The sequence below is a fragment of the Abrus precatorius genome, unplaced genomic scaffold (assembly GCF_003935025.1).
Source record: "Abrus precatorius isolate BTA unplaced genomic scaffold, Abrus_2018 Scaffold11, whole genome shotgun sequence".
Lineage (NCBI taxonomy): Eukaryota > Viridiplantae > Streptophyta > Magnoliopsida > Fabales > Fabaceae > Abrus > Abrus precatorius.
This window is the reverse complement of record NW_020874303.1, coordinates 6,549,646-6,679,339: the sequence shown is the minus strand read 5'-3', so window position 1 is coordinate 6,679,339 and position 129,694 is coordinate 6,549,646. Positions and strand designations below refer to the sequence as shown.

General features: G+C 30.8%; 13 protein-coding genes across 22 annotated transcripts in view; 7 read left to right on the top strand and 6 right to left on the bottom strand.

Moving 5' to 3' along the window:
* The first annotated feature begins 9,763 nt into the window (after positions 1 to 9,763).
* Positions 9,764 to 12,205, top strand: LOC113854051 (glutathione S-transferase 3-like). Its single transcript, XM_027484879.1, has 2 exons — positions 9,764 to 10,253; positions 10,584 to 12,205. Exons 1-2 carry the CDS (start codon positions 9,939 to 9,941, stop codon positions 10,926 to 10,928), a joined length of 660 nt encoding a protein of 219 aa, XP_027340680.1. The 5' UTR covers positions 9,764 to 9,938; the 3' UTR covers positions 10,929 to 12,205.
* On the top strand, positions 9,815 to 21,775 carry LOC113854050 (glutathione S-transferase 3-like). 2 transcript variants are annotated; one of them, XM_027484878.1, is made up of 3 exons: positions 9,815 to 9,935; positions 20,462 to 20,784; positions 21,108 to 21,583. In XM_027484878.1, the coding sequence occupies exons 2-3, from the start codon at positions 20,470 to 20,472 to the stop codon at positions 21,450 to 21,452; spliced, it is 660 nt and encodes a 219-aa protein (XP_027340679.1). In that variant the 5' UTR covers positions 9,815 to 9,935; positions 20,462 to 20,469; the 3' UTR covers positions 21,453 to 21,583. The 2 variants fall into 2 exon arrangements, with proteins under 2 accessions (XP_027340679.1, XP_027340678.1); XM_027484877.1 differs by lacking the exon at positions 9,815 to 9,935 and having other exon boundaries at positions 20,416 to 20,784; positions 21,108 to 21,775.
* On the bottom strand, positions 11,030 to 16,617 carry LOC113854047 (pentatricopeptide repeat-containing protein At1g73710). 2 transcript variants are annotated; one of them, XM_027484874.1, is made up of 2 exons: positions 13,461 to 16,617; positions 11,030 to 13,365 (listed from the first exon to the last, which is right to left on the bottom strand). In XM_027484874.1, exon 1 carries the CDS (start codon positions 16,506 to 16,508, stop codon positions 13,554 to 13,556), a length of 2,955 nt encoding a protein of 984 aa, XP_027340675.1. In that variant the 5' UTR covers positions 16,509 to 16,617; the 3' UTR covers positions 11,030 to 13,365; positions 13,461 to 13,553. The 2 variants fall into 2 exon arrangements, with proteins under 2 accessions (XP_027340675.1, XP_027340676.1); XM_027484875.1 differs by having other exon boundaries at positions 11,030 to 13,362.
* A 1,519-nt stretch (positions 21,776 to 23,294) lies between the features above and the next one.
* Positions 23,295 to 24,200, top strand: LOC113855539 (glutathione S-transferase 3-like). Its single transcript, XM_027487180.1, has 2 exons — positions 23,295 to 23,609; positions 23,856 to 24,200. Exons 1-2 carry the CDS (start codon positions 23,295 to 23,297, stop codon positions 24,198 to 24,200), a joined length of 660 nt encoding a protein of 219 aa, XP_027342981.1.
* Positions 24,201 to 26,503: 2,303 nt separating this feature from the next.
* On the top strand, positions 26,504 to 27,715 carry LOC113854049 (probable glutathione S-transferase). The gene is made up of 2 exons (XM_027484876.1): positions 26,504 to 26,930; positions 27,222 to 27,715. The coding sequence occupies exons 1-2, from the start codon at positions 26,610 to 26,612 to the stop codon at positions 27,564 to 27,566; spliced, it is 666 nt and encodes a 221-aa protein (XP_027340677.1). The 5' UTR covers positions 26,504 to 26,609; the 3' UTR covers positions 27,567 to 27,715.
* A 335-nt stretch (positions 27,716 to 28,050) lies between these two features.
* Positions 28,051 to 28,809, bottom strand: LOC113855538 (probable glutathione S-transferase). The gene is made up of 2 exons (XM_027487178.1): positions 28,495 to 28,809; positions 28,051 to 28,395 (listed from the first exon to the last, which is right to left on the bottom strand). Exons 1-2 carry the CDS (start codon positions 28,807 to 28,809, stop codon positions 28,051 to 28,053), a joined length of 660 nt encoding a protein of 219 aa, XP_027342979.1.
* A 10,086-nt stretch (positions 28,810 to 38,895) lies between these two features.
* Positions 38,896 to 40,570, bottom strand: LOC113856598 (probable glutathione S-transferase). Of its 2 annotated transcripts, XM_027488487.1 has the most exons (3): positions 40,296 to 40,570; positions 40,157 to 40,214; positions 38,896 to 39,389 (listed from the first exon to the last, which is right to left on the bottom strand). In XM_027488487.1, exons 1-3 carry the CDS (start codon positions 40,469 to 40,471, stop codon positions 39,045 to 39,047), a joined length of 579 nt encoding a protein of 192 aa, XP_027344288.1. In that variant the 5' UTR covers positions 40,472 to 40,570; the 3' UTR covers positions 38,896 to 39,044. The 2 variants fall into 2 exon arrangements, with proteins under 2 accessions (XP_027344288.1, XP_027344287.1); XM_027488486.1 differs by having other exon boundaries at positions 40,157 to 40,568.
* A 12,789-nt stretch (positions 40,571 to 53,359) lies between these two features.
* LOC113856646 (nicotianamine synthase-like) lies at positions 53,360 to 54,214 on the top strand. Its single transcript, XM_027488574.1, has one exon. The coding sequence runs from the start codon at positions 53,360 to 53,362 to the stop codon at positions 54,212 to 54,214; it is 855 nt and encodes a 284-aa protein (XP_027344375.1).
* An 886-nt stretch (positions 54,215 to 55,100) lies between these two features.
* Positions 55,101 to 68,305, bottom strand: LOC113854140 (ubiquitin carboxyl-terminal hydrolase 25). 3 transcript variants are annotated; one of them, XM_027485007.1, is made up of 9 exons: positions 67,830 to 68,305; positions 67,294 to 67,753; positions 67,116 to 67,191; positions 66,927 to 67,019; positions 61,679 to 61,765; positions 60,795 to 61,573; positions 60,106 to 60,234; positions 55,918 to 56,051; positions 55,101 to 55,813 (listed from the first exon to the last, which is right to left on the bottom strand). In XM_027485007.1, exons 1-8 carry the CDS (start codon positions 68,002 to 68,004, stop codon positions 55,937 to 55,939), a joined length of 1,914 nt encoding a protein of 637 aa, XP_027340808.1. In that variant the 5' UTR covers positions 68,005 to 68,305; the 3' UTR covers positions 55,101 to 55,813; positions 55,918 to 55,936. The 3 variants fall into 3 exon arrangements, with proteins under 3 accessions (XP_027340808.1, XP_027340810.1, XP_027340809.1); XM_027485008.1 differs by having other exon boundaries at positions 55,367 to 55,813; positions 55,911 to 56,051; XM_027485009.1 differs by lacking the exon at positions 61,679 to 61,765 and having other exon boundaries at positions 55,102 to 55,813; positions 67,830 to 68,200.
* Positions 68,306 to 72,172: 3,867 nt separating this feature from the next.
* Positions 72,173 to 76,642, bottom strand: LOC113854691 (probable sugar phosphate/phosphate translocator At3g14410). 2 transcript variants are annotated; one of them, XM_027485845.1, is made up of 8 exons: positions 76,384 to 76,642; positions 75,616 to 75,723; positions 75,498 to 75,532; positions 74,922 to 75,034; positions 74,469 to 74,730; positions 74,094 to 74,362; positions 72,664 to 72,814; positions 72,173 to 72,573 (listed from the first exon to the last, which is right to left on the bottom strand). In XM_027485845.1, the coding sequence occupies exons 1-7, from the start codon at positions 76,471 to 76,473 to the stop codon at positions 72,687 to 72,689; spliced, it is 1,005 nt and encodes a 334-aa protein (XP_027341646.1). In that variant the 5' UTR covers positions 76,474 to 76,642; the 3' UTR covers positions 72,173 to 72,573; positions 72,664 to 72,686. The 2 variants fall into 2 exon arrangements, with proteins under 2 accessions (XP_027341646.1, XP_027341645.1); XM_027485844.1 differs by having other exon boundaries at positions 72,178 to 72,555; positions 76,384 to 76,529.
* Positions 76,643 to 86,959: 10,317 nt separating this feature from the next.
* LOC113855120 (O-methyltransferase MdmC-like) lies at positions 86,960 to 91,121 on the bottom strand. 2 transcript variants are annotated; one of them, XM_027486608.1, is made up of 10 exons: positions 90,629 to 91,121; positions 90,454 to 90,507; positions 89,515 to 89,598; positions 88,644 to 88,769; positions 88,461 to 88,528; positions 88,174 to 88,243; positions 87,969 to 88,034; positions 87,814 to 87,891; positions 87,488 to 87,559; positions 86,960 to 87,303 (listed from the first exon to the last, which is right to left on the bottom strand). In XM_027486608.1, exons 1-9 carry the CDS (start codon positions 90,974 to 90,976, stop codon positions 87,530 to 87,532), a joined length of 924 nt encoding a protein of 307 aa, XP_027342409.1. In that variant the 5' UTR covers positions 90,977 to 91,121; the 3' UTR covers positions 86,960 to 87,303; positions 87,488 to 87,529. The 2 variants fall into 2 exon arrangements, with proteins under 2 accessions (XP_027342409.1, XP_027342408.1); XM_027486607.1 differs by having other exon boundaries at positions 86,963 to 87,303; positions 87,488 to 87,551.
* Positions 91,122 to 93,434: 2,313 nt separating this feature from the next.
* Positions 93,435 to 98,838, top strand: LOC113856193 ((S)-2-hydroxy-acid oxidase GLO1). Of its 3 annotated transcripts, none has more exons than XM_027487914.1 (13): positions 93,583 to 93,647; positions 93,741 to 93,770; positions 94,363 to 94,536; positions 94,682 to 94,806; positions 95,467 to 95,513; positions 95,907 to 95,984; positions 96,081 to 96,205; positions 96,454 to 96,520; positions 96,606 to 96,668; positions 97,162 to 97,231; positions 97,566 to 97,666; positions 97,762 to 97,866; positions 98,475 to 98,838. In XM_027487914.1, the coding sequence occupies exons 3-13, from the start codon at positions 94,400 to 94,402 to the stop codon at positions 98,670 to 98,672; spliced, it is 1,116 nt and encodes a 371-aa protein (XP_027343715.1). In that variant the 5' UTR covers positions 93,583 to 93,647; positions 93,741 to 93,770; positions 94,363 to 94,399; the 3' UTR covers positions 98,673 to 98,838. The 3 variants fall into 3 exon arrangements, with proteins under 3 accessions (XP_027343713.1, XP_027343715.1, XP_027343714.1); XM_027487913.1 differs by lacking the exon at positions 93,741 to 93,770 and adding an exon at positions 93,974 to 94,086 and having other exon boundaries at positions 93,632 to 93,647; XM_027487912.1 differs by lacking the exon at positions 93,741 to 93,770 and having other exon boundaries at positions 93,435 to 93,647.
* A 30,803-nt stretch (positions 98,839 to 129,641) lies between these two features.
* The window catches only part of LOC113856419 (ruBisCO large subunit-binding protein subunit beta, chloroplastic), a 5,101-nt gene continuing 5,048 nt past the window's right edge, over positions 129,642 to 129,694 (top strand). Inside the window, exon 1 of the mRNA XM_027488218.1 lies at positions 129,642 to 129,694. This exon is cut by the window's right edge and continues 442 nt beyond it. The gene's annotated coding sequence lies outside the window, so the exon portion shown is untranslated.

Genomic DNA, 129,694 nt, shown 5'->3' with positions numbered 1-129,694 from the left:
ATAATAAAAATCATTATATTTCTTGAACACTCAATTTAAAAAGATATGTTAAAATTTTAATTTTATTTTTTTAACAATAAAATGATATAATTTGCTTTTAATTTAGTTCTTCATTCTTATTTTTTAAAATATTTTCCAAAATTGGTTTTTTATTTCATATAGCCTCTCTTTTTATAATGTATTAAATTTTAATAATTTTTATAAATATTTTAAGAATTTTTTATTATTATACTAGTTTTTTTTATATTTTGTGTAAAAATTTATAGTTAATATCTTTTTATGGAAAAAGGAACTTGTTGCAAAGGCAAATAAAACATATTTTCAAAATAAATGTATATTTTTACATTTTGTATAATTAAATTATATTTATACTATGGTGAGTTAGCAAAAAAAAAAGTGACTCATAAATAAATTAGTAAAATGATATGCTATGACAGGTTTTAAAAATTTGAATATTTAAAATTTAATCCTTACTAAATTTTACAAATAAAGGATTTCGATCTCTTAAATATTTAAAATAGATTTTTTTTAACATATTTTTTTTAAAGTTAAGAAATAATATAATTGTTTATTCACATAAAATTGTATCATATTTTCTCAAAAGATAGTAATAAGTTTTGAAACTAAAAAAAAAATATTTTGAAGGTTCAAAGAGAAATTTTATGAAGGACTAAATGATAAATATATATTGTATTGTTAAATTATAGGTAAAAAATTTGAATCGTTTATAGAATTTAAAATACATTCAATAGTTTAAAAATAGTCACTCACTCATGAGTCACTTACCTTATTAACTCCTGCTAGTCTTTACCAATAAAATTGATTTTAAAATAATAAAATTTATTTTTAAAAATATTAATGTCAGCCTTTTTTACTAATTTTGCTTTAAATGATAAGTTTCTATTAAAAAATTATTTATTATAATTTTTAATGCAATAGTATTTTTAATTAAAAAATTATTTTAAGTACTTAAAATCAATCTTAAAACAGTTGCTAATGCTATTAATTGATATTTTTGTTAAATAAATTGAATTTTCACTCCATTGTGTTATTTGTTTCTGGAGAAATAAAATATTCAAAAGATTCGTGCAAGAGGGTGACCATATTTTATGATATTTAATTCCTAGTTTTTCAGTAAAATGATTCAAGGAAATCTAACTAGCATTTGTCATATACAGGTTTAAAAAACTTCGAACCATGGAAACTGAACTCTATATAAATTAGGGATATATTTAATTGTTCATAATTGGTTAATAAGGCCTATTAGCTCAATTGGTTAGATTGTGCTGCTAATAACGCCAAGGCCTGCATGGGCCACAATGTGTTATTTTTATATATAATCTACCTCAGTCTCTTCCTAAGAATCTTCTAGCATTGGTTTCATTTCATACGATGGAAAAAGAGGATAACTTCAACTTTTGAGGAGAGCAACCATAAAACAAAATATACATCAGCCAAAGTAGCATTGTTTTGCAGTTTCTCACCCAAATTGATGAAGCTCTGGTGAGGGTAACCACTAACCAACCATGCAAAGTTACTGTAATGTTATGGGTATACAACATGTTCCAAGTATCTTGATGACACATCAATATTATTGGGTTTATTAATATAAAATTGAGCGTACAATTGGAGGTACTTTAGACATTACTTGAATTTTTGCTTGGTTGAATTAAATGGCGAATAATTTTGAATATGATAAGAAATATACAGGAAACAAGGTTTTACATTTAATGACTTTTTTCCCTTTTAAACTGTGAGGTCCAAGGCAGAGAATTAGATTATTGCCTTAGAAGTTACAAGGTAGGCAACTTTTCAGTAATTGCAAGAAAACAAAATCTGGGAAATGAAGCAAGAAGAATATTGGAACTTGTAAGCATAAAATTTCTCAGTTTTGAGGACTATGCATCTCTTCTTAGACATGTCTTACCAATTTGGCATTTTCTTAGTGATAGCGAACTCATGCCATCTATTCCAAATGCAAGGTTTATATCAATTGCTATGGAGCATTTTTATAGATGGTCTTCAACAATTTTCAACACATGATGAATAAACCTGGTAAAATGCTCTAATACCAATTAACTTTGTGAGACCTAGTGAAATGCTCTAATACCAACATAATATTTTCTTTTTTTGGTAGTTTTCAATAAATTTCAGCAATAAAAAATTTGTTAGAGAATGAGTTGTTATTATGTTTGGATTCCTAAAGGATAGTGCAAATTTTTTATCGTTGCTGTTGATTATTTTACCAAATGGATTGAAGTAGAGCTACTTGCGACCATTACAATAAAAAATATTCAGAAATTCACTTGGAAAAATATCATCATACGTTTCGGCATTCCACAAGCTTTGATTACAGATAATGGTCTACAGTTCATAGATCGACGCTTTAACGAATTTCTGGAAGGATTGCATATTAAGCACCGAGTCACTATTGTCAAGCATCCTTAGACTAATGAACAAGCTGAGGCAGCAAATAAGGTCATCCTACATGAACTTATAAGAAGATTGAGCTCTGCAAAAGGTAAATGGACAGAAAAATTATTCGAGATTTTACGGGCTTATCGGTGTACTCCCCAAACAACCACAAGGGAAACACCTTTTTCGGTTAACATATGATACTGATGTCATGGTCCTGATCGAAATTGGGGATTCATCCTTTCAAAGGCAACACTTTGATGAGCACTCTAACAATGAATCTTTAGCTGTTGACTTGAATTTATTGGACGAGGTACGTGATCAAGCAGCAATCATGGCTAAAGCTAGTAGAAGAACAATGGCAAGAAGGTTAAATTCAAAAATAAAACCAAGACGATTTCAAGTTAGAGACCTGGTGTAGAGAGCAACTGGGGAAGCACATCGAGACCGAAGAGAAGGAAAATTGCTGCTAACTGGGATGGACTCTTTCAGGTTTCTGCTTGTCTAGATAATGGGTTTTACAAGCTTGAAACACTCGAAGGGAAAGACATACCAAGGACCTGGAACGTGTCACATTTAAAGCATTATTTTAGTTAAGCAAATGTAATATATGAATTGTGCACTCTTTTCCTTACTCAGGTTTTGTCTTCTTAAAAAAACGTGAAAAGAGGTTTTTCTGGAAAGGTTTTTAATAAGGCACTTCGTTAATAAAATCACTTCCTTCTACAAACTAGTAGGTTGTCATGGATTCTCACTTACTTCCCTCTCGAGTGCCCTCCTCAGTTAAGGATGTATCAAGTATATTATACCTTCCTGAGGACCCCCCTCGGTTAAGGATGAATCAATTATATTATACCCTCCTGAGTACCCTCCTTGGTTAAGAATGAATCAAATATATTATACCCTATCGAGTACCCCCTCGGTTAAGGATGAATCAATTATATTATACCCTCCCTCAGACCTCCCTCGGTTAAGGATGAATCAATTATATTATACCCTCCCAAGTACCCTACTCGGTCAAAGATAAATCAATTAAGTTATTCTTGCTCGAATATCCCACTCGATAAGGATGAATTAATAAATTATTTCTCTCAAGTTTTTTACTTGGCAAAAGATAAATCAACCAGTTTTTCCAAACACCCTATTCAGTTAAAGTTGAATTATTCAAAGAACACATCTCCATTGTTCATTCAATTACGATTAAATATTGGTTTGCAACACAAATAGCAAAAATAAAATAAATAAATAAGGTATAACATAGTAAAATGGAAAACATGGAGAAAATTAAACTTGTATTACGGCCAAAGGCATTACAAAAATAGGCACTATTGGCCTTTGATTTACAAAAAAGAAAAATTAATTCCCCCCTCAGCAGCATCTTGGGCTGGGGCGCTACGGCAGCGGCACCACAAGCTTGGCTAAGTGCCTCGGTGTCGGGCTCCATTTCCTCATCTACTTCGTTATAAGATAAGAACTTCCCGCCAAAGAAGTCCCTAGTTAGATAGAATTTGAAGTCGGCAGGAACTTGGCAAAATTTGAATGCCTGTCGCATGGCATGATAGAATCCGGCCTCATACTCGACAACTATCTTGTCGTTGCATTCAACAGTGAATGTTCTCATCTCAGCATTAGCCTTCTGCCTCTTTTTTTCCACAACATCACCCAACTGCAAGGTTTTCACGCTCAGAGCCTCTTCGGTTGCACGTAGCCAATTCTCAACTATATTGAAGTGCTCCTTCATTTGAGCCACTTCACTCTCTAACGCTTTATTGGTCTCGACCAAGTTCAACCAGACCTCTTCACTTTCTGCTAAAGCTTTATGGGAAGAAGAGAATTGGCTTTGGACTTTTTCTAATTCTTGCAAAGGTTCCAAAGCCAAGTTGTGCGCCATCACCATTGCCCAGGTTTGAAACTCACAATACCATTGCCACTGAGACTTATTATTTTGTTTATTTACAATAACTTTCCCCGTCTCCGATAGTAAGTCTAGGGATACAACCCTTCCAACCCGAACACCTTCAGCAAAAAAGGAGTCGAAGAAGATGACAAGGGGAATAATAGTGTGAATGGACGAGCTGCTTGAACCATCCGACCCAATAGCTCGGGATTTTCGTTTCTTCTCCCTTTCGGCTTCTTTTTCCTTACCTTTATCCTTTCTTTTTCTTTGATGACTCTCAGCAAGGACCAAGTCACGGAGAGGAGGACGAGCTTCAGCCAAGTCTGAGACTTGATCTAGACAAGGGTTTTGGTGTTCCTAGGAGCTCATTGCCTCAAACCTCGGCGATAGTTCACATCAAGCCCCCTTTGAGCCATTATACCTACAATAAAAACAAAAAGTCAAACCAATATAATTCGGTATCCAAATTATACATTACAAAAACAAAGCATACCATCCATGTCCAAGCAAGGTTGGGGGACTTCAACAAAAGGATAAGGGCTCGAACAGGAAGCTCTTTAGGCAAAGTTTTCAAATATTCCAAGGTCGATAACTTTTCTGCCGACAACATTTCTTCAGGGAATACGTCATAATGGCAAGGTACTCGGGTCCAATGAAATGGAAAGAGAGGTTTGTTTTCATTATCAAAAAAATATTTTTTATCAACAGGGTGCATGGTTACTTTAAAGTAGCTGGTCTTAAAACTCTTGAAGTAGGAAGTGTAAGGCTTAAAAAGCGGCAACTCAGCCTGCCTTATTAATGAAACCTATCGTGCTTTGTCTGAAGGATGGGTACAAAAAAAATGAAGAAATAAACCTATGTTAGGCTCTATATAATGAAATTTATACAAAATTCTGAATGCTTGCATTGCCACCCACCCATTCGAATGAAGTTGTGTCGGTGCAACATTCAAAACCTTTAACACACTCATCTGGAAATCGTCAAAGGAAAGTTTTATACCTAATTCCCTAAACATACATTCGTATACAAAGAAAGTGTCGACCATCTCAGCACCATCTCCTAAGAATACAAGTTCAAGATTGCTGGAACCATCCCCCTGGCAAACATTTATAGTTATAGGATAGGGATCCAGAGCCTCTCACAGTGATATATCACAGTGGTCTACAAAGGCTTAAAGTCATTTATCATGTTGAAAACGTGAGAAGTAGATGGCCACTTAACCATTTACCCATTCATAGCCAAGAATCGTACAAGGCGAAAAAGTTGGCCTCTCCCTTGGGGGTCTAGCGTTCGGTAGAGGTTCACTAGACACAGAACCATTGCTGACAGCATCAGACGACTCAACATTGTCTTCACACTCCCTAACGGTCGCATCAAGTTCACCCATAACATCATTTGGCCTTAAAGAAACTTCTTCAAACCTTTCGGTCCCCCCAAAGTCCCCAATCTCAACAGAGTAGTCGATCTTGTATGGTCCGATAACGAATCCTCCCACTCGAGGGAATAGGTCATGAGAAGAACAAGAAAAGAAAAGAGCAAAATAAACAAGCGTGTCTTAAGATGTCGAGAGAAAGAAAAACTTCTAATAAGATATCAGTGTATACCCCTCGGTTTAGTGCAGAAAACGTATATGATACTTAGATCACCACGTATTTATAGGGCATATGGTTTCAGGCAAATGAAGAGTCGCATTCCTTCCCAACTGTCAGATCTTTCTCAGATTAACGGATATGATCAACCAACCTTTCGTTTCAAATGCACGAACCACGAGAAAAAACTCTAAAATTGCTGAAACCCTAAATTGATGAAACCCTCATTTCTGAAATCTTTCAACATTTTTTGTTGAACATACACTCAGTCTTAACACCAATAAAAGGAACCTAAATACTTGTTCGGACGAACACCGACATATCATTTTCAAACCAAATGCATTATCGATCAAAAACATCATTTTCACCTTCATGAAGAGCATCATATCACTACCAAAAAAGGGCTAGCGGGACTTAACAAGCCCTTAAGTTGTACCTCATCAAGCTTGGGGGCTAGTGTATTGGATAAGATATCACTCAATTTCAAAGATAAAAGAAAAAATTCGAATACTCTTTCAGCCCAAATAAGATGAGCACCCTCCCAATCAGATTAAGAATGAATTAAAGGATAATTAAACTGATTAGGATAAATAATCAGATCATTATTTACTTAAATTAGAAGGCTAAAAACAGGGCTAATCTACAAAGCCCATTAGCCCATAACATTGCTTATAAAAGGAAAGCAAGAGGTACAGGTAAGGGGTTGACTTTCAAATATTCAATAGTATTTATTGCCTAAACCGACACCTGACTTTATCATCTGAGTGTCTTTTGCAGGTACATCCTCCCACGTAAGATAGAGAAAAGTCAGTGGTACTTGCAAGGACGTCATCTTATCTCACAACATAGGAGTATTGAGAAGATCAATGTATCCGTAACAAGAACAGTTTGTTAATTCAATTTTTATAATTTTAAAATAATTAGCGAGTGTTGTTCAATTTTACTATTTTCTATTAAGTTTGTAATCTTTTATTTTTAGTTGGTGTAAGACTTTGATTATAAAAGTCTATTGTATTAGTTTTTCAGTTTATGTAAATTAGAAAGTTTTCATTCTTTTCTCTTTATGCCTATCTTGTTAGTTTGAGTATCAGAAATCCTAACATTGATATCAAAAGCTTGATGATAAAGGACTGTGTGTGTGAAAAGAGTAAGATTGAAGGATGAGATCAAATGGAAATTTCTTTGTGAACTTGCCTATGTTGGATGGCAAGAACTACGATCAGTGATGTGCCAATATGAGAGTAATTTTTGGCTTTCAAGATATTTTGAATGTCATCAATAAAGGTATTAAAGAATTAGAGTAAGGTGCAACAAAGAGTTAAAGAAGCGGGACTATAAGATTGGACTCTCTTTATTATTCATCAGTATGTTGACTCCATTAATTTTGACAAGATTGCAAGTGCAAACAGTGGAAAAGGAGCATGGGAACTTGACAAACACAATGCTGGGGCTGAGAAATTGAAGAAAGTAAAACTTCAAACTATGAGGAGACAATATGATTTGATCTAAATGAATGATCAAGAAATGATTGCAAGTTATTTTGGTAAGTTACAAATTTTGACAAATAAAATGAAAACATGTAATGAGAAAGTCTTAGATATTATGATAGTGGAGAAGGTATTAAGAACTCTTGCTCCCAAATTCGGTTACATAATAATTTATTTGTATACAAGTGTATTCGTCAAGTAATAATAAAATGAGTTTTCAAATAAAAATTTTGAAATATCATTTCACAAATTATTTCTAATGATTATTTTTAATGATCAAAGCTATCATAATTTAATTGTTTAGATTTAAATGATGTAAAATAAAAAAAAATCGGAAGAAACCTAAAAGATAAAAAGAAAATATCACAACTTCTAACAAAAAAAAAACTATTCGAGATGAAGTTAAAGCTTGTGATTTTATATTTATACATATTTAAAATGTGTTTAAGGAATTTTTTATTAAAAAATTAAATGACGTGGTGAATTCACTCTTTGTTAACTTGCTTAACAAAAAATTGTATAAGAACTTATTGTAAAATATGTTATATTTGTAGACACTAATCACCTATTTAAGTTATAATAAAATATTAAAAATAAAAATAATGTAATAGTCATAAAATAAACTTTTATTATCCAACTTATCACTTACCAAAATTTATTTGATCGTAAGTTCAAAATGCTAAAAAATTAAATTCTAACAAATTTTTATTAAGAATTAAATTTAAAAAGTGCATCTTTTAAAAATAAAAAACATTATTAAGTCAATAATTATTTCTATTAGTTGTAATTTAAGAATAAACTTTTACTTTAATCTTACAATATTGTTCAAATTAATTTCTTAAAATTAAAATTTTAAATGTTAATATATAATATTAACAACTATTAATCAACTTTAAGTATCATTTACATGTTGAGAATTTTATTTTTGAAAGTATTATTTAGTGATGTACTAAATAGTAAAATGAAGTAAGATGATTTTTAACACTTTTTTAATAAAAATACACTATATTTTGTTTAATTTTATATCATATTAATTTTTACTGAAAAAAGTTGCTAAAACCATAAAAACAACAAATTATATTTTAGTACTTTAATTTTTAAACGCTTAATAAGCCAATTATTTTTATTAGTTCTAAGTAATTTTGTTAATGACATGCATAATTAAATGAAAGGAGACAATTAAAAAAAGTGAAAAATATTAAAAAAATATAGTACAACATGTGAACATGTGTGTGTAAGTATAATATATTACTAAAAACAGTTTAGTTTGGAGATTTGTATCCTCAACAGTTTTAGTCAAAACTGCATCTTGTAATATAAATTTTCTTAAACAAATTTGACAAAAAAGTGATTTTGTTTGAGAAAAAAAATTCGCTTAAGTTAAAATTACAAAAAAAATTTAGAATTTCATCTTCTTTTATAAGTTATCGAAGATTTGAGGAACTTTTGTACAATATTATATCGTCATACTCCAAAAACCTATAGCTCTTAAATTATTATAATTATTTCTTAACTAATTTTTTAAAATCATTGTTTCTATAATAATTTTTAATAATTTAATTTAATTTCAAATAGTTATACTTTATCATCAATACTTAATACAAGTAACACACTAAAAATATATTTGACGAATATTTAATAGAATGATATATGAAAGAGTCTATAGTAACTAAGTAGACATTAATAAAAAAAAAAAGTTCTTCAAATTCTCTGTAATTTAAAAAATAAGATAAAAATTTAAAATTTTTAACAATTTTAACTCTAGCAAAATTTTTTATTTAAACAAAAATACTTTTTTTTATTAAATTCACTTAAATAAATTTAAACTATAAGTTACCGACTAAAATTACAGAAAATCTAAATCACTAGTTTGACCAAAAAATCATTCTCACGCAGGGATGAGAACCAATGAAGGCAAAAGATTTTGTATAATATAAAAATATAATTATGTTTTTTTAATATTTTAAAATTTAAATTTATTTTTTTATTTTTATTTTGTCTGTTTATTTTAAAACCTCGATTACTAATTCAATGCAATAATAAAAATTATTTAAAATTATTTTAATTAAAATTTTGAATTTTGTAACCATTACTGTCTATAATTATTAACTTAGGTGACAATCCCACCTAATATTATTATTATTGATGAAATTAAGTTTTTATATCATTTTTATTCCAAATTTTCATTTAATTTTTAATTTTTAATTTTTTTAAAATAAAGATAAATTCAATTAATAGTTTACATGAAATTTATCTGTTATTATATAAAAAGATATATTAAAAAATATTTTTTAAAGAAATATAAATGTTTTTAAGAAATAATATTTAAAACAAAATTCTCAATAGATAAATACGTAGTCGTACACTAACCACCCATCGAACGTAAGAATGCGGGTTTCTTTGTTAGCCAAATAAATTAGCACATTGCACAGCTATCCGCATCTTTCATTTTCAATAAAAGATTTGTATCTATCTTTTTAGATTACTATCCAGTATTTCAGAGTTAGCTACTTCACAATTTCAGTTTGGTTTTGGTGATTTTGTGCAGAGATGGAGAACGAGGTAGTTCTGTTGGATACATGGGCAAGCATGTTTGGGATGAGGGTTCGAATTGCATTAGCTGAAAAGGGTGTTAAGTATGAATACAAGGAAGAGAATCTTAGGAACAAGAGTCCTTTGCTTCTTCAGATGAACCCTATTCACAAGAAAATTCCAGTTCTCATTCATAATGGCAAACCCATTTGTGAATCTGCAATTATTGTGCAATACATAGATGAGATCTGGAACGACAAGGCTCCACTCATGCCCTCTGATCCTTACCAGAGAGCTCAGGCAAGATTTTGGGTTGATTATATTGACAAGAAGGTACCTCCTTTTACTTGTGATTTCTGTTTTTATGATCTTGTTCGCTTCAATTTAATTATTTTGGACTCGTATCCACTCTCAATTCTCAATTCTGGACTAGTGATGTGTTTGTGTATGGTTTTTTAAATTAATTGTAGATTAATTTAATTTTTTAAAATTAATTTGGATTCATATCAAATTTCGTTTCAAACAAGAGTCCAAATGGGGATATAGAATTAATTTTTAATAATTTTTTATATTTTGGTAGGAGTAGTATTAGATCTTGATATTTTGTTTGTTAATTTCTATTTATTACCACTAATATTTTTTTATATTCATTCTTCATTGCAGATATATGATACTTGGAGGAAAATGTGGCTTTCTACAGGAGAAGAGCATGAGGCATGGAAGAAGGAGTTGATCTCTATCTTGAAGCAGCTAGAAGAGCCACTTGTTGATAAACCCTTTTATGGGGGTGACACGTTTGGCTTTCTTGATCTTGGTTTAATCCCTTTCTACAGTTGGTTTTACACTTTTGAGACATATGGCAACTTCAAAATGGAAGCAGTGTGTCCTAAACTAGTGGCTTGGGCCAAGAGATGCATGCAGAGAGATACTGTGGCCAAAACTCTTCCTGATGAGAAGAAGGTGTATGACTATGTTGTGGGAATAAAGAAAGCACTTGAATCTAATTAGAGGAACTTCATGAATCAATCCATTAATGACTTGCTTATTAGATATGATATTGTAACGTCTTTTGTATTTTTACCATGTGTTCGCTAGGCTTGAGTTACGTGTGCCTTGTTAGACACTTGAGTGTGTCTAGAGGATTTGAATCAGATGAAAGATTAATGTTGTAATGTTTTTTTTTTTTTTTTTTTTTTTTATGTTGTGCATTTATGATCAGTAAAAGGCTCATTTTATAAAAGCTTAAAGAGAATGTTGAAAATTATTTAATAGGTTCTTTTCAGACGCGAATATATTGTACAAATTTGACCACAAAACTTTTTAGTATAAGTTAAAAAGAGCTTTTTTTTAAAAAAAAAAATTATACTGAATGCACTCTAAGTAGGTTTCTTATCAATACCATTTCAGCTTTCTCATCTATTTGCAGCTAGTTGAAATAACTCTCTGATAGTTCAAGAGACTACACAATTTGGTGTTTGAAATCTTGAAGTCACAAAAATTCATGCTTCTATGAGACGTGGGTTCAAGATTAGAAAATACCCCTCATACCATTTGGTGCATGATAATTTGGTGGGTTGTCAGTCAGCTTCAAGGGAGAGTTTGGCGTGAGAAATATTTTGTAGTTCCTGTGAATGATATTTTTTGGGTAGTCGTGTTTTTGAGAATTCTAGTTTCTAGAAATGTTCTAAAAGTGATTTTTTTTTTTTCCATTAATGATTCTCTATATAAACATAAAATAAAAAAGTGGTATCTTAATAAAAGTAGAGCTCAGAGTGATTGCTGCCAACTCTAGTCACAAATTTGACAATTTAAAGCAGATACAACTGCCTGAATGATTTCTGCTCTACATTACCTGCCCTTGAACGGATCTTCAACAAAACTACTATTTCATTTGTTAACTCTTCAAGATATTATAATCAAGTTCGTGTATAATAATGGAGGGTCTAAAAGTGTTAGCTGGGATGCTGAAGTTCAGGATTCAACAGTGGACCTATTTCACATTGGTATCAAGACTTGGAAGATATATTCAAGAAGAAGACAATAGTATTCTGTTAGCATTGGTTTATTAAATAACTTCGCATTCTGTTATTAGGAAAGATATGAATTCTGTTATCAGGAGATTAGATAAGATTATTAAGATAGAATAAGATTGAATATGAATTTGTTAGGAGATTTAATAGATTAATATTTAATTTGAATTTGTTAGGAGGGAAATTTTTTTCCTTCTTTATTATCTGTACTGTAATTCTTATCCATTAATAAAAGTTCTTAGTTTTCTGTTCTTTCAAGAACTCCGAACAAAAGTAATAATTTTAAAAATAATGAAACTCACAACTTAGATAGCTGTGAATAGCCAATAATTCCTTATAAGCACTAGTATTTAATGCATTAGAATTACCATAAGATCAATCAGCAACAATATTACTGCAAATACAAGCCGTTCATCACTTCTGAAGGTAAAAACAAAGAAAATGTGCATTAAGGTTTAAGCCACCCCATCCATCTCAAGTCCTCATTAGAAATTTAATATCATGGTTCTTCTTGATTCCAATGACTATCAACATTTTCTGATTAAAAAAAGGGGGGGAAACCAAGGGGTAAAAAAAATACTAAGTAGACATCTATTAAGGTAGAGCAACACAACTAGCACATACAAGGCGCAGACACACGTCCACTGGAAATTCATTCTCTCTCTCGAACAATGAGTTTATGTAACAAAATCTTGTTTATATTGTCAGCTCGAATGCAACATGAAATTATCAAGGCCAAGTTATTTCTCTCGAACTTCTCCTTCAATTCTTCTCATTAGCAGGGCTAATCCCTGAAGTGAAAGAATTTGCTTTGGATTGTCTAAATTTTTGTCCTCATCAAAACCACTAGGTCGGTCCAAAATGTAAAATGGTGCCACTTGACTGCGTTGCATTACAAAGAGGGTCTTGTTAAAATTCTAACACCTGAATTATTAGTGCCGCCCATTCCCCAGATAGCATCAGTTTTGCCAGTGGCTTTGACAGATAAAGCACAACTGCAGCTTCTAGAAACAGGCTATTGCCTGAGGATCAAAGTTTCAGTATAATTTGTCTAATTGCATCATTTCTTCCTTTAATTCTGCTAAAATTAAGGCAAACAACACCTCTAGGATAGCTTTAATTACACTAGGTTGTGTCAGTGCTTTTCAATGAGAGGACACCAGGAGAGTTCAACAAAGGTTTGGTAACTACACCAATGGCAAATTCCCATCCACTTAGGATATTTGATGAACATAGAGTTGTAAAGCTCCAACATAGTCTTTTGAAGAACAGTCAAAGCATTCTTGGATTTATAGTTGCTGTTCCCCAAGCTCTCCCTTGGTATGAACCAGCAAGAAAGGCACTGAAAGTAGTCCAATGTATGTAACACCAGCCATAATTGAGCCTGATTCTTGTCAATTTGGCTTGATTATCTTCTGTCAACAGCAAGAAAGGAGATTAAATTTCTGAAATGCAATTCTTCATTTTGAATCAAGATTTCCAATTATGAATCGAAGGCACTGAAACTAACCTGTACTTGACTGCATTTGTATAATTGGAATTCTGAAATGCAATTTTCCATACAAGTGTTCATCAACCTCGACATGAACCTGAGGAAGCTTCATCAATCATCAGAATTTGATTCATATTCAGTTTCACTTCCAATTTCATATCCAGCTTCACCTTTAATTTCAGAATGTTCTTCCGAGTTGAATGTGAATTTCATCTCTTGGCTAACTAACTCAGCAAGGTCCTTCCTGCTGCAAATTTTATAGGCATCTATAATTGCATTGAACAAAGACTCACTCAATTCTATCTCTCCATATTCTACCTGACTATATATTCGTTTTACACCTTCAACCATGCCAGCTTTTCCATAACAACCTACCAGATAAATATAAGTTACAAGGTCAGGTCCCACATTCTCATCCCGCATTTTCATATATACATTCAAGGCCTTGTTGATATCTCCAGCAGAAGTAAATGCATAGATTGCCACATTATAGGCAGAGGAGTCAAGATCAACCCCAGATTCTATGAAAGTTTGGACAGATTCAAGTGCCAAAGTATGCATACCAACTAAAGAGTACAAGGCAGTGAAAGCTGCTTGCCGAGCATAAGGTTTCCCCTCCTGGTAAGATGACTCTAACTGCGCCACTGCTTCAGAGGGAATCCCTCCCTTCTTCAGTATAGTAAATAACACTTTAAAAGTTCCATCATTTGGCAATAGCTTCTGAGCTATCATTTCATGTATTAATTCACCACACTCATAAAATTGCCCATTAGCAGCATAACACACCAGTACCTTATTAAATGAAACACAATCCCTCAGTAAGCCTGACAGTTTCATCTCCTCTGCAATCTCAATTGCCTCATCAATCAAGCCCACATCTTTATAAAGATACATCATTGTTGCATATGAAATAGCATCAGCATGGCCCATTTCTCTCAGATTGTCAAAAGCCAACTTGGCTTCAGATACCAATCCAAGATCAGCAAAGAGACCAATCATACTATTACATGCAACTAAATCAAGCCCCCCTTCCAAGTTCTTCATCCGCTCATATATGGATTTTGCTCCTTCCAAGTTTCCAACCTTACAATAAGACTTTAGAAGGGATGTTAGCACAACTAAATTTGCTGATAATCCAGATTCTTCCATCATGCAGAAGTACTGAAGTGCCTCTTCAAGACTACCATGCTCTGCAAATCCATTTATTAAAGATCCATACACAACCTCATTTGGTTTTACTCCAGCTCTTACCATTTCCTGGTGCACACTGACCGCATCAGAAAGCTGACCAAGGCGAGTATAGCACCCAATAATCGCGGAAAAAGTTTGACAATGTGGCTTAAACCCCATTTCCTGCATTTCAATCATGAGGTCCCTTGCTTGGTCCACTAAATCAGCACCAGATAACATTTGTATAAGAGAATTATATGTGCTATCACCAGGCCAAATCCCATGATTTTTCATTCCCTTGAAGAGAGAGACAGCTTTTTCATAAAGTTTTGCTTTGCCATATGCTTTAATCATAACATTGTATTCTATAACATCCCTTTTCTTTCCTGACAAGTCCCTTTCCCTATGAAACAAATTCTCTGCTTCAGCCCAAAGTCCATTTTCAGCAAAAGCATCCATAATTGCAGCACAAATATTTGATGACAGTTCCCCGTTCATTTGAAACTTCTGAACCAAGTCATTTGCTTTATCAAGAGCCCCTTCATTAATATACATCGCGACAATACCCGGAAGAGAATGTTCATCAACAGAAACAAAAGACTTCTCCATTTCATCAATTACAGTTTCCGCAACCTCAACCATGTTCTTTGCACATAATGCACCAAGTAGAGCTCTGTAAGTTACATCATCCGGAAGAAGGCCGACCTCTCTAATCTTTCTATAACAAGCAAGAGCAGCATCAATATTCCCCGCATTAGCATACAAAGACAAAAATATGTTATAAGTTTTTGTATCTGGGGACACGCCCTTTTCTTCCATTTTTCCAAGCAAAGATTCAGCTTCCACCAAATTACCATGACTTCCACAAATAAAGATCATAGTATTAAAAGTGTAAGTATCCATCACCACTCCGGAATTTAACATGTCCGCAAAGACATCAGCAGCATCTTTCAGCCGCCCGGCCTTGCCATACAAATCTATCAGGGTATTATAAGTGGAAGAGATTCGCGGTTTCAACAGCATATTCTCCACATTCAACTCATTCACAGTAGTAGAAGCAGCAATCCTCCCACCTATCTTAAATAGCTCAGTGGAAAGAAAATGCTTGAAACTAATAGACATTGAACTTGACCCATTAGCACTAAACACTAAGGAATCCTTCAAATCAAGATCATCCAACTCAACCCTCCCATTACACCAACCCTTATAAAACCTATGAGCCCTGTCGAATTCCCCCACATCCTTCAACACCTTAACAACCGTGCTCATTGTGACCTCATCAGGGAAAAACCCTCTCACCCTCATGTGCTTAATCCACAAAAGCGCTTCTTGCACAAGACCCGCTTTACCATACACATCAACCAGCATGCTATAAGTGTTGTTTGTTGGCAAAACACCATTTTTCGCCATGTCTATCCAACAAAGCCGCAATTGGTCCCATTGTTGAGCCTTTCCAAGGGCTCTAAGCACCACGTTGTAGTGAATCACGTTTGGAACATACCCTTTTTGTGATTTGAACCATTCAAAAACCCTCACCACACTTTCCCACTTGCCACTTTGTTCTTTGAGAATAACAGTGATTTCTTTTGGGCCTAGATTCTGGCGAAAGGAATCAAGGGTCTCTTCAATGTTGTTATTAGCCATATCAAGTAACCTTAAAATTGAAGGTAATATGCCGCCATAGTTCTTTTTCCTTTTCTTCTTGTTACCGTTCGTGGGGGTCGGTAAAGGTAGAGTCTTTGAGTGGAAACAACAAAAATGGGGACAGACCCACCTCGAGTTGAGGGGTAACAAGTGACCACAGAGAGTTTTTGTGAAAACGTTGTCGGTAACAGAGTTCGTAGAAGACAAGGAAGTGGAACAAGAAGTTCTTACAGGGAATGTACCTGCGAACATGGTTGTTGTGGTTGTGGCGGTGAAGTGAGGAAGAGAAGAGAGGTTGATGAGAAAACCGCAACGAAAGTAGAGTACCAAGACAAAATTCACAACGATTTTTTGTATGGGGTTTGGTAAAATGGTCACCGCGATTAGGGTTTAAGATGAATTGAGATGATAATATTTGATAATAGAATATGTATAAAGTTGTTAAATTTTTTATTATTCATTTTTCAATCTGGAAACTTGAGTATGCTCAGTCATTTTTAAAAATTAAAATATTTATATCATAGACAAGTTCTTTATTAAAAAATTATTTAAATATTAAAATAGTAATTTAAAATGAAACTATAATTTTGTCTTCCATCCATAGTGTTTGCTCTAATCACGTAAACTTCAAAAATATGGCTGTAAAAATATTTTATTAATACTTATGGTTTTTTTAATATTTTAAAGATAAAAAATATTAATATTTTTTTAATTAAACCAGTAATTTCATTATCTATCGCTATAAAATTATCAGTTAGAATTATTCTATATGTAAAAAATATATCAAATCCTCTCAATGCAAATGTATGTAACTTTTTAAGCAAAAATAATATTTACTTCCTTTTTATTTATTTTAATTTTTTAATTTATAAAAATATTTTAAATACATTTTTCTTTAAATATTCTAACTCCGTTGCAATGTTTTGTTATTTTATATTTTCTTTTGTCTTTCTCTAAATTTCTGACCTTCATATTTCTCTTTTCTCTCTCTCTCTCTCTTTTTATCTTTCTTCTTCCATCTTTCTCTCTTATCATGCCAAATTTTCATCAAACAACTCCTTAAGTTCTATGCACCAACTTTAGTTTATGGGTTTCATTTTTCAATTCTAATAATATTTTCTCTTTTTTTCAATCATTTCAAATCTTTTTTGACATCCTCAATTGTTATGAGGCTGTTTAATGTTCTTGCATGCAAGTCCTTAACTTTTACCTCTTTTAGACTTAAGTATTAAACTCGAAGATATAATGATAAAGATGAGCCTTGTGAGTCAGAGGAGCAGGGTCATGTATCTTCCAAGGCTTTGGCTTAGCATGTTAGCTATTAAATGATTAAGAAAATTCATAATTCTAATTCTTGATTGAGGTGAAGGGTTGTGTGCTTCTAAGCTTTAATTTTTCCAATAGATGGATGAAGGACTCTTCTTAGAAGAGAACATCAATGCAAGAAATTTGTAAAAGTTGTTTGATGTAAAATTTAATAACAAAGAGATAAGATAAGAAAGAATGATATGAAGATATAAATGAAAGGGAGAAGGAGAAAAAAGAAATACCTAAAATAAAATGAACGAAATTAAAGTTTTGAATGGAGAAAAATAACATACTTGAAATATTTTTATAAGTTAGAGAATTAAAGTAAAAAAAAAAGATGAAATAAAAAACTAAGGACAAAAATACTAGTTTTATTTTTTTTACGTATAATATTAATTATTTAAAATTTATTAATTATAATATCAATTACCCTTTAAAACCCATCAGGTTTAATAAAAAAAATTATTTGAAAATTTTAATAAGTTTGTAAAATGAAATATAATAAAAATGAAGGGACAGTTATGTTATAAAAATAAAAAAGAAAACAAAAACTATTTTTTAAAAACAAACAAGTCCTTAAAGTTCAACTGACAATTTCAATCAACGGTATAAGGTTTGACATGTGGTTTCAAACTGGGATTTCAGTTGAAGATTTAAAGTTCATCTTTCAAAGTTGTACAGGATAATGAGTCAAATTATGAGAATGTTATGAATTACCAACTTTTAGTTCTTTAATAATTTCTGAACTAAAAAAAAATGTCTGAACAAAAATATAAAAGATCAATGTCAGATAATAAGGGGCTAATTAAGATTTGGTATTAAAGTTTTTCTAAACTTGAAAATAACATAGAATTTATCTTAACGAATAATTGGATTTTTAAAAATATTGATAAAGATTCAATTTCTAGTAAAATAAAGTTCACTTCAATAATTTATATGCTACAAAGAAATTATTTTCCAAATATCACTTAAGGAATCTCCTTGGTCTATTTATCCTCCAAAATTTGCAATATCAAATAACTTAAAATATCATATTTTGTGTCTTTCAAAATAAAAAGATATTTAATATCACAAAATTTAAAAAAGCAATGATTGAGTCAAGTTTTTACATCTTCCTTGTTATCAATGGTCAGAAATTTAGATTTGGATAAGCATGCCCATTATTAAGAGAAGCTGAAGATAAAAAAGAGCCATTAAATGTATGTAATTTTGTTCATAGCTTAGTTAATATGGTGATAGTTTATATTGTATTATTAGAAACATGTTTAGTTTAATTAATTGCTAGTTTAGACACAAATATGAAGTGCACCTTAATTAATAAACTTTGATTTTTGAACCCAAAAAAAAAATAAATCAATTAAACATAAATACATTCTTTGATTGTAATTTTTCTTTTTTAATATTTATATCAATATTTTCTTACATTTTTCTAGCTATTTAACATTTTCTTCTATTCACAATAATTTGTTTACAACTTTCTATTACTAATTTTATGCCTTTAGTTTTATCCACAACTGAATTTCACATTAAGCATATCTTGGAAATAATTACAATTTTGTGTGTTTGGACGATACATAAAATTGAAAAATTGAAAAAATAGAAACATAATAAAAAATAATTTATTTAAATGTTTAATCTTGAGAGGAAAACAAGTAAAAAATCATTCCACCTACTTAAATAAATGAAAAAGAGAATAAAAATAAGAAAATTATATAAAATAATAATAAATTTAAATTTAAATATAAAAAGTTAAAGTTTATAAATATTTTTTTTATGATAAACAAGGTATTTTAATGGTATATCAAACTATTTAATATTAAAATATATGAAGATAAAAAATAAATAAAATTAGTCTACTTCTTCCCATTTCTCTCACCTTAAGATAAACAATTAAAATTAATTCAATTAATTTATTATTATTTTTTCATCTTCTTCCCTCAATTAAAAATAGAATATATTCTGCTTTCTTAACAAAATTATACTAACAATACTAAATTTATTAAAAATTAAAAAAACTATATAACTTTGTTTTTTTCATTTTTAAATTAATAATTTTCTCTTATATTTTTTAATTTTTAATAATTTTTATTTAACAATAAAAAATATAAAAAAATATCTGACTAATCATCCTCTTCTTATAATAACTTTCCTCCCTCCTGATTAAATAATTTTCATTAGACTGAATAAAGTGTTGGGAAACAAATTTTCTTTCATGAAAATCGAGAGAAGAGATGTGATGTATTTTTTATTTATTTGAGTTTATAAAACCACTAAAAATTTCATATAATATAAAAATATTATAATTTGAAAATGATTTATTTTTCTTATTTTATTTTTATCAAAACAACACTTTTTAATTTTTTTTCACTTTTTTTTTCTTTATTTTATCTTCCTTCTAACACGTGGAGTCTTTAGAGGGTATGATGGAGCAGGTATACTGAAGAGACGTAACGTAAATGCAAAGGTCTCTCTATCTGTCGCATTTCAGAACCACGTGTACATTCGGATCCGCAAATGCGGATATTTGCTTTATAGATTATTTGAGATTAAACGTGAAACTTCTTTTATTGACATCAACAAAGCATTAAGGAGTTACAAATAAAGCATTTTATTGAAAATACACTAATATTTTTTTAACATCGTTTTAAATAAATTTTATTTATTTAACAAACTAATTTTTTTACAGTAAAAATTAATAATATATAATAAATTTTTAATGTATATTTTTTATTTTTAATGAAATTGCTTACTATTATTTTTGTAGTTCAACATCACTGACAAGACCGGTTTGTTTTCGGTCGAAGGTTGTGTCTATGACTATCTATATAAGTGATCAATTGTCTTATGAATTACACAACCACTGCACTTCTCGATAGTTCACAGGTTTTGGTGATTTTGTGCAGAGATGGAGGACGAGGTAGTTCTGTTGGATACATGGGCAAGCATGTTTGGGATGAGGGTTAGAATTGCATTAGCTGAAAAGGGTGTTAAGTATGAATACAAGGAAGAGAATCTTAGGAACAAGAGTCCTTTGCTTCTTCAGATGAACCCTATTCACAAGAAAATTCCAGTTCTCATTCATAATGGCAAACCCATTTGTGAATCTGCAATTATTGTGCAATACATAGATGAGGTCTGGAACGACAAGGTTCCACTCATGCCCTCTGATCCTTACCAGAGAGCTCAAGCAAGATTTTGGGTTGATTATATTGACAAGAAGGTACCTCCTTGTACTTGTGATTTCTGTTTTTATGATCTTGTTCTGTTCAATTCAATTTTTTTGGACTCGTATCCACTCTCAATTCTGGATTAGTAATGTGTTTGTGTATGGTTTTTTAAATTAATTTTAGATTAATTTAATTTTGCAAAATTAATTTGGATTCATATCAAATTTCGTTTCAAACAAGAGTTCAAATGGGGACATACAATTAACTTTTAATAATTTTTCATATTTTGGTAGGAGTAGTATTAGAACTTGATATTTTGTCTGTTCATATCTGTTTATTACCGTTAATATTTTTTAATATTCATTCTTCATTGCAGATATATGATACTTGGAGGAAAATGTGGCTTTCTACAGGAGAAGAGCATGAGGCATGGAAGAAGGAGTTGATCTCTATCTTGAAGCAGCTAGAAGAGCCACTTGGTGATAAACCCTTTTATGGGGGTGACACATTTGGCTTTCTTGATCTTGGTTTAATCCCTTTCTACAGTTGGTTTTACACTTTTGAGACATGTGGCAACTTCAAAATGGAAGCAGAGTGTCCTAAATTAGTGGCTTGGGCCAAGAAATGCATGCAGAGAGATACTGTGGCCAAAACTCTTCCTGATGAGAAGAAAGTATATGATCATGTTGTGGGCATGAAGAAAGCACTTGAATCTAATTAGAGGAACTTCATGAATCAATCCATTAATGACTTGCATATTAGATATGGTATTGTAACGTCTTTTGTATTTTTATCATGTGTTTGCTAGGCTCGAGTTACGTGTGCCTTGCTAGACACTTGAGTGTGTCTAGAGGATTTGAATCAGATGAAAGATTGAGGTTGTAATGTTTTTTTTTTATGTTGTGCATTTATGATCAGTAAAAGGCTCATTTTATAAAGCTTATAGAGAATGTTTAGAATTATTTAATAGGTTCTTTTCCGACGCTAATTTATTGTAAAAATTTGACCACAAAACTTTTAGTATAAGTTAAAATGAACTTTTCTGTAATTTAACTGAAAAAATTATTAAAATAAGATTAAAAGTGCTTATTAGGAGTTATAAACTGTTTTCATAAGCTCTTCTAAATGCACTAAAGTGGATTTCTTATCAAAACAAGCAGCTGCAGCCATGAATTATGCTCTCCAATTCATCCCTATCCATACATTTTTCTCTGCAACCTACTCTTTCTCTACCATTTTTATTTTCACAACTGAAATATTCGTAACAATTGAAATCAAAATGGAGAGACTTTCTCCTCTACCTCCGTTTTGCTGCAACTTACTTTGTTTCTTTCGATAAAATAATATTGATCAGTAGAAAGGGGGGCAGTAAAGGCGATGAGTATGGGATTCCAAAGATGGGTGGCAACGGCCTTTCAGGTGGCGGATTCCCTTATACGGTTCAAGTTCAGGAGTAAAAATATATTAAAAGATTAAAAAGCAGAGTTTTCCCGTAAGTGAAACAGTACATGACATTACCTCAAAATTTTACTAAGGTGGTCCAAAATGTAAAATGGTGCCACTTGACTGCATTGCACTACAAAGAGGGTCTTGTTAAAATTCTAACACCTGAATTATTCGTGCCACCCATTTCCCAGGTAGCATCAGTTTTGACTCTGGCTTTGACAGATAAAGCAGAACTGCAGCTTCTAGAAACAGGCTATTGCCTGAGAATCAAAGTTTCCGTATAATATTCTTCATTTTGAATCAAGATTTCCATCTATGAATCAAAGGCACTGAAAACTAACCTGTACTTGACTGCATTTGTATTCGTCTCCATACAATTTTTCATCAACACAAAGGAAATTAGTACATACTTGTTGGAAAAAAGTTAAATTTTCTATAAAGTTTTTCTGTAGTACAGAGAACTAGGATAATATAATTACAACACAAAAATTAACATTATGAAAACTTTAAAACTAAAAAAGAAACACCCATGACAACTAGAAAATAAAACTACATAAAAATGTTTATAATATTTAGACTTTTCATTTAACCACGTCAAGTGCTTATCTCACAATACTATCAAATATATAAAATAAATAAAAAAAAGTTATATACAAATTTAAAATATTTTTAATTAACGCAGCTTGAGAAAAAAATAAATCAATATATAATCTTTCTCTCAACTAACTCCATCAATACTAATATATAATTATATATATTGAGGCGGTTCAATAGTTTGGCCCTTCCCTGATGTACTTGCAGATCAATTAAAAATATACAAAGCATTTCTATAATTATTACTTTTAATATCTTTAAAATAATTTTAATTATCCATGCGTTAGGTTGGGTACAATACATCGATTTTATAAATAGAAGATACTTAAGTAGGAGCCTAATCATAATTTTTTCATAATTTATCAGTTAGGTGAACCAGAACGTCACACAATATAAAATGTTGACTTTTACTTTATAAATGAGAAGCTATATTGGTATCTTAAAGAGCATATAGAGTTTGTGCTAGCTCACAATTTCGTTGTGATTTTGATTTTGATTTTGATTTTGGTGATCCTTTGCAACAATGGCAGATGAAGTGGTTGTGTTGGATAACTCGGTTAGCATATTTGGGAAGAGAGTTAGAATTGCATTAGCTGAAAAGGGTGTTAAGTATGAGTACAAGGAAGAGGATCTCAGGAACAAGAGCCCTTTGCTTCTTCAGATGAACCCTATTCACAAGAAAATTCCAGTTCTCATTCATAATGGCAAACCCATTTGTGAATCTGCAATTATTGTGCAATACATAGATGAGGTCTGGAACGACAAGGCTCCACTCATGCCCTCTGATCCTTACCAGAGAGCTCAAGCCAAATTTTGGGTAGATTTCATTGACCAAAAGGTACCTCCTTTGATTTGCTTTCATATGATTTCTATTTTTATTTCTTCTAAATTTCGGTGGGTTCAATTCAAAATTAAGATTAATGTTTTGGTTACTATAGTCCACTTTCAACTCTGATTAGAAGATGTATAATATTTACTTGTCTAAAAGGAAAAAAATATTAAGGGGGTCTAAATTAGGCTGAATAAATTATTGGTTTTTTAATCTATATTTTTAATACCCAAAAAAAAGTGATATTCAATGCAGTTGTATGAAAGTTGGAAGAAAATGTGGCTTTCTAAAGGAGAAGAGCATGAAGCTGGGAAAATGGGGTTGGTCTCTAGCTTTAAGATACTAGAAGAGACCTTGGGTGACAAACCTTTTTATGGGGGTGACACATTTGGGTTTCTTGATGTTGGTTTTATCCCTTTCGCTAGTTGTTTTTATACTTTTGAGATGTTTGGCAACTTCAAAATGGAAGAGGAGTTTCCTAAACTCTTGGCTTGGGCTAAGAGATGCATGCAAAAAGAGACTGTGTTCAAATCACTTCCTGATGAAAAGGTGATGTATGATCGTGCTTTAGCCTACAAAAAATCACTTGGATTGGCATAGGGGAACCTCATCATCATCCAAAACCATTCAAGATTTGCTTGTTAGAAATTATGGTATTGTAAGATCTTTGAGCAATTGTATTATGTTTGCTAGGTTTGGGTTACTTTATGGTGTGCTAAACACTTGGCCTGTCTACAAGATTTAGAGCTGATCAAGAGGGGTTAAAGTTATGTTTAATTCATTTAAAATAAAAGGCTCATCTTGTTTGACATATAATAAATGTTTTATATACTAAACTATATATATTATCGTTTCAACTCTCACGCAGTAGGAATGGTTATTTAATTTATATATAATGGATGCTTATAATAAATACTCAAGATAAAGAAGAAAAAATATATGTTAAATGAATATGAATTCAAGTCCAGATATTTATTCATAAAAGTTTATGAGAATGGATGCAGGTATAAATACTTCACCGCTCATTCAAAATTATACTTGCATATTGTTAAATTTCTAATTTAATTACACTTTTAGTGTTATAACTTTATAATCACTGTTCACAAATTCAATCTTAATGATATATTCTTCTTACCTCGAAATTGAAAGCCGCTAATCCCCTTGAGTCAACTCAATTGGCTAAGACATGGGATATGAACTGAGTGCACAAATTTAATCCTCTGCAATACACTTCACCCTCTCCCATTATTTTATCCCCTCTCCTGTAAGGTTAAGGTTTATTAAGAGTTTTCTTTTGAGAGTGTGTTTGGGAGGAAGTTTTTAGAGAGAATGACATATTTTTTAATTTTAAATTAAAAAATTATATATTATTTATGATAATAAATATATTATTAATATATTAAATTTTTATTAATATATTAAATTATATTTTTTATTTTTAAAAAATATTAATTTTAAATATATTTATTTAAACTTTAAATTTATATTTGCTTTTTCCTTTTCCTCTAAAATCCTATTCCCAAACAACCCTTAGGACTCAAAAGTTGAAAAGCTTAATTATTTATTGTTATTCTTCTTTGTGGTTGTATTGTTTCTGTAAGTGGTGGTTGAGAAGAATCATTAGTTGACTTTCTAAACAATCTCATCATTAAATAGCACTTTTATTAAATATGGATATTTAATTTGGGTAGAGATGTCTAAATATTTATAGAATACTAAAAATGATATCATAGTTATTATTTATGTAGATATTAGGATTCAAAAATATATATATTTTTAATGTAGATATGAATGAATTTTAAAATATCCTATTAAATTTAAGTGACATATTTACTCATTGTTTAGTTAAAATGTCTTGATGATGAAGCTTATAATGTATTTAGTATATAAGTTAATTTAATGCCTAATTTTATATGATTTGATAAAATTTTAATTTTAATGTTATGTACGTTTAGTGTGATGTAATATAATAAAAGTTTATTATTATGCAATGATTGGTGTGTTACTGTATAAGATATTATGTTTTATAAATAATTATAAATTATGGCTTGATTATATTTAGTTGAAATGTCTTGATAATGATGTTTACGATGTATTTAGTACATAACTTATAATAACACTTTGTCAATATAATGCCTAATTTTATATATTTGATAAAATTTTAATGTTACGTACGTTTGTGTGATGTTATATAAGAAAAGTTTAATATTATGTAATAATTAGTGTGGTGTAATATAAGATATTATGTTTTTTTTTTATCAATAAAGGTTATTCAAGTAACAAGCAGCTCAATATTTTATTAAAGGTATCGGATTCAATTTGTCCACCACATTTAAGTATGCGATTCAAATGAGATTCAGGTTAAATTGGATGAAAAAATTATATATTTTTTAGGTTGTTCTCGTTTATTAGTTGAAACATCTTTCCTCTGGAAAATCCCTTCAAAGGCTTGAACTTTACGCTAATTCCTTGGAGAAGAACACATTGGCTATCTCCAAAAACATCTCAAGAATTCTGGGTCGTGTTCAAAATCCCAAATTGATTGAATTGAATTGCAATTTTGGGTCGCACTATGGTAGCTCAGAAGAGTGTGAGGAAGGGGTTGGAGATGAGTTACACTGACTTGAAAAGTCCTCGGCAGCCGCCGTTTCTGTTCATTCGTACTTATCAGAAAATATCTTATTGTTTTGAGTATTTATATTTTTATACTTTTTTATATTTATCCTATGTATTTTTTATTATATTATCTGTTATACTTTTTATTTCTTTTCTGATAAACATATAAACTATTTTTTTAACTCGTTATAGTAAATTTCAAAGTCAAGTTCAGAATTAAACTCTCATCTACTTATTAATTAAATTATTTACTTAATATTACTAGATTGACACAAGTATCTCTTCTATTGGACCAAAGATAACTAAACTTCCAGTTCCAGGACAGCAACTTGTGTTTTGTACTTTTTGCTCAATTCACTTCACTTTCTCAGTTGAATTATTGGCAGTGGGGCAATGGAGGACAAGACCAAGGTTGTGTTGTTAAGTTCAGGGTTCAGTATGTTTGGGATGAGAGCTAAGATAGCTTTGGCAGAGAAAGGAATCAAATATGAGTACATGGAGGAGGATCTTAGCAACAAGAGCACCTTGCTTCAAGAAATGAACCCAATTCACAAGAAGATCCCAGTGCTCATACATCTTGGGAGACCCATCTGTGAGTCCCTCATAATTGTTGAGTATATTGACATGGTTTGGTACAACAATGCTCCTTTGCTTCCCTCTGATCCCTATCAGAAAGCTCAATCCAGGTTCTGGGCTGATTTTGTAGATCAGAAGGTACCTAGCTGTCTAAACTGTCAATTTTTTTGGTGTAAAATTTTTAGATTTTCAAGATCAGGAAATTACAATATCTATGTCCGAGAATGTTATTATAACAACTCATGCATGCCGATTTGGTTTGAAGTTAAGTAAAATTAATTTTGATGAAATTTATTTTGTACTGCTTAATATGATTGATATATGTGTATTAATTAATTTCAACCATATATTTTTATAAAAACGTGCTTTTTATTAGAAAGTGTGAAAATTACTTTTCCAACTGTAAAATAAACCAGGCAAAAAATGCAGGTTTATCATGCTTCTAGGAGAGTATGGACTTCAAAGGGTGATGAGCAAAAGTTGGCAAAGAAGGATTTCCTAGAGAGCTTAAAGCAATTGGAGGAATTTCTTGGAGACAAGCCTTATTTTGGCGGTGACACATTTGGGTTTGTTGATGTTGCTCTCATCCCTTTCTACTGCTGGTTTTATACTTATGAGACCTTTGGCAACTTCAAAGTGGAGGCAGTGTGTCCAAAACTTATCGCATGGACCAAGAGATGCATGCAAAAGGAAAGTGTATCTGAAACTCTTGCAGATCAGAAGGAAGTTTATGAGTCTGTTTTGGATTATAAGAGAAAGTTTATATTAGACTAAGGGGACTCTGTGAACACATGTATCAAAGATTCAAAATGTAGTAAATTAGCACTAGTTAAGTCACAAGTGAATTTGAATGAAATGCAATCAAACATAAAATTTGAATTAGGCCTACAATTTGCATTGGACACTAAGGCGTGTGAACAATAGTAAACCACTTGCTTCAAACCTTTTTAAGTGTTGTGTCCTTTAGTGGTTTTGTGCATCGTTTTGTTGTGCACTATCCTTCTCGTTGTGCCTAATGTATGCATTTATATAACTTTCACTTGTAAACTAATACCATGATTTTATATGACATTAAATACAATTTGATTGAAATATAACAAGTATGCTGCATTGGCTCGTAAATATCCATTGAAAGGAATATAAGGAGCAAAATCAAAGGCACATTTGAGTGCCACTTTATTATGATGCCATTTTTCAGAAGATACAACAGACAAACAACTAGAGGCAATTATTTTCTAATAGACATCCAGCCTCTAATCTACGCCCTGTTCAAATCCTTTCTCTTCTGAGCAACGTACTCTTGGACCTTTTGCTCCTCTGGAAAACACTTGGAGACACTCTCAATTTGAGTGCACCTCTTAGCCCAAGCAATGATTTTGGGGTACAGGGCCTCATTGATGAAACTGGTATAGGCACTATAGGTATAAAAAAAACAGAACAAAGGAACAAGTGCAACATCCACAAGGCCAAAGTTGTCTCCACCAAAATAAGGTTTGTCCTCCATTTGTTCTTCCAACAACTTAAGATAATCCAAAAAATCTTTCTTCGCAGCTTCTTTCTCTTCTCCCTCAGTTGTCCAAAACTGTATGGCGCTTTCATATACCTATTTCATAGTGGAAAGGTTTAGTGGATAATTTCATATTAAGGTTATTTCTAAAAAAATATAAAAAATAGAACTATCACAATAATAATCATAGAGTACCTTTGTGTCAACATAGTTAGCCCAGAACCTAGCTTGGGCTCTTTGGTAAGGATCAGAAGGCAACAACGGAGATTGATCATTCCATACCTCATTAACATACTCAACAGCAATGAGTGACTCACAAATGGGTTTGCCGTTGTGCATGAGAACAGGTACTTTCTTATGAACTGGGTTCATTTGAAGGAGTAAAGGGCTCTTGTTGCTGAAGTTCTCTTCTCTAATCTCATACTTGATACCCTTCAACTCTAGTGCAATCCTGACCCTCATCCCATAAGGACTTAGCCAGAAATTCAACAGAATCACTTCATCGGCCATTGCTGAGAAAGGAGACTCCAACGAAAGAAAACTAAAGGTGGAAGCAAAAGTGAGTGGCAAAGGAGTTTGGCAAGTCAATATGTAGAGAATGTGGAGTTGGATGAGATGTGAAATGACAATAAACAAGTCCAGGAAAAGAAAAACATAGGTCCCTACCACGGATGTTTCTATGCATATTGAAGTTGTTTCCTTTGATATCATCATCAGTGTCAGTTTCTTGATTGCAGTACCTGATTCAGATGGCTACTGAGACATTTTGTTTGAGTTCTTTTATTATTATTCTTGTAGTTGTTGAGACGGCTAGTGGAACTAAAAAATACAACTACAAACAAAAGCACATAAAATTGGTGATAGGGACATAGAAACCAAGTTCAGACATGGTTAATGTGGCTCCAGCCTGCTTCTTGCCCTTAGAGGTATCACTACCCGATTCCATTCTGAATTTAGATTTACTGCAATTGAAAAATGACAGTTGGAGCATTTGAAGAACGTGTGTCGTTAGATCTTCATCCAATAATAGCTCATATTCAACTACATCTGATTTGTACACACACTAAAATACTAATATTTTACATTTAACTACGGCTTTGTAGAAATACTTATCAGAGAATAAAATAAATAAGAGATTCTCTTAAATTAAATTAATTTATTCTTTTACATTTTTAGAAGTTTTCTCTGTTAACTTCTTATAATATGAGGTATATTTTGACTTATAAAATTTTATTTATTTATTTATTTATTTTACAAGTGATTCTAGAGATTGTGTAGACTTTTAGGTAAATTTTATAAGAGAAAAAATTAATATAAAAAATATATAATCTTTTTATAAGTTAAAAATAATTTATATATTTTTCTATTTTTTAATAAATTTTATTATATTTAATTTTTTATAAGTTTACTCAAATTGGGCCTTAAATTGCATTGATTCGAGATTAACATTAGTGAAACCAATTTATCTTACTTATTGAGATTTAGTATAGTAAAAAAAAAAAAAGATGCAATTGATACAATTGAATGTAAAAGTTTAATATTTTGCACTAGTACAAATTAGATGCCTCAATATGAGTAACTGGATGAAGATAGAACCACACACATTACCAAATGCATCATTTTTGCGCATCTGGATTGCCTGCAGTTTTGGCGAAAACTGTAGGTTGCAATTTGTCATTTGCTTAAGCAAAATATTCTTGTTTAAGCGAACAACATTTAAGCTTGATCACTGTGAAATGCGCTTAAGCGAGCCAGAAGAGACCTGAAGACAAAACTCGTTTAAGCGACACATGTTGGCTTAAACCTTTCTAAGCGAAAAAAAATTAAAGCAAAAATGAACCAAAGAGATATGTTTTTAAGTCACCTATTTCGCTTTAACTAATCATTAATCGCTTAACTATTGTCAATTTGCTCAAGCCATGACTAACGAATTTAATTATTATTAAGCAAATTTGAAACAAAGAGCACAGGTTTCAAGCAATGTAATTCACTTGCGCGAATATGAAATGACTTAAGGGAATTGAGGTAGGCTTGAGCCAGAGTTTTACAAATCGAGAAAAACATTTTTCGCTTAAGCGAGGTTTGTCCGCTAAAGCAAATTTACCAAATAATGCATTAACATGTGCAGACAGCATTTGAGGGGGCCAAAATACACTTGAATACATAATTTTTTTAACTTATATGTTAGACAAAACAATGAAATATAATATAAGGCACCAATTTAGATAAATATTAAAATCCATTAATGAGAACTATAGGAATAAGCATTCAAGAACTACAAATGAAATCCATTACATAACACAAAATGTTGACTCATTAAAATCTATTACAATAAAATCTTAATTATAATCATGCAGCTCCAACATTGTTATCCTCTTGCATGGCTTGTGGCTCATCTCCCACATCATGTTCCCTTCTTCATTTAATTGGTGACCTTCTTGTACATCTCCCCCATCATTGTCCTCAATGTCTTGAATATCCCCGTCAGGTCCTTCCTCTGACTGTCGATCCAAATCCTGTGTAGTTTCTTCTTGAAATGCGAAGGTAAGGTTGTCTCCAAACCATGATACAACTACTACAAAAGCCTCAGGTGTGGGCCATGGGAAAGCAAATTCCTGACCATGATGGTGGTGTAGAGTGAACTTGTGGAAAGAGAAGATGAAGGTAATGAGGGTAATGGTAAAATAACAAATTAGAAGAGTAATTAAAATAATAAAAGAGAGAACATTTACCTGTAGAAGGACTTGTTTAGCTTAGTGTAAACATGATTATATGCTGTCAACTATTGCTTTATGTGACTCAAATGGCATAGGAGACTTGGATCTATTTGTGACATGTCAGGCATGGATGAACGTGTTCATGATTGTGTTGGCTGTGATGTAGGTGGTACAGATAAGGACGATTGAGAAGAATCTCCTACTGGTTGTTTTAATGGATTGGTGCAATAATTTTTGATGAAGTGATAATTGATTGGTTTCTTCATTTAATGGTTTGATTGGAGGTGTTTAGAATGGTAACACCTTGGGAAGTACACAGAGTAATGATTAGTGCTGGAAATCTCAAAGGTTTTGTTGCTAATGTAGTAGTAGAGTTGTTGGACGTTACAAACTGGTGCAACTCATATGAAATTATTGCTGCTATGTCAACAAACATCCTCTCTATAATGTTGTATATCAGATATGCTTGGGGCATTTGGACATCTGAGGTGTGTGTGGTTGGGGCTATGTTGGCAAAGAGAAATGATGTCCAAATTTGGGCCAAAGTATTCAAAGACTGCCTTTTGAATCGCATTGGCTTTGCAGCTGCATTTGTTTCATAGGATTTTTTAAGGATGCATAAGGTCTTAGCTACTCTATCATCCAAAAAACTTGACAAATTCTTTCAACGTTGCTGGTATTAGCATAACTTCCCTTACTCTAAGGTCAAAGGGTTGGCTAACAAGGCTGAAATTACATCTCTGTCATAAGCAACAATGTGTCTTCGAACCCAAGAACTTTGCATAAAATTCTTTGACAATTACCTTATGAATTTGGTTAGGGATTTTTGCCAAGAATTTCCATTTTCTTCTTATAATCTCTTGCATAAACTCTTCATATTGTCCTTCTTCTAAAGAGACCTTCCTCTCAGGTAGTAATTCCCTACATTGCACGTCAAGAAATCTTTGAGCCTTAGTCCTGGTTTTAAACATAAATCTATCCCATGATATGATTTTTGTTTGAGTTTCAGCTTGTGATTATTGATGCTGATTAGTAGGTTCATCATGTTACTGTGAAACTTGTCCAACTTTAGGTCTTTGCCTCTTTCTTTGAGGAATAGACTTCTTTGGTGCCATCCTGAAACCAAAATCAAATTACAGAGGAATAGACTTCTTTGGTGTCATCTTGAAACCAAAATCAAATTACAATATTAAGGTAAAATTGCCTAAGCTCTGTTTTTTTCGTTTAAACCTCTGTATTTTTTGCTTAAGCAAAAGCTTGGACCTTTGGCTTTCCCATGATTCAATATTCGCTTAAGCGAAAACTATAGGCTTCCAACAAAGGCAGTAAAATTAACATTAAATTTAAAAACTTAATGTTTTGAATCAGTCCAACATGAAAACAATAATACTAAAAATGCATATATTACAATATTTAACACATGAAACCCTTATAATCCCATGCAAAAGTTAAGAATAGGAGCATCGTTAGACCAACACGACAAAGAAAGCAATGTTTATCAAAGAGGATTAAAACATTGAAGTCATGCCTTAAGCATGTTTTATGTACCTGAGTAAAAAATGGAAGCTTGCCCTTGAAAATAGAAAAGTTTGGAGAATATTAAAGTTTTGAACTTTGAGAAAACAAAAGAGAAGGCTTGAAATGGAAATGAGACCTGCAGATTCCATTTTTTTAAAAACCAACAGTCGCATATTTTGCTTAAGCGAGTTTTGTTCGCTTAAGTGAAAAGTCACTTAAGCAAAATTTCTCACTTAAGCGTAATTTAAAGCGCATAGGGCTTAAGCAATTTTTGTATAGCTTAAGCAATTTTTACAGGATTGTTGGCGCCAAGGATATATTAGGTTACTTATTTCTAAAGAAAGAGACTTCTTTTATTCTTGCTCTTGGTGAAACATTCAAGTACATGATATTATCAAAAGAAAAGCTTGGTAAGGGCTTATTTGACCCTTACTGTGAGGATAAACTTTGACAAGTTCGTAGCATTCAATTCCATTTCGAGTTAGATTGTGACAAAGGAAGTCTTCAAACATCCTAAAGGTGCACATCTTACCATTACGGGTTGTCATTTAACATTATTGGAATAACTCCTTATCATGTTTATTGTCATGTTATTGGACAGAAGAATGGATGTCGCAAGGAAACTAAGGGTTGGGCAAGAGTTTAAGAGTCTAGAACAAGCACAACAATTTTGGTGTGAATATGGTAGGCTAGCAAGATTTGGAGTCAGAAAATAATATTTTAATAAGCAAAAGGTAAATGGTGTCATTACGAGTTATAGATATGTTTGTTGTAAAGAGGAACATCGAAAATAAAATAAAAGAAATTCCCAAGTCACAAAATATCGACTAGAAACTAGAACTGAATCTTTTGCAAGGATAGCACTGTCTTTGGCAAACAATAACAAATAAATCATTCATCAGTTTGTTGAATAGCATAATCACCTATTACAACTTCAAGAAACAACACACATGTTTGCTTCGCATCATAATATAACCGAAGTTCAAGCTCATGAAATTGATTTGGCTGAGGCCTCCGGATTGCGACAAAAGACATCATTTAAACTAATGAGCACACTTGCAAGAAACTAAGCTAATGTTGGGTATACTCGACTAGACGTAAGAAATTATTTGAAAGCAAAGAGACAAAGATGAATGGTATATGGTGAGGTCGATTGTCTAATGTAATACTTTCAACAACAATTAGTAGACAACCTAGCCTTTTTTCATGCATATCAGATAGATGCGAATGAGCAAATCACAAATGTTTTTTGGACAACTGCAAAGATAGTAATTGATTATGAGTTTTTTGGTAAAATTGTATAACTAGACACTACATAGTGCACAAATCATGTTATCGACCTCTAGCATTTTTTTTTTAATTTTACCACTATAAAGGTGTTGTTATCTTTGGGGCAGTCTTGTTGTATGATAAAACAGCTGAATCATTTCAATGGTTGCTTGAGACTTTTTTGGAAGCACACAACAACAAAAAATCTCAAACAATCTTTACAGACCAAGATCAAGCTATGGCCAAAGCACTTGTCCATGTAATACCGGAGACACATAATGCATTATGCACATGGCACTTAATATAAAATGGACTAAAACACCTTGGTAATACTTTCAACAACAATTAGTAGACAACCTAGCCTTTTTTCATGCATATCAGATAGATGCAAAGGAGCAAATCACAAATGTTTTTTGGACAACTGCAAAGATAGTAATTGATTATGAGTTTTTTGGTAAAATTGTATAACTAGACACTACATATTGCACAAATCATGTTATCGACCTCTAGCATTTTTTTTTAATTTTACCACTATAAAGGTGTTGTTATCTTTGGGGCAGCCTTGTTGTATGATAAAACAGCTGAATCATTTCAATGGTTGCTTGAGACTTTTTTGGAAGCACACAACAACAAAAAATCTCAAACAATCTTTACAGACCAAGATCAAGCTATGGCCAAAGCACTTGCATGTAATACCGGAGACACATAATGCATTATGCACATGACACTTAATATAAAATGGACTAAAACACCTTGGTAATTTGATCAAAGGAGAAAATCATTTTTTAAGAGATTTGAAAAGATGCATGTATGACTTTGATACTTCAATTGACTATGAGGAAGCTTGGACATGGTTCATTACAAAATACAATGTCGAACAAAATACTTGGATTACTTCATTGTATTTCATAAAGGTGAAATGGACATCATGTTATCTGAAAGATTATTTAACCCTAGGAATACAAAGTACCTATTTGAGTGAAAACTTAAATTCTGATTTCAAGGCTTGTAAGAAACCTGATGTTGACATCAAACAATTCTTTGGTCACCTTGAACGAGTTGTTAAAGTCAAGTGTTACAACTAGCTTAAGTGTGAGTATGACTCCCGCCATAAGCTAGTCATGTTGCAATATGAGGTGTCACTAATACTTATACAAAGGGCTAAGGTTTACACACATACGGTGTATAATTTATTTCAATAAGAGTTTGCTAAATTCTTGGCATGTTGTATATCACGAAGGATTGAAACTCCTTCTTTGATTGAATATATAATTACTAAAGTCAATCAACAAAGGTCATGGATAGTTATATTAGATAGTTCCTCAACAAATATCAATTGCTTTTGTAAAAAGTTTGAAACAATGGGCATACTTTACTGTCATGCTTTGAAAGTGTTTGAAGCCAATGATGTAAAGGTTATTTCTGACAAATACATACTAAAAAGATGGAAAACAGAAGGCTGATTTGGGATTATTCACAATTTAAAAGGCATACAGGTGGAAGGAGATCCTAAACTTGTTACTATACGCAGATACTGATAGCTAGCATGTAAAATGATTAGGTTGGCCTCTGATGTTTCTAATTCTGAAGAATATTGTCAATTAATGGATGACAGTATTAACACTTTAGTGGGCCAAATCGCAAAGCTTCACTTACAAACACAAGATAATGACAAGAATAGGGATGATGGTGTAAATAAGGTCACTAATTAGGATACACAACCTAAGGGATTCAAGTAATGACCAACCATCAAGAGGAAAAGGTGTGTAAAAGGTTGGGTTGAGCCACAAGGAAAAAGAAAAAACAAAACTCCAACTTTAGGTCAATCAACATCTCAGGTACTTTCTTATAATTACTTTAATTATCAATTAATACATTTATTTTAACTTCCTTATTATAACCATATCATAAATTTCACCATCATTAAATGTTTTAGGAATATCAACCAATGTTCTCTGATTCATTTGAAGTATATTGTTCGGCACCTCCATGTTATGATCCCCTCAAATATTAATCAATCAATTAAGTTTCACGAATTTGTTAATAGTAAGACTATTCAACTTAAATCAAACTAAATATCATAGTTTTTTTCCCCATTGTTTGTAATGTCTCTTCTTATTTTGTAGGGACAACTTGATGATACCAATACTTTAATCCTTGATCAAATTTGATTATGCAATTGTCAAAACTTCTTTTGTTTCAAAGTTAAATATATATTTATCAATTTTTTTGTGTGTACGATGTAAGTTGAAAAATTTATGTAATCAAGTGTAGTTTGGCCCCCTTGCATGCTGTCTATATTAGGATTAGTTTGCATTTTCTTTAACTTTCGCTTAAACAACCACAATTTGCTCAAGCGTATCTATTCTCGCTTGACTTCTTTTGAACATAGCTCAAGCGCATATATATTTCGCTTCAGCTACAAAACTTCGCTTAAGCGATTACTTCATGTTATCTTTGTCTGCAACAGGTTAATGCATTTTTTGGTAAATTTACTTAAGCAGACAAACCTCGCTTAAGCAAAACACGTTTATCTGGATTTGTAAAAAACTTTGGATTAAGCCCTAACCCAATTCGCTTAAGTTATTTCATATTTGTTCAAGCGAATTACATTGCTTGAAACTTATGCTCTCTGTTTTAAATTTGCTGGTCATGATTTGAGCAAATCAACAATAGCTTAAGCAATTAATGATTAGCTGAAGCAAAATAAGTAACTTAAAAATATATCTCTCTAGTCCATGTTTGTTTCAATTTTATTTTATTTTTTTTGCTTGAAGAGGCTTAACCATATTGACTTTAGCTTTAAGTCAACATGTGTCGTTTAAGCGAATTTTGCCTTTTAAGTTTCTTTAGGCATGTTTCACAGTGATCAAGCCCAAACGTTATTCACTTGAGCGGAAAATTTTTGTTTAAGTGAATGGCAAACTATAACCTGCAAGTGTCGGGACTCTAAATTCGTGCTTGTATCATCATGTTCAGAGATTGCTGGTCTTGTTTTTGCCACCGTAACGACTTTATATTGTGCTGAGTTTTGAAAGAGAAACATGTTTTCCAAATGTCATATGAGCCAGCCACGGTCAATAGTCTCTACTCTTATCCATCCAACATATCAAAAAATCAGCTACAGTTCTTTATCTAAAGGCTAAGATGTAGGCATGACAATAACATGAATTTATTATCAACAACAACCCCAAGTATGGCCACGTAATAATAATAAATCTAGGCATGATGATTACTGGTGAATGCTTAGTTAAATTTGAAGTAAACGGTACCAGGTATCTTGTTCAATGTTCAAAAAAGAGAAGCTTGCATGCGAAAAGACGTTGATCTAGAAATAGAACGGGGAAGTATGAGAAAACATCCATTAGAACAGTATATCTCCCCACGTGTACCATGCCTGCACCTTATCTCATTAGGTAACTCGTTGGGTAAAGATTGTTAAGTAAATCACACTAGGTCAATGATTTAAATCAAAAGTAAAATTTTTAAAAATTTAGTTAATAAAAATGTTTTTTTTAAATAACTTTAAATAAAATTCTTTTAAATCTCTTTTTATCCGATCTTTATACATAACTAAACTGCTCGTCATTTTTTTTATTATAAATATTATTTCAATATATTCTTTTATATACTATTATTTTTATTAAGTTAGTTTTTATGTGTTCACTCATTCATTTTAACATTTTTAATTTTTGTCACTCTCATTTTTTTTTTTTGTTATTCTTTTGAAGTTTAACATTTATTTTCATATAGAATAATTGATCATGATATATGATAAAACCTTTTTTTTTAATTTGTTTTAGTTTGATAAATATTTTACTATCACAAATAACTAATAATTTTTCTTTTTCACTTTAACTACTAAAATTATATTTTGTAAATAATATTTTTATTAATTTTCTTATCACTGTGTATAATGATACCAAATACTTAAAATTAGAAACTTGTAATATAGTATCATAATTAATTTTAACTTTTCAATGCATGATTTTTATCTTATTTGCTAAACTTATAATGTATATTCTGTTTTACTTTTACTCAAGTCAAAATTCATAAACTCTAAAGTCTCTTTCTATAATTCAAGTTTAACAAAGCGCATATATTGAAGAATAATCTTTTATATGTTATTTGTAAGTATATCTAAGATTAAATTAAATAAATAAATGTTTAAATTAGAGTCTTAATATAAATTTATTCCAATTGAAATGTTCTTGAATGTATCTCAAAGTTCTCTATATAGTTAACATATCGTATATGTATTGTATAACCTGAATATACACCACATCTATTTTTTTTCTAAAGCCTTCTATAAACTTCTTTTAATATTCAATTTTATACAATTTTTAAATAATTAGAAATTATATATAATTTTTTTCAGTAATATTTTTTTTTCATTTTTCATAAAAAAGTTACAAATTTTTTTGACATAAAACTAAATTAATTTTTTATAATTTTAATTTTCTCCTATAATTCATATTAAATTACTTTTTTCTATAACTTTATATAGTGTAACTCATGGATTTAATTTCTCTATGATTCAAATAATTTTAGATATCACTCTAAAATAAAAATATGCTTCATTTATTTATTTAACATATTCTTATATCTTAAAATTTTATTAAAAGAGTTTAGTAAATCACTTTTTTCTTTATTTTTTCGCTTTTATAAGAATATTATTTTTAAACTTTTATAAAAATATTATTGAAAATAACCGCTATACCATTCTCAATCTTTTTAAAAAAAATAATTTCTCATATGTATTTATAAAAAATAAGGCTGTGCGAATCCTCGTTATTTCATGTTGTTGTTACAAGAACAAGTCTAATTTTGGTCATTAGTCTAAAGTGCAAAGGTGATCAATCCCTACAAGCTAATTGTGATTATTTAACATGCTATGAAGTTATGAACTCACGAGTGTGGTTTTATTCTTTCTAATTCTGTTACCATTGTACCAAGAATTGAACAACTGACCAAACAAAAAAGTTTCACATGACAGTGTCATCCCGTGAAGACCAGTGAATATAATAAGTACGTAATATAGAGCAGAAAAAACTCAATTACAAACCCACAAACACGTGAAAGAAATACAAGATTTTCAAAACCTACACATCCTATAGAAAGCATAAAGTTCGGCACATCCAAGTGCTTTTTATATTACACAACTATTATTTAATTGGAAGGTGAACAAGACCATAAACAAAAGACCAGTGCGTCGTCACTATGCCCATTTAAGCCTTCAACCTACTCAATGCCTAACTTCTTTCTTATCTCCACAATGAACTCATAGACCTTATGCTGATCAGGAAGAGACTTGGAAACACTCTCCTTCTGCATGCACCTCTTGGCCCAAGCAATAAACTTGGGGCACTCACTCTCTATGTTGAGGGTGCCAAAAGTCTCATACGCTTTAAACCAAGTGTAGAATGGAATAAGTGATACATCCACAAATCCCAGATTGTCTCCTCCAAAATAAGCCTTGTCACCTAACTGTTCCTCCAACAATTTAAGGACTTCAATGAACTCCTTCTTGGCAGTCTCTTTTTCCTCTCCTTTCGCGCTCCAAATCTTCCTTCCAAGGTCATATACCTATTTCACATTGAGAATAATTAGCACACCCAGTTAGATCATAAAATGTAAGAATGAGAAAAGGGAAAGGCTGGAGAAGGGACACTAAGAACCAATACTGACTAATGCCTATCAGTGATACCAAAAGGGTTGTTAAAGATAATCAAATACTTTTTCAGTTGCTCAACAAAAGAAAGTCCTTATGTTAACAGTTATATTTTCAAACATTAAACACTTTAACACCCTGTTTAACATCAGATATAAGTATCTCTATCACTCATTTACAACTTTCCACACGTCTCAAAATTTCTTTACAAAATCAGAAGTAACAACGGACATTTCCTTAAAGATAATCAAATACGCGTTGTTTGGTTTCAAGTTAAAAATATAGATTTTTTGATAAAATTTATTTTAAATCATTGAATCTGACAGATACTATATAAATTAACATGAATTATATATTTGATTAAAACGTATGATTTTCATAAATAAATAAAAAAAGAATTGATTTTTAAAAAAAGGAAGCAAAAGAACAAAACTTTTAACACAGGAACAGGCAAAGCAGGTCAACCACTTTAGATAGGTTGTGGAGAATCTTGGCCAAAAAATGGTCAAATCCTATTTCTCACATATCCCAGATTACATCCAAAAGCTCAAAATTAGTAATAAACAACAACATGGCGATTCGTAATAGCCAATCACTTACTTTATTCTATATTAAAAGCATATCAATATAAAAGCAATGACAAATAAATTACATGCAACAATGAAGAAGCATAGAAAGGTACCTTCTTGTCAACATAATCAGCCCAGAATCTAGCCTGAGCTCTCTGGTAAGGGTCAGAAGGCAACAATGGAGATTTGTCCTTCCAAACCTCCTCAATGTACTGAACAGCAATGAGAGACTCACAAATGGGCTTGCCGTTGTGGATAAGAACAGGGATTTTCTTGTGAACAGGGTTCATTTGGAGGAGCAAAGGACTCTTGTTCTTCAAGTCCTCTTCTTTGTACTCATACTTGACACCCTTTTCAGCTAGTGCAATTCTGACCCTCATCCCAAAAGGACTTGGCCAAAAATCTAGAAGAACAACTTCATCAGCCATAGCTAGATCAAGGAAAACAAAGAAAGATCAATAAGGGTTAAGCAGGAATTATTTGCAGTGCAGAAGGCCGGCTAAGCCTTGGCCTTTTATAGAGCAGTTTGGAATAATTGTATGTGTGGACATTGGATTATAATAGTTTGAAACTACGACTTTTAATAAGTCCAATGTACTTTTCACCAGATAAATCGAGTAGTCATCTAAACCGAATAAAATTTAATTTGATTTTTAGATTTATACAAACGTAGTCTAAATTAATCTTGTTAAAACAAGCTAAAAAAATTTAAATTTAATTTATCAGAGGAATTAAAAAAAAACTTGATTTAACAAGATCATTTTGCTTTAAATACCACTCTTTTCCTTGTGGGGCCTTGAGATGATGGTGAAGCTACAATGGTTTAGCATATTCTAGGATTTTCTCATCTATCATATTCGTTTTTCTGCCTTGCTCTGCAAGTACGTTAATTTCTCTGTTCTAGTACCTTCCATGTACAAATGTGATGGAGACTAGGGCCCACTCTCTCTTAACATGTGTCATGCCTGAAGTAAGCCGTATATGTATTCATATTTTTCTATTTTGTTTTATTTTTCAGAACATTTTCGTTTCTTTTTTGTCAACAGAGCACTTTCCGTTTAAGACCTAATCTTCCATTCAACACTGAAGTGTGATGTAATCGATTACATCGTCGGCTCAAATTCATGTTACTTTTCCTTTCTTTTTATTTAAAAATAACTTCAAGAATATGAAATAATAAATAATTACTATTTAAACAATAGATAATATTTTATTTATTTTAAATACATAAGAAAAGGTCACATGTGGAACCAACTCCCAACGAAATGAGATAATAACACAAAACCGGGTGTCAGGGAGTGGCTTCCAAGAAAAACTTGGAAAAGACAAGTTGCACAAAAAAAAAATATTATATATATATATATATATATATGATAATTAAAAAAGCAATTTTTATCTGATTTCAGCACTGTCAATTCAATTTATCGCCATTCTACTATCAAATATTTAAATCAATAAGTAAAAAATGTTTCAATTTAATATATATGACTTTGAATTTAAATTTTTATAAATATAATTATGTTTAATATTTATACAGATATTTTTATTTTTTATAACAGTTTTATTCAACTTCAAGTAGAACTGTATCTCATTAAGGATATTTATAATTTAGACTTAAAAAAAATGGTTGCTATTTCATATTAATTTTAAAGATAAGTATACAATAGAGAAATTGGAGAGCTATTAATTTCTGGGTATAGTGTCTAGTCATATTTATTTTATTTTATTTGTTATGAATCACTGTGACTTAATAAGTAAGAGGGTGAACTGACGATCTAGAAAGAGACAGAAGAGGTGTTTCAGGAAAATGAAGAAAAATGTTTTAAAATTAAACCGACGATTAAATCGATGAACTGTTATTGAATTGATACTAATAAAATATATATTTTAATATTATATAATATCATATATGAGTCTTTCGTTATTTTAAAATAAAAAATTTAAAACAAAGTAACCGGCTCGATGTACTTTTCTACATGGTTCCTGCTTGATTTTGATCATTTTTTTTTATTATTTGTCTAACTTATCAAATTTTTAATTTTCTTAATTAATTACTGAATTGATGATCTATCAAATTAGCCAGAGCTAATTTTAATAATCATGAGGAGGAATCTAGATTGCTCCTTGATTGAAGACAAATATTGTATAAATGTAGGAGAGTTTAATAATATGCATATATTAAATGTCAAATTTTTAAGTTTGGATTGATTGAATGTTTGTAAGTACAATGTTATGGTTATATTTTGTGATTTATAAAGTAGGGTGAATACTTAAATGAGACATTGACAAGACTTATGAGGAGGCTAATTGAAAATTACATAATTAATTAATAGGCACAAGGTACTGCACAACAGCGATTATGTTGTGGGCGTAAGGCTTAGCCACATCCACTCATGAAAGGAGTTGTCATTAATTCCATTAAGTTGTTTGAATGAGATAGATTAAAATATATAGTTGCATTTTGTAACCTATGTTGCTATTTATTTAATAAAAAAATTATATTGAATAAAATTATGATGTTCTATATTTAATATTTAAAAAAAAATTAAAATACTACTTTAATAATGTAGGTTAAAAGGTTATATAGCATAAAATCGTTATGATTTTTAAAAAATGTAAAGTTTTTACGTAAAGTTAAAATACTTTAGCTAGTAAATATGTAAAATAAAAAAATCTTTTTTGTATTAATATAAATTAATTATATTTCTAAAATAATTGAATTTAAATAAAAAAACAAATAAATTCTTACTTTAAATTTTTTTGTTATTTTAATGTTTAATATGGATGACTTTTAAATAAAAAATAATAAAATCATATAAATACATTATTGCATTTTTTAACAATTTATAATTTTAATTCTTTAATCAGTTTTTTAAGATTTTGATTAGTATTTTTCTAGAAAAATAATATTTAAAAGATAAAATTACTTATTTTGTTCTTTGTCTTTAGAATAAAATTTATTTTTATTTTTAAATTTTTATTTATTTATTTTAGTCCTTTAATTTTTTAAAAAAATTTAAATATTTTTTTTATTAAAGACTCTAACTTTATTAAAAAATTTCGTTGTTTTGTCACGTGTATTTTATATTACTATTTATCATTTTCATCTTTAGATTTTTAATTTTGTTTTCGACGCTTTTTCTTTTTCTATTTCTCTTTTATCTTCATTTACTTACACTTAAAACTCTATTTTTTTTTTTACCATTAATAGTCAATTTTTCAAATTCTTAGCCCAAAATTTTGAAAGCTTTCTTATGCAAATACTTTGTTTAATTGCACTTATTGTTTCAAATTCAAAATGGCTAATTAAAAAGTGTGAATATTCCATTCCTACTGTAAATTTAGGTCGTGCAGGGCCAAATACTTAGTGGAAAGTGTCTAGGCACCAGATTGTCTCATCACCTTCCTTTTTATCCAATAAAACTTCATGCAAATTCTAAAGTCTAATTGCATTTAAACCACCAGACAAAAAAAACCTATTCTCGACTTGGGCACCAAAAGAAAAGTTTGCTTTGTTCCTTGATTCACTTGCACGAGAAACCCAAGACAAAACTTGAAAGAGAAACTGCATCTAAATACCATCTTTTATGTTTGTACTTTTGAAGTAACCAGAAAGCTTACACTACCTTTTCATGGCCACGCATGTCACTTATGCGCTCTAAATCACCCTAAACTAATTGAACGCCCAGCTGTACCCTCCCTTAATCCTCGCATTGACTCATAGCAATCGAGGACTGCACTACTCCATCCACTATGTTAGCATTGATTTTGAACTTCAAAGCCATTAAATCTCATTCCATTGTTCTGCTCCACATTCTCTTGAATTTTCTTCCATTTACTCTTAAGAACAGGGAGATCACTGCACCATTGGAGAAGCTAACTTCCACTTGCACAAGGTAACTTTCTATTTTTACTACCTAAAGTCAAAATTTTATAAATTATGCACAAATCAAAAAACATAAGTGTCAGTGTTTTTGTTAGCAACACTTATTTTTTATTATTAAAAAATAAGTATTAACTTTTACATGATCGATATTTTTTTTATTATTAAAAAAATAAGTGTCAATCTTTATAGGACCTACACTTACGGTGATGTGGCTAAAACATCCTAAACAGAAAAAATGTTTTTTAATACCTTATTTTAATATATTTTAATTTTTACCATATTTTAGCAGAAAACCCACAAAAGTAGGGGTGAGATCTTAGTCTCAAATGATCAACTATTCAAGTTGCTTTTTACAAGCTTCTCTATCGTAGCATTCATTTTACTATCTTGTTTATTAATAGTTATTGTTCGACAAATTACCCATTAGAATAATTGTAACAATCGTCAAGAAGTTACAATTATTTTATTATTCGCCTGTTCTGTATCCTACTAGGTTTGTTGGCAACTTCTTTAGCATTTTCTCCTTTGGTCTTTATGGTTGCTTGATTGTTTCTAAATTTAATTTTACCTTCAACACAAAGTAGCATATATTTCTATTTCGTTTTCCAACGAATTTAGATCCTCATTTGACATTCTTATCTCCCTGTTTGCTCAAATGGCTCCATAATCTTGTTTTCTCACTGTACAATCTCTTAATCTTGATCCTGTGCTTCAAAATGCCAACCCAAAATGAAAAATATCAATGATTAAGAAACATTGGAATATAACAGTCAAACAAAATTCGATAGAAGTAAATGAAAGTCACATAAAGTAGTCCGACTCAAAATCTATGCAGTTCAAGCAACTTTTTGTACAAAAAATGAGAAAAATCTATTTTATGAATAATCATCATATTGAAATATGCAATTTCTCTTCTTCTATCATCTAAACTAATGTAGTATAAATAGTTTACAAACACACATGTATGTTTGTTTGTGGTACCAAAACACAAGTATAGTTGGATGATGAAAACTATGCCTATTTTTCAGAAGGGTGAGGGATCAACGGCACTCAAATGAGTATGAACATGAACATGTTTTCAAGGTTTTGGGCTGGACTAGACAATTTATAGTGGCCCAAGTTCAAACTACAATAACAAATTCTTGTAGCATGTTGATAAAAACAATAATGATTTCATGAAACAAGAATTTAATGGACCCTTTGGAACGGTAACAAAAATCAATGGAGATTAGACCTAACGTATTTATTCTCCATGAAAAAATCCAATAAATTCAACTATTTTTGCATATCTTAGGATCAGCGTGTTTATTTATTCATATAAATATAAACACAATTTTTTGTACAAGACACACTAACTTATCAATAATTATATTCTACACTCATACAATACATTTGTTTTATTTTTCTTTCTATCTCTTTTTTCTTATCACATCACATTATTTATCATAATTTTTATTTTTTTTCTCTTTTTTTCTACTTCTCTTTCTTTTTCCACCTCAATCATTTCAAAACTCCATTTTTTATGTGTGTGACAAGCATTATACGTAATTTATGTATATATTTTCTTGTGAGGTCCCCATGCTGATGGTACTTTGAAAAGAACCTGTGTTGGGTTGGAGGGCAATAATACAATAATTGCCCATTCCAATGAAAAGTACATAGCAGGCCCAATGTAACCATAATGGGTATGGAGAAAATAGATATTGAGCAACAATGCCCAATAGGCCATACTATATATCCTCAATAGTCAAGACCTTCACAGCCACAGAGAACAGTTGTTTTCTGAGAACAACTTTGTTGACAACTTGTTGATAGCAACTCCATACAATTATTAATCTATTAATTATCAAGTTAGTGCATTTTTAATGATGATACCATTGCTTATTTTCTCCTATTATCAAATTTTATAAAACAAAATATGAAACTCACTTTTTAAATTATTTTATAAGAAACTGTTATATTGTGCAGATAAAAAAATAAGAAACTGTTATATTGTGCAGATAAAACATCTTAACATACCCACCTCATATTTAGGATTGAACGTTTGTGAGTGATTTAACATTTAAACGGATAGATTTTAATACTATGTTACATGCATGATCTCTGATCTAAGTTACCTTAATTTACAAAAAAAAAAAAAAGAAGCTAACTTAAGCATTGCACCATCTCTGTGTAATATAAAGCATTATGATCTTCCCTTAAGCTAGTTTTTGTCATATTATGATAAGAAAATATATAAAAATAACTATCATAAAACTCACGTAATCTTATCTAAACTCCAATAATTTACTTGTGTCTTTTTCTCTAGCAACACCACATTGACTTACATGATGATCTCTTAAAAATACATTCCATGTGTGTTTGAAAACTCATAAAAATCTGTAATCATAATTCTACAAAAGAGTTATAATTAGTAATTTTAAAATAAACGTGACTCTAAACATGTACTCTATATATTCCCACTTCTTAGACCGATTTCGAGACTCAAGTCTACAGAGTTTAATAACTTTGTATATTATTTTAGTGCTACTACTACTACAATAAAATTTATTATTCATCAATAAATAAGAAACACACACAACTTTTATTAAATGTTGCAATGTTGTTAATAGGGGTGTAAAAATGTGTCTAACTTGACGAGTTAACCCATTTAACCTACTTAAAATGGAAGTTTAGATTGAGAGTTCTATATGCATTATCTTGCTATGCTCGCCTCGCTTGGATCTATCAAAATATGACGAGCTAACTTGTCAAACTTTTAATTCTTTTTCAAAATAATAAAAAATAACTTATTATTAATAGTTTTTATATAATTATTAATAAAATATATTATTTTAATACTATTCCAATAATTTTATAAATTTGTATTGATTTTGTTGAATGTTTAAAATTTTTTATATTAATTTTATATTGATCAATCCACCAATTTACTTTTTATTTATTTTTTTTACGTTAAATGAACTTTTAGTCTTACACAACTTTTTTTTTAATTTAGTTTTGGTAAATAAAAAATTTATGTATTAATTCCTATACAAAAATTTATTTTCAATTTAGTTGAATATGTTATAATTACATTATATTAGTTTCAATAAAAAAATTTATTTACAGTTTATTTTTAATAGTTACGATGATATTTTCATTTTAGTGTCAAGTGTTCTTTTTTTATAATTTTAAAAGAATATTTTAAATTTTTAAAAAAAGTTTTATATTTTATGTTATATTTTTTCAATCCATAATGTGTAGTTTTATTGTACAAGTTTATGTCTCTTCACTTTAAACTTATTTAAAAATTATCACAAAAAAAATTTATGTCTTGATTTATCTTTACATAAGTATTATCTTTAATTTTTTTCATCTTAAATATCACTACTTATTTATCTCAATATCTCAAACTTTGACTATGTCTCTTTAATGCTTGTCCAAAGTTAAATTTTTTGTTTCTTTATATTTTTAGTATATTTATAAAGAATGAGAATTACTTTTTAAATTATCACTATTATTATTATTATTATTATTATTATTTATTTTTAAATTGAAAATGTATGAAACAGAATATTAGAATTTTTTGAAAAATTTAGAATATTCATCTAGATGTGAAAAAATGTCACCATAGCAATGGAGACGAAATTGTAAATAAATTTTTGTTTAAAAACTAATATATAATTTTTTTATCTATAGAAATTAAATTACAAAACTTAAGATTAAATTAAAACAAAATCTTATATAAGAATTAAAAAACAATTTAAAACATCTATACTGGTGACCCATTTGTCAAGTAAGAGAGTTAACATCAAACTTGATATAAATTTTTATCTATAACTCATTTTCAGTAATAAGGTTACCCACTTCACTTTTGAACGGGCTTTTGACAGAATGAGCTGAACCCCTTTGCACCTCTGCATAATAACCTTACTTATGAGCAATTCTTGCATGAGATAACGTCGCAGAGTGTGTCATTATTGTTGTTCGATATAGTTTGTTATTCCAATTTTAAACAAAGCAAACAAAACCTGAAAGTGTCATTGGAACATGTACACATGCAGAGTATCACAATTATAGATTGGAGCAGCACACACTAATTACTACACGAGTGATGAGTGCTTCAAGAACACGGAATACGTAACTAGATGTAGCAAGTGCAAACTGATTCTCATCACAAATTATCACACATTTTGGATGAGAAATAGGAATGTGATAACGATGAGCCACCATGTGATCAAATGATTTCCTTCTGCAGCAAACAAACAACCTTTCACTTCATCATTATAGTCACTACCAACGCCGTGTTGATGCGGTTAAGCCTTCAAACCACATTCTATATGGTCCCTCCAACTATGCCGAAAATCAAATATCACAGAGAAACCCCACTTTTTGTAATCAATGCATTGAGCTTTTGGGCAAAGCTGTTATTAATGCTACTCGTTTCCACCACCAATCAGCACTTGTGTGTACAGGAGCTAGTACCTGTGCCTAAGAACCTCTTGTTTAAGCTTGTGAATATGCTGTTTTACAAACACTCGCTTTCCTTATTTTTATAATATAAAACTTCTTAGAAATTTTTGTTAGTCTATAATATAAAATTATTTTCAAAGTTTTAAGAGCATTATTATTATTTTTACGATTTGCCCTCACCTTTCTAACTTATTATTAGCAATATAATGAAAAGTATTAATAAGAAATAATGAAAGTGCGTTAAAAGAAATCTGTTATCATTTCTCTAATATAATAAGAGTTTGACTTTAATCAGAGGTAAACTTAGAAATAATTATTTCTTAAAAATTAATATAATAACTATCTTCAACAACTTTTATCAGTACATATGATTTAATTAAAAGATTCTTATAAAAACGAACTTAAAGAAGTAAATGTGTAGAACAAATCTTTCTCCGAGGAAATTCCATATGTAGGCCTCGTTACTCAAATAGGCAATACCTTGCAATTACAACTTACCGCTTATTTGCAGTATAACTAAAGAATTTTGTTGGTGTGATTTTTTTACACCAGTATAAGTTTAAAAACTTTTACACTTAATCTAAATTTTTTATTTAACTTAACTTAAATCTAACGGCTATAATATATATATATATATATATGTTTACTTTTATTTTTGTTTGTTTTGTAAAGCCATAAAGTTTATTAAAAAAAATTATAAGGAATTCATCAACTCTTATACAAAAAATTAAGATAGAATTAATTAATTAATTACTCTTACGAAGACATTGCTTAAAATCCCCTTGTGAGCTGTCACACTCTCGCAATTGTATAGGTTACATTGCATTGTTGATTTGGATCGTTTTATAATTAAGATAGTTATGTTAGTTGTCACACGTATTAGATGGTGAACATCAAATATCAAATGTTGTGTTTTAAGCTTGCCATACATACAGTGTGGCAAATGAATAGGGATGAAAAAAATCCAGTACACCAAACAAAGGATCTTTAAAGAATGGTCACATCAATGTTACGTACAAGACCTTTGGATTGTCTATTGTGTGAATGTAGAAATTTTGGATGCCCTAAAAATATGGGCATTCTTGTCACAAGGGCTATCCTACTGTTATACGTAGTTACAACCACTGCTGAATTCTTGTATCTTCATAATTATTTTTTCTTACATTTTTACACTTTCTTTTTATTTTAGTTTATTTTTGTTCTATCACACACCTTTTAAATTTTCTCCCATTTTTTTAATTTCTCTTCTTTTCGATAATTTATACTCAAAATTGGGTGTGACCAAATAAATTTCCAGTACCCATGCATGCCCTTTGGCTTTGCAATGTTGCAATATAATGAGGACACTACCCCACATTGTGACCGACCATTGAAAGCAAACTAGCAGTACAGTTCCTAATAATCCCTATAAACGATGCGCCACAGAAATTCCTCAACCTTATAAATGAAACTCTTCACTTCAATTTCACCACCACCTATACCTACCCTTCTTCTCTCTTTTCACCTGCTCTTGTTATATCTTCATATTTATCTACACTATTTGGTTGTTTATTCCTTCATTTCACAATTTTTCAGCGTGACATGGCCAAGTTGCGAAATGCAAGGGTCACCACGGAGGTTGCTCCACCTAGGTTTGTGCCCGTGACACGGTGCCGTTTGAAGAAAATGCTAGACACCATTGTGGAGGAAGAAAATGATTTTGTTGCTGACAAACGCTTCTCTTCACCAACTTGTGCCTCTGCCTCTTTTAGTCTTATAGAAAGGCCAGTTTTGTTAAAGAACTTCTAGCTAGTTGTTCTACAAGAGACTAGTATAGCTTAATTTAGATAAATTTTCAAATATGCAATTATAATAAAAGAAAATGATTAAAGAGGTAAAGTATATCAATTTTTTTTCACAAGTTTAAATTAATTTATGCACATCATTTTTTTAAGAAAAAATAACTTAAATATATTTTTGATTTCTACATTTTAATGATTTTCATTTTATTTTAGTTCTTTTAATTTTTATTTTTTTTATTTTAGTCTCTATATTTTTGTAAATTTTATTTTTAGTCCTTCTCTAGTTGACATGGTCAACAAAAATTGACATGTTTTAGTAGAGCATGTTAGAAAGAGAGACTAAAAATAAAATTTGCCCAATTATGAAGATTCAAACATAAAAAACTGTTTAAATGAACTAAAAAATAAAAATAAAATAATAAAAATGTAGAAATAAAAAATATATTTAAAATTTTTTATTTAAATTTTTTCAAAGCTGATGTGAGTAAGTTAATTTTAACTTGTGAAAAAAAAATTAATTTATTTTACTTCTTTATTTTATTTTTTTATAAGTGCTTATTAGAAAATTTGTCTGAACTATATAAATTGTTATGTGCGGTTTTTTGAAGAGAAAAATAAAAGAAGCATATGGTCTGGTTATATATGTTACCAGTTCTCATCGGCTGAATCAAATAAATAGGCAAGAGAATGGACATCACTTGGGTTATGACATTAACGTGCTGTTTCTCTCACAGGATGAACACCACTTTAAGTTATGACAATGTGCTGTTTTTCTTTATGTCTTTCAGAATTCTTTCATTTGTTTTGCTCGATTGCTCTTTGGAGTTTCATCCAGCTTTTGGATTATGATTCCCCTTCTTATGTAGATGTTCTTGTACTGTTCATGGCTTTTATATGACAGTAGCACAGATGAATCCCAAGGTATGTAGGATTATGTGAATGAGTTCTTTTGTAATTGCCATGGACATGGAGTGAGAAGATCTTAATAATGGGTCTCTAATGTTGTTTTGTTATGCCACTTTGCTTATTTGTGGACAAACATTTGACAAGATCTGTTTCATTCAATATTATTATTACATCCTTGTCTAAGCATTTAATAAAATAAGGCTAATGATAGAATTTGATCTTATATGCATTATTAATATGAAAACTTGTATATTATTACTCAATAATGTGCTATCATATTGTTAATTAATAAATTTAATATCTTCTTATATAAATAATTATAAAATATTCAATGGCTAGCGCTTTTATTGTAAATATTAACATTTTTTCCTAAAATATTACAAATACAATTGTTCTAGCTTTGGTTGTAGCCAAATCATCTTTTTTTTCTCGCTATTGTTAATCAGCATGGCAGTTTCCCCTTTATTTCTTATAAATAGTAGAGGAAGAATGAATCTCATGATGATTTTGATTCTACTTTCATTTAACGGAGATACGGTGTGATATGCAGACATTAGATGTTCCCAGCGGAGATGAACAATTAACTATTAATTATTAATTAACAATTCTATGAAGTTTGCCGTGAAAAAAAAAAATATACACCAAAGTGTAATACATATATAAAACAAGAGAGATTTTTATGTAAGTATATGAAAAAAAAAAGAAAATTGAATAATTTATTTTAAATATTTTCTTTTTTGTGTTGAACTTTTCAACAATCTTGCTAGCTATGATTTATTTATTTAAGTTACATTTTATTTATGTATTGAAAAGAAGCATCTTGTTTGATTTACTAGATATAAAATAAAACTACATAATTAAAGGCAATTTTATCTAATTAGTCTATAAAAAAATGCTTTTTACTAAATGTCTTAATTTTAGAAAAATATTTTAATCTCCTCTTTACTTCTCCTCCAATCAAACACTATGTATATGAGAAAATTTAAATTAAAATACTTAAGTGTATATATATATATATATATATATACACACAGAGAGAGATAGAAGAAAGGATTAAATTATATTTATTTTTATACTGTTTAATATTTTTTATTGGATAATTTAATTAAAAAATTGATAAATAAATTAAAAATTTCAAACACATAAATTATATATGCAAAAATGTAAATAAATATAAAATTATTTATTACTTCAATTATATTTATCAAAATTAACGTAATATATATTTTAAAAATATATAAAAACAAAGGCCTATAATTGCATTGTTATACTTTTTAATTTCTAAAAAATTTGACACAAATAAGTTCTTAAGTAGACAACAGGTGTGTGAACAAAAAAGTCATAAGAATATTGATTTGCAAACAATTAACGTGCTATATAATAAAAGCTTTAGAAGATAAATATTAAATAATTTTTCGACCTCTGTTTAAGTTCACGTAGAGATGAAATTAGTTGCAGTATATTTACATGCGATGATACACGTACAGTGTTATCTGATTATGTTATGCTTTTCCTTTCTCTTTTATTAAATGATCTTTCGAAAGATCTTCAACCGCTGACTTGCATGCCCCATGCCGCAGTGGACTTCAAAGCCTTACATTCTCTTTCTATTGTTAGTGACTTAGTGTGAACACATAGCATACCTAAATATGCCTCCACCTTCTAATTCTACGCATGGTGTGAAAAGAACCTTGAAGAACTTACTTAAGATGTAATCTACGTTCATGATAAAAATTTATAATATATAAATTTTTACTAAATTTTAATATATTAATAACATTAAATAATATAATTTATAATAAAAAATTATTTATATAGTTCTATCTATACACCTTATGTTAATAAAAATCAGATTTTATTATCGGTGAGAATTTCAACTTACAAGCGCTTGAAGGTGTCCACCATCACAAATATAAACAAATATTTATTCAATGCTCTATCATAATAGTTTTAACTGGGAAGTATTTGGTGTGTATATATTGTACCATTTTAATATTTTCATAATGATTAGAAAACTCCTATCTATCACCATCTTGTTCGTGGAAGGCAAAAGAAGATTACATTGCTAATCTTGAAGGCATGAAACACCGCTTTTCAATTGACCAATTTAGATTTCAGAATTTCAACTTCATCAAATGATATTCTACAATGATTGCACCTTTCAATCCATGCCCATGCAACTATAAATAGTTGAAGGCTTCTCTGCTTTTTCCACAAGGCAAATAGAAAAACTTGTGTTCTAGCATACTTCTGTTTTGCTCTCAAGCTTGTAGCAAATTCACTTCAACCCAATGGCATCATTCCAAAGTTTCAACTTTGAAGCTCAGATTCCAGCAGAGCTCCTAATAGCTCAGATCATGCAACTTCATGCAAGCATTTCAAAGCTTGAATCTCTTAGGCCTTCTAAGCAAGTTAATAGCCTTTTCACTCACCTAGTGAACCTTTGTACCCTCCCTTCATCCATTGACATTGAAGCCTTACCCCAAGAGGTGAAAATAATGCGTGAGAACCTCATTAAGCTTTGTGGCCATGCTGAAGGGCTTTTAGAGCTTGAATTCTCAACATTCATAAGCCTCACACCCAAGCCATTGAACAATCTAACCTTGTTCCCTTACTATGGGAACTATGTGAAACTAGCAAACTTGGAGAACAAAATCCTCGAAGAAAATGGGGTGGTGAATTCAAAGAAGGTAGCCTTTGTAGGGTCAGGTCCAATGCCACTCACTTCCATCATTATGGCCACTCATCACATGGAATCTACCCACTTTGATAACTTTGATATTGATGAGAAGGCAAATGAGATGGCTCGCAAGATTGTTGCTTCTGATGCAACACTTGAGAGGAGGATGAAGTTTGAAACACAAGACATTATGGAAGTGAGAGAGAGGTTGGGACAATATGATTGCATCTTTTTGGCAGCACTTGTGGGTATGAGTAGAGAAGCAAAAAATAAGATTTTGGGACACATAAGAAGGTATATGAAAGAGGGAGGGGTTTTACTAGTGAGAAGTGCAAAAGGTGCAAGAGCTTTCTTGTACCCTATTGTTGAGGAGCATGACATGGTGAATTTTGAGGTGCTTAGCATCTTTCATCCCACCAACGATGTGATCAACTCAGTTGTTCTTCTTCGCAAGCCTAAAGCTTAACCTCAACAACCACACAAGTTGCTTCTACATGAAGAAAATAAGTGTTCTGATAGTTTCTATTCCAATATGCTTTCTTTTTCTCAGTTGAGGTGAGGTTTATTCGGTGTTACTTACAAAGCTTGGTATTGTTCAGTGTCCCCTTGTGCTTACTTCAGTCGTCTTGCTTGATAAGATGATTGAAAATATTCGTATCAGAGTTTCAAATATAATAATAAATATGCCACTATTGTTACCTAACGGATTTATCAATTTACTTTCTTACTTTACAAAATTTTTACTTCAGCCTTTAATTTTTTAAGAATTTATTTTAATCATTTTTTACAATATATATATATATATATAACATTTCAAGTGAGAGATATTAATAATAGCCATTGATAAAAATAAAATAAAATTAGATAGTAAAATAACAACATTAAATTTAAACTCTTTATTTTAATCCAATAACAATTATTAATGTCTCTTATCTCTCATAATTCTCTCACTTAAAATGTCTTATATATAAAATGAATGTTATTTTTTGAAGTTAAGGATTAAATTAATTTTTGTTGTAAAATTGATTACTAAAGTAATCATTGTTTACATTTAAAAGAACTAAAATAAGTATTTACTTATTATTTTTCACTCTTTTTTCAATGCTATCTTGGTCGCATTTCTACAGTACTCGGAAAACGGAGAAAAGGAGGTCATCGCTTCTGCAACCTTGTTCCTCCCGGCATGACTGAGTCGCAGCAAATATTTATTTTCTTTATAGTTGAAATTTACATCCAATGTCAATGACTATTCATATTTGAACCATACGTTTTTTTACCGAAAAAAGAATAAAACGTTAATTTCGTTTTTACTTTATGAAACCACTGCATTAGCCATCAATAACACAGTGTAACGGAAATCTTTGACATATTTTAATTTTCGGAATTCCAAAACAAACACCATTGTCTACCAAAATATATAGCTTCGGACGACAATATACAGTTTCTTTTGAGTTTTTAACCATCTCGAAAGCTATAACAAATACCATGTTACATAGGTGTCGATGTGTGTATATCAAATTAAATCATAAATCTCTCAAATTTCGGGATCTAGTACTTCCGGGGCAAAATGTTTATAGCGAATGAATTTTCCTTTCTTAAGTACCGGAAAGTATACAGTCTCATTGTTGATAGAAATTATCCACACGCCATACACAGCCTCATCTTCGCTGCAAAATTTGTTGAGCAATTTTATAGAAAAGGGAAGATTTTGTTCCAATACAAGACTAAAACAGATTGTACAGAATGAATAGAATTCCTGACATGCTCTCCTCAAGATTCAATAGAACTTATAGCCTCCATGGAGAAAGAAAACTTATGGCAAGACATGAAATCTGAACTTCTAGATCAAATATGCATGGAGCACCTAGAAGGATAACAAAGCCATTGAGGGAAAGGCTTCATTGATAACAGTCTCCACATTCTCCTGCTACTATCGCCAGCACTAGCTCAAATAGTCAGTATGTAACAAACCCAAACTGAGCATCCCAGTAAGGGTACCACCACTACAATAATTAGTAATACAGAGTATACACACCACGCCTCACTAGCAAGACAGATCAACAAGCTGCGACGTTTTGGAAATGAAATAGAAAATATCAAATCATGAACTGAATTAAAGGCCTAGGAGAATGGAAAATATGTAGAATAAAATAATAGATCACCTCATACCATGTTCTAATTAAGGTCCTTAATATTGTATCTTTTCTTGGCTAAATGATCGGAGACGTTCAATCAGGTCCTTTCTCAATGACTCGGGAATCTGTGATATGAAAGCTCCCTGTGCATCTCCTATTAGCAACTTCCTGTATCACATGTAGTGCACATCCAAGGATTACAACCAGAGAGTCAAACACAATCACCATCGCCCATATATTAACATATGTGAAAGGGAGCTTTTAGTGTATATTTGTTAAATAATATAAAAATAAAATACAACTACATACCCAAACAGGAAAAAGGAACAATAAGAAACCATTTATCATAAAACTAAAACTAGGATTTCAGTGAGATTGGAAAAGGCTGGGTTGTCAAGGCAAAGCTACGTTAAGAACTATTGAATATCATCAATTGCATAAATATAACCATGAATGAATGTGCAATCACTTGAAAGAGAAAAAAGGGATAACAAATCATGAATCTCTGCCTACATACATAGGTACTACAAACCATAGGAGTCAATAGTGGCCGTTGCGGCTGCTATTGCAGAGGTGTGGAGCAGAGCAGCTGGGTGCCGCTTTTCCATCTTGCATCACGTAGTAGCCATCGCGCTGCAAATTGCAGCCATCATGCTGATATTTCATATGTTGGAATTTTTTTAAGGGGACCAATCTAGAGATTTGGCCCCCTTTTGGGCAAAAGGGCAAGTTTGCCCTCCTTTTCTAAAAGTTGGAATTTTTTTAAAGGAGGCAATCTTGAAATTTCACCCCTTTTTATATTTCTGAAAGTTGGAATGCTTCTCCATCTTCGCAAGTCAGGATTGAACCCTACTCCATCTCTGTTCTCTTGCTTCGTCCTCCATCTCCAACATCACTTTCTGCTTCAAGTCACAATTTCCATCTTCTTCATCTCCGACGAAACCCAACTTATTTTTAACATGAGCAGAGACATTTTTTGGTTGTTTTCTTCATCTTCAGTGTAACCTAAGCTATTTCCAATGAGACATTTTCCGGTGAGACCATTTGCGTTAAGTGTTTTTTCCAGTGATTGAACACTCTTTGATCTATTTTCTTTCTCTGTTTTGATTGTCTTTGGAATGACGGTCATCTCGCAATAACAATTTTGGAGTTGGCCACGAGATTGACTACTATGCTACAAACTATAGCTAAATAAACAAGGTTATTCTATGATCAGGCATTGGGTATATCACATTGGAACCTGACAGGACTAGTGGATCCAAATTTAGTAAAGATCAGATGCTGAACTTGAGCCCAAAAGGGCCCATCATGTGGAGAGTGTATTGTAGGAGCAAGAGGGGCCATACAAGAGTTAGCTAGTGTTAGAACCATGGCAGAAGAACATATGATTGATACTAATAAGAAACCTAAAATGTGGAAGGTTTATGTTAGGAGGAAGGGTAGGGAGGAGTCAACTGCTAGTTAGTTGTTAATATGGTTAATAGATCCTATAAACAGAGTTAGATTCTAGTTTAAGTCAGGTTTTTCTTTCTGTAAATGTTGTTTAGGGAGAAGTCATTCTCTGTTTAGGAGCTGACAGCTCTGGGGGGTTTCTTGTAATCCTAATTCTTTCTAAAGTGATCAATAAAATTGTCACTACTCTTCAGTCTTTTCTTTGATTTTACTTCCCAGAACCCTAACAGCTAGCATCATGGCTTGTTTGTTAGAGCTAAGGGGTATTCTGTTATGCAAGGGGATTTAGGATAGTGGGGGGTAGAATGATTATGTCATGCTTTTGATACCTAAGTAGTTGACAGAGAATTGTTCTCTGAATGAACCATTGGCACTGGACAACAATCTGTAGTGTTTCCTTTCACCAGAAGAACTCTTGAGCCCCTACTTCTGTTGAACAATTCAAGTATTTTCCTAAGTTCAGTTTTGGGTTTCTATCAGAATTCAGAACCATTTTTTTAAGCACCAATGAACAAAGTATTTGGACATGCACATGCAAACAGCCAATAAGCCAACAGCCTAATATGCTTTACCTATAGAAAATGGCTTCTCATTGAATAACATCAGTCCACTACATTAGATTGGATTGAAATTACAGGGTTTTAGGCATTGAGGGAGGAAATTGAGAGAATAGAGACTGAGTAAGATTTTTTTGAGTTTGTTTTACAATGTGATACAAAACATAAAATTAAAAATAAATCATCTTAGCTAAATAAAGAAACAAATCATGAGATAATAAATATGAAAACAAATCCTAAGATATAGTGGTGTTTTGGTCTGAAGGTTTGTGGGTGGTGACTTGAAGGTGGCTAAAAAGAGACAGATTGTGGTCGGACAGCATCAGTGAGGATGAAAGACTGCCAAGAGACTGGACGTTCATGACATCTGGCTAAGGAGATCTTGATTGGTTGTTGGCAGTAAAAGATAAAGCCAGAGGGCAGCTAGCAGTGGTACACCTAAGGCCGAACAGCAGCAGTTAGAGGCAGAAACTGCTGAACAAGAGGCCAGAAGGATGACATAGCAAGGGGTGATTAGAAGAAATCAATTAGAGCTCCAGATTTTAGGATGGACAGTTATGGAGGATACCCAGATTTTATAAATTGAGAAAATTGACTTCGAATAATATTTTCTTGGTTATTGTGATGTGTTGCAATGTGATAAAAGTACAACACATAAAGCATTAACCCTTTTTTATACTAATACTAAAATTAGATCAAATTCCAAACTAAACACGGGAACAAATCATGAGATAATAGAGATAATATATGATCAAGATGACATTGGATATATTTCAAATACTCAACATATGAGAATTTCTGCTATCAAGAATCCCAATGGAAATGGAGAAAAGAAAATGATGATAGAATTCATTGACTGAAATTCAACAAAACAAAGAAACTACCCTCCAAGGTGTTCCCCCTTCCACAACTCAGCATCTATCAGATGTTTTAAACCTCTTGCCCTTTCCTTGAATGCTTCTCCTGTTCCACTATTTCTGCTGGCTGTAGAGCTTGTAGGGGATGGACCTGCTGTTGGTTGTGACTGTGGGCACCCAGATCCTGTTCCACTACTACTTGCTGTGCTGACTCCAACTTTAGCCATAGCCTGATTCTTCTCATCAATAAATTGAGCCTTTCTCATCATATCTGAACAAGGTTTGAGGCTCATGCAACTTTAATTCTGCCCGAATCTCCTCCCTCAGCCCATTCAAGAAAATCCCTTTTAAGTAATATTCATCAATAGCTCTTAAAGGACCTGCATATAGTTCAAACTTCTCTCAACTCATCCAGTGGTACTTTGTTTCAGACCCAGCAACAGTTCAAAAGGGTTTTGCATCATATAAGGATGAAATCACCTAATCGCTGCTGAATTAAACCCCTCCCAAGATGGGTTTTGCACATACGATTCCCACCACTGAAACCAACCAAGCACCCTTTGATCCATTGAAACCATGACTACCTGAAATTTCTCTCCACCTCTTTGAGGTGGAAATAACATTTCACCTTGTTGACCACTTGACCCACCCATAAGCTTCTTCACCTCCAAAAATAAGTATTTCCACCCACCTCCATCTTTCACCTGACTGACTAGGACTACGAAGTCCCCAGACCTGAATTGCTCTTCTTTACCAGTTAAGGTCCTGTCCCCTCTGTTAACCGTTACCCATTTTCTGCAAGATGCCTTCTAACAAGTCTTCGATCTTCATCATGTGAACTTCTTGGGGCTCCCAACATGTTTTTTTGAATTTACCTCTTTTCCTCCAAGATTCAAAATTTTTCTCGACATTTCCTAGTTGACCTTCCATCCTAGTACAAGAAACTCCTTGGTATTGGGAGCTCTAATACCAATTTATAGGAGCCTAGTATCCTTATTAGGATACATGGGGGAAGAAGTCTACAATTCACAAAACAGAGCACACACACACTGCAGAACTTCGAGGATCTGCACCGCCCAATGTCAACAGGACCTAATTTCCTCTCACAAATGACAAGACATTGCTCTCTTAACAGCCCATCATTTATTGGCAGCTTGCCTTATGTTTTTCAACCAACAAACTTAACTAACTAATGGGTATCTATCACCTAGCATTCAGAAACCAATCTCTTATGTGATTAAAAGTAATAGGTAAAATGGTATATGATATTATTCATGGAATTTTGCAACAGCCATGTTAGTGTGTAAAATCAATGGGCCCAATGCATAAAGCAATGTAGAAAAAGACCAAGGTTACCTTATCTCATCTCCATTTGTTATATTTTCAGCTTCTTGTGCACGTAACTTCTTTCTAGAACGCATGAATTCATAGACCATATCTGTCCAGCCACATGACCTCAAAACTGATTTTGCCTCTTTCCCAAGACTGGGTAATGTTTAGAAAACACAGTATCAGAATCAGGCATATAATGAATTTTTTTGGAGAAACAGTATCTGAATCAGACATGTGACAAATATTTTGGAATGTAAAGGTGTCCTAACTGATTGTCAAAGGAAACAGGTAAATATATGGGAAATAGAGAAACAAGTTTGGGCATTGGGCATGCATAAGATGGAACATACACGAAGATTTCAATACAGTATGAATCAAGACTAAGATATCCTGAAAAAAATTAATAATAAGAAATGAGAGCGGGGGGAGGGAATTGTTCAGCGCTTGCACAAGACAGATCAGATTTTTCTATTCTCATCCAGCAGTACTAAGACTTCGTGATTAAATGCTAACATTAACTAACTTTGTCTAAAGACTGTAAACCCAACTACCAAAGTCACTATCTCAGCTATGAAACATTGTCAAAAGTATATGCTGAATTGCTGATTTATTTCAATGTATATCAGAAAACATAATGCATAGCTAGGAATCATTCAAAATTAATTTTTTATTTAACCATAATTTGTAAGAAAAAAAGAGTCAGTATGTCATACATTTGCTTCAGTTCTTGAACTCTTGCTTGAGACTGACCATCATGTGCAAGCAAAATGCATGGGGCGTCCTGTACCTTTCTCTTATTTCCCAATATGTCAGGTTTATTGTTGAGGCCATTGCTTTCTTGCTTAAATTTGTCAGGCCCTTTACCTGCTCTTACCCTGCTTCTATCAGTATCTTCTTTGGGATTTGACTTTACAGGATGGCTATCAACTGTCTGATTATCAGTGTGTCCATTTGTCAGCATCGATTCCTTTCTTTTTGATTTCTCAGCAACATCAACTTTAATTTTGTCAGTGCCATTCCTGGTGGGTAATGATGAAGGATCTTTCTTACCATTCTCCAAAGAAACCAAGTGTTTTGCATGTCCATTTATTAGTAAGGGTTGACTCCTAGAAACATCAACTTTGCCATTGACATTTACAGGAGAAGGATTTCTTTTGGAAGTAGAACTTCCATTAATATCAAACTTCACTCGTGAGCTGGAAGGCCCTTTGGCAGGCTTAGGTACACTTGATATATCCTTCCATGGAGATTGCTCAGAATTCAATTTTGGATGCACTGTTTCCAATGGTACATCAACCTTTGGACACTCAGATGCCTGGCTCTGATTGCAATGAGGTTTTACACCGTTTGAAGCAAGAGGATTACTAATTGACACTGGCCTTTGGTTAGTTCGAGAGAAAAAAAGAATATAAACCTTTTCTGACAAAACTTCTTGCAAGGTTGCAACTGTTACACAAGAATCATCACAGCAATACCACCGACCCATTGCATCCTGTGACCAGAATAGGAAATTAGATTATGGCCACAATTAAAAGTTATTTAGCAATCAATGTATTAGCAACATAATTTGTGCAAAATGAACTATAAACTCACAAACCTTTATATAAGCATAATAGTGACCAGATTCAGGGGAGTAGCCTGAATGCACAATTGTACCAAACAGCTTATATTCTGGTTGTGGATCCTATATGAATATAAAATGTTAGGAAGGAAGATAGATAAATATAACAATAGAATGCAGTAGAAAAAAAAGAACTCAGGCAACGTTGGCCATGTTGCACCATTCGTACAAAACATCAGCTTAATTTGGAAAAATACTGAACCTTTATTGGCCTTCACCAAGCAATTTATGTTTTTTTACTGTGAGTGGTTCATTGGTAAATAGTATTTTAGCCTCTTTGAAGTTTTGCCAATTATTTTGAAGTCATAAACTAACCACTTCTTTTTGCAATTAAATAATACCACAATGTATGACTTTGTATATATAATAATGGATAATATTGGATAGCTCATGTCCTATACTCATCAGCCCAGTGCATAGGTCAAAAGCTTTTTTTGTGTATATATAGCCTAAGTTAGCGTATAATAAGCAATTTCACCTATTAGTTTCCACATGAAGTATGAAAGGAAACTGAACAAAGAAAAACAAATTTAATAGAGATTAAAGAATATTTATAATTTTCACGTATTTCAAACCTCTATAATTAATGCTTCCAATATTTCACAAGAATAACAACAATAAAATCTTATGCCAATAAGTAAAGTGGGCTACATGGATCACATAAGAGCATTGAGTTCGGTCAAAAACCAACAACAACCAAACTTTATCTCATTAGGTGACTACGCGGATCACATAAAGACATTGAGTTCGGTCAACAACCAAATTCTCTAAAATATTATTTATTGCTAAAGCTTCCCATATTTCGCATAGATTACAATAGCTTTGAATATAACAAAGCTAAAGGCGTAATAGTGAATATTTTATTTAACCTTGAGAAGTTCACCCACACAATAATCCCTTTCAATAAGACAAATGACTGTCTAAGTTCAATAAAAAAAAGACATCATTGGCACTCTTATGTCACAAGAGATGAAAGGGATTTCTCACTCAAACCAGAGTATACCCAAGATCTCCAAATTAAGATATAGAGAGCATACCTAAGATCTGACAAATATGTCACATTGATATATAGTAACTTCTAAAATTCATATTAACATACAACATCAGCAGCAAGTCTTATCCCATAGGTAAGGTTGGTTACATGGATCACACAACACCTTTGAACTTTGTCAAAAACCCAAGTTTCAAAATTCTAATTAGTCAAAAGGTATATTTTAATAACTTTATTTAAGGTTCTTTTGAGTCTCCTCAACTACTTTTTATAGAGCTAAAACCGTGCACTTTGCTCTCATTGGTACCTCCAAAAGTCTTCTCTGCACATGATCAAGTCACCTTGTATGGTTTAAGGTCATCTTTTCCACTATTAGTATTGCTCCAATATTCTTATGTATATTATCATTTTTTATCTTTTTTTTTTTCATGCGACCACTTATTCACTTTAATATTCTCATTTCTCTCATTCCTCACTTGATTCTCATGTTATTCCTTTAAGACCCAACATTCACTACCATATAGGATAGTTGGTCATATTGTAATACGATAAAACTTTCAATTTGATAAATACTTTACAATCACAAATAATTTTTTATGTATTTATTCACTTTAACCACTCAACTTTGTATTTTATAAGTAACATCTTCATTAATTTTTCTATCATTTTGTAGAATCCATCATTTTTCATAATTTTTTCAACTTATGATATAATATCATCTCTAATTTTAATTTCCAATACATGATCCTCGTCTTATTTTTTGCTAAACTTATAATGTATATACTCTATTATTTCTACTGTAGTGAAAATCCTAAGATTCTAAAGTCTTTTTCCATAACTAAGTTTAGCATTAAAATTCATATTAACATATCTAGGCCATATTAGTCATGGTAGTCAAAATCGTGTTTTGGATCGTAGAATAGTACGATTCTACGATCTCCATCCATGCCTCCGTGCTGAATCGGTGCTGGGAACATGAAATGGTGGGATGAGTGGGATTGTTCTTGCTGGGTCGTAAACTCGTTGAAGACTTGCAATTCTGACGCGCAGAGATGAAGGCGTTTTGGGCCAACACCCACGACCCGACCCGACCCGACATCATTAAAGCTTTTGGAACCCTAGAATCCCATAACTCCGCACTGTGACTTCTTCCTTTCTTCTTCACTCTATTCTGCGAGATTGGGCATCTTTATTGTGCGACTTCTCTGCGAGGCTTCAGCGATTGCAATTCGGCTCCGACGACTGGGCTTAGCTCTAGCGACTAGATTTTTTCTGTGATTTGGTCTAGGATTTTCTGCTTTCTGTGCTTTATTTTTTCTTCATCATCTTGGCTACTGCGTGTGATTGGGATTTTCTTCATTTTTTGCTTTTGTGCTCTGCTTTCTGTTTTTTGTTCTACTGCAGTCTGCTACCATTAGATAAAATGGCTTCAACTAGTAGTCAAGCTCCTCCCTCTAAGGCCAGGAATTACTCGTTTTGCTACATCTTATTTGACTCTAGGGTGCCTTCAAGAAAATAAAGCTGCTTTGATAAGAATGTTAACATCTAATTAATGGAAGTCCTCTAAGTTTGCTAAGACAAAGGATGGGAGAGTTATAGAAGAATATAATCACTTGTTTGAAGGCAGCATTTCCTCTTATCAGAGTTCTTCGAATGGTTGATTTAAATGAAGAAACTATGGGCTTTATTTATGAGGCAATGGATCAAGCTAAAGAGAATATTTAAATTGCTTTCAATGGTGTTAAGAAAAGGTAACTAACTATAACTACTATCAAATTAAATTAGGCTCTATTTTGTGATCTATGTTGTATTGTATATTGAATCTTTGTTATTTGCTCTTTATAAGTTATGTACCTATATGGAATATCATAGATGAAAGATAGGATAAACAGCTCCATAGGCCTTTGCATGTTGCATGTTATTTTCTTAATCCTAGGATGCACTATAGTCCTAAATTTAAGACTGATCTTGAAGTTAAGCGTAGACTATATGATTGTTTGACAAGGATGGTGCTTGATTAAGATGAACAATGTAAAATTGATTGTCAACTTGATTCATTTAGAAAGCAAGCTGGTAATTTTGATAGTCACTTGGCTAGAAAAACTATTATGCGTCTGCCAACTGATTGGTGGATGTCTCATGAAGATGAGCATCCTGAGCTTCAAAGATTTGCTATTCAACTACTAAACTTGACATGCAGTTCTTCTGGATATTCCTAATATAGACAACTTGGATTTAGATCAAGGTTCAAATCAAGATGTTGGTGTTGGTGATGTTCCTAATATAGACAATTTAGATGATGGACCAAATGAAGAAGATGGGCCAAATGAAGATGATGAAGGAGATGACGAATTTTTTTATTATCAAAATATTTTAGATATAATAAAATAGATATTTTAAGTTTGGATATTGATTTTGTATTTGGTTTGGAACTTTGGAATATATGTTGGACATGTTCTTAATATTCATCTTTTAAAGTACTGTGGTTTGAATTAATATTTTTATTTTCTTTCTATTTATACTATTTTATATGTATATACAATTTTGTAAGATCTTACGTTCGATGTTACGATCCTGAACTCTCTCTCTGATCCTACGTAAAATCTCGATTTTGACTACCATGATATCAATTCTTGAATTTCTAAGATTTTTCAACATCTCCATATCCGTGTCCAACTGTACCCATGTCTTGTTAAATATATAGGCTTCATAGTTCAAAAACTCACAAGGAATTTTTTTTTATAACCAAAAAATTGCCAAAGGAAGCCTTGTATTACTATTCACAGAAAACTACATAGATAGTCTCATAAAGTATACATCAATAGCACAAAAAATAGATGTTCAGGAAACCCTTCCATGTCATTATATATGATTGTAACCTTCTAGCTATCAAGATTCAGACTAATCTCATGCAATAATAAATTTTGAAACTACAAATTACACAAAGGTATTTCCAATTTGACCTCAAATCTTTCAAATACTACTCTATAATCTAGATGGCTCACATATCCAAAAACACATAGAGGCAAATCATAAAGATAAACAAACAGTGGGCTGCCAAGCAATGTGCATTTCTAAATATTGAGTTCCATTTCTTTGGTTTTGTTGTAATTTTTATTTCATCTTTCTTGTCAAGAACATCTTATCCTCATCTCTTTGAATCTCTCCTCTTTCAAAATGACTTTTCTTTATAATAATAATAACAACAAAAACAGTAAATTGGAAAGACAGGAAACTGTAATATCAATCATGTCTCCTTTTTTAAACAAAATTAGCATAAATAAGCATGGCAAATCATTGGAAGACTTCAACCAAGACCTCCCCCCTCTGACTTTTAGGTCATGAAGGTTAAGTAGAAAAACAAATTTTGGGAGACTGTTCACAGGCATAAAGGAAGAACTAGTCATATTTCTCAGTAGCATGGTTTAGGGAAACTTCAACAGTCTTGCTCAACAGGTTTCTTCACTTAAGCTACCGTTCCACAACTTAGTTGTACCAATAAAGTTGCTTGACATGGCAAAAAAAATAAGCAGTGGTTCCTTCTATAAGAAACCGGTTCTTGTGAGAAAATGGGGTCCAGTGCATGTACAAAGATGGGCAGAACTAGAATAGTGAGAGACAAGAAAGTTATGGGAGAGTCGCACAGTTAGACAGAAAAGTTGCTTAAAATGGTATAAAGTATAAATGAGACGAGTTGAATAGACCTCTTAAAAAAATTATAAAATACTAAGCTATGGAATTCAGTGTAGCTGCACGGTTAAAGTTATTCTTACACACTTTTTATGTCTTAGGAAGCATGTATGCAATATGACACAGAGAAGTCCATAGGGCTTTGATAATTTTAAAATTACAAGACATATAACCAACTAACCAAGCTATAATAAGATGTATAAAATTAATATAAAATCAACATAAAACACAAAAATAGATCAGAAGAGAAAAAGAAAATGTTTTAAAGGTAAGCATGAGATATTGTAGACATAATAAAATGCTATAATTTATCTAATTACTGTCATTCCCATCTGTATAAGTTTAACAAATTAAAGTAAACAAAAAACAAAAGACAGAAAAGAGTGTTTGAGACATCCAACTTAGATGCAGGTACTACAAGGACACGCTACTATTCTGGCATCAGTGCTTCCTTGATCATGTTAGGGTGTGCATCCATGTGAAAATGACAAAAATAGGCACTCCCCTTGACGGTAATTAGTTCAAAACAAACACCGAACATACCTGACTTGCTTTGCACATGAAGCTAGAAAGCACCAAAACCTCTTCAAATGCAACAGCCTTGTCAATCTTGCCACCCAATATGCCCTCAAATCTCTGCACTCCAAATTTCACCAACACACCATCATTCAAAACTACCAAGTCATCACTAATCCAAACAATCCAATAAATAAATAAATAAATAAAACCAACCTTTAGTTGTATCACAAGAATATTAGGTGCTTGAAGTATGGACATCTGCTTCTTCGCTGCCACCAATTTCTTACAACTGAAAAAATTTCACCCACAATGTAATCTTCTCAATAATTCAAACACGCACTCACGAAACACACACAGAGACACAAAGACACACATCCTCTCAGTGACTAACCTGTCACACTTGTACTTATTGTTGCCATCTAAAACCTCAGGCTGAAAGAACTTTTGCATGGAGTCTCTAAGCGAGTTACTATGGAAAACATCAAGACTAATATCCATTATCTCATCAACCTTATTCGACTCATATCCACAGCACAGACACTTCACCTGGCTCTGCAAGGCTCCGCCAAAAATTTCCTTCACCACGCTCCCGCCACCATCACCGCCACCACCGCAATCGCCGCCTCTCCGGCGAAGCTTCTTGAGGCGGAGACAGGTGTTGTGGCAAGCATCAATGACGTAGCGGAGGAACTCGTGCGCGTCCTCCTGGCGGCCACAGCGAAAATGCTCGGCGAAGATCCGAAGACAGCTCTGGATCTTGGAAGGCGCGTCGTGAGGGAGATCCAAGCGAAGAGAACGCGCAATCTGCTTCTCCAGTATACAGAAAGGACAAGAAGAAGTAGAGGAATCACCTGAATCGGAACGGAAGAGGAAAATTAGGTTAGGAAAGAGAAAATTGAGAAAACGAAGAGATGGAAGGTTACGCACAGTGAGTGGAGTGTTGTAAACGGAGGCAGAAATTGGCGAGAGGAGGAGTGTAGGTGAGGCACTGAAGGACGCTGTTGAGGTAGCACGAGTTGCCTAGGTTTCGGAGCCCTAAGGGAGCACCGGTTTTGCGTTTCTGACTCAGGAGACTCGGCTGCCAAGTCATCTGCAGGGCCATCAACGACGACGGCGACCACCGTAACCCGCCGGTGCATTGGCCGTTGATGGGGAATTCAACAACACTGACCACCGCCGCCGCCACCGTAATCGCATCTCTCTCTCTCTCTCTCTCTCTCTCTCTCTCTCTCTCTCTCTCTGGGCTTTTCAGTTTTTTCCCTCTCTTTGTTGGCTTTGTTTTATTTTTCTTTTTCTTTTTTTCTAGCGGGTTCTTACGGGGAAGGTTATAATATTGGGAAGAAAAAAAAGGTAATGTATGAGTGAGAGAACTAAGAACTACTACCACCAGTGGGGAACAAGGAATCAATGAATGAATGGAAAATTCTCAATTTTTTATACGAGGCTGATAATAATTTTTCTGGTTTTATTGGGTTTTTTTTTTTTTTGTAGTTGGGAGTTTGCTTTAATTGCTTTTTTTTTTCTTCTTGTTTTCACTTTTTATCATTGATATGTTTATTTAAAATTTAATTTGAATAAACTGATAAGATAAAAAAAATTATATATTATTTAATCATAAATTATCATATCATTAAAGATTATTAATTTATATAATAAATAATATAAAATTATATTTATGATATATTTAAATTTATTGAGATTATATCAAAATTAATTTTATTTATTTACTCACGTAATTATTATTTTTAAGCTAACTCTAAGTGAGTTCTTTTTTTTTCAATTTTATTGGGTTTTTTTTATTTTTCATTTTTTTCATATCAAATTGTTTTCATTACTTATATTTTATTTTATAAATAAAAAATAGTACTTCCAAAAGCAAAAACTTATGCAATTGGATCAAATCTAAAATTTATTTTTCTATAATTATGTTAATATTAATTATTATGATAAATTTTCAACATTTAAAAATTGCTATCTTTAATTATAAAAGAATGTATTTATTGTAGTTTTACATTTCAGATATAATATACTTTATTTTAATAAAAAAAATACTCATTTATAGGTTCAAAATCAATCTTAAAAGCTAATATTAATATTTTCTTAATTAATATTATTTTATAAAGAATTCAATTGTGGGTTAGTAAAAAGAAAATTGATTTGATTTTGGTAAGCGGACTTTGATAGATAGTTTATAAAAAAATACAAGATAAGTTTGAATATTAATTTTATATTGAGACTTTGTCCTTATCAATGGTATATTAATGATTCCTATTTAATGAGAATAAAATTATTGCTATATTTTATTTTAAAATGATAAAAAAAAGTATTTTTCCTAGTATATTTTATTAGAAAATAATAAAAACTTTAATGCATACTTACAACGTCTCTTTCTTATACAATAGTTATGTAAGGACAAATTAAATTAAGGAAAAGGAAAAAATAAATAAAAGAACATGAGAGAGTGCATGAGAGGGAGAGATCCAACAACCCCAGAAGAATAGTTACTATTCATATATGTATATCTTTCTGTGGCCTTGAGAAGCCTTTGAAAAGTCATGTGGATGATTGTGGGGAGGCCTTATTGGTTGATTCCCCTCTTCACCTCTCGTTCCTTGATCATTACTTCAGTTTTTATGTCCCTTCATGTAGCTTTGATTTTGGTGATAGGGTACTAGTGGTTCGTTAGTTCCATTTGTATATTTGTGCTCCACTGAAATAACATAAATTCTCTCTCTTAATATGTATTTAAGTAGAAATATTAAATTCATTGATAATTTGAATTATTATAAAATATATGCATTAAATATTTTTATGTTTTAAAATAATAAATATTTTACAATTAACAAATTGTTGATAAAACTTTCAACGTGTTCCTTCATTTGTGCATATCTGACCTTTAAATGGCTTTTTGGATTATTTGTGCATAGGCAAAGTTGGGGTCCACAAATACCCTGAACTGTTTGGGAGCTGATATGGCTGAAGATTGAGTAAAAATTCAAGCCATGGTAAACAAGAAAATTAACAAGATGAAGTAAAAGCATATTCTACGAGTATTGGTCACCAACTTCTCTCAACTTTGCATTTTGGATTGGAATCACCTCTAGATGGTAATCAAAGCTTGCTGTTTGACACGTTTTAGTGCCTAGATGGTGTTAGCCAATGGCTACCAATATTTCACAAAAATCCTTCCTCTAAAAGGTCACAAATCTAGGAAGCCATTAGTGGGTCAACAAAAATCTCTTAGCAAAGTTACATGAGATTATCTCTGATTGAATTGAATAACAAATTTGTTCTTTTCTTCATATTGTCTAGTTTAATATTCTAGCTATATGTTGAAATTTGGAATAACGCGGGGTACTCGATTACTTTGACATTTATGATTTTACTTATTATTTATAAATCATGGTTGATATAGTTTGGATTTTAGATCACTTTTTCTTTAAATAAAAAATGCATAAAAAACAAATTTTCTTTTACAATTTATATATTCCCTCTTTTCTTTGTTAGTTTTTCTTCTCGTCTTCGACATCCAACCATTGTAGTACAAGGATCGGGCTGGTGTGTGCATCATTTCATGCAACCTTGTTAACAGCAACAAAGAAACTGTCCACCCCTACTTATCCAAATATATTTTTTATATTTAAAATTATAAAAATCAATTGTCACTTTTTTCATTTATAGTCAAGATTGTCGTGCTTAAATTTAACCTTGACTATTCAATTTTATTATATTATTACAATTATTTTTTATCATACTCTCATTTTTTATCTAAATAATAATTAAATTAAACGAAAGATAATATTTTTCAATATTTAAAGTTATTTTAACAAAACAAAATATAGATTTCAGCTCAAAATAAAATATAAAGTTTGTAAATATACGACTCTTAACAATCATGTATACACACACAAAAGGATATTGTAGTAAATTTACATTATTTGTTTTAATATATATATATATATAGGAATAAGATCTTTTTACAACGGTGTAGTCTAAAAACTCTTATATCTAATATAAAATTTTCATTTAACTTATATCTAATGAGTTATAATTTATTACTTCACTGACGATTAGATTTAAGTTAAATAAAATGTTCAAATTAAGTGTAAAAATTTTTAGACTTATATTATAATAAAAAGATCATTTCTCATATATATATATATATATATATATATATATATATATATATATATATATATATATATATATATATACACATAAAGAACATCTCAAATTAGAGGAGTTTGTTATTATAAGAGGTGAAAAACATTAATAATAACCATTGAATCAAAATAAAGAACTTAAATTTAATGTTATTATCCCACTATTTACTTTCTTTTCTCTCTTGTTAATGGTCATTATTAATGTCTTTTACTCCTCACTTGAAATGTCCCTATATATATAATGCATAAAACAAATATGCATCAACTAGCAAACAATAAAGAAAACAAAAAGTTATGATGTGAATCATGTGATGATTCATGTACTTTTACTGTGTAGTTTCTCAAGTCTCTCAATGTTCATCAAACACGCCCAGGAAACTGAGGAAAGTACTATGAGATGATCACAAACTAAAATGAACCTCAGCTTTGCCCTCGTTATACTGTCTAATTTAAAAGAACTTAGATGGGTAATTAGAGGCAACAGGCGAGGATGCAAAAGTTAGAGCTGAAAAGGGAGATTTTTGTTTTCTTAGGCTTCGGTAGCAAGTGACTTTACACTACACTGCACTAAAAAAAGGAACCAAAATTCAATCAAAACACTGAAAAAAATAAAAAACTTCATCATGTAGTACATTAATCTGCATAAATAGAAGTCTAAATATGCACATCGAAAATTATTAACCATGTTGTCTGCAAAAGGTTTAGAGTTCAAATTTTAAGCCTCCGCCTCCTCACAAGAACAAGGAGAAGACAGACCTACTGGTAGGAAAACAGTATAATTTCCTGGTCCATAACATACTATACTTTAACATATGGCAATGCTAGCTTGTTATCTCCAGATTATAATCAATTACTTATGCAGGCATAGGGGTCAAACAGTATTGCCTCCAAAATTAATATGATTCAAGTACACGACATATAGGATGAAACATTCGATTTTAACTTTGAGCAAAATACAAAATCTTTGTCTTCCCCTATGACTACAATGAACTAGTGAGAACCAACGACATAAATTCACAAAAAATAAATTCCACTGGAGCAAAAATTCCCAACACTGAAACAATTTCTCAGAATTTCAAATACAACCGATACATTTTAAATAAACAAACAAATTAATTCTATAAGATTTTATCTATGCAACAAACTCAAGTATATACCCCCTGGTTACTAACCCAACTTGAAAGAGTGAATCGCTAAGATTGTTGTAATTGCTTCAAACAAATAATCATTGAGAAATGTGAACGATGTCAAATTCCTCAAAAATCAAATTCCATGGCCAACCTCTATTTTAAAGGATAAAGTTTGTATATTACATTTTCACGTACTACATTTCAGAACATTACTTTTCCCAATTTAAAATTAGCTGAAACTGCTTAGAAGATTGAACCAAAATGCTTGCTTATACTTTTATCTACTACATGAACATTTGATGCCCTTTTGCTACATTATGTGGAACTGTGTCGTTATGTACTATATGTTGTCATCAACTTCTGAATACAGGATGGACACTGGAAGAGATACAAAGAAAAACTCAGTCTATAAGAGGAAGCAAAATTGTGGGAATAAAAGACGATATTTCAAATACATTATTTACATACCTTGAGTAACTCAAAGACTGCTACTATCTACTTGTTAAAGGCTGAGACTCTTCTTGCCTTTGGGAAGACTCATGCTCAGAAGCATCAGGTGTGTCTCGAGAGGCTTCTTTTTTCAACTTGAAATTATTATATGCTGCTACCCCCCCAATAGCTGGATGAAAATTTAAAAAAATGTTTACAGAAACTGCTCTTTTCTTCTTAAGTGACATTTAACATTATTCATAATTGCTTCAAATCCAAGCCATACAATTGTTGCAATTTTTAATTTGTATCATTCAGCCTTTGATTTGAGTGAAGCCTGCACACTTCTCTAAGAAATACATTGTCAAAAATCAATCAAATCCCTAGCCTTTAATCAACTCAACAAATTTCCAGTGTTCACACCCTAGATTACTACATCGGTGAGTATTATTTTCATGGTTTGAGACCTTCAATATCTGAAAGTCACTTTAGATCCAGATTATCCAAGCTGTTTTTTCATCCAAATGACTTGAATCCAGACATTCCTAAAGAAGAACCAAGCTTCTTACCCCCTGAACTGACAGGCATTAGTGGACAAAATACAGAGTACGTTACATCACTCTCCATTCTCCACCCTCACCCTAAAATAGGATACCTGACAGAACCACGCATATAAACACAGTTCAGGTTGCTGAGAGTGAGTAAAGAAAGAAGGCCTTACAAATATATTTGCATAGGCCTAAATCCCATGCCCAAAAATAGTTAGGAGGGAAGGTCAAGGTGCCTGTTGTTTGTGTCAAGGAAGGAAAGTAAATTATGGAGAGAGAAAGTGAATCCAATTGAAGGCAATAATTCCTACAGGGATGGGGGTTATGTCATTGGTAGGATTCAGATTCTCCAGAGTTAAAAAATAACTGCACCACCATGCAGTTTGAATCCAACAGTTTACCCGAAAGTTTCATATTTAAAATTCTTTTCTGTTTACAAAACTAATCATTTTCATGGCTTACATCCTCTGCAGTTATTTTCTGAACAGTAGAGGATCCTGATCTGTCTTTGGGTAATAGTTCTCAGCTTATCGCTTTGAGCCTGGGAATCCACTTCTTGGCCACTGAGCTTCTGCTTTTATACATAACTGTGTTTTGTATACTTAATATCCATTAACACAGAGTCCCATTAATTTCATTCCCATCAATAACATCCTACTAGTTAATCTCCAACGACATTAGAAACCTGACTATTAATTGATCTTAGAATTGCTCACATCAATTTCCAAAATCAAGGACTATATACTTTTCTAACTTATATATGCTAATATGCATACAGGCTTCCAGAGAGCACCCAAAACTACTTTCCTGGACTGTGGCATAGTAGCAGTCCACTACAGCATTTGCAGGAAATCTAATGAAAGTTTCTCAAAAGCTAATGAGAAAGTAAAATTAGAAGGTCAAACAGAATCAGATACTTACCAATTGCATAGCCAAACAAATTGATCATTGTTAACTTTGTATCAGCAAACAGAACAGCAGAAAGCAGGACAACCACCCAATCCTTGACAACGCCAGCAACACGAATGGTTAGAGCACTCGTATGTGTAATCACAAGGAAAACTGATAAGTTCAGGGCAAAAGTACAAAGGCAGTTGAGGATAAGCAAAACAGGGGGGAAGTTCCATGGTCCATGTTCATCCATCCTCGGTTTCTCTAGAAATATCCATGGAAGGAATAAACAAAGTGCACTGCAGAAGAATCCAAAATTATTTTTATAGGAATTAATTCACAGTACATAGAATTTATTGAAAAACTTGCGTAACAGTAAGTAAAATTATGAAAAGAAACACTTGCCTGCAGGGACTAACATAATACATCACAGATATGGGATTCAACTTAAGACCCTTCCTCTTAACAAAAATCTCCATGAATATAAGTCTTAGAGCTTCTCCAACAACACCTCCCATTTGGTAAACTACTCCAATCCAGTTTATATTTATCTCTCCATAAGAAGCTACTAGAACACCAAAACTAATCACTGACATGATTAAAAGCATTTTGCAGCTCATTACTTCAAGTCCTGCAGCTACTCCAAGCACAAATACAGCTACAGGCACTGTGATTGACAATTGAAGAACAAGAGCAAGTATGCAATTAGTTGTCATATTAGACAAAAAATAAAGTGTCAATATATAACCACCATACATTGTACAACTATGGCAAGTTGATTAACCAATAGCTCGGATGTTCAAAATGGCTAAAGACACCTCACTATTGTCAAGAACCAACAAGATAACTGCAACTTACTAATTGCCTTCAGCATTTGAGCAAACGCAACAGAAATATACAGATAGGCAGTATTTCCCAGCCAAAGAGTCATTGCAAACATGGCCCCAATTGGCACTACTGAAGTAGCATATCTGGAACAATTAAGATATTGTTACAACTGGAATGTGGAGACATCATAAGTATTTAATGCAATCGACTATTAAGCAATATAGCCTTGATGTTAATTTTATATATAAAACACTTAGAGACACTTGCACACACACAATGTATATGGAATGGATAGCCATAACCACTAGCATTCAACCATCCCAGTCCATTCTTACAAATTTCTCAGGTATATTGTCATCCTGTATTCTTCTTTTTCAGGCTGCACTAGCACTCTAGCAGAGTCAGACCAGGAAGATTGTTCCTGTTTAATAAAGATGCACTCTTTCTTTCTTTTTACAATATCAGTGTAACAGAATGTCATAATATCTCACTTTTAACATTTTAGTCACCAACAGCCAGAGAAGGTATGACAAAACCAAAATCGTTCCATATATAAAAACCTAACAAATCAGCAATAATCTACAGAAAACTAATTCATTTACTCACATTTCAGGAGTCATTCCCTCCTCAACCTTCATAACCTGCAAAAAACAATCCAATAACCCTCATCACATAACAGTAACATACTAAATATGACACACGAACCACAGACACAGACACGTACCTTTAGAATCTTGGTTAATACAAAACACAGAACAGAGGAGAAGAGCATGTGAAGTAGAGTCAATCCCAAAGGATATGGGAAGTTGATTTCCTTAGAGGACAAAACCCACTGCAGGTAACAAATTAAAAAAGATAAAATATGCATCAGCTACACAACGACGCCAATTTTTACACATTTACACCTTGATTCATTTCTTAAATCAATCAATCGCCCATAAATTAAGCATAAAACCAAGGTCAAACAGGAGACAACAATACTTCCAGGAATCACTCCAAAAAACAGCCAAACCATAAAAAACCAACAACAAAATCCAAAAAACAAGCGCTGACGCAAGGCATTCGACCATCACCAGTTTAACATGAAAATTTCTGACAAAAGAAAGTATTAAAATTTTATTAATTGCTTCAATTCTCTTACACTGAACCTTACTTCAGAAACAGACAAGATAAAACGTTTCCGTTATAACTGAACAAAACGCTCAACTACCACTCGAAACTGAAAACAAATCATTCATCAGCATATCCAATTCCAATCCACAACACACACATATGTCAAATTTAACCCAACGTCCAAGTACACAAAATAATTTATACAAGAAAATAAACAAATGTTTAAAATAAAATAAAAACACACACAGATACAAAACATCGAATCCTAGCTTCGAAATCAGCACGGAACCAATTTCGCTATAACTTTCCGACAAAGCATTTTCCCTCATTTTCCCGGGAACCAAACAGCATGCAGGAGTTTGAAGTGAATGAAGGTAACCTTGTTGAAGAAAATTTGGCCGCTGGAAAGAGCAATGTAGAGAAGAATGTAGGCGTAGGTCAAGAAACCCTCCTTCTTCGGATCCGCCATTGTTGCAAAGTCACCAATGTTTCTTCCTTCCCTGAATTTTTTTACGTTTTCTCAAATCTGCATCTGAAACCCGATTCTCAAACGGGTCGAGTTCTGACTATCCAAGGCCCAAGAAGATGACGAAAAATGAAGTAAACGACTATGCTGTTCCCCTGCTGCAAATTTGTATTGTAAACTAAAGCAAACAACAAAATTTATAATCCCGTTAATTACTCAATTCATAATCCCGTTTGATTTAACTTTTTTAATTAAAAAAATTGGTTTTAAATTTTTTAAATTACTTTTAAAGTTTTTAATGTGATTATTTAAGGTATTAAAAATTAAATCTGAAAAGAAATCATATTTTTAATTATTTTAGAAATTTGTTTCGGTATCTTTAAAAAATATATAATTATTTCAACATAGAATTTATTTATTTTCCTTCTGTATTAAGAATTACATTTTTAATCTTAATTTTTTATTTCATATATTTTTCATAATTTTTTATTTTATACATGCCTACGCTAATATGTGGATGTGGTGGAATCAGACAGCCACCCATCTAAAATAATTTTAGTCTTTAATTTTATGATGCAATTAATGAGATTAGTCAAAACAGAAACAAAAATAGGTTCAGTCAAAAAGAGAATAATTTGTCTCAAAGACTGAATGGTCAAACTGTTACAGAAAATGCATAATTTATTAAAATTAATTGCACTAATATTAATGCATCATTAAATAATATATATATATATATATATATATATAATGAGTTTAATTTAAATATATTTATAATGTAGAATTTTTTTACTGTTCATATTATAATTAGTTAATAATGTAAAATTTTTATACCGATAGAACATCAACATTAACCTCTTATAAAATATATTATATAATCAACTAAATTATATTATTACATACTACATTCATATAATATATTTATTATAAATTAGTTATAAACTCATTATGAAATACAAATTAAATATCACAAGTTCTCAGTGATATAAAAAAAAAAATTATTGAACGATAATCTTAGTCAAAATACTTTTAATCTACCTATATATAAATATAATTGACTTCACTATAACGTTAATATAGTATTAAATATTACATTTATTAAATATATTAATATAAGTTATTTTTATTTTTCATATATTTAATATTTACAATTTTTTAACTATTAAATATTTTTTTATATTTTCACAATAAAAATATATACACTTTTTTATTTAATATTTACTTATAAAATGGTAAAAAAAAATTATTAAAAAAATATAACATAATTCTATAATATATAATCAACTCAACTATTTAAATGTTCAGTAAAAAGCACATTAAACAAGACACAGGTTGTTTATAATAACAACAGTAGAAATTTATCTTCCTAAATAAGAACACCAAGGTAAATTACACAGTTGTCCTATTTGGATGAATTTATGGATAAGTTTTTGTAAAAAAAAATAAACTATTTTTTTTTCATAAGTTAAAAGTAATTTATCTCTTCAAATTTTAACAAAATTAAATGAAAATAACTTCTAAAAAATAAATTAATTTTAACTAATAGAAAAAAATTTATTAATTTTTTATATTAATTTTCTTCTTTTACAAGGATTTATCAACAAGTTTACCAAATAAGACCAATATTATTTAGCTCAAATAAAGACCGAATTATCTAAATGTTATTTATCATTAAATTTCTTTTATTCTACAGTTTTTTTAAATCTTATTCTACTCTTTTTTTATCGGCTAGAAGTAGTGTTATCATTTCTCCTCACTTTTCCTCATCAATATTTCTAATAGTCTTTTATGTGCATGTTTAAATCACTTTTATTATTTTTTAATCATTTTTTTATTATAGGTATTACTTTAATATTTTAATGTTTATAATTATATTTTATTCTGTCCTTTTTTTTGTTACTTTTTTTAATATTTTCATTTTTTTTTCTTCATGTTATTCATTTGAAGCTTAATATTCATTACTGTATCAGAAAACCGATCACAAGCAAATGATAAAACTTTCCATTCTTTAGTAAGGATATAATTCAATGGTAGTTACTAGGAAAGCTCTTATATAGTTGATGATCGATTGAATCATAATGTATGCCAACTACTATCTTATCAATGTACATATGAATTTTTTTTTCCTTGTTGACCTAATTGAAAAAGACTATGCACCAAATTATGCTCTCGTTGACTGTTGACTTTTTTGCCCTTATAAGGTTAATTTGAAAATAAAATGCCAAAATAAGCATGCATGCAAAGAAATTCTCTATCTGGGTTAGAATGTCAGGTGACAGTGAAGTCGTCCAGCGTAAGGGCGACACTCAAAGTAAAAAGCGTCCACTTATTACACGACACAAATAAAGTCATCCAACAGAGGGACGACACACGTCTGACGTGTCCACAGTGTCGTCTCTATTTGAGCCGACACTAACGTGCTGTTGACACTTGTCGTCACAGGAGGTTGTGTCATTATATATTGGACGATTTTAATGTCGTCCACAATAGAAACGATTTTAATGCTACCATCGGGTAAAAATTTCGATACACTCCTTTGTCCAAGTTAGAATGTGTATATATAGTAGGATGAAGCTTGAAAGAAAATGCAAGTAGCCGGGAAGGAAGTGTGGAGCTGGGCAAGAATAACAGTGTGAAGTTGGACAAGAAATAATAACTATTGAGCAATTAGGTTAGATTTTAAGTATTATAAATATATAATTTATTTTTAATAGTTATGTAGAAATTTTATTTTGAATAATAATATTTAATTTATATTTTTAATGGCTTTTAAATATTAATGTTGTAATTTAATTTTTGTTGTTATGTTTGGAAATAAGGCAGATAACATATAATGTAAAAAATTAAATATTTAAATATTTGTAATTACAAATAAATTTAAAAATATATTTTGTTATATTATAAATTAATTTATAAATAAGCTTGGTTTATTTTAAATGCAGGATGGATGAAATTGTTGTTATATTATATTCAAATGGTAGAATATATGAAGGAAATGAAGGTATAATTTTTGAAAGGCAAAAAAAGATGATTAAGATAGAACGTGAGATCACATTTGAAATGTTTAAACAGAAGATCCACACAAAGCTGAAATTGTCAAGTTGTCACGTAATTTCTAGATTAATTTCTCGAATTTTAGTCGGGACAAATGGTCAATATCATACAACTTTAGATGTATGTGACGATGAAGACATAGATTGCATGATAAGTGCATGTCAACAACCACATCATAGGAATGTAGTTGAGATATATGTAGATGTTGCGGTGGGTGAAATATCTTCTGTTGTGGCACGTCCATTAGAAGTGAATTTATTAGTCCCACAACTTCATGTAAGTGATGATGATGATGATTATGCACAAAGAGAAGGTAATATGAATTTAATAATTTTTAAATTTGAAAAATTAATGCTACAAATGCTATTAATAATATAAGTTTACAATGTACAGATGAAGATGATGAAGAAGATATTTCATTAAATGATTTTTCTGATACTGAGACAGATGATAATTGTGATTTAATGATCAATATGAAGGGTATTGTAAGAGTTAATTTACCGCAACAACAACATGGAGGTATGTTTTTTTTAGCACTTATAGTTGTAGTAATGTATAAATTGTTATTCATGGTATAAAATTGACGAATGAATTGTTGTAATGCAGAAACTACATTGCCCTTTTGGAATATAACCCCACATTACAGTCATATTAATTGGGAACATCCTCATGAAGAATTAGATTTTCTTGGAATGAATGAAGCGCAATCATGGAAGGAAGGAGATGCATCATATGTTGGACAACTATTTGACACTAAAGAAGATGTAAGAATGGCTATAAAACATTATGCCATGAGGAAGCATCAAACTTTTTTTGTGGTGGAGTCAAAAGTAACAACATATGTTGTGAAGTGTGTCAATCACAATAGTGGATGTCCCTGGAGAGTTCGAGCATCATTGCCAAAAAATGCAGACAAGTGAAAAATTATAAAGTGGGGTGGTGCCCATACGTGCGTAAATGCTTCAATCTCTCAAGACCACCAAAAGTTGGATTCCAAATTTATTTGCTCATGCATTCTTGGTATGTTAAATTTGATATTAAATTAGAGAAATTTGAAATAGGAAAAATGTACTAATTTTCATCCTATTACATCCCAACAAATTTAATAATGAGCTCTTAATATATGACATGCAGGTATGGTAAAAGAAGAACCATCAGTGCCTATTTCATTAATTCAAGAGAGAATTAGTGGTCAATTTGGATATTCAATTTCATACAAGAAGGCATGGAAAGCAAAACAAAAAACAATTGTTACTGTATTTGGTGATTGGGACGAATCTTATGCTGTATTGCCAAGGTGGCTAGAGTACATGCAATTACATGCTCTTGGATCTGTATACAAAATTGAAACAACTGATTACGTTGAAGGTCACACCATGGATAATAGATATTGAGTTTTTCATTGGTTGTATTGGTCGTTCAAGCAATGTCATGAAGCTTTCAACTTTTGTAAGCCTATAATATAGGTAGATGGAACATTTTTGTACGGTAAGTATCGACAAACTTTGCTAATTGCTACGACTCAAGATGGAAACAACTGTGTGCTTCCCATTGTGTTTGTCATTGTCGAAGGAGAAACCTTATCTGCATGGGAATGGTTTTTAGCCATGATTGGTATACATATGACGAATAAGGCAAGGCTATATTTGATCTCAGATTGACATCAAAGTATAAAAGGTGCAGTCTCTAACCCACATCTAGGTTGGCAACCTCCAAATGCTTATCATGTTTATTGCATTCGTCACATTGCAAGCAATTTCAATCGACGATTCAAAAATACCATGTTGAAGAAAAAACTAATTCAATTAGGTACGTGTTCTTCCTATTTGATTCATTTAACCTTTAATATATTTTGAATATTTAACCTATGCATTCAAATTTTTTCTGTTAAATGCAGGATATACACCATCAAAACATATTTGTCTGAGTCAGACTTGGATAGAAATCAACAAGAAACATCTTCACATCAAGTTCGGCGGTATGACATACAAAGAACAAAGTTTGAGGTTGATGAGGCATTTAATCTAGTGACACAAAGGGATGGTCATAAGTGGACAGTCATATTGTCCACACGTTATTGTCAATGCGAAAAATTTAAGGCATTCCGATATCCATGCTCACATGTAATAGCTGTTTGTACTCATATGAGTATAGATTTTTGGCAATATGTGGATCCTGTTTATACTATATAGTATGTTGTGAACACATATTCATCTCAGTGGTGGCCGCTTGGAAATGAAAGTAATATTTTACATAATAATGAGTGAAAGTTAGTACCAGATTTGGAAAGAGCATGAGGTAAAGGAAGACCAAAGGCTACCCAAATTAGGAATGAAATGGATTGGGTCGAGTCACAACCACGACAAAGATGTAGATTGTGTCGACAACATAGTCATAACCAACGTCATTGTCCTCAGCATAATGATCGTAATCAGCAGTAGATGTAACAAGATGTTGCTTTTCAAGACAAATTGTTGTTGTTAATGTACTAATGGTGTATTCATGTACTTTGTTGGTAATGCTTATCATGGTGTTTTGATGTACCTTGTTGTTAATGCTTATCATGGTGTTGTACTGTACTTTGTTGTTAATGTCAATAAGGGTGTAACGCGTATTTTCTTGTTAATGTTTTAACTAACTTTGTACGATATAGGGTAATATAGCAATATATGTTATATATAGATAACATCTTCCAGTAATGCAAATAAAAAGTGCAACATCAAGTTAGAACTTATACATTTTTTTACATCTATCAATCTGAATCCAAGGATTGATCTGCATGCCCGGCCTCATGAGGTGTGAGTATGCATTGTCGACGACGATCTCGTGCTTCACGATGAGGGTTGCGACACACATCTTGTACGTCCGCATCAGCAGCAACAATAAAATCTGCATTAAGGTCAATGCCATGGTCCGAACCTACTTGGAATGATGAGGTTTCCCAACCTTGCCCACTCTGATGACCTCCTATAGCTGGTGCATCAGGTTTAAAGAGAGATGGCTCATATGGAGGAGGTGTCATGTAGAAGCTACCCTCGGGAACATAATATTGACCACTGCTAATTGGAGATGGAGGAGGATGTGAAAATAAGATGTCTGAGTGGCTTGTGAAGGATTGAAGGGAAACTGTGGTGGGACATAATAGACGTCGTCCCTGCGTTCTGGCAAAGGGGGAAGTGACCACTCTGTCGCCTACAAATTGTACCATGAGGAACATGTAATGCAGATAACTACAACATTGTAATATGTTTAAAATAAATTTTATCGTGTATTACCTTCACTTCTGTTCGACGACGTTGCAAACCTTTTCCTTCCTTACTGGTTGACCAATGTCAATGGCTGGATCAGCTGAATTTCCACTTTGAATGGGAGGGTCAAACGATGAAGCAGGCTCCAATATGCGTTCTTGCTCATTCTGTAGTGAGAGCATGGTCTCACATAACTCGTTCATCTCCTCAAATGAAAATGAGTCTTTACCATCATTACATAAGTAATATGCTCTTTCATGAGCATCTCCCTGCAATGTCACAATATAAACCTTTAACAAATAAGAAATATAAATCACAATCAAATAGTATGTTGTTGTTTTTCATATTACTTACAAGTAATGTAAATACAGCTGCATCTCTAGTCATCCATCATCTGGTGTGAGCAATGTACCATCGCATATATTCAGAGTTAGAACTTAACAACCCAAACTGAGGATCATTAGTCATTACCCAAGCCTGACGCATGTCCCATAGCTCCACTACGCCCCTGAACTTAGCCGACCAATTCTCACTAGTCTTCCCTCTTAAAGTAAGATCATGTAGCTGGTCAAGTTGGTATTGAGCACGAGGAATATGTTGAACCATGAAATTGCCGCATTACACGGTCAGGTTGGTGCCACTCACAAATTTGAAAACATATAAGTGGCACAACTGACCTCTAAATATTCAATCCTTCAGTGCATATGGCAGGCAAATAATTCATCAACTCCATACTATACGGTTGCCATACAATCTGCAAAATAGTAAATTAGTTGTGAATATTAAATAACCCATCCTGTAGATGTTGTATCAATGTTTATTAACAAAATACCTCATCACACTTCAGATGATCAAACTTATATCTGTAGTAAGCAAGATCTCTCTTTCTTTTATTATAACTCCGACTCACTAACCACCTGAAAGACACACTTATAAATTAAGTATCATGGTGAAACAAGTTTGAAAAGTAATTCATAAATTACACATACAGAAATTCAAAACATACCGTGCACCGTAAGGAAGATTCAGTTGTGTGTGTTGAGGATTATTAGGCTGTAAAAATGGAAACCTATCCCATGCCCACATCATAAGTAGTGGGGTTAATCCTCCAATACCAGAACGGTCAATATTGGTCGGCATGCATAACTCCCGGTATAGAAATGCCAATGTTGCCGCTCCCCAACTATACTCTCCTGTGATAGTAAAATCCTCAAGCAATGGAAGGTATCTAACTGGGACCCTACTAGAGGAATGATTAGCCAACATGAAACCACCTATTAATCTCAGAATATAAGCTCTAGCAAAGCGAGTAAGCTGAAGTTCATTATGATTATGCATTGCAACATGAGTAAAGTGTTGGTCCAACCAACTCAACTTCAAACTGCTCCCTGCAAATGCATCATCAGGTGGCCTAATACCAAGCAAATCCTCCACAATTTGTGCTTTATTACCTCCAACAGCTGCAATGACTGTCTTTCCATCTATACGAAGCCCTATTTGAATAGTAATGTCCTGAAGAGTTATAGTACATTCTCCAGGAGGCATGTGAAACGTATGAGTCTCTGGCCTCCATCTTTCTACCAACGCTATAATACGATGTCGGTCAATAGGAAAACATGCCAACTGAGCTACCCCAGCAAATCCAGCTAAGGTCAGATGAGGAAGAATCTCCATTGGAACCCCTTCCATGCCAGCCGATATGAAATGACTCATTCTCACCTTCAGAATTGAGTGCTCACGTCCATCCCAAATATGCTCCGATACGTGAACACTCTGAAACCTCAATATTGAACCATCCTTCAGTCCAGGATTTAAAACCCTACTCCGCGATGAAGATGATGTCATCTAAAATGAAATTTGTCAACTTAAACTTAAATTATGTATGTTAAAATTAATAATATAAAAAATCTATTCAATTAGTACATGGGTTTTATTACAATTTCAAAATTTAAAAATAACTCTAAAATTTATTTCATTTAATTATTATATTGTTAAATTTTATTAACATTTTAAAAACTTTTACATTTTATTTTACAATTATAAAATGTAGCAATAAATATAATTACATGCACTCTTTTAAATATCAAATTTTACAATTACAACAAATAAACAAATATAATTAATACATATTATGTATTTATCAAGTTATTATCTGCAGAATTTTTTTAATTTAATAATTAATACATATTATGGATGGCTATAATTTTTATTTATTACATTTTGAACAAATGATTATAAATAATAACACATACATTATATAATTTTTTAATTTCATTCATATCTAAAATATTCTTTGTTTAAGAATAAAATGCATTTTAAAACCAATTTTATACCTTATTTATAAAATCCTTTAAAGTAAATCACATAAATTATAAAATTTGTAAAAGATAATAATGTATTATTTTTTACCAAATTAAATACTACATTCTTACTAATAATAAAACTTATGTTATGTTAATTTTCATCAAATTATTATTATCTTCATTTATTATAATTATTCAATTATTATCTTATTTCTTAATAATTATATTAAATTTACTATATCTAATAATTTTTATTTCACTAATTTCTTTATATATCAATCTACTATCAAATAATTTACAATTATTATTTTTTTACATTATTTATTTAATATTTTCACTGCATTCTGTATATATTTTTTCATGTTCATGTTTTTTATTTTTTTCTAAACAATATATTTATATATATTATTCTTTCCTCTTAATTTATCAAGTTATTAAAATATAATTTTATTTCAAATTTTATAATTAATATATTTTATGGATTACTATAATTTTTTTTTACATTTCAGAACTACTAATTATATTAAATAATAACATATATATTATATATTTTCTAATATAATTTTTCTAATATATTATTTGTGACAAAATAAAAAAAATTAATTAATAAATATTTAAATATTAAAATAAAAAACTTGTGCACCTCCGTAGCTTTGTAAACAAGTTTGAAGGAACCCTCTTCTCTTCTTCACCAGCACCCTTCACTCATGAGCATCCACCCACAATTTCACCTCCATCACAGATTCAATTTTACATACATATGCAATTTTATTTTTAAAAAGCAAAATCTATTCAAAATATTAATCTCAATACTTTTTAATAATCTTTTGCTATAAAACCTTAATACTAGAATCTAACAAAATGGTTAAGAAACGCTGTTGCTGTGTTTTTTTTCGGGCAACCACACCCTTCTGCAAGCGAAACGGAGAAGATGGAGGAGAAAGGAGAAGCCTGCGCCCAAACATTCAAAATTCTTTGCCACGTGGACCAATAAAATTAGTGTTGTCCTTGACTAAGACGACACTTCTGAATCGTCCTTGACCCTATCGACATTAACGTCGCCTCTGACTTAGACGACTCTGTAGGATTTGTACACGTGGCTTTGTTCATCCCCAGCCGTCCATTCAAATTAGTGTTGTCTGATAATTGGACGTTTTTACTTTTTGGTGTCGTCCCTCTCATAGACGACTTCACTGTCATGTGCCCACACAACCCCAGACAAGAAATTTCTTTACATGCATGCTTATTTTGGTATTTTGTTTTCAAATTAACCCTAAAAGGGCAAAAAAACCTTGACCGTGATCTTAATCAGAGTTCAAATATCACTAAATTAGAGTCTGTTTGTTTTTTGTTGTTAGAAACAATTTTTTTAAAGGAAAAATAAAATATATTTGTTAACATAAGTTTTATTTTCATTATTTTCTTAAAAATAATTTTTAAAACTATTTTAAAGTATAATTTTTAAAATTAAAAACTAAATCAGAAACAAACAAGCCCTGTTATTCGCTAATAGTGCTTCACTCATTTAACCCATCGAACAGAACAAGTGTGCAAGGACAGAGAGAAGTGTATTGCATAAAAAAGAGAGAGTAAAGAATATGAGAGTAAATTGTCATTTCTTCCTTGGCTGGTGCGTTGTTAAGTTGAAGATACATGTTTTGAGTTGTGAAAGACACAAAATCACAAACTGCAAAAAAGTACTGAATATAAGAGAAAATTGTCTTTTCTTTCTTTCTTTCTTTCTTGATTTTAGTGTTTTTCATTTATATTCTTCGTAACTCTTTCACCATATGGTCAAGTGCATTAATGTTCACATTCTAGGAATCTGGCAAGTATGAAAATTGAAATTTAATTGGTAAAGGAAAACAATACCCTCTATCACTACCTCTTACATAAACTTTAAAATAATTGACTTTCATTCTTCAAAGAAATGTATTATAATTCAACTCATCAAAATTAATCACAATATACAAATTACAATTAACCACTACTATATGCTGATTTTCACAAACTCTTACACAATCCATTTGCTGCATAATGATTTCTTGTACACCTGTTATGTCATCTGATGAAAGCATTCTCTCGACTATATTTTCGGAGCTTTGAACAAGTATTCATTGTTCTGTCATGAGTTTGTTCCTTAAAAATTAAAACATATCTGCTTCTACTCTTAGTGCGTACAAAATTTGCACTAGCGAAGATCACACAAATCTAGTTAACTATATTCCCTGTATAACCAAAATGATATTCATTAATATGCAGTGTTCACTTCTCAGGTCCTTCACAAAATGAGCCCTTGCAACATCACAAGTTCAAAGGATGATTTTTATGATAATTGTATAACTTCGCTTTTCTCAGACCTCACAGAAGCATTACCCCTAAAGGGAGTATGTTCAATTGCATAATACTTACCAAATAATTGCTCAAAAATGGGTCATCTTTTTCGGCAGATTGTCATGCCATCTCCAATGGGTACCTGAGACTCTCCAAGAGTTAAAAGATTATGAATCAACTTGACAGAATCTCTCTGAAAGTGTATAAATAATTATAAATGGATAAAACTTAAGTATAATATCATTGACGCTTTTGGTGTAGTGGTCCAATAAAAAATTAGTTTCACCTTGGTAACTCGTGCAATAACGATCAGTGCTAGTTACTAAGGCGAAAAAACTCAATTTTAACCAAAACATTATGGTGTGGTACCTGAGTTGTCTTTAGAAAAATTGTTATAAACCTACCATACTGATGTTTACTCGCTTGTCTTCCAATAACTGCTGATTAAAATTTCTAATGCTGATAGTTTTAGGGTCATTTACCTGCAAATAGTATATTTAACTGAAAGTCAAGTTCATTTAACAGGAAATCAAGGAAAAACACAGAAGGATTTATTCACCAACGGGTCAGCAACTTTTCCATGCCAAAGGACATTATCAATTACAATAATACCTCCAACCCTGACCTGCAACAATAAATTATTTGAGTGCATCAGTACAACCGTTCATACATCATAGGAAGCCCAATAAGAAAGTTTATGAAAAATTGTGATTAAGTGGGCAAAAGAGCCTTTGAACACATTTCATGTTTTACTATGTTCTTACCAGTTGTAGTAGCTGTTCAAAATATTTCTGATTCATTCTTTTCTCAGCATCGATAAATGCAAAATCATAGCTGCATGAAAAGGAAATATTTCATAAATGCTTCTTTAGTTGTTTTTTCTCTGACAATGTTAACATCATATAGAGTGGATCCTTGACTATCACATAGAGTGGACCTGGACTAACAATAACTATTGAAAGAGAACGTTGCAAATATGGAAGATCTCCTGACCACAACAGCAGAATGAGAAACATCACATCATTCATTGTGATGTTGAAAATCCACATACCTTCCTGCTTCACCATTCAGAATTAAAGAATCTAGGGAATCAACTGCAAGTCCAAGTTTTACATCCACCTAGAGTTAATTATGTTAAAAATCAGAAAATACAGGCAAATGAGTCCCCATATTCCAAAGCGATAAACATAAATTTGGAACTTTTTCAAATCATAAGCATAAGAGTAGCATATACCTTATGTGAAACACCAGCTAGCTGATAATACTTCTTGGCAACATCAAGGAATTTGGCATCTCTTTCACAGGCAACTAAATGACCTGATTCTGGCAGGACTAATGCTATGGCTAGTGATGAGTATCCCTGAGTCAAATTAACAACATAATACCTCATTAGTGGTGGATGAGAACCTGCTTAAACAAATTTGGGCATTGCAATGGAAACAAGCCGATAAATTGTATAGCAATGTTCACAAATAAAACTGGTCTTCATTTTAAAACTCAATAAATTCATTGATACAAATTCTTCCCCCTATAATATTTCACAAAATCTGTCATTTGAGGAGAAAAGACAAGGGCAGAGCTCTGGTTCACAAAGCAAGTTAATACACACCAAAGATTGGGGAAGAAAAAAAAAACTGTTGTCTGAAAGTTATAAAGTGGACCAGTAGTAAAGTTCATGAAAAAATTTTAGCCATTTGCACTAAAGTTGATGACGATTTATTTTTCCAATGATTATGTTGTACATGAATTTTTACAGATGAATTCCACTTAACTGAGATGGTACATCAAGTTATTTAATTTCATGGTCATTAATTGGAATCCTCAGGAATTTATATTCAAATGAAAATTTTCTCCCATGAATTTCCTATGTTAGTGATATTTAGATCCAAATATAATGATTAAACAAAGGTAAATCCAAAGATATCACATACATACAAAAAAAATTTGTTCCATCCAAAATTTATGATTAGATTATTTGAGAAGTATGCATTGCATCATTATAAGACAACCAGTTGTCAACCCTGTGTAGTATGAGATATGAAGTGGTATCATCTACTATGTAACATGAAGACAATAGGTATAGGGTATAAAATCAAAGAACATACAGTATAAACACCAACTTCAATACATCGTTCTGCTCCAAGAATCTGCACAAGCATTGCAAGCAGTTGCGCCTGATCAGGGGACACCTATTAAGAAGACAATGCATTGTCAACATTTTACTTCTTGCTAAGCAGGTGAGCTTACAATGTGAAACATGACAAACAACATAGAAGACAAGTAAAAGTGCAGTGCATTCTTTCCAGACCAATTCTTTATTTTGCCCTGTCAAATTTTACAATTTCAAACTTGATCCCTGACAGGATATCGATACATTAGTACCAATAAATTAATTAACAGTCATGTTTATGTATGAGAAAGGGCATATAAATAGATAACTACCCTAAAACATATTTCCATTTCATTTTATCAAGTTGCAAAGCTTTTAAAGAACATATTTGCATACCTAATAATTACAAGAAGACCAACATGTTTGGGAACAAGTCCGGTGATTCAAAATAACTACTTTCCTGACTAAAGCAGTTTTTGAGGTCAACCAATCAGCATCAATACTTTCATAAGAACCAGATATGATTATGTACAGCGTCAATAGAAACAAACAATGAATGAAAGGTACAATTATGCTACCATACTTTCATAAGAACCAAATATGAAGTAGAAACCCCTTCTTGCACAATGAAAACATAATATACAAGCATAAAGGGAGCGTTTGGAAAAGCTTATAGAGAGCTTATAAAAATAGCTAAACTCAAACAGCTTTCAACTTATTGTAATAAGTTTTTTTTTTTTTTAATACAACTTATCAAAATAAGCTCTTTTCAGCTTATTGTAAAAAGTTTTATGATTAAATTCATAGCATAAAGATTGTACTGAATAAACACTTAATTAAGCTATATTCTCAAATGCACTCAAAGTCAATATTAAAAATTCTATCAGTAAATTGTGTTAGTAACTTTACAAAAGAACGAAACAATTAGAGACACCTGCATCTGACTTCCACGCAAAGAAGCCGTCTCCTCCCGCAGTTGCCTTAGAATCTGAAATGCAAACACTTAACAATAAGCACCAAGGGAAACTTAACAAACAAAGAGACACCCCAAAAGAAAAAGAATGATTTTTTTTTTAACAATGAATGGAGCAAAAGGGTATGTTCCTCACCTCAGGTTCTCTAACATTTTTGAGAACATAGTCATAGAGGTGGGGAGTGAGACTAACAACCTGCTTGTTACCATAGTTTTCATCACTGGCTATAACAAACTCGCTGGTGGAAGAGCTTCTTACTAGCCGTTTCCACTTGCATCTGCATCTCCTGAAAGTGAAGCAATAACAACAAGAAGCATTGCAATTCTTCCACCTTTGTGATGAGACATGGAGGGGTCTATCAGTGACAGTGCAAGTTGCAGAAAACGAATGAAGGAATGCAGGTTTCAGTAGAGAAGCTGCAGCAGGTTCATGGGGCAACATTGACCTGTGATGAAGCAACAAGTTGATGCTCCTATCTGCCATAACCTTGTATAACAAAGCCTATCTTCCTCGTACCTCTCTTTTTTTCCTTTCCAAATACCCTTTTGGAATTTTCCCTTAGAGGCAATTCTACAAACAGTTGGTATAGGAGTTGGTTCAGCAGAAGTGACATAACTCTCTCTGAGAGTTGCTTAAAAACAAGCAATTACGATGTAGTGAGTCGTAGATTTAAAGTTGTTAACTTAAAAAAGAGTTACATTAAAAAATATTTACTCAAAAAAAAATTGCTATATAATTACAACACAAAAATTAACATTACGAAAACTTTAAAACTAAAAAAGAAACACCATAATCACAACTAGAAAATAAAACTACATAAAAATGTTTTTAATATTTAGATTTTTCATTTAACCATGTCAAGAACTTATCTCACAATACTATCAAATAAGAGTATAAAATAAATAAAAGTTATATATAAATTTAAAATATTTTTAATTAATGCAACTTGAAAAAAATATTAATATATAATTTTTTTATTTTATTTTTCATTTAATTTAATCTAAATTTTATTTGTGTTATGAATTTAAATATGGTAGATGAGTCTATTATTAAAGATTTTTTTACATAAATAAAAATTTAAACTTAATACCTTACTTAAGTAATATTGAATTATTTGTCAATTAAACTAACTTCTATTAGTTAATTTATCATCTTTAACAATTTATTTAATAATTATTTTTATATAAAATTTACATCATATACATGATAGAATTTAATTTTAATTTAGAATTCTAATTTTTTAAATATGTTAAATATAAAATTATAATTTTAAATAATTTTAATTTTAGAAATTACAATTTTGATCATTGGAATTGAGATTTTAATTTTGAAGGTGAATTCTAATTCTCGTCTAATTTTTTTAAAAGCATTATTTTTAGAAAAATGATAACATCACTTATAATTAATAACTAAAATTTATTAAAAATTATAAAAATAGAAAAAATACATAACTTTTATATTTTTTTAATGTTTTAATTAAGAGCATATAAAAAAATATATTAAATGATATAGCTGATAAAAAGAATGAGCTTGAACCGAATCTGAGACGGTGTGGGTGGGTCAGCTAATTTGATAAATCCTGTGGCACTTTTATTGATGCCTGTGTGCGCAATCCACTTATCTTTCCACACACAGTTTTATCAATTTATTGTGATGTTTCGGTTTAAGGTAGGTTCTCTTGCCATTAATTCATGTTTCGAAATCTAACGTGTTGTAATCATGTAATGTAATAAAATAGAATTTAAATGAAATGAAATAAAATTATTATATAACCTTGACAATATTTTATGATTGTTTTTATTTTATATTCTCAAATAAAGAAAATATTTGAATGGAATAAAATAAAATAAATTTTATTATATTTCATTTTTATTTTAAATAATTCAAATAATAAAATTTAGTATCATTTTATTTCATTTCACTGTCGTTCATCACATTCTGTTTATCCTAATAAATTCTAAATCTTTTTAGGATCGTAAATGCAATGATAAGCTTTAAGATGAGTAAATATAACCCCATTTTTTAACAGCTTCCTATATCATGATTTTGGTTTATATTAAAACCTCAATTTTCTATTAAATTAAAAATAAATCTAAATAAATATTTTAATTTTTAAATAAATGCTATAAATTCAAATTTAAATGGAATTTTTATATTTGTTTTTTAGGTAAGTGAAAAAAAAAAAAAGAGAGGCAAAAACACAAGGACAAAGAAAAAAAGATCAGGACTCTATTTTGAAAATAATTGCATGGGATCTTTAGTTCTATTGATTATTTTTTTTTTATGTTCAATATTAAGCTTATATGTGTTGAATAAAATTTCAGCCCTTGGATCTTAATTGTAAGAGGTGTAGCTCTTCTTGGAACAGCACATGATCCAATTCCGAAAAAGAAAGGGGTGACAATTTAATCAGAAAATTGGTGGGAGATGTAAGATATGAGAAAATTGACATATGTGGCCGAATTGCAGTCAATAAAATTTGGTAATTACATATTTGTATATCAAAACATTATCTTAAAAGAGTGGTACTAAGATACAACATAGAAGCTACTCTCCTATGTAGTAACCAATTAATCTTTTGAAGAAAAAAGGTAAAATTAGATTGATGACATAGATTTTCTATATAAGATGATGAGTGACATGCATTTTTAACATTATCTATAGGCATAGCCCAACCCACTTGCATAATCACATTCCTTCCTACATGGGCAATGGCACACATGTATAGGGTACTAACACTTCTGTTTTGAGGACTCCAAACATGTATGAAAAAGATAGGAACAAACAGTTTCCCTTTTTTTGGATATTTTTTTTTCCATATTAAGAGATGGAAATGATAATGAAGAAAGAAAAGAGAGCTGTGAAACACACAAGGTGTTTGTGGCTGAGAACCACCACCTCACTTTGTTGATGAGATTTGGTTCAAAATAATACTCACCTCCAAAAGCTCATCCACTTGAAAATTCCAAATCTCTTTCACTTGCACATATACACGTTATAACAAGTTTTGAGGCCCATCTCACTTTGTCTCTATTCTACCACGTATTTATCAACTCTTGCTACTCTTCATTTCTTTCTGTTTCTATTCCTCACTAGGAGCTCCTCTCCACTGGTTCCTCTGCATGCACATAATTGCATAGTTTTAGAAACCAAGGTCTGCTTTTGTTTCCCATAAGCTATGTAGTTTGGTTCCATGCTCAATATATCATTATTTTATGTGACCCTTATAATCATGCTTCTTTTTTAGATAGACTCTAGAAGAAATGAAGATTGAAGGGTAGTGTTTGTGCAGTTATTTAAGTCTTGGTTGTTTTTTTCAGAACTGGCTTTGTGCATGAGTTTCAGGGTCACTTTTATTTGCTGAATCAAGTTTTGTGATTGGATAGTGTGTAGCATTAATCTTTTTTGCTTGTTTTCGTTGTTCTTCCTTTTTGTAAAATATGCTGTTTTTCTTACCTTTTATCTATCATATTTTAGTAGATTTTTAAGAAGGCTTCATCAATATAATGATGGGAGGGGTGCTATGTTGAAATATTAGAGGAAAACCATAGCATGTATAACCTTGATTTTGTTAGCAAAGAGATTTTCACTATGTAACTTTTTTCTTTCTACTATAGCTACTCTTTCCATGTGAAATTCAATATTTCCTCATCCAAAGTGCTTATTTGTTTTCTCTTTAATGTCCAAAGTCGGGGAAATTTTTGGAAAGTTTTTCTAATTTCCATTTATTTATTTATTTGAAAATTTTCTAGCTGAAATCAGCCCCAAATTTTATTAAGATTTTTCCAAAGGGTTTATTTAGATTGTACTTTTGTAGTTACTGATTTTGACGAAAGAACTCAGCTTAAGATATATGCTTTTTTATGTAGAATTGCTGAAGGCTAGAATCAAGAAGAAGCTTTGAAAATGGAGATAACCAATGTCACTGAGTATGAGGCTATTGCAAAGCAGAAATTGCCAAAGATGGTGTTTGACTACTACGCATCTGGTGCAGAGGACCAGTGGACTCTGCAAGAAAACAGAAATGCCTTTTCCAGAATTTTGTGAGATTTTTTCCTTCATATTTTTACAGTGGTTATTTACTAAACTATGTTGCTTTGTACTCTTCCTTTGATATTTTGTATAATTGTATTTCTAAGAACACAAACAAATGTTAATATCCTGAAAAAATATGATTGACAAACACAGGTTTCGGCCACGGATTCTCATTGATGTGAGCAAGATAGACATGGCAACCACTGTCCTGGGCTTCAAAATATCCATGCCAATCATGATTGCCCCAACAGCCATGCAGAAAATGGCTCATCCCGAGGGTATGATTGTATCCATTTTCCCAACAAGATTTCATGAGCAATAGTGTATGATGTGGAGCATGATAATGCCACACTTTCTAATTTGTTGGGTTGATGTGTGAGCACAGTTCTAATCCTGATTAGGTTAAGCAAGATAAAATCCTTGTAATTGAATTACACAGACCTTAATGCATATTCCTTACTCATTAAATGATACATTGCTAGAGAAACTGATCAATGAAATGATTTCAATCATATTTAATATTTGCCATATTTTCAAAGACACTAAAGTGCACCTTCTACTTAAGCCTTCATTTTAAAATTTTTGGTCAGTCACACATCGGAGATTAGACATCTTGGTCAATAGCACATCAGACATATAGCGTTATTCAATTAATGTTTTGATAATATAACCTATATTGGTAGTTCTGTTATGTAACTACAAATTAGAGGTAGTTCTGAAAAGTTTCTTATCATCTAGTTCTAATAAATGGATAATACAAATTCTGTGGCATTTTTTATTAGGAAAACTTTACAGTAGGGAAGTAACAAGATATTTAAATTTGTTGACATTTTTATATGGAATAGTTTAATTTCAAATCCCTCTTGCAAACACTGCTAGACTAACTACCAAGAGCATGGATTTGTGTTGGATGATGTATATATTTTTTTCTTGTGCAGGAGAATATGCAACAGCAAGAGCTGCATCTGCAGCGGGAACAATCATGGTACTTGTCTTTTGTGTTTATATTCCCTTTTTAATTAGGAAACTAGGAGTGTTTCACTTCATTAATCACCATATATTCAGGAAAATTTTCTTTTGCCAAAAACAGTTTATAATCACTACTAGTGGCGGAATATCCCTTCTTTATCAATGGTTCAATTTAATATAGACAATGTTGAAACTTTTCAATCGGGGGATTTGCTGAGGATCTTCCATTTTCTGCCTCAGAGATCATACCTTTGTTACTTCATGCAGAATATTTCATGCACACTCCAATTAACATAAAAAGATTATATGCTTGTGAATTTATTTGCTGTTTATCAATTTATGTCCATTGAACTATGAGATGATGGGCTCTATGTTCCTTTATTTATGATTAACATTTTGGTTCTTTTAGACTTTGTCCTCATGGGCTACTTCAAGTGTTGAAGAGGTGGCTTCAACAGGACCAGGCATTCGCTTTTTCCAGCTATATGTAAGCTTGTAAAACTTTCATCAACAGGACCTGGCATTCGCTTTTTCCAGCTATAACGATTTGTTTTACTTACATGATTTGTTCTCTTTTGTTTAGGTGTACAAGGACAGGCATGTTGTTGCTCAGCTTGTGAGAAGAGCTGAAAGGGCTGGATTCAAAGCTATTGCCCTTACTGTTGATACCCCAAGACTTGGACGCAGAGAAGCTGATATTAAGAACAGGTACAAGTCTTCTAGCATATTTGGATTCACGTTTAATTGGTAATGAATCCACATTTACTTTAAAGCTACTAGTTATAGTTTGCGTTGGATCAATGTTTATATAATTTTCAATGTGATTCCAAATATGCAATTCAATCTTGTTATTTGTTATATTACTTTCTCAATGGATATTGTCAGCTTTTCTTTTGAGTTCACGCTTTACAGACCAAATCTTGCAATTAAAAATAGTTATGAATTGTCTCATACAGATTCACACTGCCACCATTTTTGACATTGAAGAACTTTGAAGGATTGGACCTTGGAAAGATGGACAAAGTAAGATGAGTTATTACAAAATTATTTCATTGGGTTAGTTTTCTTGCCTTCATCACTTATTGAATTGTTGTCTTGGTCTCTTTAGGCTGATGACTCTGGACTTGCTTCATATGTAGCTGGTCAAATTGATCGTACTCTAAGCTGGAAGGTATGTAAAATAATCAAACAAAACAATTTTTTTTTTCTGGATTTAGCATCGAAAAGTAGTAAACTTTTATTGAAAAAGAAGACACTTATTATATTAGAGATACAAAAATGTAAAAATGTAATAAGTACATTTTTTCTGATAAAATCTTACTATTTTTAGTTGTTTAAACTCAGTTATAAGGTTGAGGTAAACAAAATTGTTTTTTTTAATAACTTTGGTAGTTATCCTGTTCCTATAATGGGCAAGATTTTATTAAAGTGAAATACAAGTGACAAATTTATTGGTCCAGTTCATTGATTTGATTCATAAGTTGCTTGCAAGTTGACATTAGACAAAGAATCCTCCTGCTTCCCTTAGAGGAATATAGAAAATAAGTTCAATTTGATCAAAGTTTACATTTGGTTTCATCATTTATATATACATATATATATGGAACTTTCAAGGCTCCACTGAATAGAGTCTTCCATCTTAATAATCTTTTTTTATTTTGTAGGATGTGAAGTGGCTTCAGTCAATCACCAAGATGCCAATTCTGGTGAAGGGTGTACTGACTGCTGAGGATGGTAAGGAAAACAAAAGCTGTTTTCATCTGTTCTTTGTGAATATTTTATCAGAATGACCCTTTGATTACCAGTTAAAAATGTATTATTGCACTTTCCAATAAAAAAACACGTTCTAATAAAAATACATGGCATAAATTATGCACATATTTTAATTATATTGAACGACTCAAAATTAATGTCATCAAAATAAATTCTACTCAATTTAAAACCAAATGGGCGCGAAAATCTGTGGCTAAAATCAGTTTTGACACATATCCTAATTACATTCAAAGATTCAAAATTAGTTCAACTCAACTTTAAAACGAGACTAATTTTTTCTTGCATAACATGGCAGCAAGGATAGCAGTACAAGTTGGTGCAGCTGGAATTATAGTGTCCAATCATGGAGCTCGACAACTTGATTATGTGCCAGCCACTATATCAGCCTTAGAAGAGGTACATCAACTTTAAGTTACATCATCTCAGTCATCTTGAAACTTCTTCACACCATTCTAAGGCTCTTACACATAATTCTGTCATTAAAACTTAAGGTTGTGAAAGCTGCTGAAGGTCGTATTCCTGTATTTTTGGATGGTGGTGTACGCCGTGGAACTGATGTCTTCAAGGCATTGGCACTAGGTGCCTCTGGCATATTTGTGAGTACATCATAACCTCTTCCAAAAGCTATTATATTCCTTGGCTTTTCTATTTTGGGATAGCATTTTCATATATTAGCTCCCTATTTATTGTTTGTTATACTTTATAAACTTCTAAGTTATGCTTTATTAAGCCCTACATAATTCACAGTGAATTCTATTATAGTTGCTTTTATTGTGTCATTCTCTCTTACCAAAATTTTTGATAACTCAATCTCTAATATACTCTTCGTTATTGCAATATCATAAAGGTGTTAGTTAAGAAATGAATATATAATTCTTTAGAAGATCATGTTAAAAATATATTGAAAATCATGGTATTTTTCATATTTTACTAGTGTCCTTAGCACATCAATTTTAACATTTACCTCAAGTAAAATTCATATTGACGCCAATGACTTTCTATTAAATTTGTTTCATTTATTATTAAAAAAAATACTAACAAGACGCTTTATTATTTATGATTTGAATATATTTTTCAATGTTAACATTCGTCTCTTTGTTATAAGAGGATCGAAGTCCGATATTTAATAACTCAAGCTAACAAAAAACACGCACACAATGTGTAAACTAAGGTTAAGTAATTAACAAACTTTGCTGTGTGTTAGATTGGACGCCCTGTGGTGTATTCCTTGGCTGCTGAAGGAGAAACTGGTGTAAGAAAAGTGCTGCAAATGCTACGTGATGAGTTTGAACTAACCATGGCCTTAAGTGGTTGCCGCTCACTCAAGGAAATTACTCGTGATCACATTGTCACTGATTGGGACCACCCTCGCACTCACCCACGTGCATTGCCAAGATTATGAGTATAATGTGGTGCACAACGCTTCTATATATGTTTCATGAACATCTTCTCATCCCTTCTTTTCCTTTTTGGGTGAACTCATTTAAGCTTATATTTGGAAAACTGCATGCTTTCTTTGTAAGCATTATATGATGATGATACTTGTGTGGCTACTACTGCTGCTGCATGAACTCATTGTATATTCTTTTGAGTAATTTATCTACTCTCTCTCTATATATATTGCTTTTGTTATACAAAACTTCTCAATTTGTACACCTAATACAAGTTTTTTCATATTTTAAAAATTGATTTTCTTAACATGTGTCTAAAGATACTTGATAAGAAGTTAATAAATGACAAAACTGAAGTATAATATCATTAATATTTTCCAATTAAGATTAGTGTTTTGACCTTGGTAATAAAGATAATATTAAAAGTTGACACACATTGTTGAGACGAAATTTTAATTTTAATAATAATAAAAAGTACCAAAATATCTATAATACTATATTTAAGTTTTATGCATTAATAAATAGTAAATTTTTACTAAAATGTATAACGCTTAATGTTATTAATACATTAAATTCTATGATATCCTAGTTACATATTTTAATAAAAAATTATTATATATGCATAATTTTTTGTTGCGAGCTCTTGTGCACATATCAAAAAAATTACTTATAAATACACTTTATTTCAATTAGTTTCAATTTTTTTTTCAAGCATTTTGACAAAAGACAAGTAAATTAATGGTCAATTTTTTAATTCTAAAATAAAGAAAAATTCCATAATTTAATACAAGTTATGGCTCATTACTCTTTATACAAAACATTTATAATTTTCATACCTTTCACCAACTTTATCATCTCTATCTAAATATAATAAATCTATCCAAATTTCTAGGCAAACTTAGAGCCTATTTAGAAGAACTTATAAATAATTTATAAAAAATTAATTTATAACATAAGTCATCATTTTCTAAAAAACTTAATTAAATGTGTTTAAATAAGTAATTATCAAATTGCCCTCTTATTGTTTGATGACACTTGTTCAAATGACATTATTAGAACATAAGTCATCATTTAAATAGTTAAAATGACATTATTTATTAAGTAAATTATTTTAATTTATTCAAATAAATTTTATTATTAAATTTATGATATGAATAATTTTTTAAAAGAATTTATTGAATAAATATTTTAATAAAAAATTATCAAAACTCGCTTTTATTATTTGGTGACATTGTTTTCGTTCTCATTTAATGAACGAGAGTATTATGACTTTATTGACAATTTTAGAATGTGTTCATAATTCATATTTTATAATTTTATTTTACTTTTATTTTTTGTGCAAATGTAGGGAAGTAAGTGGTTAAGATTTAATGTAAGTGGAGGGGAAATTATGGATAAGTTTGATTTACAATAGAATAGTTAGGTTAGAGGGATGTAAAAAGGGGAAGATGTAGGTCACCTGTCATATATGTGATAATTGTTTTTGTTGATTTTAAGACTACTTCTTAAATAGACCTGTCTCGTTTGCATTTAAGGATGAAATAGATTAGGTCAGACTAGACTTTGTATAAATAGATCTGTTTAAATTTTTAAAATTTAAGTTTGACCTATTATCTTGTAGATGCTTTTATATTAAGCTTAACCTCAGTTTTTCAAACCATATATTGAATTATATTTGGTTTATCACTTTGAACATTTATAACAACATCACATATACCTATTTATCACTTTCAAACCATATATTCTATTTAAACAAGTAAATTATTAAACATACAACAAATATAATTAAATGAACATCAATTAATAAATCATTAAGCAAATCAAGTAACATAAAGTTTTACACTTCAAATCAACAAATACAATATAACAAAATAAATTTTAGACCTAAAATTAACAAATACAACAAGCAAAATTCTAAAATACATAAATGACAATATTGTTGCAAAGTAAAGCATAAATACATTAATGAAAAAGATGCATCAAGCTAGAAACAAATAAGTGATCTCTTCATATATATATATATATATATATATATATAATAGTGATTGCAAATATTCTTTAAAAACAACTTAAGAAGTTATTACCTTTATTTTCTATCAAATTATATTTGTGACAATCAATCTCTTCCACAAATTATGCCTAAATAAAATCATCATTCAACCAAGAGTAATATTCATCAATAACTCTACCTCTAGTAATAAACGTAGATTCTAGTATTATGTCGTTCCTTCACCACTCCAAGACATCAAAAAGGTTGTTAAGGAATTATAACATTTTTATCAAGATAAGCTTACAACTTAGATTTCATTGGAAGAACAACTTCTTTTTCATGTACTATGATTAGAATTTGGGCTAGTATAAGAATGATAAAAGATTATGATTTGTTACCACCAACATTAACTTCAATAGAGGATGATTCTTCTAGAATTATAAACACATATTCACCATATAGTTGCCCCAATGAATCTCTCAACTTTTTATATTCTTTCTATCAACTTCATTAGTTTTATATATAAAGGGAAACATATATTAACAGTATGAAATTAAATAAGTGGCTAAATTAATTACTTCCAAAACATGACAATTTTTTCAACCTTATCCCAACCTTTATCTGACGGTGCACACTCATAATGTGGCTCTCTTAATAAGTCACAAATGCAATCTTGAACTTCAATATTGTTGATAATATTTGAAATATAGAAATCCATTTTCTTAGACAATCAATTATAAATTTTTTATCTTTCAACCTTTCTTGTTCAAGAACATCAAAAAAGACTTTTAGTCTTATATTATTGTAATTGATATACTCTATACTTACCTGAATATTGTAAGACACATCTTCAATCTTACTAAGGTCATCATCTTGCACTAATAGTTTAATATTATATATTATATAGGCTTAATTATGTTTTTGGTTCCTATAAATATTAGCATTTTTGTGATTAGTGCCTACAAATATTTTTGTTAGGAAGTGATCCTTCAAAAATTGGTAATTTTAGAATTGGTTCCTGCCATTAATCCTCCTTTGTTAAGTGCTGAGCTGGCTAACGGAAAGATAGCTCAATATTCCACATGGCTATCTTGAGGCCCAATCATAGCCTACGTGGCATGCCACATTATTTATTATTTATTATTTTTATTTAAAATTAAAATTTATAAATAAGCCATTGAACAATTTTATATATTTACAAATAAACCCTTCTTCTTTCTCAATCAACTCTTCTCCCGCAACCCCACCTCCCCCACCCCTAACCTCCACCACCACCCTCACCCTACTCACTATGATACCAAAGAGCCTCTTTTCTATTTTCTTTCCCTAAACATCATTTATTATTTATTATTTTTCAATCATTCCATATATGAGTTGCCACAATCTGCCCAAGATAATATTTGGTGGATGATTGGTGTAAATAATTTTAGCAGAACTATCATTTTAATCACTCTTAGGCAGATTAATCAGGAGATTTATGGGTTCAAATAATATCCTTTGAAACTGAATTATTTTTTTGAAGAAGAGATCACATGATTTTTGCTGCAAATCATTGGACAGAAAATAAGAGTAGCAAGTGAGAATGTAGCCATGAATGTCTGGTACACAAGATAACATAGGATTAATAGGAAAAAGTGGGGAAAGAATAAACAAGTAATATTTGCTAAAAATAAATTGGCAGACTCAATTAGAGGTAAAGTCGAGAATCACAATCAAGAAACACTGAACAATAGAGAACACTGGTACCTTGGCAGAACAGTGAGAGCATTGACACAATAAGATCAAAGATAAAATTTTGAGTAGTCATGACCTAAGAGACACAGATACACAAGTGGATTGGAATAATGGCATCATGACCATCAATAAATCTGAAAGAAAAAAAACCATATGGATTCTAAATTACTAATTTTAAAAGGACTACTTCCTAACAAAAATATTTGTAAGGACTAATCACAAAAAGATCTATATTTATAGAGACCAAAAACATAATTAAGCCTATTATATAATATATACACACACACACACATCTAACATGAAATAATGCACCACTAAGAAATAACTTACTAGTCAATAACAAATTATCCTTTAGACTTCTTAGACATTATAAGATGCATTAAAATTGATCTTTTTTTAATTCTTATACTTTCAAACGCTTAAAATTGCATCAGTCACCTTAATGTCATGCCTTGGAGTAGGAATTTTTACAAAATTTAACACTCTTTTGAAGTTTATTCCATAATCAATGAAGTGTCCAATGATAACCATATACTCTATTACTTGGTGACATGATTTCCACATATACATGGTTAAACTAATTTTACTAATATTTTTCAAAAAAAAATTCAAAATATTCTTTTCTATCTTATATATATAATCAGCTTAGGCTATTTCATAATCAACTTTTTGAAAATCTAGATTTGCTTATTGAATAACCCACATCCAAAATTCATCTTCAACAATATTAAAAGGGTTCTGATGTATTGTAATAAACAATTATCTCCCTTATTTTCTAATTACAATATCTACACATCAGAGTTAGTAAATGAGTTGCATGAATTAGGCTAGAATGGAATAACAATTTGCCTATTTTTATGTAACCATGTGCAACCTCCTTTGTAAGTAATGATCAATGCGTATTTTCAAATGGGTAGTGTTAAACCCTTTTCCACAAGTAGCAACTTTATCTTTGCAATATTTGCAAACAACTTTCTTTGCATCTCTAATGATTTTTATTTCATCAAATCTACCTAAACAACTATTTTTTTTTGTGTCACTTCCTCGTGATGACTACATTCTCACTCTCTTATATTTTATAGTTCATTTGACTTAAATTCAATAATGATCAATTTATCACTTCATTAACAGGTATAACAATAGTAGATGAAAATGTTTTATTGCTCTAAAATGGAGAAGATATTTTGTTAACCTAGAAATAGGGGAAAAGGAGAAAAAAAGATAATGAAAAATAGGTAAATATAATACAAATACAATTAAAATTATAATGAAAAAAATAGTAAAAGAAAGAATTACATATCATGTTTAATAGATTTTTTTCTTAATGTCAAACTTAACTTATTTAATCAATTAAGTCTTTTAAAAAGTTTGAATTAAACTTAAATAAACTATATTAGACCAGGCCTTAAATAGGATAGGTTGCAAGCCCTTCTCGAATAATATGACCTATTTTTATCTTTATTTATACTCTTAAATTAGAATATTTGTTAACTTAAGATTTTTTAATATAATTTTTTCAATAATTTTACATGATCCAAAATTGCATTTGATATAAAGAACATGAAACTGACTTTTCCTCTATGCATGGTAACCCAATATTTTAAACAAATTATCAAAGCATTAAAAGATAGTTGTTAAGGAATTTACAAGAGAAATATTTGTGTTATTTTGTGCTACACTTGAAAGTTATCCACGATGATTATTATTCTATGTAAATAATTTACACGAAATATTTATGTAGTGTCAAAGTATGATGACTTTAAACATGAGTAATACATATATTTTCACCCAATTAACTATGAATTGAAACATGGGTGTCAAAGGATGGAATCCTTTGGTCTTACATGTGACAATATTCTTGCAATGCTTATATTTCTAAACATTGTAGAATTATCAATGATTTAGTTCAAAGTAGGTGGACAGAATGCAAAGGATTCAATTCAAGGCATTTTGAATAATGAAAAATTATTGGACATCAAAATTCCATAGATAGACTTGTTATGTAGATGCATCATTATAAGGAATTGACTATACTTATTTATCAAAATTTATAAGATTTTTACAATAAAAAGAGATGGAGTCACACGAGCACTTGAGTTTCTAAGGTTAAAGAAGTTTCTGTAGCTCAAAATGATAAGGATGAAGTTGACATCTACATTTTCCTTACACTTGGTTAAACATATTACCTTAATCACGACTGAACCTAGTGTGGAAGTTGAGGTGACCATTGTAGACATGTATTCCAAATTTTAACTTTGTTATGCTTTTTAATTTTTTTTATTTTCTAACTTTTAATGTGAGATTGAGTTTACTTGTTTTCACTAGCTTTACGAATGTTGATTGTTGGTCCTTTGGCAAGTGTATGAAAAATTTTGTAGTAATATGTAAAAAGCTTGTTGAATTTAGAGCAACTTACCTGACTTTACCCTTAAGTTTGACACTTTAAATAGAACATTCAAGATATTAATTGAGAAATATTAGAATATATTGATATTATGTTTAAACTTAAAACACTAACCTTTACACAATTAATGACACACATTCAATATCAATAATAAGGTGCTGGTATTAAACTTTAAAAAAGGTGACAAATACATTCCAAGATAATATGAAAAAAGTAAAGTAGTATGAAAATAAATCAAAAGAAAGACATTTGACTTTGGTGTAAGGGCTTCAACTCCTTCATCTAATGAGGTATCTAATTATGTCTTCCATTTGGTTTTCATTATTAGCTTCTTCCGATTGATCCTCTACATCTTCTTCTCTAGGTCCTACTTCATTTTCTACTTCTCTTCCAATCTCCTACTCCATTTGTTGCATCATTGGTATGTCCCTTATGTCTTTCTCCCTTTGAGAAAATTAGACTATTCTTAGGCCATGGAACATGAGCAACAAAATTGTCCTGTATAGGCCAACATAAAAGAGAAGGGATGTCATATGAATAGTATAGTGTAAACATGTAGAATAACTCATTGAGTTAAGTATAAGCCCAGTGGTTTGCAGCCAACTGTAGTTGAATGTGCAAGAGATGACATAATGATAAGTTTATATTTTGGGGTGCTTTTATAGTTTATTTTCATATACTTGCCCTTCATTTGAGAGAAATTTTATGCATATTTTTTTTATTGATTATTACAATTTAGCATGAATTAATTACTAATGAATTAGGGAAGTATTTTGGTCATAATTGAAGAAAATTTGATAAAAAGGCGTTGATAACTAGTAGGGCCACGTTTAGCAACCTATAAGGTCATGCTTAGCAACCAGCATGACAATGCTGAACATTAAACTTAAAATTTAGCATTTAGCATGAGAGTGCTTTATAAACCAACACAATTATGTTTGATGAGTATGCACGATTGTGCTTTGTTTCATGTTGGCTTATTTCTAGATATTTTCAAGCTTTTTGGAGAATCTATAAAAGGACGATTAGGGCTTACGAGAGGAACTTTTGCTTGGCACTTTTGATGACTTTTGGATGCGATTGGGAGTAGAGATTATTAGAAAAGACAAATAATACTTTTTTGGAATCCGAGAAAGTAATTGAAAACGCGTTTTGGCAACAATGATTCTTTTTATATCTTTTCTTTTAAGATTTTTCTAGTTTGTATTTCCTTTTTGAATGAATAAGGTTTTCTTTACCTATTTTGTTATGTGTAACTAAATTTATAGCTAGGGATATTGTAGATCCTTTGCACACTTTATGTGATATTTATGTTTAATAACAATTTTAATTTCTTTTTAAGATTGATTTTTTTCCTAGCGTGTGTATGTTTTGATGTTAGGACTTGATCATTTCTAACATCTCATAGTTGATTACATGATTGATGACCGTATCACATGTATTTAATGAAACTATAAGAGAAAATGAAATAGTAAATTAAAGGTCTGTTTGTTTTTCCTTTTTAAATATAGTTTTTGTTTTTAAAAAAAAAACATAAAAACTTGAGAATGAACTTTAAGGTCTAGGGAATAAACTTAAAAGGGAGGAAAGAAGAAGAAATCAAATGATAGATACATCTACAAGGCTAGAATCAAATAGGTTTATGGCTAATGGCAGCTGAAATGACATGGACAATTTGAGAATGACATTAGAAAAATGCAATTGCTTAAACAGAGGAAGCGATATCCTATATGTTATTGTTCGATAAAGTGCAATTCATTAGTCTCTATACACTTTCCAAGAAAATTGTTTTGAAGAATGTAAACAAATTAATGTAATTAGAGTTTTAAACAGAAAAAGACCTATTTAAAACTTTTGTAAAAGTTAGAGAATTGAAGTGAACAAAAAAAAAAATTAAAAGACGAAATCTAAATTTACCTTAAAGTTAAGAGATGAAAATACTAATTTCGCGTAAATATAATAAATAAGAAATAGCTAATTTGAAAAACTTGCAATTACAAAAACTTAAATATTGATATTTTATCTGAAATATTTGAATGACGAGCTTTCCATCATTGATTGGAATATGCATATATTTGGTTCTTTGAATTTTATAATATGAGAAAATTGTGATTTATTGAGTAATTTGTCCATGTGAGCATGTATTGACAGTAGAAGTTATTATAGAGGTAAGAATGAATTGCCATATATTTTAAGATTGCATAGAACCAGGCTACCATTGCTTTCTTCCAAATTACGTCTTTGTTTTATATTGTAATATGTTGTATTGTTGTTTCTAGAAGTTAGTTTGTTGGATATCTTATGAGTTCTTAAAATAATATATATATATATATATATATATATATATATATATATATATATTAAATCTTTAAGTTTACCTAGTCTAATATGATTTTTACATAATCTTTATACTATTTATTTTATAATTTGAGAGAGTTATTTAACGTAAATTAAATTGTGTTTGATTTTACTCTATATTTACCCTCTTCTGTGAATTTCTTCTTTGGTTCTGTTCATATTGATGTTTACTTATTTTTAATATTGTTGCAATCGGACGGTCGCAACGGAACGGCGAAAATGTTTTAAAGAAAAATTAGTAGAGTCGTCACTAAGGTTTATCAAAGAAAACTTCAGCAAAAACTTAAAATTTTGATCTTTGAAACAAAAAATGGATTCACGAGTTCTTTACGTGCAGGGAAGGTTTTAACACTTACGTCCATTTAAATAACGGTTACCTTAAATTAATTGTGCAAATTTATTATAATTTTGAAGAGTATTTATTTAACCCTAAAAAGAATGTTGCTATTTTTATTTTTAAAGAAAGAATATCTATTTATTAAGAATATTAAGTTATATCTTAGAAAAGAAAAAAATATTTTAAAAATTGTTTTGACTCGACGGATGTGATTCCACTCCTACGTATCTCCAGGTACAATGGAGAACTCAAAATCACGTAGTTCTATATAAAAATTACGAAATTGGTTGATTAAAATTAAGTTCTGTAAAAAGAAAAATTATTTTTGAAATTAAAATTAGGTTTATAAAATTATAATGTTTAGAATACAAGATAACATGATTATACATGTACCCTACGAGAAACAATACGAAAGGCGAAGGGAAATCACACATCTATTTTGAAAGTCGTTGTAAAAGTATAATAATTAAGATCAAATATTTTAATTTACGAAAAAGTATTTTTTACTATATAATTTTATTCAAAAATTTTAATATTAAAGAAATTTAAGGTAGCGTAAGCTATACATAAATATCTCATGACTTATTTGTGAACTAAAAGCAATGTAAATTGCACATCTATGTCGCAAAGCATTATATAATTAAAATTTATTAAAAATACTTTGTTAAAGTTGGAAACATAGTTTAAAAATTTAATATGAAATTAATTTTAAAGAGAACATATATATATGTATATATATATTTAAATTGATTAGTAAAGATAGACGTTTAATTAAGAGAAATTAAAATATATTTTTAATAGGTTTGTATTGCGTGAGACCAAGATAACGTTGGTGTACAAAGGTCTCAACAATTCTAAATGTACAAAGGCAGAGACACTACACGATGACGTTACAAACGGCTAAATTAAATTAGTTAATAAATTAATTCCTTAATTATTTATTGATTAACAGTAAAAAAATGTTTTTTTTAAAGAATATGTTTAAATTAATCAATTTATAAATTACTGTATCAATGAAATCATTATTATCATTAACTTAATTGACGAATCGGTCATTTGATTATTAAAATAAAATATTTGAAACGATGTAGTTTAGAAAGGTGAAATAATTAGGAAAATATTATTTAACTTAACAAAATGTATATTGCATGAAATTAACGGTAACGTAGGTACACATTAACTTCAATGATTTATAATACATAAAGGTAGAGATGCTATATAATAACATTATAAATCATTGCGTTAATTAAATAAATCAATTTCAATTTTATAAAAAACATGACATATTTTGATTAACTAATAAGGTGAGATAAATAAAAGAATACTTCAATTGATTAATATATTATATAATTAAAAAGAGATGAATATTGTTTATTTTTATAATAAATTTTTATATTATTTAATAATGAGCGAGGAAGATTTTCAGACATATACTAAGTTAAATAAATATGTAATTTATTAATTTTAGAAGTAAGATTTTTTTTATTAGAAGTATATTAATAGTGTGTATGACATAAGATAACGTAGTATACATATGTCTCGACAATTGATAACACATAAAGGTAGAGTAGCTACACAATAGTATTATTAATTGCTGCATTAATAAAGTAATTTTAATTTAGTTAAAAAATAATATTTAAATAGGGAAATATTTAGATTAATTAATAAAATAATTACCTAGTTAATGATAAATTTATATTATAAAAGACCAATGGTAATGTAGATACACATAGGTCTCGTCAATTTATAACATCGAACGATAGAAAAACTATACATCAATGTTATAAATTGATATAAATATTTTATTATTCATTTAGTCATTCGTCTATCATATATAAAGAAAATTGCTAACAAGAAAAACAAGAAAGTAAAATATAAATATATAAATTAAAATATATCAACAATTTACAAAGACAATGATGCTGTAAAAATAAATAACTAAGATAAAATAAAATAAAAATAACTAAATACAAACATTGCAATAACACAAGAATGAAAGTCATAATTTAATTTTAACGTTGCCGCATACCTTAGTAAAATAAATAAATTTTGTAAATAAAAATTAACAGACAAATATAACTTGATTAAAATAACAATAACTAATATTAAGTTCTAATCAATTTCAATTCCCTATTAGAGAAACAAATCTGAAAATATTAACTAGATAATATTTGAAAAGAATAAAAATAATAAAAGTAATGAATAAATAAGTAACCAAAAATGAAAACAAACGAGAATATCAAAATAAAATTTATGTGAGATCAAGTGCATCATTTTAATTCTAGTGAATTAATAAAGTTAATTTATTTAAAATTTGTATTATTATTATATATAAAAAGTTATAGTTTAACAAGATTCAAAATAAATATTCTTATTATTTTTGTCATTATTTTTATATACATAATTTTTATTAACAACAAAAATGAATAAATTTAAATATATGGATAACATAAATTACACATTTTTTTAATATACATATATTTTAAATAAACTAGAAATAAAAGATAAATTGAACAAAAAAACACACTATTTTTCCTATTATTATTGGACCAAAATGAATTAGTGCAGAAACCAAATTCTTTTTCCTATTTTTTTGTGTATTTTGCAGATTGGGCTCAAGAGCCCAATATTGCTTCAGACTATGAGGAAACCTGATCCAAACTCTCCAAAAAAAAGGAAGCAATAAATAGATACACTAAAGATAAAGAAAACCCTACCCGTCCAACTTACCAAAACGTAGATTAGAGATTTCTAAAAAAAATCTAAGGTTTCTCCAACTATGAAAGAAAAATGGGGGTGACGTTGATGAGGATGGGCTTGCACAACGGGAGCGCAGCGGTGGTGACTCCTGATGGCTGGAGCAGGGTGGCTATGGCGTCGTTTTGGTGTAGTGAGAAGAGAAAGAAAGAGAGAAATGTTTGAGACAAATAATGAAAGGGAATCTAAGGAGATACCTGTAACAACAGCGAAAGCAATTGAGAGCTTAGGGAGATTCGTAGCTAAGGACCCAATTTTTGGTATTCAAGCTTTTGTTTTTTCCTTTATATTTTCTCCCATTTCTGTTTCTTTGTCGCTCATCCCCTTCCTTTCTCTGTTTCTCTTTGATTTTTAGTTTTCTCTGATTTTTTTTGTCTTTCGTTCCTCCTTTTTTCTTCTCCAATCTTCGTTGTTCTGATATCTCTCTCCCTTTTCCATTCTGTTATCTTTCTTTTCATATCTCGGTATGTTTATTTTTTACACCTGATTCACAACCATTTCTTTTTCTTTCATACATGTTATTCTTGTTTTGTGTAATTTCAATTCAGGTTGGATGTTTGCAGGCGGTGGGAGGCGTTTTTACAGGCAGCGGGAGCAGGTTGCTTGTTCCTCATTTCACAGAGCCTCCTTTTCTTTTCTTTTTATTTAATTGAAATAAGGGAAAAAATGTGTATTCACAAATAGTCCTTTAATATAGATGACAACTAATGTTGATAACAATAAGTCAAAGTTTTAGCTTGACTCAGTTGTTAAGGCTGTCATTGATATATAGTTGATGAAATCACAAAAGGAAATATGTCAAATAGTGTGTTTCACTCTAGAACATTGAATTTGATAACTATGAAGTGAAATTCCATAACAAATTGTTCATATAAATTAGAACAATTAAAGGTAAGGATGCACAGACTATGAGCTATTTATCATGAATTTTCTCTACTTTTGCAACAAACTGAATTTGAATAGAATACATAAACTAACACTATCACTGCAAGTAAAGATGTATGAAAAATTTATCTATGGGTATGATTTAATTTGATAGTTAATATTTTGTTTTTTTAATTTAATGAGGTAGTCAATAATTAATAGTGTGTTGACTATTTACTTATATATTATTTTAGATACATGGTAAAGTTGTTCAATTTCAAAAGTAGGGATGTAAATATTATAAGTTATTCGGAATGATATTGAATAGAAGTACTCCAACTAAAGCACTTCATCATTCATCTACCTAAGATCTACTAAATATGGATGAAGAAAATGAGTTTAAAAATCAATACCTCAATAGTAGGAGTTGGGTAAATGTTGATAACGATAGTCTTCAAAGGATGACACAATAGAAGTGGAGCGCATCACACATAGTGTAAAATGCAAAATTCAAGTAAAAGAGCACAAATTTAGGAAAGAGCCTAGGATATTACAAATGGGAGAGGCACTTGCAGCATGGGCTAAAGCATTTAAGGCAAAAGCTAAGAAGTATAAGACTAAGAGTCTGAAGGCTACTTCTTCACTTGTTACGCCAAATCATTCTATTACTAAATGTGTTGCTGCCTTCGAAGAGATTAAAGACATACTAAATGACATTTATGTGAAAGCTTTAGAGAAATTTAGGAAGCCTGGTTAGAGGAAAATATTTCTTGCCATGTCTATTAATAGGAAACAAGCATGGTTATTTAAGCTTTAAGGATATAAATTTAGACATCTTTTTGATATCTTTGTTTGTTACTTTTATGTTTCTTTTATTAATTTGTGGTGTGCATTTATTTGTGTTTTGTAATATTGGACAACAATAAACCAATTCAATTCTATATTGCTAGGATGCAAAAATGATAGTGCATAAAACTTTTGAAACAAAAAATAAGAACACACAAATTATAATAGTTCAGATTGAATCCTACATCCACTCCTCAAGGTACTTATAGTCTTTTTAATTAAAAGAGATTATAAGAATTTTACAAGAGTTAGTTTTCTCACACTTGATCTTTGTACACTCAACAAAGATACCTCACCAAATAATTTTTGAACCATGATCATATGAATCAGCTAGCTAAGTCATTATAAAGGAGGAGATAACAGGCTTATAGTTAATTATAATATAAATGACTATCTTAACAAACCAAGGCTTCTCCAAACGAAATATACTTACATATATATACTTTGTCCTTTCATGGAATGATTGATTCTGAGAGAAATATATAGCACTTTGGCTATTACACATAACTTCAGTGTTAGTTCCTTTACTTCAAATTCTTCTACAAACCCTTTCATCCAGATGGCTTCCTTCATAGCCTTAATTAAAGTAATATATTTTGATTACGTGGTCGATAAAGTCATAACTAATTAAAGATTTACTTTCCAACTTACTACATTCCTATATAGGCTGAAGATATAGTAAGTTATTGAGCTACTATTGTCTATATCGCCTGCATAGCCAACATCCCCATGTCCAGTGATTAGATTGTTGTCAGTTTTTTATTTGCTGAACCTCAATCTAATATCTTAAGTCCTCTTCAAGTATTTGAACATCCACTTGATTGCCATCTAGTGTTCTTTGCGAGGATTTCCCATAAATATACTAACTAGACTTGCTCCACAAGCAATATTTGGTCTTGAACAAATCATGGCATACGTCAAGCTGCCTGTTACATTAGCATGTGGAACATTGCTTATGAATTTGTACTTTTCTTCATTACTGACAAATTGATTTGAAGATAATTTAAAATGACCAGCAATAGGAGTAGAAACAGGTTTTGCATTGAACATATTGAACCTTTTCAAGAGCTTTTCAACATAGCTTCCTTGAGATGATGAATTATGCCTTTACTTTTGTCCTTCGCAATGTCTATACCCAAAATCATTTTTGTTTCTCCTAAATCTTTCATTTCGAATTTTGAACTCAAAACCTATTTTAATCTTTTAATAGCTTTAACATACTTGCTACTTATTAAAATATTATCTACATATAAGAACAAATATATGTACACTACAAGAAAAGGATAGTTTACCCATAATTAATTATGACATTAACAAGAGTTTAAACCACTGTAAATGACGTTATCCGTGGTTGACAAAATCATAGTTAATTTAAGGATGGCAAATAAATTACCTGCAATTTTAAAAAGTCATGGGTGATTTTTGTATTCCCTTGTAGTTTTGCTACAAAAGCTTTTTATCAACAACTTTATGACTAATCTATGCTATGATATGGATCTAACTAGAGGTTATTAATTATTATAGAGGGAAATGTCTATTCTTTTTTGTTAATTTTTTCTGGTTCAATCACACATCATCACTCTCATCATGTGTTCCATTAACTTGTTCATGTTCATTGAAAATTGACCTGAAATAAATCCACATGCAAGTTTTCTCACCCACATTCAAAGAACCACTCTCTCGCTCTTCAACGACAACTCTAATCTCAAACACAAATCCTAAATGTAAAACATAAATCATACTTAGTTGGGAGATAATAGGAAGATTGAATTGAACCTTTGTGCGATAGAGAAAGCACAAAATCAATTACAAAAAAAGTTGATAGAGAGGATGTTAAAAGAGGAGTTGAGAAAGAGGGCATGAACCTTTGGCAACAGTAGAGTTATGCTTTAGGGTTGGGAGAGAGGGGTAATTGCATACGTGGGCAAAGTTATAATAAACAGGTAAAAAAAACATTTTATTAATTACTTGGATTTTCTGCAACTATCGTTAATTAACCATAATTATTATAATAAATTGTGGAAAATATTTAAATTTAATTACGATTATTTAAACCGTAGGCAATATTCAAACTTAACAACAATTATATAAACCGTAGAAAAAAAATGTGGAGAAAATTAATTTTTCTAGCAGTGGTAGTTTATTGTGGATTCTTTCTTGAGATAGACACAACTATTATAAAAACTTCTCTGATATCATTTGGACACAACATAAACTATCAAACCTGATGTACCATTGCCTCAGAGACTATTTAAGTCCATATAGTGATAGCTTTAGTGAACAGACCATGTTCTCTTTTCCTATCATTTCATGTCTTCAAGTTGTTAATGAAAATTTCTTCATTAAGTAAACTATGCAAGAATATTGTTTTAATATCCATTTGATCAAGCTTTAGATTATAAGAAGTCACTAAAACTAGAACCACTCATATACTAGTGTGCTAAACTACAAGTGAAAATATTTCATTATAATATATCCCCTCTTTATGTGAAAAGCCTTTTGTCACTAGCCTTACCTTGTACCCGCCCTTCTTAACACTAAGAATCTCAGGTTTTCTTTTGAAAATCCACTTGCAACTTATGAGTATATGCTTTTCAAGCCATTCCATAAGTTCCCAAGTATGGTTCTTCATAAGATAATCATACTCTGTCTTTGATAAATGTATTGGCAAGTGTACCAAATCATTTACATTAACAAAATAGATTTTATCGTCCATTGCAATTAATGTTAAGTACCAAACTACAAGAATATTACTAGTTGGGTCGTAAAACAGAGTGAAAATGTAAATGGAAAAATTAGATAAAGTACATAATGTAAAAGTGTAAATGTTGGAAAATTTAATTAACAATGGATAGTGCATACCCCAAACATAAAATTAGTATTTGTCCTCAAGCAATTGACAGTGCAGACCCTAAACTTAAATTTTTCTGTTATCCAAATCGGTGCTCATACTTTCTAAGTCATAAGGAGGGACAATCTGGTTTTTCACTTTAGGGTGAGGGTGATAGCGCATGAAAGAAATTGGTCAGTCTTGAAGGTTTAAACAAGAGATAAAAGAAAGGTTGGCAATATGACTAAATAACTATTCAACAAAAGAATTACCTCAATCACCTTATAACATAAAATCATATTAAAATGAAGTAAAAAAATGACAAAGCTTGCAAAGAAAATGACAATCATAGCAAGCATGCTCTCAACAATGAAATATGAGCTCAATTGCTAACATGGTAAATTTATGGAATTTAAATCATGATGTCCAGAAATATTCAAACTTTGTTTGTGAAATTTTAAATCATGGGAGTTGTGCAAGAGTGATGCAGGCATTTACTAAATTCAGTGGGGTTCAACATGTTACTGCAACAAAATTTATATATAGGAGGAGAATTTGGTCTATATCATAAGCACAGAAATTCAATGAAAAAAAAAAAACAAAAATTTAGAAAGGGACTCCCCTAAGTATATGGAGCAATCAAAGGTGTGGAACTTGCCTCATGCTCTTTTGTTATAGCACCTGGACATATCAAAAGCAAGAAAAAGACAGCAAGCAAAATATTTATATAAACTGGAAATTAGGAAATTGTGCATAGGTAATAAAGTGCCCCAAAATTAAAACACTTGTCCTGAAATTTAAAACATGGAAAGGGAAATAACAACTAAAGGAAAGAACAATAAAATGTAAGTAAAGCAAAAAGACAGCAGGGCAGGAAATTTAGATATCCTCCTCCAATTTAGTTTCTTCCTGTACAGGGTCTTTATCACGCAACAAGCACAATAACTCAGCACAGGAAGAACCTTCCTACTCTGCATTATTGACCTGCAAGTCTTGGGTAATGCGTTCCACTTTTTTCTCCAGGAGCAGCACGCCTTGCATAAAAAATTGGGCTTACCTGGTGGTTGTCTTCTGCAGCTATGTAATTCCACTAAGAACCAAATTGAGCTGCTGCTTGCTTGTTATTTGGGAGGAAGTGTAGGTGGAAGGTCCTGATGGAGAGATGGTTGACGGTCTCCTTGCAGCATGCTCAACGAAGGAAGAAATGCTAGTTGAGGTGATCCGTTTCAGTTTTTGTACTGGAATGTCATTGGGTCTAGTTTTACCTTTGTTTACTCACACAGCAAGGTGATCAAAGAAGGGTAAGCCAATGATTTTTTGTTGTCATCCTCCATTATTTGGCGTATTTCTTGGTGGATGATTTTGTCAACATTTATTTCTAGACCCATTACTATGCAGTAAATGAGTTAGGCTCACCTCAACAACAGCATGGTATCATGAAGGATGAGGGTGAGGAGATCCAATTATGAATTTGAACAAAACTCGTGGTACAAGGAGTAGATCAGCTACCAGAAGACTGTGTGGCCCAGCACTTTCTAAGGGCCTCCATTCATAATCAGGTTTATAAAGGGTTCTAATTATTGCCTCATAATCTAAAGTCTCCTCTAGAAGAGTGGTGTACTCATCCCTTAGCGGTTCAAAATAGGCCCTTGTAATTCTCAGAACTCTATTAATTACTCCGGAGGTGAATGAGACCTTGGTACCTCTCACCATTGTATGGTATAGGGAAAGGTTGGTGTCAGGTTGAGAATTAACTTTTTCATTTGAATAGAAATCTCATGCGAGAGTTTGAAAACCCTTGCTTGTCAATTCACAGAAATATTCCCAGTTCCTCACTTGAATAGTGATTTGGATAGGTTCAAATTCGCCCTCTTTAAGGTTAAAAGCCCTATCTTCAATAATCTTCCTTGTTTTAATGTTGGAATTATGGTGTTGCTCATGGAAGGGACTGCAGAAGGGGCTTGCGGTCAATGTTTCTTCACTTACAGAATCAGAGACTTCAATCATGGCTCTCTTTGGTCTATTGGCCAAAATTTTCCTCCTCATTTGCCATAAAACCAGAAATAAAAGAGAATTAGTGTTGCAGAACTGGGGCAGGGTTCAAGAGCAAAAATCAGTAGAAGGAAAATGATAACATGGATGAGCAACCAAAACAAAAATTAATATACTCAGAATCTTAGTCTCACAGAAAAAATTCAAAAATTAAAATAATGAGAGCTAATAAAAAATTGTTATGATAGTCATGACAGAATGGAGATAACAGGACTTTGCAGCAAGTCTAATAGAACCTGAATAAAATCCCCAAATAACAAGTTGTGAAGTGCCAAAAGTATACATCACAATTAATGAGTTCAAAATAAAATTCAGCCATGATAACAGTGAAACTAAGGACAACTCAAGGCATGTAGTATATTTGCTCAAAGACAAATGAGAGTTTGTTTTGCAAAGCACTACACTGAGGTATGTAATATCACCAAAAAGATAACAATATGAGTAGCAGTTTATGGCATTATTGGGATTGTACAACAGATAGATATCTCAGAACAAGGAAAAGAACACAACCTTGTTATAGTTTGGATGAAAATAATTGAAAATTCTCACACAAATATGGTAAATTTTGAAGAGCATACAACAAAACGAATAAAGAATAAAACATGGTATTTGTGCACTTGTTAAAACATAACAACATAAAGGATGGTGACAATGAAGTTAAGTGCAACTCAAATCACAAGGTACGGTAAACACTATGCAAGCAATGCATGAGAGTTTAGAAAATTGAAAATGCACATGGGAAAGGGAAAGTATGAAGTACTATGTATACTACACTGTAACAGAGATTGAAACAATGAATTAAAACAAAGAATAGTAAGACATTGCACACAAAATTCTTCAAAAACACACAAAGATAACACAAACTAACATACTAAAGAATCATTGTTAAATTTCAGTGAACAGAAATTGTGTTATGAATCTAAGGACAAACATTAAAGCAAAAGTATTAGGAGAAACATGACCAAATAAATGACAAAATAATGCAATGGTTTGGTAGGTCTTGAAAGAAACATGTATCATAAATCAACCTTTGACCAATTTTCTAGTTCTCACAATTAGCACTTACCATAACTTCTTTGTAATTGGCTAGATCAATGCTAGTCTTCTCATACTCCATTGTCAAGGCTCATGTTATAATATTTGCATAGCCATACCTCTTTAGAGTTTTTTTATGTCAACTCTCCCTATCCCTGGCCAACATGTAATCACTTTAGTTTGTTTCAAGTTGAGTTCCTTTAGGTTAATGAATGATGATCTCATCAAGTTCCCTTAGGGTAGTAAACTTCACCTCTAGCTAAATTCTCCTTTATGTATTGGCAATTTCTAGAAAAATAGGTCTTATTTATCATCCTTCATTTGTTTTCTTCTTGGAAGACAATATCTTTGCTTATAATTGTCTTTTCTCTTTCAGACTTAACAATCCATACTTTATATCCTTTAACTCTATTAGGATATCCAAGGAAATCCCTTTCTTTGATATAGGTTATAACTTTTCCTCATTGATGTGAATGTATGCATCACAACAAAAAATCCTTAAGTGTTTAAGGCTTGGTGGCTTGCCTGTCCAAAGTTCTTCTAGTGTCTTGAATTGAATAGCTACAAAAGGAGATCTGTTGATGATATATGCAGCTATATGAACAATTTATCCTTATGGAAAGCATCCACCTAACCCTCTCTAAAATGGTTTTATTCATATCTTCGACTAGACTATTTTGTTGAGGAGTCAATCTGACTCTCTTGTGCCTTGTAATCTCACCTTGCAAAACTCAATGAACTTATCACATAAGTATTCCAAACCAGTATCAGTTCTAAGCACCTTGACCAATCATTAATAAAAGTAATGTAATATCTAGCTCCACCATTGAATTCTAGTAGGTTCCTATATATCAGAGTGCACATAGTCCAAAATCCCTTTAGTAATATGTGCACTAGTAGAAAACTTAGCCCTTTTCTATTTTCCATACAATATTCACAGAAATTCAATTTGTCATAACTAGTTCCTTCTAATAAGCCTTGCTTATGCAATTATTTTAATCCCTTCTCACTAATATGAGATAATCTAAGATGTCATAATCTATTGAATTATGCTTAGACACTAAACAAGAATTCACTTAATTGATAACTATCTTACCTTGCAGCCTACAAAGACCATGTTGCCTTATTCCTTTCATGATCTACTTGGATCCTTTTTTTTTAACAACAATATCACTTTCTCCATTAAAATCATACCCTGCCTCACCTAATATGCCTAGGGAAATAAGATTTCTCTTGAGTTCATTGAGGGTTTTTACAGATCCATCATCTTATTTGATTTTGAGTCCCTATACCTTGCAGACAATGTCCATTAGAACCCTTCTAGCATTCACCTTCTTGTAAGTATCAAACCACTTAAAATTTGGGGTCATGTGGAAGGTGCACCTTGAATCTATAATCCATTCTTCACTACATGAATGGTCAGTGACAGTGAGAATATCAGAATTTTCATGTCCATCTACCATTATTTTTTTTTCTTCCTTTCTGGACAATCTCTTTGAAAATGGCCTTCCTTGTAGCAAAAGTAACAAGATTTCTTAGACTTTGGCTTCATATTTGGATTCTTTGATTTGTTCTTCTTTTTCTCAAATTTGTCTTAAGCAAACAAACTTTCAGCATCAACACCTTCTCCTTTGATTTCAATGATTTTCTTCTTAGTCTCCTTAACATTTAGTGTATATTTTTCTTCTTCCAAAGTGAGTGATTCACTTCCAAACATTATAACATCAACAAGATTTTTATATGATGGTGGAAGATAACATAGCAGTATAATGGCTTGATCTTCTTCATCAACCCCCACATCAATGCTCTTTAAGTCCAAGATAGCCTTCATGTGTAGTGATACATGTTCCCTTATAGATGATCCTTCCTCCATCTTAAGTTGATGAATTCTCTTCTTTAAGTATATCTTATTTGTCAAGGATTTTGTCATATACAATCCTTCAAGCTTCAGCCATACACCCGCTACAATGGTTTATTTAGGAACCTCCCTCAACACCTTATCACCCAAAGATAAGATGGTCAAGTTGTGTGTCTCGCTCATCATTTCTTTCTTTTCTTTATTTATCAAGGTAACATGTAGTTTTCTTTCACCTGTGAGTGCATCTTTAACTCCTTGGTAAACCAGAAGTGTCTTCATCTTAATCCTGTTTGAGCTGAAATCGTTGTCACCATTAAACCTCTCAATTTCAAACATTATTGAGCCTATTGCAGAATTGTTCATTCATGAATTGAAGCTGCGATACCAATTATAATATTATACAACAACAAACCAATTCAATTATATACTACTAAGATATTAAGAGTAATGTGCATATTAGAAAAAGATATGATAAAACAAGAATTTATAGAATTGCCTCGCAAGATATGTATGTAATAGTTATTTATTATTTTAACTAGTCCTTTATTTTATCTTATTTTAATTTTTTATTTGGATTATTTGTTATAGAATTGCATAGGTACAATTAATGGTACTCATATAAGTGCACGAGTTCTTATTGAAAAATAAATTGCATACAGAGATAAAAGGCACATATCTCACAAAAAGTTATGTGTGTTAGTAATTTTAATATAATGTTTACATTTATGTATTTGATATAGGAAGGAAGTGTACATGATTCAAAAGTTTTTTGAATGCACTTACCAACCCAAATGCAAATTTTCCATGGTCATATAAAGGTGAGTATTTATATTATAACTTAGCTATTTTAAATTGATGAAAAAAATATTTGTAAATATAATTATATATGATATAGGTTTGTTCTATTTTGATAATTCTGGCTATCTATATATGGGAAGTTTTCTACTCACAGGAGAAAAAGATATAATGCATAGAAATATAAAGGCCAAGGCAAGCACCCAAGAAGTCTTACAGAGTTATTCAATTACAAACAATCTTCTTTGGGAATGACAATTGAGCGTTGCTTCGCAATTTTGAAAAATAATTTTTTTGTTTTGAAGTTGATGTCTCTATATAAACCTTCTAGGTAACAACTCATAGTAACAATATGTTGTGTTATCTATTAATTATGTACAAAAGTGTATTTGAATGAATTTATTTTGGATATAAGAAAAAATGGATCTTATAGAAATTGAATACAAGAATAGAGGTTCGAGCACAAAAGAAACTAGTTCTAATGATCATAATTTAGTCAGATTGTTCGATGAAAATATAGCTAAGATAAAAATATTCAGAGATCATATTACAAATCAAATGTAGGCACAATATAACAAGCAGTTAGTATTAGTTTGTACATTATACAATTACAAATAGTTATGCATATGTTGTAGGATTTATTCCAAATATACATATTCACTTGTTTTATTGTATCAGTATTATTTACTTATTTTGTTTGCGATATTACCTATTCATATTATTTATGTTTTTTATTAAAAATTATTTTAATATTAAAATTAATCATTATTTTTAAGTTTAATATTAATATATATTTTGTAATTTTCATAATTAATGAAACTCTCTACATTACAAGTATTACTTTAGTTTAATATTTAGATTTTGATGTTTTAATAATTTATTTTAAAAATAAAAAATATATTTAAGTAAATAAAAAAATACAAAAATTAAATATCAAATATATATATATATATATATTTAATTTAAAATACTAAATAAAAAAGTTAATAAAATTAAACACATTTTCTTTTTTTAGTTTTTAAAGCTTGTTTTCAAAAATAAATTTATCAATCAATTTTTTTCATCTTAAAATTAATTTTAAAAACCAAACTACCAAACAAATTTTATTTTCATTTTCTTCTTAAAAATAGTTTTAAAATGTAATTTTTAAAAACTAAAAATCAAAACTAAATTAAACAAGTCCTAAATGGACCAAGCTTAATTTTTATCTTTCAATTGATTATTAAATTAATAATTTCATAAGCTCTTCATGTTTTTCCTCTTTTCTATCTTGCATGACTATTCAGAGTGATAGCTTATGAAAAGAATAATGATATTGCATGACATTGAATATTATGAGTGATTGGTGATCATAGGAAAACTTGAATCGATGTTAAACTAAAATTAAATATAAAGATGTATAAAGGTGAAGTTGTATGTTCTAAGTTCATCTTAAATATTTTTCTTATTAAAAAGTTACGTCAGGCTCTTATGTTCTCATTTAGAGCTGTCAAAATGGGTAGCCGGGCTCGACCCAGCTCGATACGAATAGCGGACTCAAATGGGTCGGACTTAATTAACCTAATGTAAAAATGGACTTATATTTTTACTGCCCAAGCTTTATCCTATGTGGGCTACGGGCTTCTGTAGGTCGGCCTGACAATTTTTTCTTATTTTTGTAATATGTCATTTTTTTACTATTTTTATAATAACAAATCATTATTTTTATTGCTGTTTTTAGTGTTTGAAACATGTCATTTTAAGCTATTTTTGCAAGAGCTTTATAAATTACTCTTTTTTTTGGTCCAATTTTTGTATTAGACCATTTATTTGATTTTTTTTAAGTTGTAAAAGGCCACTGGTTCTTTTTTTTTCCTTGTTTTTGTAACAACCATTTTTTTATTTTTATACACACAATAAGTCCACAAAAATATAAATAAGTTCATAATTAAACAAATTTCTTAAGACAAAAAGTCCATACACATAAAAAGTCCACAAAAATATAAAACAAGTTCACAAAGATTAAAAAAGTCCATCAAAGATTAAAATATCAAAATTTAAGAACATGAAACTTCTTGAGAAAGCTTGGAATCATAAAGAGTAATGGTCACTTTTCCATTAACATTATCTTCATTATCATATTCTAAAAAAAAAATTGACTATGTTAGTAAATTTATATAAATTAAATTTAAATCTTAGAATTGACAAATTTGTATTCTATAAAAAAGAAAAAAATACCTTCAAAACCATATAACCAGCTACGTGTACACAAGAGAGCTTAAACCGTTTCATCAGTTATTGAACTTCTATACTTATTTATCACTCGAAAGCTAATGCTAAAGGCAGATTCTGATGCCACAATGGTTACAGGAATGCTCAATATATCACAAGCTAATCTTGCAAGATCAGGACATCTGCAACTACGTTTCTTCCAATAAGATAACATGTCAAATACACTTGAAGATAGAACTCTTGGCTCCTCTAAGTATATATCAAGTTCAGACTTTCCAGTATTAATAGCTCTTGTGCTCTCAAATTCTTCAAATTCCTACCAAGTGAACAACAAATGAATAATTATATAAATATTAATAATAATAATATCTCAATTGAATATTACAACTTACCTCATATAAATATTTGAAACAATTGTCTTTCCTTTATCTCCTCCTCCTTCCCCTAATAAAGATAAAATTTCAGATAATGATGAACGATCCATATTGTAATGAGTTCTAATATTAACATACTCGGCATAAAGATTATACAACTTCATCTTAACTTCCTCCACTTTCTTTTCCTAGTTGTTTGGATTAATTTTAGAGTAAGTAAAAATCAAGAAATTAAGCTTTTTTGTTGGATCAAGAATAGCTGGTAATGCCAAAACTATACTATACTCACTCCAATACTTGTCAAATTTTTCTTTCATCCTCATTGCCATATTTTTTATCAAGTCATCTTCATTTGTCCAATATACATTCAAAAGATGTTCAATCCTCCATATTTCTCAAAAATATAGATTTGACGTAGGGTAAGAAGAACCGGAGAATAAGTTGGTAATATTGTAAAATGCCTTCAAAAATTGACATATCAATTCTACCCTTCTTCACATATTATTAGGGCACCATTTTCTATAATTAGCATCATAAAATGCTAAGCTATGAAAAGCACGATGATAATTGATTGCACTTTCAAGCATTATATAAGTAGAGTTCCATCTTGTAATCACATCTGGTCGTAATCCAATTGTTGTATTTATCCCGCCAACATCTTCAACACATTGAAAAAATTGTCTTGTTCTTACCTCCGATGCTCTCACTTAATTCACACTTTGTCTAAGTTTATGTAATGCATCATTAGCTACTTTCAAGCCATATTGAACAATTAGATTTAAGATATGAGCACAACATCTTATGTGGAAAAACTCTCCATTAAGTAACAAATTATTAGACAATACTAAATGATCTTTCAAAAAAATTTGCATGTTGTCATTTAATGATGCATTGTCCAATGTGAGAGAAAAGACATTTTTTCTATGCCCCAATCTTTTAGAAATTTCAGTACCTTCAATGCCAATTTGTGTCCAGTGTATGGAGGTTTTATGTGAGCAAATGCTAAAATTTTACTATTTAAATTCCAAGTTGAAACAACATAATGAGCTGTTAAAGAAATGAAACCATGATTGGTGCATGCAGTCCAAACATCAGAAGTCAAGCAAACTCTCCCAAGAATACGAGCCAATTGCAATTTTAACTTCATTTTCTCAAATTCATAAGTTTTTAACACATCACCTTTAGCAGTGTTACAATCTTCATTTAAAAACTTTTGATACTTTCTAAACTTTTTTCTAAAAGGAGCACCATGCTCAATAATCAATTTAGAGATAATTTGACAATTAGTAACAGGGTCAAATTTTCTTCTTTGTAATCTTCCTTGTTTGTTAATTATCATTTTTCCTACATCTTGAAATTTAGGACTTAGCTTACAACCATTCATATGATGTTTTAAATGAGTTGTCCCATTCTTAGGGTCACACCCTAATTTTTCTGCATGCCTTGCATTTATACTTTAGTTTCCCATCTTCAACACCATTTTTCATAAAATAATTCCAAACTTAAGAGATTAGAGTTTTAGATTTTTTGGTTTATTTTCTAACTTTGAGTCATTAATTTCTACTTGTGAACCATCTAAATCTGGTTGAGTTTTAAGTGTTAGATTGCTTTCTAATATTTGACAATCTTCTAAATTTTCCAATCCCACACTAGAATTCATTGACAAACTGCAAATAATTTAAAACTTATTCAGCTATTTAACCAAAAAGAAAAATCTTAACAACTAAATTAGAACAAGAAACCAACAAGATAATGAATTAATTAAAAATAAATAAATCAATGAGCATCAAGCCAAATTAAATTTTCCTAAAAATAAATAAACATTTAGTACACAAATAGAATATTGGAATGGAAATAAATTACCTTAAATGGAATATTGGAATGCAAATGCAATACGATTTGCAATTGCAATCTCCATTCAGTGACCGGCGCGTGTGAAAATTGGAATTCAAATGTTATTTGCAATTTGTGTTCAGCGACGGAGACAAGTAGAGTAGCGATGCAAAAATAAATAGTTGAGACTTGTAATTTTAGGGTTTTGAAACTAAAATATATTATCTTCCAAACTCCTTAAAACTTAGGGTTTAATCTCAATATATATATACGGGCTGCCCGAACCTGCATAGGCCAACCCAGTTAAAGCCCTATCGAGTACTGGGCTTATTTGGACCAGGCCAAAATAGCCCAAGGTAATTTCAAGTCTTATTTTTTAGAGCTCAAATCTCCCCATTTAATGAGTTTTTTTGGCCCAATCCATCGAGCCAGCTCATTTTGCCAGCTCTATTCTCATTACTGTTTAATTTTAATATTATATAAATTTCTCTTATTCTATTACACATTATTTTTGTTCAAGTAATTAAATCAAGATATTCTTAATAATTGTAAACAATTTTTGTGAGACAATATTTTAAGAGCTCAATTTGAGAACTTCTTTATTATTTTTTTGACAAGTACACTTACCCACGAACACTTGATAGTTAAGTTTCCATGGATGCTAGGATAGGAGGTGCTAAAGTAGGGGCCAAAGATTGAGGCTGAGGCTAATGTTGTGTGTGCTCTAATTAGTTAACACAATAATTTCTAATGAAATAGGCATTAATAGGTCACTTAAGCGGGATAGAAGGTAACTGAGCCTTAAAAATCCTGACTCCAGGCCTTGCAAAGAGTTTAAGATAGGGAAGCCTAAAGGCTTAGAAGTTGCTAATTGCTACAAAGGGTTCAAGATTACAAACTAATGTATCTTCTTAGATATAATTACAATAATGTTTACCCTTAATTACTTCATGATTTAGAAGATAAAGTAGGGTCTAGGCATACAAAGATATTAATGTGTATGTAATAAGAGCAATGTTGATATATGAGAATGGTGTTCAAATCTAAAAGTCCTTATACTTTGCCTATTAAATCGCAATGGCATCCCTTAAGCATAAGATTCATAGGTGGATTAGATACATAAAAGTTTTGCTACCATATGATCATCAAATCCTAAAGTTATCTTCTTCATATACTAATAAGTGCATCACCTTCCTTTCTCCAAAACCATGAGACCGCCCAACAAAGTGTTAATCACATTTCAATCATAAAGAATTACTAACCTGCACACCCAAGACCTCTGTTAGTTGATTTGGGTTTCAACAACTAAGCATTAACATAAAATTCTTTAACAATCACTTCTGGAAGTGTACCCAAAATTTCTATTTACGTCTTTTAAGTTTATATTGAATTCATAATATTCATCGAGTTTTAGTCAAACCTTCCTCGAAGGTAAAAGCCCTCTAAGCTAAAGTGCAATATACCTTTGTCATTTACTCCTAGATCGAGACCTTGTTTAATGATGGAAGAGCTAGTATAGGAGTAGGGCTTTGAAGTTCTCTTTTAACTCCTTGTGGTTGGTTCTAGGTTGTGGGAAGTTTCACCAAGTTGATAGGTTGCTTAAAGAAGGGTCATCCTGGATTAAATTAGTAAAGCATAGTAAAATTATTGCAAGGAAAAACAAAATTTGTTAAAAATAAAACACTATTTTAATAAAAATTAGAGTGAAAGAAGAAGAAGAAATGCACTATCGCTCAATTTCACTTAAGCCATGATCTTAAGCAAAAATCATGATTTTAAAAGAATAAGCTTTTACCTAAATTTGTTTTAGCAAACAAATATCCCCTTTAAACAAATAAGGGTATGTAATTTACTAATGCTATATTGCTTAAGTGAGACTAGTTTACTTAAGCAAATTGAATGTCTAAAGTGTCCACATCATGAAATTTGCTAAGACAAGATTGGGTTGCTTATGTTAATTTTGTTTAACAAAAATGGAGATTTTACCTTGTATTTGCTTAATTGAAAGAAAAAACTTGAACACGCAATCATATTCTTTTGAGTGAAGGAATAAAGAAGAGGAAAAAGTGATGAAAAGATAAAAATGAGAGACAAAATAATTTTTTCGTTTGAGTAGAATATGATAAGTGGAAAAGAAAAAATGTAAGAGCTAAAGAGTGGTGTTATCAAAGAGCACAAGAAACTCACTTAAGCAAATATTGTAGTGTTCACTCTAGTATATTTTGGTTTGAATTTAGAGTTATCTAAATTTTGCTTATATCTTCCATCAATTTGTTGAAGTGAATTACAATCACTAAATACCTTTTAGTTTCACCTTTCTTTGCTTAAGCATTGCATTTTTCACTAATATAAAAAAATCTTGCATAAAACCACAAATTATTATATATAGAATTCAACTTAAGCTACAAAATCTTTGCTTAAGTGAGGTTGTTAACAATTTTCGCTTACTGAAAAATAATTATAATAAGAGTAAAATTATATTTTGGCTTTAGTGAGTTGATACTACTTCTGTTATGTTTATTCTAAATGAAATCTAACACATAACCATATGTGAGCAATTCTCAACCAAAGCAAAGGAAAAGTACAGACTTTCAATAAGAAAAGAAACATGCATGAACACATTAAGTCCATCAATGAGAAAGAAATAAAGATGCGAAATAACATCACTCAAAATTGTAGTTACCTAACAACCACCAATTTATTACAAGTTTGGCACTAACTCACTCAAAGTTATTTTTGTTTCATTGATAATTTTTTTAATTTAATATATTACAATATTTATTATTAGTAGTTCAAATATTAAGCAAATTTTAATGAGTGAATACCTACTAGTTTCTAGGTTGCTCAACATTGGTGTATGTATTTTAAACAATATTTTCGTTGCATGTTGCAAAGTAAAACAAACTTTCAGAAATTAAAGAAGAAGGAGATGAAAAAAAAAAAGGGTGTTTAAAACTAATAAGAACCTTTTAGTTCAACTAACCTTATATAAATAACTATGTAAGATTTTGTTACGTTTTTAATTGAGAATATGTTCTATTTTGAATAATCAAAAGCATAGAAGATAGATTATTACAATGGAAAATTGCTTCTAGTCTATTACAAATAAATGTTTGAATATCTCGTTAGGTAAGAAGGTATTTTTTGTATCTATTCAATCCAATTCCCACAATACATAATTATAGTATATATCTAAAGAAGAAAATTTTAGAGTATTATAACAATACAATACATTGTTAATGTTAAAATTTCTTCCTATTATGTTGCATCCGCTTAGGTGGTCATGTGCCTACATGGTTATAGACTCACATATGCTAGGATCATTTTTGTTATACAATGAATATTATGTTGATGTAAAAATAGATAAAATATTTATAAAAAAAATTCTCTTTCTTCATGACTCGCCAATGCAATCACTAATCTATTGATTTAATACTTTTTCTGAGTGAAAAGACTGAGCCTATTTTTACAACACTACTTAAAAAGCTTAAGATATAGTTTAAAGTAGTTAAAAAAGACAATCATAGATAGGTTTCATCCTTTTCCTTAACTTAGGGTTTCATCCTTTGGATAAACAAAAAATTTGATTTTTATCATCAAATACAAAATTATTGCAGGTAAAAGAGTCAATCCAAACATTTTTTTTCTACTTCTTCAATATTTAAAAATAAGTTATTACTTATTTAGAATATAAATTAGATAAGAAAAATGACAAAATAGTTCAGGATGAATGAACTCGTTTTATTATATGAATTAGTTAAGATTTAAAATTAGTTAAAAGTTTTGACTTAAAAAGAATCATGTTATTTGATGATTGTATTAGTAGATAGTATTTTTTTATTAAATTATCTTCCTCATAAATTTTTAAAGGATTTATCTTGTGACATTCAATTTCTTAATTTTGATATTGTTTTATGATGTACATATATATTCATCATGAAGTTTATGGGCACTAATTGTGACAAATGAAAGAATATTATTATATTAATATATATTATATATATAATTATAATTTATTAGTTAACAAAGGCAAGATCTTTAACACAACTTTCAAAGGGAAGCATTCTGGTGAATAAAAAAAATCTTTTTAACAAGAATGTGAGCTTTCCCTTGACATATAATCTGCTAATAAAAGAAATAAAGCATTGTGAAAATGATAGTTTAGTTATTTGTGATTATACTGACTGAGCTGGAAAATGTCTAAATTTTTTAAGCAATGACATAGGTGAGCAACCTCATTCTCCACCGTCGTGAGACGAGGGATGCGTGGATCTCAAACGTTGGGTCATAGTATTCTAAAGATTTGATAACTAAAATTATCTTACATATTTCATACATTGTTTTAATTCCGATAAATATATTAAAACAAATTTCAAATTAAGTTCCTTTATCCATTTTCCAACACTTAATTAGCATTAAAATATGCCAAGAAGATGCGAAGCGTAATGTTCTAGAATTTTTATTTTTAGAATATTATTAGAAAATTATAATTTATAACTTGAGTAATTTTAATTTTAACTACATTAGTAGACATTAGATAATTTATCTTAAAAATCTCATAATAGGTATTTATTTATTAAATATTAAGATTTGTTAACTCAAAATTCAGGCTTGTTGATGTTTATTTGGTTATCATTGAACCTTATATTTTATTTTTATCTCCATCCAAATATATGAACGGGAGGAAATTCATTTGCATAACAACCAATACCAAATCCTACTAGCATGAAGGGAACACAAGTTCTAGAGCATTCC

Coding starts and splice junctions, on each gene's coding strand:
- LOC113854047 (XM_027484874.1), bottom strand. CDS start 16,508: ATGTTCGCAGGTACATTCCCTGTAAGAACTTCTTGTTCCACTTCCTTG.
- LOC113855538 (XM_027487178.1), bottom strand. CDS start 28,809: ATGGCCGATGAAGTGATTCTGTTGAATTTCTGGCTAAGTCCTTATGGG. Junction 28,396..28,494: donor CTAACTATGTTGACACAAAG/GTACTCTATGAT, acceptor ACTATGAAATAG/GTATATGAAAGCGCCATACA.
- LOC113854691 (XM_027485845.1), bottom strand. CDS start 76,473: ATGGCGGATCCGAAGAAGGAGGGTTTCTTGACCTACGCCTACATTCTT. Junction 75,724..76,383: donor GCCAAATTTTCTTCAACAAG/GTTACCTTCATT, acceptor TGTTACCTGCAG/TGGGTTTTGTCCTCTAAGGA. Junction 74,363..74,468: donor TATTATGTTAGTCCCTGCAG/GCAAGTGTTTCT, acceptor ATTCTTCTGCAG/TGCACTTTGTTTATTCCTTC.
- LOC113856646 (XM_027488574.1), top strand. CDS start 53,360: ATGGCATCATTCCAAAGTTTCAACTTTGAAGCTCAGATTCCAGCAGAG.
- LOC113854140 (XM_027485007.1), bottom strand. CDS start 68,004: ATGGCCCTGCAGATGACTTGGCAGCCGAGTCTCCTGAGTCAGAAACGC. Junction 67,192..67,293: donor AATAAGTACAAGTGTGACAG/GTTAGTCACTGA, acceptor AAATTTTTTCAG/TTGTAAGAAATTGGTGGCAG. Junction 56,052..60,105: donor ACAAATGGAGATGAGATAAG/GTAACCTTGGTC, acceptor CATGTGATACAG/GAAGTTGCTAATAGGAGATG.
- LOC113854050 (XM_027484877.1), top strand. CDS start 20,470: ATGGAGGACGAGGTAGTTCTGTTGGATACATGGGCAAGCATGTTTGGG. Junction 20,785..21,107: donor TTGATTATATTGACAAGAAG/GTACCTCCTTGT, acceptor TCTTCATTGCAG/ATATATGATACTTGGAGGAA.
- LOC113856193 (XM_027487912.1), top strand. CDS start 94,400: ATGGAGATAACCAATGTCACTGAGTATGAGGCTATTGCAAAGCAGAAA. Junction 94,537..94,681: donor AATGCCTTTTCCAGAATTTT/GTGAGATTTTTT, acceptor TGACAAACACAG/GTTTCGGCCACGGATTCTCA. Junction 96,669..97,161: donor ATCGTACTCTAAGCTGGAAG/GTATGTAAAATA, acceptor TTTATTTTGTAG/GATGTGAAGTGGCTTCAGTC.
- LOC113856598 (XM_027488486.1), bottom strand. CDS start 40,471: ATGGCTGATGAAGTTGTTCTTCTAGATTTTTGGCCAAGTCCTTTTGGG. Junction 39,390..40,156: donor CTGATTATGTTGACAAGAAG/GTACCTTTCTAT, acceptor AATGTGAAATAG/GTATATGACCTTGGAAGGAA.
- LOC113855539 (XM_027487180.1), top strand. CDS start 23,295: ATGGCAGATGAAGTGGTTGTGTTGGATAACTCGGTTAGCATATTTGGG. Junction 23,610..23,855: donor TAGATTTCATTGACCAAAAG/GTACCTCCTTTG, acceptor TATTCAATGCAG/TTGTATGAAAGTTGGAAGAA.
- LOC113854051 (XM_027484879.1), top strand. CDS start 9,939: ATGGAGAACGAGGTAGTTCTGTTGGATACATGGGCAAGCATGTTTGGG. Junction 10,254..10,583: donor TTGATTATATTGACAAGAAG/GTACCTCCTTTT, acceptor TCTTCATTGCAG/ATATATGATACTTGGAGGAA.
- LOC113854049 (XM_027484876.1), top strand. CDS start 26,610: ATGGAGGACAAGACCAAGGTTGTGTTGTTAAGTTCAGGGTTCAGTATG. Junction 26,931..27,221: donor CTGATTTTGTAGATCAGAAG/GTACCTAGCTGT, acceptor CAAAAAATGCAG/GTTTATCATGCTTCTAGGAG.
- LOC113855120 (XM_027486607.1), bottom strand. CDS start 90,976: ATGGCAGATAGGAGCATCAACTTGTTGCTTCATCACAGGTCAATGTTG. Junction 88,244..88,460: donor CTGAATGGTGAAGCAGGAAG/GTATGTGGATTT, acceptor CTTTTCATGCAG/CTATGATTTTGCATTTATCG. Junction 88,035..88,173: donor TTGAACAGCTACTACAACTG/GTAAGAACATAG, acceptor TTATTGTTGCAG/GTCAGGGTTGGAGGTATTAT.